Raw genomic sequence first — 144,179 nt, forward strand, 5'->3', positions numbered from 1 at the left:
TTGAATAGGAGGAGGGTTGGAGATCTATATATAGAGAGATAGAGAGACAGAGATATATAGAGATAGAGAGATATAGAGATACATATAGATATATATATATAGAGAGAGAGACAAGAGATAGATGAAGAAAGAGAGACAGAGAGAGACAGAGAGAGAGACAGAGAGAGATGGAGAGAGACAGAGAGAATGGAAAGATGAAAAGAGGGATAGAGAGATGGAGTGATGAAAAGGGGGGAGATAGAGATGGAGAGATAGAGAAAGATGGAGAGAGGAGAGATAGGTAGATAGATAGATAGATAGATAGATAGATAGATAGATAGATAGATAGATAGATAGATAGATAGATAGATAGATAGATAGATAGATAGATAGATAGATAGATAGATAGATAGAGGGGGGGGGGGGGGGTCCATTAACCCTTTAGCACCTTAAATGTCGCAGCAGCTTTGGATAGAAGGATGTAGGACTGAGGGAAAGATGGAAGAACAGATGAATACATGGATAGAGTGAAGAAAGGAGAGGAGAGAGAGAGTGTGCATGTGTGTGTGTGTATGTGTATGTGTGTCTGTATGCGTATGTGTATGTATGTGTGTTAATATTCAGTCCTCAACACTGACACATGAAAACAGAGGTCAACTGGTCGAACAACAAACTTCTGTCCTGAATGTATTTCAGTCTAAATGAGTCTAGGGTTAAAGGTTAAAGGTCACCGTTGGTAGACATCACTATCTATTGAACTGAACTAGTGAACACGTTTCCCCGCCTGGAAATATCACCTGAATGACGCACAAAGTCACATGAACAATGAGTTGTGAGGTCATGACCTCTGACCTTCTGTCACTATTGGCTGCTTCAGTCACAAGCAGAACCAACAGCGGACAGAATGGTAGAATGCAGTAGAAAACATGAACATGAACGTGTTAGTGGCCTACAGCCTTTACAGCATCACAGGAGGAGAAAGAAGATTTACAGAATTCACTGTGTTGGAATTTCCAGGTTTGGACCACATGAACGGGGCAGTAGTTTGACCTTTAATGGTTGGGGTCAGGGGTCAGGGCCTCAGGGCTCGACAGGCCTGGCAGCAGGCCTTCCTGTAGTACCAGTGAGAGCAGAGACGCACTTTGAGGACCAGAGAGCAGTTGACCGTCGGCTTGTCCTGGCAGGAGTCTTCTACTGCTGCTGTAGATTCATTAGATTAGATCAGATTACATTAGATTACATTATATTCGATTAGATCAGATTACAATAGATTACATTACATTAGATTACATTACATTAGATCAGATCAGAATACATTATATTAGATTACATTCGATTAAATCATATTAGATTACATTACATTAGATTAGATCAGATCAAATAGTATTACATTAGATCAGATTGCATTATATTATATTAGATCAGATTATTATTATTTTCTTTTATCTACCTTTTCTCCCCATTTTCTATTTTTCTCCCATCCCAATTTCGTATTGTCCAATTCTACCCTCCCCTGTCTCGAACGTTGTTAGACCATGCCTCCCACTGGTCGGCTGCAATGTGGACGAAGCCTTGCATCACGTGTCCCCTCCGGTACACGAGGAGGCAGCCGTCGCATCTTTTCACCTGTACAGCGCGATCTCTCAGCGGCGAGGAGTAACGCGTGGGAGGCTCACGCTGCCCCCGTTGCTTCCTGATTCTGCTGTACAGGCGCACCAACCGACCTGTAGGAGTCACTGTCCACAACGTCCGATCCCCACCCACCGGCTTTCCCACCCCCTAATACTGCCAATTGTATTAGTATGAACGACCAGCCAAGCCGGAAGCAACGCAGAGAGCTGGGCTCGAACCCAGCATCTCCCGCATTAGTGGTGAGCGCCTTGCCCACTGCGCCACTTAGCCGCCCTAATATTACATTAGATTTAAATGTATTGTCATCATGCAGCACAAGTACAGTTTATAAATTTGTCATCTAACTAGAGTGCACATGTAACAGTAAAGTGCAATAGTGATATACAATGTACAGGTGATTACCGTAAACAGGATATAACTAGGGTGACCAGATGTCACGCATTGTGCGTCATTGCACAGCAAAACTGTATTTTTTCACGCGTCACGCAAATTGAGACCATGTCCCTCTTATTGGTTGTCATCTGCGCAAACGTCCCCCCCCAGCCAATGTGAAGAGGTGGCCACTGGCCGGGTGGGCTCTCTGTCTGTTTATTGACATAGTAGCACCGCACGCGCGTTTCTCCGCGATAGCAAAAAGCTGAGTGACAGTGACACTGACAGCTCGTGCGACCCGCCATTAAGAAGAAGAAGACACTGACAGCTAGAACACACTCGTACTTAAAAAAATGCAGGACACACCAAACAAAAAGAGGAGGTGTAGTTACCGTAGCGAATGGAAAACAGAATACCCATGGGCAGGGCTGTACGCTAAGCTTTTTCACTAGGGGCACACTTGCCCCTAAATGAGAAATTTAGGGGCAAAGAATATTTTTTAGGGGCAAATTTTTAAATAACTATTTTACCATTATAGTAGGGCTGGGCGATATGGCCTCTAAATGATATCGCGATATTTTGACATTTCCTCTAAAGCACTTAAAAATGCTTGATTTAACCCTTTGATGCATACAGTCACGCCAATATGATGATTATAATAAGTCCCTGCAACATATGTTTGCATTATTAAACCATGAAGATGCTTTAAAAAATAATTTAATGAAAATGTACTAAGAGTAGTCTACTGACACTAATAAAAAAAATTATTTACATCTAAGACAATTTATATAAAAACTCTTGGGTGCCTTTTACACAGTACTGTGTTTTCTATCCACTTTAGCCAAACACACACATATATATATATATATATATATATATATATATATATATATATATATATATATATATATATATATATATATATATATATATATATATATATATACACACACACTACTGTGAGAAAATAATAATCACACAGACTTAATGATTTTAGAATATTTCAGATAATGAAATTAAATGTTTATATCATCAACTATCCAGTTAGTATTTATACTGTGTGTAACATTTGGCTACTTTAAATCATTGAATGTAGAGAGAGAGCGAGAGAGAGAGAGAGAGAGAGAGAGAGAGAGAGAGAGAGAGAGAGAGGGGGGGGGGCGAGAACGAACAAGAGAGCCAGCCCCCCCCTTCGGGTTTTGTTCTAGGTTCGCGTTTTGATCGTCTAAGCTGCCGTAGGTGATGACGTCACACTCGAATGTAAACAGGAAGAGATGGAGATGGAGACACACAGAGATCGAAATTGAATGATATACAGAAATGAATAACCAATAAATATGAAGTTATGTTTAAACTTCTGTTGTCAAGCGTTGTCAATATAACCCACCCCCTTTCCTCACGAATGGAACTAGTCTTGTGGAGTCCGCTTTGACCGTTTTCCAGGGTTAGCAGAGATCGCTAGTTAGCTTAGCATAATCCTAATGGATACCTTGGTTAGAAGCTACCGTTAGCTCATTGCTCGTGTCAATTAAATTGCATGTTATTAAAGGTCCGCGCTGGTCTGTCTAATGAAATTATAACCGCAACATTATATTGCACTGTACAGCCCTGGTTGTAGGCTAATGTTTTACTACAATTTGTATGGATTAATTTAGGAGTGAAATGCGAATGAAGGGTTGAAATCACCACTCGCAAGCTTGCCCCCAGATATTATTTTAAACTCGCACGGACCAAATTAGGGGGCAATTTGCGATCATATCATCGCACTGTACAGCCCTGCCCATGGGTGAGAAATGTCGAGGGGGATGCAGAGAGGGTTTATTGTGAACTTTGCAATAGTTCGTTCTCTATTGGGCACGGGGGGATTTGATATAAAACGACATAGACAAGCTGAGTCCCACAAGAAACAGGTTACACAAAAAGAGACGTCAAAATCCATGTTCGCATTTCTCCGACCAAAAGACCTTGGACAAGAGTAGGTAAGGGATATGTACAGATATAGATATAGTATCTACAGATATGTAAAACTGATTATGTACAGGACAGATATATAGTATATACTGTAAGAATAAATATAAATATATATATTACATACTAGGCGTGGGGGGGAAATCGATACGTAGTAGTATCGCGATACTTTGCGTGGCGATACTGTATCGATACAGGGACGCCAAGTATCGATATTTAATTATTCATAAAAATAAAAAATAAAACACCTATACTACTACCTACAATAATCCTGTACTATATAATAATCCTGTAATAATTTAGTAGTATATAATAATCCAGCACTATATAATAATCCAGCACTATATAATAATCCTGTAATAATTCAGTAGTATATAATAATCCAGCACTATATAATAATCCAGCACTATATAATAATCCTGTAATAATTCAGTAGTATATAATAATCCAGCACTATATAATAATCCAGCACTATATAATAATCCTGTAATAATTCAGTAGTATATAATAATCCTTTACTATATAATAATCCTGTAATAATTCAGTAGTATATAATAATCCAGCACTATATAATAATCCTGTAATAATTCAGTAGTATATAATAATCCAGCACTATATAATAATCATGTACTATATAATAATCCTGTAATAATTCAGTAGTATATAATAATCCAGCACTATATAATAATCCTGTAATAATCCAGCACTATATAATAATCCTGTAATAATTCAGTAGTATATAATAATCCAGCACTATATAATAATCCTGTAATAATCCAGTAGTATATAATAATCCAGCACTATATAATAATCCTGTAATAATCCAGCACTATATAATAATCCTGTAATAATCCAGCACTATATAATAATCCAGCACTATATAATAATCCAGCACTATATAATAATCCAGTAATAGTCCAGCACTATATAATAATCCAGTACTATATAATAATCCAGTACTATATAATAATCCAGCACTATATAATAATCCAGTACTATATAATAATCCAGCACTATATAATAATCCAGCACTATATAAGAATCCAGTACCAGGAGTCTCGGTGGGACAGCTCTGGACCTCACAGCTCCGTCGGGCTTCTGGTTTGAGGGCGGAGTCACAGCTGTGTCCCCTGGTAACAAGCTCCTCCCCCTGGTAACACTTCACCTCCCGCACCTGAACTCCACTTCCACATGTCTTACTGCACTGAGAGGAGGAGAGGAGGAGGGAGGAGAGGAGGAGAGAGGAGAGGAGGAGAGGAGGGAGGAGAGGAGGAGGGAGGAGAGAGGAGATTAGAGGAGAGAAGGAGAGGAGGGGAGGAGAGAGGAAGGAAGGAGAGGAGGGAGGAGAGGAGAGGAGGGAGGAGAGGAGGAGAGATGAGAGGAGGGAGGAGAGAAGGAGGAGAGAGGAGAGGAGGGGAGGAGAGAGATTAGAGGAGAGAAGGAGAGGAGGAGAGGAGATAGGAGAGAAGGAGCGAAAAGAAGAGGAGAGGAGAGAAGGGGAGAGGAGGATAGAAGATAAGAGAGGAGAGAAAGAGAGGAGAGGAGAGAAGGAGAGAGGATATTGTTTTATCACCCAACAAACCTAGAGTCAGACAGACAGATATATATCTAGATATATAGATAGATAGAGACAGACACAGACAGAGACAGCCAGACATATAGACATATAGACAGACAGACAGACATATAGACAGACAGACAGACAGACATATAGACAGACAGACAGACAGACATATAGACAGACAGACATATAGACAGACATATAGACAGACAGACACAGACAGAGACAGACAGACATATAGACAGACATATAGACAGACAGACAGAGACAGACAGACATATAGACAGACAGACACAGACAGAGACAGACAGACAGACATATAGACAGACATATAGACAGACAGACACAGACAGAGACAGACAGACATATAGACAGACATATAGACAGACAGAGACAGGCAGACAGACAGACAGACATATAGACGGACAGACAGACAGACAGACAGACAGACAGACATATAGACAGACAGAGACAGACAGACAGACAGACAGACATATAGACGGACAGACAGACAGACAGACAGACAGACAGACAGACAGACAGACAGACAGACAGACAGACAGACAGACAGACAGACAGACAGACAGACAGACAGACAGACAGACAGACAGACAGACAGACAGACAGACAGACAGACAGACAGACAGACAGACAGACAGACAGACAGACAGACAGACAGACAGACAGACAGACAGACAGACAGACAGACAGACAGACAGACAGACAGACAGACAGACAGACAGACAGACAGACAGACAGACAGACAGACAGACAGACAGACAGACAGACAGACAGACAGACAGACAGACAGACAGACAGACAGACAGACAGACAGACAGACAGACAGACAGACAGACAGACAGACAGACAGACAGACAGATAGATAGATAGATAGATAGATAGATAGATAGATAGATAGATAGATAGATAGATAGATAGATAGATAGATAGATAGATAGATAGATAGATAGATAGATAGATAGATAGATAGATAGATAGATAGATAGATAGATAGATAGATAGATAGATAGATAGATAGATAGATAGATAGATAGATAGATAGATAGATAGATAGATAGATACCTGGGACCAGGCAGTGGAGAACCATTTGGAACAGGGCCTCTGGAAGCAGTCGGAGCTCGTCTCTGGTTGGTCGGCGTGGTCACAGCTGCTGTCAGGGAACTCTTTAAACACGCCCCCTTCCAGCCCCACGCACACCACCTGCCGCTGCCGCATGCCACGCCCACACGTAGCATTACACTGAGACACACACACACACACACACACATGCACACACACACTGAGAGATGGCGCTGACAGAGATGGTCGCAGTCTTTCGAACTCCCACTCAACCTATATTTCTTGTTCTTTTTTACTTATTGTTACCATTCTTGTATTCATTGCTGTTTCTTAATTGTGGACTGTTGAGTCTGAGCTCGAAACACAAGAATGTCATTACCTGCAATGCCCCTGTATTGTTGTGTATTTGACAATAAAGAACTTGAACTTGAACGCACACGAAGAGAGGTGATCAGGAGCATTATTGTCATTCTGTTCCTACATCAGTCATGTTAAAGGGCCAGTTCACCCAAAATAAAAACAAACTAACTTATTTTTCTCTTGCCCAGAATGTTATCTATTTTGTCCAGATAGTTTCAGTGTGATTTGTCTAGTTTTGGAGATATCAGCTGCAGAGATAGCAGTAGTATCTTTATTCAGTCATCACACACAATACAATATACACAATCATTCCAGACAGTCTTTGTTTTGTCAGTGACTGAATAGGTACAGGCTGAAGCCTGATGCTTATATATGTCTGTCCTATATTATTATCAGAGTAAGCCTCCAAAACAAAAACAATTATTCACATTTGTAACCAGGGTACAAAATAGTTACACGCCCAGCGCCACTGGCTTGTAGATTTATTCTTTGGCGATTAGAATTTAAGGTCTGCCCGCCACCTGGCGGCTAACAAAATACACTGCATCTACCGCTTCTCCTCCAATCCACTCCCTCCAGGCCGCTCACAGTGGTTTAACACTGATGTAATATACTACATGTAGTACAATGCCAAAGCAACAGATGGCGATGTACAAACATGAAGGCCATTTTCAACCAATGAGAAGGGTGAACCTGTGATATCCTGTTCAGGCTTTGTCACTCACATTGTGTTAGAAAAAGTTTTGACGCCATTGTTGTTGTCGTTAGCTTACATGCTAACGTTAATGGCAGCGACCATAGCATTGTGGCTAGGCTAGCTATCATCGCTTAATAGAGCTAGTGAATGGATAAACAACGTTATTTAACATTGCAGAATGGGTACAATTACAATGCGGCTCAATACAAACAATTGTTAAGGGGCCCAGGGGGTGTAGACTGTTGTAGTTTGAGCTAATTTACACCATGCTCCAAAAAATAAATTAAAAATCTGCCAAGCGATGTGCCACGGGGAGCGCTCGATTCAAGGTGAGCGGTGAGCGAGCGGAGAGCGACTTGGGGGCGGGGTCAACATGAGCGATTAGCGGAGCAATTCGTTTCCTTATATCGCTTCCTCAGGGTTCCAACTTGTGTTGACAAAATGCGCTCTCTCTCTAGACTAGAAAGGTGCACTCAGTAGAGCACAGATGTCCGCCAGGGCGGCAGTCACACATAATAATAATAATAATAATAATAATAATAATAATAATAATAATAATAATAATAATAATAATAATAATAATAATAATAATAATAATAATAATAATAATAATAATAATAATAATAGATTGGATTTGTAATGCACTTTTTGTGCCCGACCCCACTTCTATGTTTCAATAAATTATTTGCATTTAAAACTATTAACGCTGACTCATTCCTTCAGTCCACTCAAAATTATGCTAATATTCCTTATGTTGTTTATGATATTAATTGAAAATAGCATATGAGAGTATTATATGTAATAATAACACATGGCGATATACTATATATTGGCTAGTAAAAAATCTGCCTGGCTGGTACTTTTAAAAATCTACCAGCCAAAATGGCTGGTAAGTCAAAAAGTTAAGTTTGTTCCCTGTTTGTAACCCTCAGAAATAGCTATACAACATACATATTTTCTTTTTTTTAACCAGAAGTGAATGACTCAGCATTGTTCCACAAGTTAACCCCAACAATAGAAATACATCTCCTTTTAATCCGTTTCTTAGCTTTTTGAACAGTAAACGTACAAACATCTTTTACATTTTACATTTAGCTGAAAGATACATTTTATCCAAAGCTACTTACAATAGCTGTACAACAAGTCAGCAGGAAGGGTACAACTCTGGCAGTTAAGGATCAGTAACATTGTTCGTCAAACAGTGTTGGACTTGAGTGCTACAGTCTTGAGTGCATAGTAGTAAAGACATACAATATTAGCACAGTAGGTAGTAATAATAGGCAAAGCAGATTACGTAGTAGCAGAGTAAAAAACAGTACACATTGTTTCTTAATTTCAGATATTGATTGAAGAAGTGTGTTTTTAGTCAACAGGTTTCATCTGTCTTGACTGTGGTGGGATGTTCCTGCTTCTCTTTGATGACCCCTGACCCCAGATAACCCCTGACCCCAGATGTCCCCAGGAGCTCGGATAGGAGTCTGAGCTCATATTTTTCTACCAAATTAAGCAATATCGCTGTTACTGAACATCAGCTCAGTAGAACAGCACAACCTCAAGTGTCATGTTGCTTTTTGATCCACTTTTTCTCCCATTTTCTATATTTTTCTCCCATCCCAATTTCGTATCATCCAATTCAACCCTCCCCTGTCACGGACGCTGTTTCTTGCCTCCCACAAGCCGGCTGCAATGTGGACTAAGTCATACATAGCACAAGTCCCCTCCGGTACTTGAGGTAACAGCAGTCGCATCTTTTCACCTGCGCAGCTCGATCTCTCAGTGGCGAGGAGTAACGCGTGGGAGGCTCACGCTGCCCCTGACACTTCCTGATTCTACTGCGCAGGCGCACCAACCGACCTGTAGGAGTCGCTGTCCACAACGCCCGATCCCCACCCATCAGTTTCCCACCCCATAATACGGCCAATGTGTATTAGTACGGAAGACCAGCTAAACTGAAAGCAAATGTGGAGCGCTGGGCTCGAACTGACGAGCCCAGCGTCTCCAGCATTTCGTGGCGAGCGCCTTGCCCACTACACCACGTAGCCGCCCAAGTGTCATGTAGCTTTTATACAACAGTTCTACACGTGACATTTAAGATAAGATGAGATAAGATTATATAAGATAAGATATTCATTTATTGATCCCAGAAATTCAGGCATCATAGCAGCATGAGGGGTGGGGGTACAGGTATGGGCAGGGTATAGTAGAAAGACATAAATATAGGCAAAGAAATTTGTGTATGTGTATGTGTGTATGTAGGTGTGTATGTGTGTGTGTGTGTGTGTGTGTGGGTGTGTGTGTATGTGTGTGTATCCCTACCTAAACATTTAAACATTTTAAATCTAACCCTAACTAACCGTACTGTCATGCACTTGTCCTAATAAACTAACCTACACTGTAGCACTCAACACTTTGATGAACATTGTTGCTCAGCTGATAGAGTTGTGCCCTTCCTGATGGCTTGTCGTACAGAACTTGTAAGTCGATTTGGATAAAAGCGTCAGCTAAATGACTAAATGTAAATGTAAATGTACCTGTTGCCACTCTTGCTCCACCCAGTGGGCGGGGCAGTCTCTGTCTCCACAGGGGTAGATGGCCAGCGGCCTCAGTGATTGGTCGCACTGCTCCTCTGACATCACAATCCCACCTGCCGACCGACACAACAGAGCACGCACCATCCTGCCCTCACCACACACACCTGAACACTACACAGACACAGACACGCAAGACACACACACACAAACACATACACATACATAGACACACACACACACACACACATGTATACATACAGGAGAGAGACAGATACGGAAATATAAAATCAAGTAAATAAACTAAAGTGTGTTTGTGTGTATGTGTGTGTGTGTATGTTTGTGTATGTGTGTGTGTGTATGTTTGTGTATGTGTGTGTGTGTTTGTGTATGTGTTTGTGTGTGTGTGTGTGTGTGTGCGCGTGCGTGTGTGTGTGTGTGTGTGTGCGTGTGTGTGTGAGAGTGTGTTTGTGTTTATGTTCAAGTTTCTTTATTAGTTGACATGCAAAAATACATGTGCGTGTGTGTGTGTGTGTGTGTGTGTGTGTGTGTGTGTGTGTGTGTGTGTGTGTGTGTGTGTGTGTGTGTGTGTGTGTGTGTGTGTGTGTGTGTGTGTGTGTGTGTGCGTGCGTGACTCACAGGACCCCAGTCAGAAACAGTCCATCTCCTGTCACAGGGCGGGCCTTCACACTCCTGGCTGTCTATTGGTCGAGACGACTCGTTGCATAATCTGGTCTCCATGGAGCAGCGAACCTCCCTTGTCCTGACGCCTCGAGACCCACACCTAGCTGAGCACTACACGCACGCACGCACGAACACACACACACACACACACACACACACACACACACACTTGAATACTTTATTTGGTTCCACAAATTATATTACATAAACAGGGAATCACATGTATCGGGGCCAAGCAGCACTGAACACTTAAGGTACATATAGCACCTCCTTCTCCACATGGCTAAGCTGCCAATAATAGCTAATAATATTATTATACCGCTCATGGTGCGTTAATATACATGGCCAAAACTTCCGAATATGAGATATGAGTATACTATATCTACACTTGTACCCAAAGCTGGTTATCACATCGAGCAATGGTTGGTATTTTATATACTTGTCCTGGAAAGCCTGGTCCATGTACAGGTCAAAGGCACAACCTACTTCTAAGATTAGCACCTCCTTGTGGCTGGTGTCAACAAAAACAACATCAGGTGTATTTGGGATGTTAGCAAAGACACCATTGGTAAAACCAAACCATTCTGGTAGCACACTAGTATGCTTGTACATTGCTGCACTAGATGGTAAGATGTTTTGTACCGCATCAGACACAATGTCCACAATACGATCATGACGAGCTATGTACAGGTGTTTGTATGCATTACATCCATTTGTTATGTGTGCAATGGATTCTAGGTGTTGTTGTGAATCCTGATGGTTTAAACAGAATGGACTGTGAATGTGAGGATACCAGGTGGACAGATTGTACTTAGTAGGTAATACCTGCAGTCTTGCTTTGATGGTGAATCTCAAAACATCCTCAAGTTTGTGGAGTGAGGTCTTACATGCAGATCTGTAGACTATGTCACCATAATCAAGCATGGGGAGTATTGTCATTTGATCCAGAGTGAGTTTAGCAGAGGAAGTGAAGGTGGAGCACATTCTGTACAAGAAGCCGAGTTTGGATTTGACCTTCGACTGTAATCTGGTGAGAGAGAGACAGAGTGCTGTCTAGCCAGATCCCCAAGTATTTATACTCAGTGACCTGGTCCAGAACAGCGCCCTCAAAGGTGGTGATGTCGCAGCCAGTGGGGGTTGCAGCAGAGCCCCTCCTCCCAAACCACATGACCTTGGTCTTGCTGGTGTTAAGCAGGAGGTTGAGGGAGGAAAAGGCCTGCTGGACCTTACGGAAGCTATCCTGGAGTGAGGTGAGTACTAAATCTGGGGAGGGACCGACGGAATAGAGAATGGTGTCATCAGCGTAAAGGTGAATAGAGAGTTTATAACCGAGTATGCAATATCATTTATATAAATGGAGAAGGGCTAGGATCGATCCAGTATGGATACAGTATGTAGCATGGATACAGTATGTATCATGGATATAGTATGGATACAGTATACCCTGAAGACTCTGGCAGGAGCACTCATTCAAGGGTACTACGACTATGCTTGCACCTCATGGTACCAAAGCACCTCAAAGGCACTAAAAACCAAATTACAAACATCTCAAAACAAACTAGTCAGACTACTGCTTGACCTGACTCCTAGAACCCACCTCACCCCTGCCCACTTTGACAACCTAGGATGGCTTAGAGTAGACGACAGAGTACAGCAACTTGCAATGGGCCTGGTCTACAAGATACACTACACGACCAAGGTACCCATGTACATGTCAAAATACTTCCCAAAGGTCAGTGAATACCACGATCACAACACCAGAGGGAGCTCCACAAATCATGTTAAACCCAGATTCGGCTCAAACAAGGGACTAAACACGTTTCGCAATTATGCCACATCAATGTGGAACGCCCTACCCAAAGCTGTAAAGGAATGTGAATCACTACCCACTTTCAAAAACACTCTCAAAGAACACCTACGAGAGACTGCAATTCGAAACTGGCCCCTACAAATGTCATAACCCAGTTGTACAGTAAATGACCAAGTATGGCTTTGTCAGTATTCCAATTTATAGTGTAGTGTCCCCCACCCACCCCCTACCCAACCGCCCCCCCCCCCCCCCCCCCCCCACCTCCAATGTACAGCCCCCCCCCACCCAACCCCACCTACCCAACCTCCTCCAATGTACAGTTTCTATGTCAAATGTATATACACTCTTTTTCTGGACACTTTTTGTATCACACACAGTACTGTATCTGCAAATCTGGTATGTCATAAATGTATGAATGAATGAATGACCTTTATTTATATAGCACCCTTCACAGCACGAATGCACAGGGTGCTTTACACTACAGCTTAATATAAAAACACAATAAAAACAAAATCAGAAATAAATGACAACAACAACAACAAACAGCAGTTAAAAACAGTGAAACCAGAATAAAAGAATTTGGATAAAATCATGAGTCACTAATTAAAACAAAACTATAGAACAGTGAGGACAAGAAAAAGTGCCTATGCATGACCAAAAGCCTGTCTGAATAAATGTGTTTTTAATTGTTTTTTAAAAGAGTTCTCAGAGGGGCAATTCGCAGGTCCAGGGGGAGAGCGTTTCAGAGCCTTGGTGCTGTCACCTGGAAGGCTCGATCACCCCTTGTTTTAAGCCTGGACCTGGGGACCACCAGGAGGTGCTGATCGGCAGATCTGAGTGAGCGGGTGTTGGTGTAGGGATGGATGAGTTCAGTGATGTAGATGGGGGCCTGACCGTGAAGTGCTCTGAAAGTGAAAGTGAGGACTTTGAAGTGAATTCTATAGTGTACCGGGCGGGAGCCAGTGCAGGGATACCAGAATGGGAGTGATGTGGCATGATTTTTTTGACCTTGTGAGTAGCCTGGCTGCAGCATTTTGGACCATTTGTAGTTTATCTGTGGATGATTTGGTGAGACAGGTGAAAAGTGAGTTGCAGTAGTCAAGCCTAGAGGAAATAAAAGCATGCACGGACAGTTCTAGTTCAGAGTGAGATATGATGGTGCGTAGTTTTGCAATGTTTCTGAGGTGAAAGAAGCAGGTGCGTGTGAGTGTTTTGACATGTTTGTCTAGGTTCATGGCCTGGTCGAAGACAACACCCAGGTTTCTCAGGTGGGGACGTATGTTGTCTTTAAGGGACCCCAAGTGAGTGGCCACTCTAGCTGCAGTCTTTTCAGCTGCTACGATCAGCACCTCAGTTTTTTTTGCATTTAACTGGAGGAAGTTACTCCCCATCCAGCTCTCAATGCCGAGCAGGCACTCCTGGAGAAGGCTGAGTTTCTCCAAGTTGTCGGGTTTAAAAGAGCAGAGTAGTTGTATGTCGTCTGTGTAGCAGTGGTATTTAATGCCGGTGAATTTATTGATGAGGAGGCCTAGGGGAAGCATGTAGATGGCAAAAAGGAGTGGTCCTAGCACCGATCCCTGTGGTACCCCACATGAGAGGGGGGTGGGGTCAGATTTAAAAGGACCCACAGCCACCGAGAACGTTCTCTCCTTTAGATAAGAGGCAAACCAGTTTAGAGCGCTCCCAGAGATGCCCACCCACTCCCTGAGCCTGTCCAAAAGTATAGATGTAGCAGTACTGTCTATCTGTATGTCGTGTGTCATATATGTTTTGATGAATTGAAAATGGGGGACCCTGATATAAACAAGACGAAAGTCTTTCTCTGGTCTGCATCCCCTTAACAATTGTATGTATTGAGCTGTACTGTACTGTACCCATTCTGCAATCTGTTAATAAACTTTTCAATCAATCAATCAATCAATCAATCAATCAGTATGTAGCATGGATACAGTATATAGCATGGATACAGTATGTAGCATGGATAAAGTATGTAGCATGGATACAGTATGTAGCATGGATACAGTATGTAGCATGGATTTCACATCACAAGATCAATGACTCCTCCTCACCTCTGACCAATCGGAATTCTCCCACTGCGGTCCACAACTCTGTCCGAGGCAGACCTTCCTATTGGCTGGTTTGTGCAGGTCATGTGCCAGGCAGAGCGAATCGTAGACTGAGGAGTCCAGGCCAGGAGACAGCATCTTCCAGCAGCGTACGGTTCTGTACTGAAAGCCCTCCCCGCAGGTTCTGGAGCACTCACTCCATCCACTGGTCTCCCACCTGGGGGGTTGCAGCTGAGGCTTAGTATCAGTAGAGATTTCATTATCAATCAATCAGGGTGTCTGCAGGTTTCAACACGTTCAAGACTTTTCAAAACCTTTTTAATACCACTGAGAGCAAAGTTTAATACCAATTTCACAGGATACTAGCAAAAAAACGAATAGAAACACTGAACTGGCGGCTGCACTTGCACGCCAATTTAAATTATTACGTGTAAGTTCTCAGTAGCCCCGCAAAAAACGACTTGAATACAAAAACATTTCATATATTTAATAATATTTAATCTCCCGACAGTCGGGCTCCCCCCCAAAAGTGTAATAGCTGTGCAAATGAAATGGAATACTTTTTAATACCTTTTAAAGCCTTAAATTGAGAATTATGAATTTAAGACTTTTTTAAGACTTTTTAACACCCTGCAGATTAACACCCTGTATTCAGTACCGATGATAATCTATAGGTGCTGTTACCTGGGGGGACAGTCTTTTCCGGAGCAGAACTCGTGCGTCGGCTCTGGTTTAGTCACAGAGTCACAGTAGCTGTCATCTACCTCTGTGCCATCGTAACGTATACACATCGCATAGCTAGCACTGATACCTGTAACACACATCGCATAGCTAGCACTGATACCTGTAACACACATCGCATAGCTAGCACTGATACCTGTAACACACATCGCATAGCTAGCACTGATACCTGTAACACAACACATAGCACTGATACCTGTAACACACAACACATAGCACTGATACCTGTAACACAACACATAGCACTGATACCTGTAACACACAACACATAGCACTGATACCTGTAACACACAACACATAGCACTGATACCTGTAACACACAACACATAGCACTGATACCTGTAACACACAACACATAGCACTGATACCTGTAACACACAACACATAGCACTGATACCTGTAACACACAACACATAGCTAGCACTGATACCTGTAACACACATCACATAGCTAGCACTGATACCTGTAACACACATCACATAGCACTGATACCTGTAACACACAACACATAGCACTGATACCTGTAACACACAACACATAGCACTGATACCTGTAACACACAACACATAGCACTGATACCTGTAACACACAACACATAGCTAGCACTGATACCTGTAACACACAACACATAGCACTGATACATGTAACACACAACACATAGCACTGATACCTGTAACACACAACACATAGCACTGATACCTGTAACACACATCACATAGCACTGATACCTGTAACACACAACACATAGCACTGATACCTGTAACACACAACACATAGCACTGATACCTGTAACACACAACACATAGCACTGATACCTGTAACACACAACACATAGCTAGCACTGATACCTGTAACACATCACATAGCACTGATACCTGTAACACACATCACATAGCTAGCATTGATACCTGTAACACACAACACATAGCACTGATACCTGTAACACACAACACATAGCTAGCACTGATACCTGTAACACACAACACATAGCTAGCACTGATACCTGTAACACACAACACATAGCACTGATACCTGTAACACAACACATAGCACTGATACCTGTAACACACAACACATAGCACTGATACCTGTAACACACATCACATAGCTAGCACTGATACCTGTAACACACAACACATAGCTAGCACTGATACCTGTAACACACATCACATAGCACTGATACCTGTAACACACAACTAGGCCTGCCACGATAACACATTTTGCTGGGCGATTAATTGCCCCCGAAAATATCGCGATAAGCGATATTATTGCGACCGGTTAGAGAATTTTTTTGAGAAATGTATTTCCCAAAACTTTTATTTTGAAGCCCACCGCTCCGTCTTTTCCGGTGTTTAAGACTTTTATTTTGAAGCCCACCGACCGGACCGGAAGTATTGTTGTGATTATCCTAGCCGACAACTTGTCTCGTCCGGTTCTGTGTTTTTTAGTTTTAACGTTAGCTACTAACGTTAGATGCAGCTACTACATGCAATCAACGATGAGGAGGAAGCGTCAAAGCAGTATATAATAGAATAGCTGTGGTGCGTAGGCACTGCAGCACGACTCGAAAACGACCTGTTATAATAAATTAATTCATGTTTAACTTGTCCCCGTCTCCAGTCCTTTGACTAGCCCCACCCGTTCATTGTAAACAATGATGCATGTAATTGTATTAACGTTATTCTGTGTTATTCTAACGTTACACTACAAATAACGCTACTTGGTTAAAAGGAGCAACACTATTGAGAAATGTAGTTAAGCTATATGTGGCGTTGCTATAGGCGAGCTCCCGTGCTGTGCTCTGTAGTAAGGCCAGCGGCCCGCCTCCCAACACGGACAGTGACTGACAAGGGGCACTGGTTCCGCCTCATTAAAACAAACGCGCAAATAGCAATTAATCGCGCCCGTCAAAATCATTGCATTAATTTTAATTATCGCGGCAATTAATCGATTTATTGCTTATCGCGGCAGGCCTACACACAACACATAGCACTGATACCTGTAACACACAACACATAGCACTGATACCTGTAACACACACACATACATACACAAAACAATAGACCACTTGCAAAGTATATATGTATGTGTGTGTTGTGCACGTGTGGTTACCAGTAGTGCATGTGGAGCTGCAGGGGGCGTAGGCAGACACCTTCCATCTGTACATGTCAGCTAGACTGATGTCAGCATCCAGACCCACATCAAAATCATTACTGCAGAGAGAGAGAGAGAGAGAGAGAGAGAGAGAGAGAGAGAGAGAGAGAGAGAGAGAGAGAGAGAGAGAGAGAGAGAGAGGGGGGGGGAGATAGAGGGGGGTGCCATGCCATAAATCAGACAGCCCATTATTCTGGCAGCTCAATAGTCTGACATATTTCCCATTGGACCGAAAGCCCATTGGTCCGACAGTCTGTTATCCCCAAAATCATTGAATAAGTAATGATTATAGTTAAAAGGGACATATTATATATCTTTTAAAGGAGAAATTATGTATCTTTTAAAGAGAACATTGTGTATCTTTTAAAGTGCATTTATTATATTTAAAGATGACATTATGTATATTTTAAAGTGTATTTATTATATATATATTTAAAGATGCCATTATGTATATTTTAAAGTGTATTTATTATATATATTTAAAGATGACATTATGTATCTTTTAAAGTGTATTTATTATATATATTTAAAGATGACATTATGTATATTTTAAAGTGTATTTATTATATATGTTTAAAGATGACATTATGTATATTTTAAAGGGGACATATTATTTATCTTGTCCACAATTGTATACGACTTCCTTGAATCTGGGACATGTTTGTTACGTTTTTTGCTAAGAAACTAGTCTAAATGTAATTGTAATTATTTATCAAAGAAACTATTCTAAATGTAATTTAGATGATGTATTAAAGAAACTAGTCTAAACCCAATTGTAATAATTTATTAAAGAAAATAGTCTAAACTTAATTGTAATTATTTATTAAAGAAACGAGTCTAAATCGAATTGTAATTATTTATTAAAGAAACTAGTCTAAATCGAATTGTAATTCTTTATTTTCCAGCCCCTCTTTCTTCTCTTGTATTGATCAGTGTTTTTAGTGGGTGTAGCAGCTGCCTGGTTATGCATCACCCAGGAGTACAACACACACAGACTGGGCAGGACGACAGGAGAGTACAACACACACAGACAGACTGGGCAGGACGACAGGAGAGTACAACAACACACACAGACTGGCAGGACGACAGGAGAGTACAACACACACAGACTGGGCAGGACGACAGGAGAGTACAACACACACAGACTGGGCAGGACGACAGGAGAGTACAACACACACAGACTGGGCAGGACGACAGGAGAGTACAACACACACAGACTGGCAAGACGACAGGAGAGTACAACACACACAGACTGGGCAGGACGACAGGAGAGTACAACACACACAGACTGGCAGGACGACAGGAGAGTACAACACACACAGACTGGGCAGGACGACAGGAGAGTACAACACACACAGACTGGGCAGGACGACAGGAGAGTACAACACACTAGGGCTGACCTTCGATTTTTTTTTTTGGAATTCAAAGCTTCGGGGCCGAGATTCGATTTTAATTCGAAGCTTTGAAATAAGATTTAAAAAAAATTAAATTATAAAAAAATAAATATATTATTTTAAAAATAATTTATGTTGTGGGACTTGTACAGCACTTTGTTCAACTTTGTCAGTGCTGTAAAGTTTAAACCTTTTTAAATCTTAGACAAACGAAACACTTTTCTTCCATGAAATATTGTAAGCCGTCATTTGAGGCTTTATAAAAGCAGCACAATGAACACAAATCTGTCAGTGCCGAGTCCGACCTCATCTTAAATAAAAAAAACAGCATTGCTTGTTGTAATTAACAAAGAGAGGCAGAGTTGATTTTGCAAAAAAATAATAATAATAATAATAATAATTCATATATATTTTTTTAACATAATCGAATTTTATTTTCATATTCGAATCCCATGCCCATCGAACGAAGCTTCGAAGTATTTAAGACAGCCCTACAACACACACAGACTGGCATGGCGACAGGAGAGTACAACACACACAGACTGGCAGGATTACAGGTAGCAGATTTCCTGCTCCACAAACCACAGCTCATTGATTAATCAAAGCTAATTAATTGCTTGACATCTGTCTGTCTGTCTGTCTGTCTGTCTGTCTGTCTGTCTGTCTGTCTGTCTGTCTCTCTCACTCTAACTATCTGTCTGTCTGTCTCTCTATCTCTCTGTCTCACCCCCCTCTCTCTGTCTCTCTCCTCTCTCTCTTTCTCTCCCCCTCTCTCTTCTCTCTCTCTCTCTCTTTCCCCTCTCTCTCAGTCCCCCCCTCTCTCTCTCACCTCTCAGTGCTGACAGCCTGAACTGCAGACACATGTTGAAGCTGGAACAGATCATCTGGGTGTGTGAGAGTGTGTGTTTCTGAGTGTCTGTTTGTGTCTGTGAGTGTTAGGGAGTGTGTGTGGTTGTGTGGTGGGCTGTAGCGGGCACTGTTGTCCTGGAGACCTGAAGATGTCACTGTCACACTGCCTGGGAAGACAGATAATAATAATAACAACAACAACAACAACAACAACAACAACAACAACAACAACAACAACAACAACAACAACAACAACAATAATTAACACTTTGATCGCCATGGTTAAATTCATAATTTACCATCCCTAGCCAGCTCTATTTGTCTATGGAGAAGTTCCCCTTCTTTGCAGGGCTATAACTTTTTAAATTCTATTGCTAAATCGACATTATTATGGCCCATTCAATGTCCTATATCCATTGTTCAGGGTGTAGCAACGTTATACTTTTTCATTCACATATTCATACTCAAATATGGTCTAAAGTATAAGTATGTTTTTATCGTTTTCTGCAGCTTTCTCCAGAACTTGATTTATAGCCCCAAATGCATTATATTGATGATCAAATACAGTTTGGTAGCGATCGGTGCCAGATAAAAAATTTCAACTGGAGGTACTTCTAGAAGTTACTACGTATCATCTGATGTTGACCGGATGGGCGGGGGGTCGTTTATAATTCCGTGGGCAACGTTATATCATTCACCTAGTGTGAGTCATATGATCATCAGAGCAGTTTATATGGAACACGTTAGAAAATAACGCTGGATCTGTAGGCGGCTACGTGGCGTAGTGGGCAAGGCGCTCGCCACGGAATCTGGAGACGCTGGGCTTGCCTGTTCGAGCCCAGCGCTCCACATTTGCTTTCAGTTTAGCTGGTCGTCCGTACTAATACACATTGGCCGTATTAGGGGGTGGGAAACTGATGGGTGGGGATCGGGCGTTGTGGACAGCGACTCCTACAGGTCGGTTGGTGCGCCTGCGCAGTAGAATCAGGAAGTGTCGGGGGCAGCGTGAGCCTCCCACGCGTTACTCCTCGCCACTGAGAGATCGAGCTGCGCAGGTGAAAAGATGCGACTGCTGTTACCTCAAGTACCGGAGGGGACTTGTGCTATGTATGACTTAGTCCACATTGCAGCCGGCTTGTGGGAGGCAAGAAACAGCGTTCGTGACAGGGGAGGGTTGAATTGGATGATACGAAATTGGGATGGGAGAAAATATAGAAAATGGGAGAAAAAGTGGATAAAAAAAAATAAAAAATAACGCTGGATCTTACCGTATCTTCCTCGCGCCGTTGGACGATCAGCTTGGAGTAGACAGTTTTCGATTATGGGATGTTGATCTAGATGAACCATTTCCAGGTTGTATAATACTATATACGTCCAAATAACGTTGTTTATTGAGTTAGGGCGAGCGATTGATTATCCAGTGTGTCGAGATGGAGTCCGGCTAACGATCGCGAGTGCCCGGACGAAATATGGATGAGCACTTCCTGTTTGGCGCGTCACTTCCTGTTGGCCGATCTGCCGATCGGCCACCAGATGGCGCTCTTGAACCGTTAGAGAGTTGAGTGGAGATCAGCAGTATATCTCAGGTCCCCGGAGGAAAAATATGATTTCGATCACAGATTTTTGAAATATTGATATCAAAGACGTGTTACGGCGTCTTCGGCAGAATGAGCATGGCGGGCAATGACGAGTTACGGCGTTTCCGGCGATTAAAGTGTTAATACATTATTTATTTTATTGAAAATGTAATGTTTTCCGTTTATTTTAATGATTATTTACTTTTTTAGTTTTGTTTCTTGCTCACTGTTACATTTTCGATATAAAATTAAGTCAATTCCATTCGACATTGCTGACGTTTGTCATAGATCAGGGCCCTGTTCCTCGTACCTGGCTAACTGAGTTAGCCGGATCATTTTCAGCATAGCTTGACTTAAGCCAGACCTTTCCGTTCGACGACGTCGGATTTTCTAAATCGCTATGGCAACATATCAAAAAGTTTGAACCTGGTCGAGGGCAGGGTTTAGTTCAGTTAGCTCGATAACCTGCATGGCCACACCCTCGCAAAGAAATGCAGCTCCCTTCCTGAAATAATTCTCACAGTCTAGATCCCATTATACCATTCTGAATTATGTTTTTGTGCTTCGTTTTTCTAGAGGGGGCTTTGTCGCGATACACACTGCATGTGGTTATTTTAATAACGGCGCATTGCAAATGTGAATCCCGCAGGGATATTTTTAATGAATGAAACCTATCAGTGTTTGGCTCTGATTAGTTTCATATTCTCGGCTGTGGATGTATTTGCTTAACGGAGCGTCCGGATTGTGTTTCATTCAAGCATAAATTGACTTTTGAAATTGTCTTTATGCGTGTACTGTGGATTATGAATTATGAAGAATCTGAATCTGTGGATTGTTTAATTGTATCACTGTCACTCACACAATATTGTAACTGGGATTAAAATGTCTGATGAGATGCGCTGTTTGACGGATTTGAGAAATTGAATGAGCCGTTGACATTAATGAATTTGAGAAAATGCATCTATCTGTTCAAGCACTGTTAGTGTTATCTGATGATGAACATGAGGTGTCACTGGTATAAACCAAAGGTTAATCAATTAAATGCATGTATGGATGATGTCCGAAACAGATTCAAACCTGATTAATAGTGAAACGGTATAGCCTCCCGGCTCCAAGCCTCTCTGACACCGTTATTTCGGGTCGCGCCTTGAACATTTTGGGAACCATGTATTTATATATAAAGTACATGATACCTAAGCTGAGTGCATACAGTACAGATATCCTCATAAGTATCTATTAATTCGTATCAATTAGATACTCTTTGGGCTTGTTTGTATCTACTTATTCTGAAAGAGTTGAACTAATTATTTTCGCTAGCAATAGATCTCATTCGATTATTCATTCCATTAAGCCTACTGCCAGCAGGCACATTTAAAGAAATATAATCTGATTGATTGGGGTAATGAGGGACTTAAAATTTGCCTATAGATTATGCATTTAACTTGTCGGTGAGGCTATTGAGCCGTACTGTATTGTACCCATTCTGCAATCTGTTAATAACGTTTTAAATCAATCAATCAATCAATGCCGTTAGAAAATCAGGATTTCTGCGATTGACACCTGCTGTCTTTTCAACTGAGGCGGCCGCGCGCAATTATCCTGAGGATCAAGTCTGGTTCGAATTAACGAGACTGAATCAGCGTTCGAGGAACAGGGAAAGCCCGGATTCAAACATCGGGTTAATTGAATCTGGATAATGGGACTTTTGATCGACTTAGTTGAACCAGGTACGAGGAATAGGGCCCAGGTTCATGGAGTTTTTTGGACCAAAAAGAACAATCCCAAATTTATTGTAATTTAGCTAGAGAAAGTTCTGGGATGGGACTAACAATGGAAAGATATTATGCTTGTGAATGATTTGATCTAGTGGGAACATGTATATTAAAAACCGAATGGGACCTAAACTTGATCCTTGGGGAACTCCACATGAGATGACAATGAGGCATTCCTAATGACCACAGCTTCAACTACCAACACTACTAACTTCATGGAGATCTACTGAACTGAGTCATCTTGAACAGTTATATTTAAAAACGATCAAATCCTTCCTACCATGGGTCTCCAGGACTAGTCTGTTGTCCAGCCCCAGTGACTGGTTGAGCTGCACATCAGAGCAGTGGGATGAGCCTGACACACAGGGGGCATGGCCTGGAGCAGAACCAGAAAGTGACAGGAGGAGGTCCAGGAAGTGGTCATGGCGGTTGAAGGGGCGGGGCTTGGCAGGGTGAGTGTTGTTAGGATTGGACAGCTCACTTTCAATCAAATTGGAATCACTCCCTGATGGTAAAGGAATAATTTGTCAGAAACATCTTCAAGTACATTTTCAAAAGAAAACAAACATACATTATGACTCAGATTGAACTCACGGTAGCCAGCTGGTGCTGGACCCTGTTCCTCTACATTGTTATGGATGATGACATCACTGGTGACATCACTTGGCCTGTAGACCAACATGGCAGCCAGCGGTGGAGGGTGGGGCGTCTGCAGCTCCCAGACTAACCCCGCCCCCTCTCCCTGCAACTGGACTTCTGATTGGTCAACATGCCCCAGTTGGACATTCGATTGGTGGATAGAACCTCTGCTGTGGTTGGCCGGGCTCCCATGATCCTCTCTGGCGTACACCTCATTGTGAGTGTGGTTAACGAGGGGGGAGGGGATGCTGATGTCATCAGGGTTGTGAGGAACGGTGTACTCATAGGTGATGTGAGGGAGCTTTCCATTCAGGTTGCAATACTACACAAACACACACACACACATATATATACAAACACATTTATACAAACACATAAACATATATACATATACACATTAGGGGTGTAACTGTACACAGAAGCCACGGTTCGGTACGCACCTCGTTATTGGGGTCATGGTTCGGTACGAGTTGGGTACAACAGAAAAAAAATATTTATAATAATTATTATTAATGTAATTTTTTTGTATTATTATTATTTTTATTTTTTTATTATTATTTTTTAAACAAACAAATAAACAAACATGACAACATAAAATTAGATATACAGTTAAATCACCATTTTTAAATAAATGTCTTATACAAGATATACACCTAATACCTGCTATCTAATACCCTACACACATATGCTCTCGCTCGCTCCCCCCCCCCGGGCCCCCCCTTGGATAATCCATCCATTATCATTCTCTCCTAACCAGGCACTACAATTATATGCTAGCTTTTATTCTCTCCACCACTTCTGACCACATTGTAATTTTGGATTCACTGAGACCCAAAATTCTTGCTGTGGATATTTCTAGATAAAACACATCGAGATATGTAAGAATCCAGACCTTCCGGCACATTTTTTCCGGTTGAAACCATCGTGATGCTATGCTTTTTAGCCGCTGTGATACCAGATAAAACCAATCTCTTTAGCTGTATAGGTACTGCACACTCAAAAACATCATTCAACAGTAATACAGAGGGGTGTACAGGTATATTCAGAGTTAAGAGACTTGATAATTGCTGGGTCACTTCTTTCCAGAATATCTTAACTGGTGGGCAGTCCCAGTACATGTGCATAAATGTATCCTCGTCCCCATTTGTACATAAGGAGCATTTGGAGTCTTGTTTAAGACCCATTCTGTTCAGTCTTATAGGAGTCAAGTATGTCCTATGAATATAGTTAAGATTGATTTGTTGATGGTCCGGGTTCCGTGATGCAAGTCGAACATTTGCCCAGGCTTCTTGACAATTAAAATCTTTTTCCAGGTCTGGTATATCCCTCCTCCAGACAGAGTCTAGGTGGAGGATTTCATACGAGGATGTTAGTAATTGATGATAAAAATCTGATACAAAACCTCTAGATGTCTCTCTTTCATAGAAGAATTTGTGGTATCTGTGGTGTACAATTGGTATCCTTAATGGAACACTGTGAGCCTTCAAACATAACAATAACTGTGCGTAAAAATAATGTGTGGAACCGGTGAGATTACATTTTTTGTGTATTTCCTCATAACTACAAAAACCCTGTTTGTTGAAAACATCTCCTAATGTGTGTATGCCCTGCTTTTCCCATCTAGGGAATCTTATAGGTCGTTTTCCAATCAGGAGTGCATTGTTATTGAATAAGGGAGTATGATTATGCCATTTATGTGGGTTAGAATATTTTTTTGTGTTTCACGCCATATCCGGATCGCATGAGTAATAATGGGGCCAAATTTCCGTTCGCATTGCTTAATTGATAATTTGGTGTATACTATGTCCTGCAGTCTATGTGGTGCTACTATATTTTCTTCTAAATTTCTCCAGGATACTGATGCTTGGGGATCAAACCATGTTGTCAGTGGTCTTAAAGTGTACGCCTTAAAATAGTGGATAGGCTTTGTTTCTCTGTGCGGTGGATCTTTTTATACGTGGTGTTTTGTTATTCCAAATAAATTTGTATGCGGAGGAGTGTAATATTTTCCAGTAACCATCTGGAGGGGGTAACGGTAGCATTGAGCTGAAGAAGTTGATTCTAGGTAGGACCACCTGTCAAAGTTGTATTTGATTTTATTTTGGATTTGTATGTAATTGTGCTTCACCGTTTGGCTTATGGTAGGGAATACTTCAACTCCCAAACATCTAAAGTGTTTAACCATCGGTATCTCTTCTGGGAGGGTTATATTTTTTTTTGCAGGGGTGTTAAGTGGAAGGAAAGCCGACTTCGGCCAATTTATCTTAAATCCCGATAAATCGCCAAAGTCCTCAATCAACTTGAGAAGATGAGGCATTGCGGTGTTGGGGTTTTGCATGAACAGTATTACGTCGTCCGCATATAAACTAATTTTATGTTGTGTGCCCTTGATTACGATTGGTTCTATGGATTGGGATTGTCTTATATATTGTGCTAAAGGCTCTAATGATAAATCGAATAGTCCGGGACTAAGAGGGCAACCCTGTCTAGAAGAGCGTGATACCGGAAAGATTTCGGAGGTGATTATACCTGTTGTAATCATGGCAGATGGATCTTTGTATAATACTTTAATCATATCAATGAATCCTTTTCCTAACCCCATCCTTTCTAATACTGCCCATAGATATGACCATTCCAACCTGTCAAAAGCTTTCATTGCATCCAGGGACAGCATTGCCTTAGGTGTGGTGTCGTCCTTGTTGGCATCTAGTACGTGTAGTAATCGGCTTATGTTATCAGTGATCAAGCGGCCTCTTATGAAGCCAGTTTGATCCTGATTAACTAAAGACGTCATATGCTTTTGAAGTCTGATGGCTAATACCTTAGAGTACAGTTTGATATCGGTTCCGAGGAGGCTTAAGGGTCTATAACTACCGCACTCAGTGGGGTCTTTGTCTTTTTTAAGGAGGACTGTTATGAGTGCAATATTGTCGTTCTTATGGAAGTTCCCCTCCTTGACTGAGTATATATCGGATATGGCCTTCCTGAGTTCCTCTAGTGTGATCGGTGTTTCTAACTGTTTAGCGTCATCCTCTGAAAGTTTAGGGAGGTTAATTTGATTAAGATATGTGTCCATTTTGTTTTGATCAAAGGTCGTTTCTGATTTATACAAGTTGGAGTAGAACTCTTTGAATGTCGCGTTTATTTTTTTAGGGTCTGTAACAAGTCCTTGTTGTGCTTTAATGGTAGTTATATCTGCAAATTTTGCGTTAACTCTTAATCGCATAGCTCAGGGGTGGCCAACCAGTCAGAGACTAAGAGCCACAAAAAAATGACTGTGGTACCACAAAGAGCCACACCATATACCAGCGTTTCTCAACCTTTTTTTTCAGTCACGGCACCCTTCATGTGTTTATAGGTCTCACCCTCTGGCCTCTGAAGTTGCTAATGTCTTTTTTATTTGGGCCTCACAGGGTTAAAAGTACCCTGTGAGACCCACGGTTGCAAAATTACAAAATCACTTTTAGCCATTTAAAAAAATTATGTTTATTTAAAAAATGTTAAAGGGGAACTATTTTACTATTTCTTTCACTATTTGGGCACTTTTACACAATTCCTGTGAGTCTATGGAACACCTAGGTTTTTTTTCAAAAAAAATGCATTGTTTTGTATTTCTAATCAAGTACTAAAAACCGCATTTTTCTACCTCAAGATCTTAAGCCGTTTTGAGGCTGGGCTCCAACCACTGTGTGGCCTGGTGCCAACTGCCACATCAACTGCCACATTATTATGCAGCTGAGAAATCTCTGACATCACAGATATGCACATTTTCAGATGACTCAGTTCAGTGAGGGTGAATATTGTGAGAGGAGAATTGGAAGAATTCGCCAATATGAGAATTAGAGACATATATCCTATTAATATAAGTCCACATAGCTAAGAAACAATGGTAAACACTGAAAAAAGCCATTTATAAGATAGTTCCCCTTTAAGCACATGTATAGTCAATTGGTCCTGTTGTTCAGCCTCACAATGCTATTTGATAGTAAATGTGTTTATATGTCCCACCCTCTGGCCTCTGAAGTTGCTAATTTCTTTTTAATTTGGGCCTCACAGGGTTAACCTCTTAAGCCCGAGATATACAGTAAAGGTGTATATTTTCAGCATTATGTTTGTTTACCAATTATTTTAACTGTTATTAGTGAAATATAAGATTATAGAAATCTCAGGGCATTGAGTCGGAAACCGGCGCATATTGACAGGAGGAAGTGGCACAGCCAAAAGTGAGTGTAGTCTTTTGAAGGAAGAGACTCAGGGCTTTCAAATTTCGAAAAACTACCCTACCCAGCTCACACCAGCCCCTGTCAATCATCTGACTTCTGGATTTACTTTTTAATTTCTCTTATTTTTTGGGATTATCTCCCACAAACCTGAACGTTATTGCCATAAAACAGAACGCTTTAGTTAGTTTCTCTACCTTTCTGTGAACGTCTTGCAAAAAACGGTGTTGCAATATGATGAAAAATGGTGGAGAAATTTACATTATAAAAAAGATGGCAGAATTCAGTACTGTATCTACAAAACCTTCTGTTTAATCATCTTCCCTTTATTCATTTGCTTAGATTTTTCAGGTCTGGTCAATTTTAGCATGGTGTTATTTACAGTCAAAGATAATTATTTTTTTTAAATAGAATTGATATTCTCCTTTGGTTCATTACAATTTACTCAAGCCTAGTAACAGACACACTATTTCTGACACTGATCCATATATGTCCCTAGATTCAGATACCAAGAACATGCAAATGGACCATTTAAAAAAAAATTGTAAATGTTTATTCTACGTCCTTATGGAATGAGTGACATAAAAAAAAAAAAATTAAAAAAATTAAAAATTAAAAAAGTAAAAAATAAAATTAAAAAAAATATTTTTTTTAAATTTGTTTAAATTTTTTTTTTGGATGGAAGAGCCGCACATTGACGGGCAAAGAGCCGCATGCGGCTCGCGAGCCGCGGGTTGGCCACCCCTGGCATAGCTAATAGGTGACTTGGTTTAGAACCTTGAGAGTACTGCTGTTGTCTTGTGCTACGTATTTGTATTTCAGATTGTTGTTTATATATGGCGTTAATCTCTTTTTTTAGTACATTAACTTGAGTTTCCAGTCGAACCGAGTCGTTGTATTGTAAAGAAGTAAATAACGTAGAGTAAAGCGTTTCCAGTTCAGCCAGTTTTGAGCATAGATTCTTGCGTATTTTGGAGGAAAAGCTATCGGTGAAATCCTTGATCATTCCCTTTATCGACATCCATAACATTCTGGGGTCCTGCACCGAATTCGCATTCTCCAGTAGGAATACTGAAAGAGCTTCTTTGAATTGTGTAATGAATTCCTTGTTATTAAGCAGCATCGAGTTAAATCACCATCTTGGGGCTCGGGATGATAGTATACCAAATGATCCTTTTAGGAGTAAATAACAGTGATCTGACAATGCATTGGGTATCATTTCCACATCATAGTTATCAAATAGTCTCGGGGATGCAAAAACATAATCTATTCTGGATAATGTGTTATGTCTCGCAGATCGACAAGAGTACTTCCGGGTCGTGGGGTTGAGTGATCGCCATAGGTCATTTACACCTGTATTCTTCGACCAATCCTTTAATGCATTAGATGAATTTTTTTGTTCGTTGGAAAAGGAGAGATAAGATTTATCCATCCCTGGATCCCAAATGGCATTAAAATCTGCACCAATTATAAATGAGTATTCGGGAAGGTCTAACATTGTTCTGGTAAGTGTAGTGAAGAAATTAGCTTCGTACAAATTTGGGGCGTATACCGCTACCAACGCTATTTTCCTGTTCTTGTGTACAATCTTAGCTATAGTTATCCGACCATCTGCATCAGACCATACTCCCTTCAATTCAATATTCAACTTCCATTTAACGACTATGGCAACTCCACGAGTTCTCGTTCCAAAGGAAGAGTGACTAATGTTATGGTATGTGTTGTCCGCTAACGTAGCTATGTCTTTCCCTAAAATGTGCGTTTCGCTTAGCAGAGCCACGTCAACCTGTTCGTTTTTCATCAGTGTGAGTACGCTTTTGCGTTTGTGTTGATTATTTATTCCCCCAGTATTCCAGATCATTATATTCAAACTAGCCATAATCTATGCATGTTGTTGTGTAGTTGTTGGTAATGCTTCTGGATTGCGAATCTACAATAGATATACATCCAACTATTGAGGTCCCGTTGAGAGCCGAGCTTAAAAACATACATATATACAAATAATAATCCCCTAATTCCCCCTCCCTCCGAGAGTCGTACAGAACTGTGTTCCATAGACACATCCTACGCGTATGACTCCCTCCCTTAATTTAAGCCACCGGGTTGCCCAACATTTAAATTTTTTAAATTTATATATTATATTTATGATAATTATTATAATTATTATTATTATTAAATAGAATAATTTTCTATAGGCTTGCCGTGGTAATTAGTGATACTGGTGTCATTCTGTGTTCAGGCATCCACTTGCTTACTGCCCCTTTAAACTTATCCTTGCTAAGTTTCAGTTTCACTTCCAGAGAGAATTTTAGTTCACGACCAGACTGAATACTAGAGAACAGATGACATATTACAACAATGGCAGAGGATTATTTGGATTCAAACACAGTGGAGCTCAGATGATCTGTCCAGAAAAGTATGTTTCTTCTTTTTATTTGATTGTGCCTGTGAGTCCGGCGGGGGAGAATGTTGATGTGTTTGTTGGTGCGTGTGTGTGTGTCGGCGACGCGTGTGTGTTTCTTTCCATTGGTATCATTTGGTTAACGTTATTGGGCGCACAAGAAAACGAAAGAAAACTGTAATGACCCTGCAGCTGTTCCAATGTAAATGTGCCTTTCTCTTCCTTGCACTTTCGCCGCTCTGAAGTCTGAGCTCGGTGTGCCCGGCCACCTGAATTCTTTCCCCAATACATTTCCAGTTCCGCGTTCGCCTTCTGCGCTCTGATTGGCCCACTGACGTTTCTGGTCGCGCCAATCGTGTGACGGCAAGTTCTTTCACCGGTTAAGCTTAGGCACTCTTTCGAAGTTGGTTACGGTTAGAGTTTGTCTTCGAGCAGGGCGATTGAACACCAGCCCTGATTCCAAACGCTAACCTTAACCAACTTCGAAAGAGTCGCCTAAGCCAGGGCTGTACAGTGCGAGATATATATCGCACGTGCTACAGCAACATCGGTCTGTGCGATGAATGGATTTACTTCAGTAGCACTGGTGCGATAGGCTTTCGGTTCATATCGATACTCTTATTTTGAAAATCCTGTAGCGGGTCTCATTTCCGCCTAAGCGCAGCTCCAGCTATAATAACTATGGCTCCGGCAGCTAGCAACGCTCAGTTCATATCGATACTCTTATTTTGAAAATCCTGTGTGTCGTGACTCATATCTGCTCTACAGCACACAGCAGTACTCGTCTCAGTAGTAGCAGTAGCGTCTGGAACACGCACATTGCAACATAGCAAGGCTAGTGTGCCTATTTCACAACCCAAAACAAATCCCTGCTGTTTTATTCCGCAACGGGTCAAATGCATATAACATGCTTTGCAATCCTCGCCATTCCTTTATGACCACTAGGGCTGCAACTAATGACTAATTTGGTAGTCGACTAATCTGCCGATTATTTTTTCGATTAGTCGACTAATCGAAAACCAATGTAAACAAAAACAAAAAAAAAAAGGATGTTATTTTTTTTTTAAATTACCTATCTTTGTGAAAGTGGCTTCTCAGCTCTGGTCCAGCTGAAGACAGAGCAGAGGAACAGATTGGACATTGAGCATGACCTCAGAGTTGCTTGTCTACCATCACCCCAGACTTTGAGACTCTTGTCAGGACCAAACAACAACATCATAACATGATGATCCCATAGCAAATTAAAATAATGACTCATGAAACATTTGAATTTGGATCTTTAAGCCATTTTAAATGAAAATGTATTTGAAGAACAATACAGCAATCACTCATGACAAGATAAATAAATTAAATAATACAAATAAAGTGGAAGTGTACTTTAAATAACTTTTGTTTGCTGTGTGTGAGAGGAGTCTGTGTGTGTGTGTGTATGTGTGTGTGTCTTACTCTGATCGCTGTGAGTGAGAGGAGTGTGTGTACTGTGTAATTTGTGTGTGTGTCTTAAGGCGCTCCCATAGTCCAGCAGACTGTACACAGAGCAGACTCCGCGGATGTCCGCGCGGCTCTTTGAGCTTTCATAGTCGAGCAGATCTCAGCGGACGTCCGCGGTCTATTTCCTACATTTCTCGCACCAGTTTTACTACATTTCCCACAATTCTGTCTGTTCTACTGTACTGGCAGATCAGAGTGAACATTATCAGCGGGAGAGAGAGAGAGGGAGAGGGAGGGAGAGAGAGAGAGAGAGACAGAGAGAGAGAGAGAGAGAGAGAGAGAGCGCGCTTCACGGGCTCATCTCTCTCCTCGCGCCACCAATCGCTCGCGCGGCGTCACATTAAATGCAGTTCGATGTCAACCAAAACGCTGAGCAGCGTTTTGTGTGACACCAAGTCAGCGGCGCGGATGTCCGCGCCTCAGAAAATAGGAGCGTCGCACCTGTGGGTCTGCTGTCCGCTGAGATCAAAGCTCAAGAGTTCGCGCGGACGTCCGCGCGGACATCCGCGGAGTCTGCTCTGTGTACAGTCTGCTGGACTATGGGAGCGCCTTTACTCTGATCGCTGTGTGAGTGAGAGGTGTGTACTGTGTAATTTGTGTATGTGTGTGTGTCTTACTCTGATCGCTGTGTGTGAGTGAGAGGAGTGTGAATGTGTGTGTGTCTTACTCTGATCGCTGTGTGTGAGAGAGAGGAGTGTGAATGTGTGTGTGTCTTACTCTGATCGCTGTGTGTGAGTGAGAGGAGTGTGTATGTGTGTGTGTCTTACTCTGATCGCTGTGTGTGAGTGAGAGGAGTGTGTATGTGTGTGTCTTACTCTGATCGCTGTGTGTGAGTGAGAGGAGTGCGTGTGTAATGTATTGTGTGTCTAGTCTGATCATCATCTCCTGCAGGGGAACAATGTTTTCAATGTCCAAAATTTGCTATGGGATCATCATGTTATGATGTTGTCTGGAACCCTGAGAAGCCACTCTCACAAAGATAGGTAGTGCAAAAAAAAAAAAAAAAATTAAATAATTTTTCTTTCTTTTTTTCTTTCTTTTTTATGACTAATCGACGCAACAATTTCTCGTCAACGATTTTTTATAATCGACGTCGTCGATTATGTCGACTAATCGTTGCAGCCCTAATGACCACATCGTGGTCAAGACCGGAATTAACGTTACGTTAGCATAAGCTAACAACAAGCTAAAACCCTGTTCAGAGCGATAGAGAACAGCAGAACTGGGAACTGGGAACTGGGAAGGGGGGGGGGCATTCTCCATTCTGTGCGTGTGCGCGTTTGAAAAGATATGAAGTCAGACGAGTATATTATATTGATAGTAAATGTACTGAGGGTGGACAGATAATGTTGATATTTAAACATAAAAAATACAATACATAATAAATGTATGCATGATCATCATGCAACATAAAACAATTGCAGGAACGGTTTGGGAGAGGAAGGGGTTTTAGGTTGCCTGTTCCAAAAAAAATTACTTAAAGTTTAAAGCTCAATATATCAAAACGTGGCACTTTATAGTGAACAGGAGGTCTATTTGTATTAAAAACAATAAATCGTTTTTCATTTAAATGTCTGGAAGAGCTAACATTTTTTTTTCCAAATTATATTTGTTACCTTTTGAGTTGATCTAAATGTTACTGATTGTGTTAAATGGGCTTATGATATCATCTCATATCGATTGCAGGCACCTGCATTGTATCGTATCGTGGCAGATATCGGCAAATATCGTATCATTGTCCAAATAATCGATATCGTATCGTGATGAAACTGGTGATTCCCACCCCTAGTAGAGTCCATACACCAAACACCAAATCCCATAATTCCTTACACGTAACGTGTCTGGCTGTGTGACGTCAACTTGTCAGCATGAAAATGACAGCCAAACATGGCACTGCAACTAAATAACACAAATACAATAGGCACATTTGTGACTGTTACAAATATAACATGTTTTTTATACTTGTGCTACAAGATATTGGCCTGTGCTACAAAACTATCAACCTCTGTAGCACCAGTGCTATGTGCAAAAAAAGTTAACGTACAGCCCTGCCTAAGCTTAACCAGTGATAAACTAGGCGTTAGGTAGTTTGCAGGCTGTTAGACAGGGAAATGGGCAAAGACACAGCTCGTCACGCGATTGGGCGCACATGTCACATGACCAGAAACGTCAGTGGCCAATCAGATCGCACCAGAAACGTCCGTGGCCAATCAGATCGCAGAACGCGCATGCAGAACTGGAAATGTATTGGGGAAAGAATAGACGCTGCCCAGCCACGAGCGCTGTTCTCGCACGGAACCTCGCGAGTGCCTGCATGTGGGTGTGTTTGCGCTGTGGGGCGTATTCGTCGCATGGGTGTGCGTACCGCACCGTGACGGCCGTACCGTAAATTCGCGGGACGAATACACATACCGTTACACCCCTAATACACATATACACACACACATACACACACAAGTCTTTGTTTGACCAAATTCAAATGACTATTAGTTACTATTCGTGTGGTAAAACACAATGGGAGCCCCCCCTTCTGGACAAGTAGAACTGATGTTATACATGATCAAATATATTTTTTTATTACATGGCGTTTTAACATTCGCCAAAATGCTTGATTGTGATTGGTCAATAGCGCTCCGTTGCCCCTAGCAGCGGTCAATTATTTCTCGATAATTCACTGCTGCTATGGGCAACGCCCAATAATGGCCGCTGTTAGGGGAAAGATAGCCTCGCAGCCGGACTCTCGCAGCGTTATACCATGCACAGCCTGCGGAGCGAGGCAGGTCTCGACAGTACACCATGCATTTGATCTCGTCTTGTCGATGGTGTAAAATTAATTATATTGTTGGTTAGCGAGATTCAAACCTAAATAAACTCAGCTTTACCATATGCACAGCTGCACTGCATCAGGTGTAATCAAGCCCATTGTGATATTTCCTCCAACGCCAGAGGAGCAACAGAACAACCGCGTCTGCATTTGAGCTCGTCTTGTCGATGGTGTAAAATGAATTACGTATATTGTTAGTAAGTTTGCCCTGTAATAAGCGGGATAATGTATAGCTATACTCGGTCATTGTCGCAAAATAATTGACCTTCACTGCGCCTCAGTGTTCCAGAACGCAGTGTCGGTCAATTATTTTACGACAATGACCTCGTAGCTAGCTATACATTATCCCTTACATATTGATATTTATTGATATTTTACAAAAACGAAAAACAAGTACATGCATGTGTGTGTGTGTTACCATAACATTAAGTCCCTCCAGGGTTGGTCCTTGTGCGATGATATATTCCAGCCCGTCTGAGAACAGGTTGCCAGGTCGACGGTATTTAAACACTGTCCCCGCCACGTGGAAGTTGCGAGGGTTGTCAATCACTGCATTGCCGTTGAAGAAGAAATGACCTGCCTCATCTGATAGGGCTAGACACAGGAAGTTACAGTTAAGGGGGAGGGGCTAAAAACAATTCACCTTTTGTCTGAATCTTCTGACACTCTGGACGTAGCCTGGATGCTGCGTTTAGAACTTGAGGTAAAGAAGGGTATAGGGTCTAACCCAGGATGATTAGTTCATACTTTGTAGTTCTTAGCCTTATACCAGCCTTATCAGTTCTTACCAGTATGGCAGTCTACCAAAATGCTCTTTATTCTTACCCAGTATGTTTTCAGTCTAACAGAAGGTTATTAGTTCTTACCCAGTATGTTTTCAGTCTAATAGAAGGTTATTAGTTCTTACCCAGTATGTTATATAGCGTATTGGTTCATGCTCCGCTCACTTATGGAAGCTCCCTTTCATCATCTAATTTTGAAAACTTTCAGCAACCATGCACCCATATCTGTCCGGCCACGCCCACATCCGCCCGCGTATATAAGCGAGAGGCATGGCCGTACTCCTCTCCTTCCCTTATTTCCACACCCGGAAGTACCGTGATGTGCACCTACTTCAGCTGTTGGAATTAGTTAGTTTAGTTAGTTAATAATTTGTGTTGGCTTTTTTGTTTTTCCTCCCTCGTAATTTTACGGAAAAGTAAAGGAAAATGTCGTCACCACCGGAGAGTCTGGACGATTACCGTTCGGACCTCCACCGCCGTTTCACAGTCGTGACCTCCTCTGTGTGTAGTGGGGCTTTCCTGGCTCCACGTTTGTGGCAGACAGGTGAGCCTCAGCGGCGCCCGGAGGGGAGTGCGAGTCGCCAGGTAGCCGTCGAGCTCCCATCTGAGGTAAGGTGGCCGAGTTCAGGCTCCAGTCCCCCCGCCGGTCCGACGGTCTCTTTGATGGGTGGTGACTTGCGGCGTAAACTCTCCGCCTCCGCTCGCTCACGTCATTTGGCGGCGAGCGGCGGGGGTGGACGGTCTAGCGGCTGTGTGAATTATACAGGGCCTGAGGCATTCGGTGACGGCCCTGCAGGACAGCCGGCTCCGAGCGAGGATTCCCTCGTCACTTATCCGTTGCGTCCGATGGAAACTGAAGATTACATGGAGGGGGGTGAGGGAATTCTTGTTCGACGCCCCGGCGGAGGCAGAGCACTCTCCCCTTCGGGCAGAGGGTGCTTTGTTTTCCTGGGGAGCCCCGTACTCCGAGTCTGGGTTCTCACCACCTCCGAGACGGGATGCCCTACTGTCATCCGCACTGGACGCTGGCTCCTGCCTACCAAGTGAGTTGAGCCTCCCAAATGCGAGGGATGCGAGTGAGGCGGAGGAAAGTACGCAAGGGGAGTTGCATGCTTTGTTCCCCGAGCTTATGGCGGCAGCGGCCAGCGCAAACGGGGTGCCGCTGCCGACACCACTGCCGACACCTGTTCCCGACGATATGGTGGGCCATCTCTGGCAACGCCGTCCTGTGAGGGAGGCGAGCGTTGTCTGCCCATTCTTCCCATCGATGGTGCCCTACGTATCTCGGGGACAGGTGATCCCCTGCATCGTTGGCCTCTCCCGCACCTACGTGCCTTTCACGCGGGTGGAGGGGCTGGTCCAGGGGTTGAAGGAAGGGGTGCCACGGCTTGACAGCCCGATGGCATCCATCCTTTCCCCCAAGATGGTGTGGGAGCCACAAAAAAACCACTTCCTAAGAGGAAGTCGGCTAGGCAGTTGGCTTTCTGGACTGACCAGGCCTACATCGCCTTGACCCAGAGCCTAGCTGCGACGTCCAACATCGTGCAGCTAGCGTGCTTCATGTTGGGGCTAATGGCAGGCAGGGAGGACCTGGACGACCACCAACGGTATCTCCATGCCCAGGCGACGGGAGCCATCCTCCATCTCACGCAGCTACAGGCAATAGCTGCGGGGAAACAGCGCGCCCTGGCCACCCTGATCCATGCTGGAGATGGCATCAGCCTGCAGGGACATGGAGGAGCAGCGGTCTGTCCTCCAGCACCATTTTCCCCGGTCCGAAACCACCACGGCCAGCCGCGGGATATGGCTGAGGCGCCGAAGGACTCCAGCCGTCGCCACTGCTTGCCCCGCCAAAAAGAGGCCTCGCCACCGGGGAGGAGAGTCCGGCACCGCCGCTGCTGCCAGTCATCCTGCACCCGGGGGGACAGGTAAGGACCTACGTGGCCAAACTGCTCCCCAGAACCGTCCCTCCGAGCCAGCTGCCCGAGGAGGCAAGCGTCACCCCACGCGAGCCGGGCAATGACTTGCCGCTAACATTAACATTTCCCCTCCTGATTATATCCCTTACAAAATTGACTTGGCCAGGAGGTTGTGGTTCGAAATCAAACGCTCCTCTCTTGCTGAGAGCAGGGCCTGTCAGTCTCCCTGACGTGTGTCCTCACTCGTCACGGGGGGGGGGGGGATTCCCCGTTTCCACACCAAATTAGGGTAGTGGGACTAGGGGTTTCCCCGGCCATTGAAGACGTCACAGGCTTCGCATTTTTTCTTATTGGCCGAGAGATGTATCCGTGAGTTACAGGTCCTGTGCTGCAGGCCGCTGACATTATACATGGGACGTGACGCGTATCAGGGCTTTTGTCCTTCTGCTCTGCTTTCTTTTAACGGTTGTGTATATTGGGCTGTTGTGCCCATTCTTATTCTCCACTCCCTTTTAACCCTTTTCGATTGTGTCACTCACGTTGAGGTCTCTCTGGGGTAAGGCCGACGTCTTCCCCTCTCACATAAAGAGTGGAATTGACACGGTTTATTCCCAGGCTCGTTATGTAGAAACCCATGTCTGTGCTTTCGGGACCAGCTCCCTGCTGGTCGTCCCAGACAGCGGGGAGAGACGTTGTGGGGCTTTTTCTTGTTAGAAACTCGCCGTCACCGTTCTCGGGTTTTTCACGAGCCTACACGCTGTTCGTAAATCAGCGTTTGGTCTTGCGAGACTGGTATCAGCACTGGCCCAGGGTGTTTTTTAATGGTTGAATCCACCTTCGGGACCGGCGCACCCTGGTTGTCCAACAACATAAAAACTGCGTTTTTTATGCTGTCGGCCGGGAAGGAGTTTTTTTTTTTTTTTTTTTAACTTACATTTTTATTGAGACAAACAACACAACATATACAATAACTTCAACAACACACTTTGAGCGCCACGCCTGGTTTTCCATTTTACCGCTTGAATGCCACCATCGGCGCCAATGTTAACGTTAATATCGCCTAATCTATGTTTTAAATTATGGCTATGTGTCTAATCTGCCCATCGCATTATCAAAGACTATTTTCCAGTCAGTGCTGTGAAGGCAGATTGTTTTTTTATCGCGTCGTTTCCATTTCAGAGCAGTTAGAAAAGCCCCCGTTTTGATATAAAAAACAGCTCATTCTGGAGCATTCTATGAAAATCGTCTTTTAGTGGAATATTCCACAACGTTGATATTCGTCTGCCTTTTTATGAATCGTTTTCAAATAAACGCTAGATGATCAATATTATACGTGCACGCAAGCACATTACGGCCGCGCACTGATAATCGCTCCGTTGATTTCCTCACAGACTTTTACAGTGAAACCGAAAGAAGACATTTCACAAAACAGCTTATAACTTCATCAAACTTACTCTGATTATCCTACCACTGATAACATAGAGTCCTTACCTGACATCAGATGGTATCCAACTGGTATATTCCAATTCCTGATCACCATTCGAAAAAATCGATAAGTGTATGGATCCAACGCGAGACTGTAGATCTCCATGATCCGCGGGGATCTGAGGCTCCAGAATGAACTGTGGTAACCCCGGCTGGATCAGTGAACTGGAAAATGTGGAGTACCGGATTTTTTTCCCCATTCATTTTCATTGAGTCCATTCCAAAATCACTTATGTCATCTGGGAGACGACAGGGGGCGCTTTTTTCCACAGTGATCACCGGCGCAGCTCGGCTATACTCGGGTAGGCTCGGGTGATGCAATAATTTTTCAGATCACAAAAAAAAAAGAAAAAAAAAATATCAGAGAAATCTCGTGAGTATCCTAATATTCTGATCATTGCCTCCCCTATCTCCTCCCAATACCCCTTCAGCTTCTGACATCCCCAGGGAAGGAGGTTTTCATCTCTACCGAGCGCCAGCGCACTATAGGTTAGACTCGAGGACTCGCGTGCATCTCTGGGGGAAAATGGCGGGGTAGATCAAACATTGGCGGGGGGGGGTTCACGCCCGTTAGGTGGGCCACCGGGAGCTGTGCGTTCGCGTGCCGACCATCTTGGTGGCGCCCCTTGTGATGTTTTTTGATCAGATACGTTTGATCGCAGATACGTTCTGGTTGCCCCGAAGGGTCCTGAGCTTTTCCGGGGGGAAAATGCCGGGGCGGGCAGAACGTCACAGGGGTTGATGTCATGAATGTTATGTGTCATATGAATGCCACTATGATTTGTAAACTCCATTCTTTTCACCCCTCCCTCCCTGCTCGACCGGGGGATGGGAGGGGGCTGTCGAGGGGCTGCTCGTTATCAGTCAGCTCCTCTATGCATCTCTGTGTAGTTCCGGTCCTCCAGGCCCAGGTCGGGCTTTGCCCTCGTTACCTGTTGGCCTGGGTTAACCCTTTTTTTGAGCCTGTAACACCTTGAACTGCATTGTATAGCCTGTGTATACACGCAGTTGTGTTTTAGGGTTTTTTAATGGGTTAGGGGAGCAACCTTTTCTGTTTGGATGGTTGTCTCGCCGGTGTGCCGGTAGCGGAGTCAACTCTCTGGTAGAGCCCGGGTTTAACCCCGGCTCCCCGAGAGTATGCCCCCGCATGTTATGACCTCTGCCAATTGTGTAAAACTCTTTCTCTGTAACCCCGACCCCGCGGGATTAATAAATTGGCAGGGTCAGGGTTTGTGGAGAAGTCAGTTCACTGGCGGAGTCGGTTGACCCCGGCTCCGCTGGGTTCGTGGCCCCACGAGATTGTGACATTGTGCGCGGCATACCGAACACCCTTCCCACCGGCGTTTTTTATGCTGTCGGCCGGAAAGGAGGTTTTTATCTCTACCGAGCGCCAGCGCACTATAGGTTAGACTCGAGGACTCGCGTGCATCTCCGGGGGAAAATGGCGGGGTAGATCAAACATTGGCGGGGGGGTTTCGCGCCCGTTAGGTGGGCCACCGGGAGCTGTGCGTTCGCGTGCCAACCATCTTGGTGGCGCCCCTTGTGATGTTTTTTGATCGACATGTGTACCTTGCAGTCAGCCCCTTTAGGCGTGCCTGTGTAGTTCGCAGTCCTCCTGGTGCAGGTCGAGTTCTGCTCTTGTTACCTGTCGGCCTGGATTATGGGATCGACCTCCTTGGAATGTTGTCTCCCCGGTGCGCCAGCTGACTCCGCGTGATTGTGGCGGGGAGCCTCCTCGAGAGCCTCCTCCTCCGGGGGTTTTCGGAACCTCTTCCTCGGGGGGTCTTCGCGGCGTGCCAGGCGGAGAAGGGCCTTCGCCTGTAAGTTGTAGGCCCTGTCCGATACGCTGGCGATGTGGAGGGTGGTGTCACCAGTAAATGCCTGGAGAGGTCTCGATGAAGCGGCCTCGTTGACCTCGCCAGGCCCCTTTTCTGGGGGTCCTGGCCCCCGGACTCGGCAGTGAGTCCGCCTTGTGTGGCCTGGGGCTGGGACCTCCTCCGCGCCCCGCTGCTACGGCTTCGCCCGCGGAGTCTGTGTTTTTGAATCCCGACCCCTCGGAATGCCTCGCGGGTAGCGTCGGGGTCTGGGAGCTGTGACGCAGGCTTTTTGTTTGCACGTACGTTCCCTGGTGGCATGCGGGGCGCGGGACCGGGTAGTCGCAGGCCCTTCTGTCCCACGGTCTGCTCACCCTGTGCGTTTGTTGGGTGCTTTTCCCTCTTCGCACAGTCGGTGTCCTGTCCCCCTCCCGCCCCTCACTAGGGGGGGTGGGAGGGCCAGGACCCTCCCCGGTATTCTGATGGTTGTAGGGGACCTCAGCGGGTATATTTGTCAAGCTCTTAGAGCTTTGCTCCACTCTTTTATTCCATAAGTGAGCGGAGCATGAACCAATACGCTATATAACGAAGGTTATCCTATAACCCTAGTTATATGAGTATTGGTGAGTGCTCCACTCTTCACTCACTGAGGACCCCTATTGGCTTCCGTTTTTTGCGTTGAAAGACTGGGGAAGTAGAGGAGTACGGCCATGCCTCTCGCTTATATACGCGGGCGGATGTGGGCGTGGCCGGACAGATATGGGTGCATGGTTGCTGAAAGATTTCAAAATTAGATATGATGAAAGGGAGCTTCCATAAGTGAGCGGAGCACTCACCAATACTCATATAACTAGGGTTATAGGATAACCTTCGTTTTCAGTCTAACAGAGGGTTATTAGTTCTTACCCAGTATGTTCTCAGTCTAACAGAAGGTTATTAGTTAGCTCTATCTTCAATCTTTCAAAATGTTCAGTTGCTATCGCTATCAGCTCTATCTTTAATCTTTCAAAATGTTCAGTTGCTATTGCATGCACTCATCTGTGTTTCACTACACACTTGAGTGCATGCTTACCAACTGTTAGTCTGCAACACTACTATCACCGACATCTAAGAAGGGAGATCTCCCCTTGAATGGCCCTTCTAAGGTTTCTCTCCTCCACACTACCTGTGGAGCATTTTTCCCTATTGTTAGGTTTTAGTGAGTTTTTCCTTACCTTCGCGTGGGGTATGTCTGTGAGTGCTTGCATTCTTTCATTTATTTGCATTTATTTTAAATTTGTTGGACCTTATGGTGTTCTTGTTCTGTTCTTGACTTATTGTTATGTTTTCTTCTTGACTTGTTTAAAGAAGACATGTACGGCCCATGGGGACATTAACGTGTGTTGTCGGGCCTTATAAATAAATTTGATTTGATTTGATTTAGTTCTTACCCAGTATGTTTTCAGTCTAACAGAAGGTTATTAGTTCTTACCCAGTATGTTTTCAGTCTAACAGAAGGTTCTATATCGTATTAGCTGCCGCTCAGCGTCAACTGCACATCTCACTCCAGTGACGTGCACTGAATAAAAACTTCACAATGTACCTTTACATACCAACATCCGTCTGGCCACACCCCCATCTGCTACCTACATAAGCAGGGGTGGGGCCACACACTCATCTCCTTCTCAAATTTCACCCCAAGAGAGTGCCTGTATACCAATCACTTGACGTGGGAAAAGAAAGTATTAGCTGAAGAAAGGAAAACAGAAGAACAAGGAGATACGTTGACGTTATTTTTATTTTCTCTCTCACTATTTTCGAGAAAATACGGCGATAATGTCTTCGTCACTGGGGTGTCTGGAAGATGATGATCATTCTGACCTCCACCGGCTTTTTCGTATTATGGGCTCGCGTCGCTAATATACTCCCCACCTGCAGTCCTCCTTGCTGCGGCTGGATAGGTATTGAACCTCCGGTTATACAGCTGGGCTGTAGGAGGCACCGGCTGTTGTGAGAAACTGGTTGCTTCCGGGCTGGGTGAGTAATGTTTTGCTTGCGAGCGCCAGTTGTCTGCTAATGCTATGGGGGTTGGCTGACTATTTTACGAAGGCCGGCCCCAGATTGGGGTCCTCTGCTCGGCCTCTTAGCCGACGGACGGAGGGTCCTGGTCTGACGCCCATGATGGTCAAACTAGTGGGCCGCGACCGAGATCTGGTTTGAACCCGGGTTTGAACCCTGGTTTGAATGTTACTGTGAGTATAACAAGCCTTAAACACTCTGACTACGACGTCATCTTTGACAGAGGATGTTAGTCGACCCTACACCGGGTGCATGCCAGCGAGGATTTCGTCAACATGGAGAACGGCGGCTGGGTGGCGCAGCGGACATTACCCTTGTCACCAACGCAGGAGACGCCGAGTTCGACGTCGGTTGTCCCGTTAACCAGTGTTGCAGTCCTCTCGGCCTGCGCTCAGGGTGAAGGTAGAAGTCCTGCGGACTTTAACACTTCTTCTTTCCTTCCCTTCTAAATGTTTTGTAATAACGATGTTTTCCAAAACGTGTGTTGCTGCAATACATTGAGGATACGATGCGTGTTGTGTGTGAATTGTCTTGTCACTGGTATAGCTTCTCTCTACATAGAAAATCGGCGTTGTTTTTTACATGTGTAAAAATGAACTGGTTAGTTGTGATGAGAACATGTGTGTTCATGTAACGTTTGTAACGTGGGTGAACTCACAACTAAGTGGGTTAATTAACCTGTGAAGCTATGCTTAGTGACATGTGATTGAGGAATAAATCCTTTTCTCAGCCTGTGATGACAATGAACAGCGTGTTCACATATTAACAGGGGTACCTGTTCAACCTGGTCGTATCAAGGGTAAGGTAGGAGGGGTGACCCCCCAGGTTTTTCCCTGGGGCTTCCCCCCCTCCTCTCAGACATGTTTGTTTACAATATATTGTGTCACTGTGTTTGTGGGGATATGATGTAACCCTCAGCTTAAGCTGCTGGGGTTGTGCTTCTGCTTGAGAAACGATTTTTTTCCCTAGGGAAAAGGTTGTTTGGTCACTATCATGTGTGCTTAGCAAGGCCTGTGGCCAATACGTAATCGAGGACTTATGTCTCTCTCGTTATGAAAAACGGCGTTCCTCTGTAGTAAGAGTGTACTTTGCCATTTTTTGTTGTGATGAAGGGTTGTGTGTGTCGTTGAGATCTACAACTGGGTTAGGTTTTGGCCCACAGAAGCACATGTGTAAGTCTGGTACCGGGGCTCTTAAAGGGGCCCTCTCTGTTCTGTGTTTTTTCCTTAGTAAAAATCAGATAGCAGGTTAGCACATGAGCTATGTGAAGCTGTTAAATGCTTCATGTAGCATGCTATGACTGGTGTCATGGCTCTACTTTGTCATTACATCGTATCAGGGGTGAGGGGTCGTAAAGGGGTGAACTGGTAAACCTTTCCTCCCCTTTTCTGATTGGTCAGGGGTTAAAACCCCCTGTCCTTCAGGGTTCCTGTCACGTTGCTGTTCGGCACGTTACAGGGTAGGGGCGTGTGCACCGCGGAAATTCCCCAGCCATAGAGTACGTCACTGAGCGTGTTTCTATTGGTAAGACTTCCGTGAGTTGTTCAGGTTCCATGTTATGGATCTGTTTCAGGGTGTTTTCAGAGCCTCCTCCTCACGAAGCTCCTCCTCAGGGAGAAGAGCCTTCTGTGAGTTCGGACCCTCCCTCCCAGTGAGGGAGCCTCCTCCTCAGATTGTCAAGGTGAGTAGAACTTCAAAAAGGAGTTCTGCTCTATTGTATGTGTATTTGATTCAATTCGATTATTGAGTGTGTATTGGTTCAGAGCCTCCTCCTCGGAGAGTCCTAACCCAAGTGTTACATAGCTCAATGTTGCAATATTTCTTTTCAATCTATACAGCTCGCGTGGGAAGTCTCTCTGGGGGTTCCCCGTCCTCTCCTTTTTGGAGTAGGTGGACGGGGTATTGTTTAGGGTTTCCCTGACTCCTCGCCTTACAGGTCTGTTGAGTCATGGGTTTCCCCCCGTCATAGGGGTATGTCGCTCACCGTCCCCTCTTATGAAGTGTGGTTGACGGGGTGGTGTTTCCCTCAGCCGCGTCGCATGGGACCCATGTCCGTATTCTTTTTTCTGAAAAATGTTTTAATTAAAAAAGCGGCTTCTTGTCGTTCCCCAGGCGGCTTGGAGGAACGGTATCTGGTGTCTTGTTAGACTATCCATTGATGTGTTTTGGGTCTCGACGTGTACATAGTGCTGGCTCTGGGTGTTTCTGATAGGAATCACGCATGAGGCTTGTGCGCCTTGGTTGCTCGTTATTAAAACGGCGTTTTTATAGGGCAACTGGGATGGAGTTTGTCTCTTCCGAGCGCCAGTTTACTAAGTTTGTCTCGACGAATTCTCGTTCATATCTGGGGGATGTTAACGGAATAGATCAAAGCATAGGTAGAGGGGTCTCACGCCCTTGGGGTGGGCCACTGAGCGCGGTACGAATGGGACCGTCTGGGTGGCGCCCTCTATAATGTTTTAGATCGACACGCGTACCTACCCCCCCTCCTGGAGTTGGGGATGTCGGCGTGATTAGGGCACAGGACTGGTTCTGGTCACGCTGGTCCAGGTCAGTTAACCCGTTGTCCGCCGGGGACGCAGATCTGCTGTTCTGGTACCCTGAGGGACTTATGCTTTTTTCAGGGGGAAAAAATGCCGGGTCGGCCCGGGTGTCACAGGGTTTGATATTATGGAGATGTTCGTTCTCCATTCTTTTCGCCCCTCTCTTCTCCCGCTTACGCATGGCTGAGAGGGGGCTGTTGAGGTGGTTTTTATAGTACTCCTCTGGCATCCCTGTGTACGTCCCGGTCCGCCGGGCCCGGTCCGAAGTCATTTTCGTCGACCCGTAGGCCTGGGATAACCCCTTTTTGAAAACTGAAACACTTGTACTGCGGTATAGCCAGTGTATACCCGCAGGTGTGTTTTGGAGTTTTTTCCTGAGGGGTTATAGGAACAACCACCGCATGTTGAACCAAGAGGGTGGTTGATTCCCTGGTGTGTTGGAGCGGAGTCAACTCCCGCCGGGGTGCTGTTTTCAGTTGACCCCTTTGGCGCCTGTCTCGTCCGCAGTGCTCCAGGCTCGGGTCAAGTGCCTGCTGCCTGGATTGAGGGATCGGCCTCTTCTGGAGGTCGTCTCCCCGGTGCGCTGCCTGCTCCCGCTGTAGTGTAGCCTCTTGAGTGCTTCGAGTTACAGCCATGCTGACTGCCTGAGTATGCCAGGGTCAGTGTGCCAGGCGGCGTGCTAGAAGGGCCTGCTCTTGGATGGGCCCTGTCCGAATACGCTGGCGATGTGGGGGGCGGTGTCACTAGTGACCGCCTGGTGAGGTCTTGATGCTGTGACGTCATTGGCCTCTCCGGGCCCCCTTTTTCCGGGGGGATCCAGTCCCTTCTGGGTCTGGGTCTTCCTTCGCGCTCCGCTGCTACGGCCTTGCCACGGGGTTGAGTTGCTCTTGACCCCGTAATTTTGGGGGCGGTAACGAGGTTTGTTCCTTCCGTTCGTTCCCTTGTGGCATGCGGGTTGTGCGTGTGCGTAGTCGTGGGGTCAAGCCACGGTCTGCTCACCCTGTGCGTTGAGTTGCTCGAGTTCCTCTTCGCACGGTCGGATCCGTCTCCCTCCCGTCCTCCAATAGGGAGGGGTCGGGGGGCTCGGTCCTCCCCGGTTCTGATGGTTGTGGGGGGCCTCAGTGGGGTACATTTGTCGAGCTTCAGCTCCCGCTCAGCTCCCGTTGTGCAGTTGACGCTGAGCGGCAGCTAATACGATATAGAACGATAGGTTATGAATATAACCGTAGTTCTATGAGTATTAGTGACGCTCAGCGTCTAGATGCCACTGCGGCCCTTGGTCTTACCTTGTGGTGAAATGATTGAGAAGGAGATGAGTATGTGGCCCCACCCCTGCTTATGTAGGTAGCAGATGGGGGTGTGGCCAGATGGATGTTGGTATGTAAAAGTACCTTGTGAAGTTTTTATTCAGTGCACGTCACTGGAGTGAGATGTGCAGTTGACGCTGAGCGTCACTAATACTCATAGAACTACGGTTATATTCATAACCTATCGTTATTAGTTCTTACCCAGTATGTTTTCAGTCTAACAGAAGGTTATTTATTAGTTCTTACCTAGTATGTTTTCAGTCTAACAGAAGGTTATTAGTTCTTACCCAGTATGTTTTCAGTCTAACAGAAGGTTATTAGTTCTTACCCAGTATGTTTTCAGTCTAACATAAGGTTATTAGTTCTTACCCAGTATGTTTTCAGTCTAACAGAAGGTTATTAGTTCTTACCCAGTATGTTTTCAGTCTAACAGAAGGTTATTAGTTCTTACCCAGTATGTTTTCAGTCTAACATAAGGTTATTAGTTCTTACCCAGTATGTTTTCAGTCTAACAGAAGGTTATTAGTTCTTACCCAGTATGTTTTCAGTCTAACAGAAGGTTTATTAGTTCTTACCCAGTATGTTTTCAGTCCTGCGTCTCTCTATAATCTGAATGTCTGTGGCTCCAGCTGGGATGTTGGTGATCAGTACATAGCCTAGAGATAGAATGACAAACACAATTTAAATACACACACACACACACACACACACACACACACACACACACACACACACACACACACACACACACACACACACACACACACACACACACACACACACACACACACACACACACACACACACACACACACACACACACACACACACACACACACACACACACACACACACACACACACACACACACACACACACACACACACACACACACACACACACACACTTAAAAAGCCTTAAACACACTGGGATGTTAGTGGTATGTGTGTGTCTGTGTGTGTATATGCGTGTGTGTGTGTATATATGTGTGTGTTACCTAACTGTGTGTTTCCTGTCCTGTAGGATCCAGAGACACGGTGACAGGAAGTCCCATCCCCTGCACACACACCACAAATGTCAATCATCGTATTGCTGTACAACTCTCCATCGCATCCGACAGGCTGAAGAGGAGAGAGGTGGAGAGAGGAGAGGAGGAGGGAGGTGGAGAGAGGAGAGGGGGAGATGAGAGGAGGATAGGAGAAGAGGAGAAGAGGAGAGAGGTGGAGAGAGGAGAGGAGGAGAGAAGTGGAGAGAGGAAATGAGGAGAGGAGGAGAGAGGAGAGGAGAGGAGGAGAAAATAGATATCATATTGTTGTGAAGGATCAGATTAAACCGAATATATATATTTATTTATGGATATATATTGAATAGTATTTGTATATCGTTTGATATCCCTTGTATATTCCTTGTACATATACACGGAATATCCCTTTAGTCTACTATAGCCCATAATAGTTCATTCTCTTATTGGACAAGGACCTGGCGCCAGGAGACAAGCCCCTTGGAGCCAAGTTCAATGGTACCGACGAGACATGTCTCTACTAGCCCCGGCTCTGCGCAGGAATACGGCTACCGAAAAGAGAGTGGCACTATTTGTTCACCGTGCATATAAATATGGCGCAAGTAAATGTAGAAGACCCTTAGTCCTTTACCCTTCTACCCAACTAAGTAACAGAACGTGAAGCCTCACCCCACGATACCGCGTGCGGTGTAGTATGGCCTGTTTGGCCTTAGAATAGCATTGAGACCTCGTGCGAATTAATAGCTGAATTGTCAGAGTTTGGCACCGTATTTCTATTAAGTAATAATAGTCTATTATGTATGGTGCATCGTGCGGTTAGAGTTCTAAAGTGAGCAGCATCCCCGTCGCTTCCTCGTGTTATCTAGAGTCTTAGCCAGGTTGGGCAGACCACACGTGGTGCTTTCATCCGAGGAGTTCTAGGCGAGGACCGAGTGGACCTGTACATTGGATTACCTACCCGACGACTGCTGAGCCCTATGCGGCATGGAATATGTATTTGCTTTGGTACTTTGATTGTGGAGCGGATAATCGCCAACACCGGTGAGTGTTGGATTTACCCCGAAAGGAGTCAAGGTGAGACGGCGCTCAGACCAGACTGAGGTCGCCTCGCTTCTTCTTCATTGTGGACCTACAGCTACAGCTACAGCTACAGCCTACAAGAGAGCCAAGGTGTATTCATCTGTGGATCAAGATTCTACTGCACTGTCTTCTGTACTTGAAGTCTCCCTAGACATCGTTGACCAGACGGGATACTGCCGACGGCTCTCCTACCCCCCCTACCGGCTTACAACCGGGAGGACCCCTACAGTATATCCAGCTATAATCATTAAGTGTGCCATCGTTATAATTCCCTAAGAGCCAGGTTGTATACTTGCTTCCTGCGTAACCAGAGATTGGACATTCAGTGTTGATTTGCCTACGAGTACTCATTTGCCTTACAAGTGCATTCAAATCATAAATGTAATAGTAACTATTATATGTACCTTTTGCTATATATTAAATATTTGATTATTACCTTTGTGTGGACCCGATTTCATTGTGGGAAAGTGTTCATCATATTTAGATATCGTGTACTGTATGGCCAGTAGTTAAAGTACATAAAGCGGTAGTGGTTTAATGATACCATACTTATCAATACAGTCAGGGAATTGTACCCCTCAGTTACACATATCATATATCAATGTCAGATTAGTTGTGATACCTTGGTATAATTACTGTAATCAAATGAGCCTTGATGACAGTTGGTGGCCTAATATTCATGATAAGACCATGTTTCCCATAAACCCCTTTGCTTGTTTGCTGCAAAGGAGATTTAGCCTTTTGTTAAACCGCAACTCTCCACCGCAACTCTCCACATGGGATATCTTTTGATGAGGAGAGGGTGAACAGCCCCTTGTTAATCATGAACCTGGAGGTGTTTTAGTTGAGGAGTTGGAAAGGCTTCCTTCAGGGCTGTACGCTAAGCTTTTTCACTAGGGGCACACTTGCCCCTAAATGAGAAATTTAGGGGCAAAGAATATTTTTTAGGGGCAAATTTTTAAATAACTATTTTACCATTATAGTAGGGCTGGGCGATATGGCCTCTAAATGATATCGCGATATTTTGACATTTCCTCTAAAGCACTTAAAAATGCTTGATTTAACCCTTTGATGCATACAGTCACGCCAATATGATGATTATAATAAGTCCCTGCAACATATGTTTGCATTATTAAACCATGAAGATGCTTTAAAAAATAATTTAATGAAAATGTACTAAGAGTAGTCTACTGACACACTAATAAAAAAAATTATTTACATCTAAGACAATTTATATAAAAACTCTTGGGTGCCTTTTACACAGTACTGTGTTTTCTATCCACTTTAGCCAAACACACACACATATACCGTATATATATATATATACACACACACTACTGTGAGAAAATAATAATCACACAGACTTAATGATTTTAGAATATTTCAGATAATGAAATTAAATGTTTATATCATCAACTATCCAGTTAGTATTTATACTGTGTGTAACATTTGGCTACTTTAAATCATTGAATGTAGAGAGAGAGCGAGAGAGAGAGAGAGAGAGAGAGAGAGAGAGAGAGAGAGAGAGAGAGAGAGAGAGAGAGAGAGAGAGAGAGAGAGAGAGAGAGGGGGGGGGCGAGAACGAACAAGAGAGCCAGCCCCCCCCTTCGGGTTTTGTTCTAGGTTCGCGTTTTGATCGTCTAAGCTGCCGTAGGTGATGACGTCACACTCGAATGTAAACAGGAAGAGATGGAGATGGAGACACACGGAGATCGAAATTGAATGATATACAGAAATGAATAACCAATAAATATGAAGTTATGTTTAAACTTCTGTTGTCAAGCGTTGTCAATATAACCCACCCCCTTTCCTCACGAATGGAACTAGTCTTGTGGAGTCCGCTTTGACCGTTTTCCAGGGTTAGCAGAGATCGCTAGTTAGCTTAGCATAATCCTAATGGATACCTTGGTTAGAAGCTACCGTTAGCTCATTGCTCGTGTCAATTAAATTGCATGTTATTAAAGGTCCGTGCTGGTCTGTCTAATGAAATTACAACCGCAACATTATATTGCACTGTACAGCCCTGGTTGTAGGCTAATGTTTTACTACAATTTGTATGGATTAATTTAGGAGTGAAATGCGAATGAAGGGTTGAAATCACCACTCGCAAGCTTGCCCCCAGATATTATTTTAAACTTGCACGGACCAAATTAGGGGGCAATTTGCGATCATATCATCGCACTGTACAGCCCTGTCCTTATCAATAAGGATTAAATACTATATCAATACAAAATCAATACTATATAAATACAATATCAAGAGACTGCTGGGTGGCGCAGCAGACATTGCGCTTGTCAAAAACGCAAGCGACACCGGGTTCAACTCCGGCTGTCGCCGGTGCCTCCGGCTTGGGCCAGTCGTCATACTATCTCAATTGGCAGAGGTAGCGGGTGGAAGTCGATGGGTGGTAATCTGGACGTTGTGGACAGCGACTCCTACAGGTCGGTTGGGGACGCCTGCACAGCAGAGACAGGAAATGGCGGGGGTAGTGTGAGCCTCCCACACATTACACCTCGCCAATGAGAGTCCTCGCTGGCAGGTGAAAAGATGTGACAGGCTGCCTCCTCGTGTACCGGAGGGGACACGTGATGAAAGGCTTCTATCCTCCCTACAACCGGCCAGTGGGGGGCATATGCGAGCAACGTTCAAGACAGGGGAGGGAAGAATTGGCACATTGGAATTGGGATGGGAGAAAAATAGAAAAAGAGGAGAAAAAGTGGATCAAAAGAAAATACAATATCAATACAATATCAGTACTATATAAATACAATATCAATAATATATCAATAAAATATCAATACAAAATCAACACAAAATGGAGGCTACCAACAGACTCGTATCAGTCTCATCATGTTTATGTGGTAATCCTGCCAAGGTATGAACATTGAATTTACAATGATGTATTGATATTGACGTCTTTCTAGCAGTGCTAGGAGTACTGTAACTACTAGTGGTAGTTAACTAGTAGTTGTAGCATAAGTAGAAGTGGTAGTTAATTAGTAGTTGTAAGCACAAGTAGTTAAATAGTTCTTGTAATATAAGTAGTAGTATTAGTAGGTAGTTACCTAGTCATGATAGTTAACTAACCTGGCATCGTCCCTCTACACAGACACTCTGATACTATACTATCTGTCACAGGAGCAAACTTATGGAACTCTCTGCCTACTGGCTTAAAACTGGAGTCCAATGTGAACGTCTTCAACAGAGGACTCAAAGTACGGTTGAAATCAAAGCAGCAGTGGTCACATGTGTAGACGTGGACTGGTTTTTGTTGTTTTGATCATGGACTCTTGTTCTATTTGTTCTGATTTGTGATTTTAATTCTGTATTATACTGTTCATTTTATTCTATATTTTAGAAAAGCCTCAATGCACTGGTGTTGAAAACTAGCACTCGTGCTATAAACACGCAAAACAACACATCTGGTCTGTCCACTGTGACTGGTCCAATGTAGCTGTGGTGTCCATTTTAAATAAACGTTTTCATTCATTCATACCTAACCTGGCATCGTCCCTCTATACAGACACCCTGGTACTATAACTAACCTGGCATCGTCTATCTATACAGACACTCTGATACTAACCTGACATCGCCCCTCTATACAGACACCCTGGTACTAACCTGGCATCGCCCCTCTATACAGACGCCCTGGTACTAACCTGGCATCGCCCCTCTATACAGACACCCTGGTACTATAACTAACCTGGCATCGTCTATCTATACAGACACTCTGATACTATAACTAACCTGGCATCGTCCCTCTACACAGACACCCTGGTACTAACCTGGCATCGCCCCTCTATACAGACACCCTGGTACTAACCTGGCATCGCCCCTCTATACAGACACCCTGGTACTAACCTGGCATCGCCCCTCTATACAGACACCCTGGTACTAACCTGGCATCGCCCCTCTATACAGACGCCCTGGTACTAACCTGGCATCGCCCCTCTATACAGACACCCTGGTACTAACCTGGCATCGCCCCTCTATACAGACACCCTGGTACTAACCTGGCATCGCCCCTCTATACAGACACCCTGGTACTAACCTGGCATCGCCCCTCTATACAGACACCCTGGTACTAACCTGGCATCGCCCCTCTATACAGACGCCCTGGTACTAACCTGGCATCGCCCCTCTATACAGACACCCTGGTACTAACCTGGCATCGCCCCTCTATACAGACGCCCTGGTACTAACCTGGCATCGCCCCTCTATACAGACACCCTGGTACTAACCTGGCATCGCCCCTCTATACAGACGCCCTGGTACTAACCTGGCATCGCCCCTCTATACAGACGCCCTGGTACTTGGAGTCGCGGCAGAAGGTTCCGTCGTGGGCGGGGACTAGCAATTGGCGTTCCCCATTCACCGTCGTACACTGCAGGTCACATGGTTTGTTGGAGATGCTGATGTAATCATCTGACCAGGAAGTGATGTACACAGGATATCAGAGGAGGTGATGTACACAGGATGTCAGAGGAAGTGATGTACACAGGATATCAGAGGAAGTGATGTACACAGGATATCAGAGGAAGTGATGTACACAGGATATCAGAGGAAGTGATGTACACAGATATCAGAGGAAGTGATGTACACAGGATGTCAGAGGAAGTGATGTACACAGGATGTCAGAGGAAGTGATGTACACAGGATGTCAGAGGACGTGATGTACACAGGATATCAGAGGAAGTGATGTACACAGGATATCAGAGGACGTGATGTACACAGGATGTCAGAGGACGTGATGTACACAGGATGTCAGAGGACGTGATGTACACAGGATGTCAGAGGACGTGATGTACACAGGATGTCAGAGTTTGAGACAATCAGATGTTTCAGAAGATACTCTACTGGCTGCAGCTCAAAACACTCCACAGTCGTTGAGACACTTTTTATCCAAAGCGCTTTACAATTTGTTCCTCACATTTTACCCATTCACCCACACCGATGGCGGAGGCAACCATGCAAGGTGCTAACCTGCTCACCAGGAGCAATTAGGGGTTACGTGTCTTGCTTCAACACGCTAGTATAGCTTGAGATCGTATAATATAGCATTGTATAGCAGTGTACATAAAGACCCAATGCCTCATCCGTAGCCAACGGTGTACTGCACTGCCACAGGACCTAGCATGTCCTACCATGCTCTGTAAATAGCTCATGTACAGATACCGATATGCCTAGTACTTTGTTTACTTGTTTATTGCACTATGTCGCTCTATTGGTTGGACTCTTATTATTATTACTTGTACTATTGCACATCGTTGCGGGCGAGACCCCCCGCATTTCACTGTATGCTGTGACAAATAAAACTCTTGTATCTTGTATCTCGTATCTGCCCGGAGGAGCGGGAATCGAACCGGGAACCTCCGGATTACCAGACGACTACTCTACCTCCCGAGCCACTGTCACCCCCTAAACCTTTCAGCAGGTTTTGGTTAGTCAGTGTTCACGTGGTCAGGTGACCCCCTCAGTCACCGACCAACCAACCTAGACCTTCTGCACAACCATGGATGAGACAGACAGAGAGAGGAAGAGACAGACCCAGAGTGAGAGAGACAGCCAGAGAGAGAGGGCAGAGGAAGATAGAGAGATCTTACCAGGGTAAAGTGGGATCCATTGGTAATGACAAAGATAGAGATAAAGAAATACATCTTACAAGGGTACAGTAAGAGAGGGAGAGATAGAGACATAAATGAAAAGAGAGAGATCTTACCAGGGTAAATATATATAGATGGATATTACCAGGGTAAATATACATGTATATAGAGTGATCTTATCAGGTAAAGTGGGATAGAGATCTTACCAGGGTAAATATACATGTTTAAAGTGATCTTATCAGGGTAATATATATAGATAGATCTTACCAGGGTAAATATACATGAGTATATAGAGTAATCTTACCAGGGTAAAGTGGGACAGAGAGATCTTACCAGGGTAAAGTGGGACAGAGATATCTTACCAGGGTAAAAGTGGGACAGAGATATCTACCAGGGTAAAGTGGGATCCATTGGTAATGTCTGCGTCCAAAGGCCTTGGAGTTGAACTGGGAGCACTGGAGCTGTTTAAAACTCAAATTGGGACTGGGACAGGGCTACACACACACACACAAAACATTTCAGTTTTATTGACAGGGTGGTTAGGGTTAGGGTTAAGGTTAGGGAGTAGGGGTTATGGTTAGGGATTAGGGGTTAGTGAGTAGGGGTTATGGTTAGGGAGTAGGGGGTTATGGTTAGGGAGTAGGTGTTGGGGTTATGGAGTAGGGGTTAGGGAGTAGGGGTTATGGAGTAGGGAATAGGTGTTAGGGGTTAGGGAGTATGTTTATGTTTATTAGGATCCCCATTAGTCATCATCAACGTGTTGACTATTCTTCCTGGGGTCCTCACAGATATACACATAGAAATATGAAACATTCAGTGTAAATCAGTCATATATCACATACATAATCAATAGAAAATAAAACAAACGGTCATAGGGTGAATCCATTTCACCATACCTTTAAAAAAAACACAAAGTAAACAGAAGAAGTTTGGATAACATGGCTGCAGCTACACTCATGCATGACATATATTGATTTCCTTCCGGATTATGGCTCCTTAAGTTCTTTTTGAAACTGTCCTTGTTTTCCATCCGTCCGTATGATATGTAATGGGATCCTATTCCAATATGTTATGGCTCTATACATTGCAGTTTTCTTTAGAACATTGGTTCTAGGCAGAGGGTAGGGTAAAGCGACTACTTGAAGCATGTCTGGTATTATGGTCATGTCTATCATTAGTGGATAAAAGCATAGAATACAATTGAGTGGGTTTACCTAAGGTACAAATGTTCTTTAAAAACCAAATCAAACTGCAAACTGGGTTAGGAGTAGGGTTAATGTTAGGGAGTAGGTGTTGGGGTTATGGAGTAGGAGTTAGGGAGTAGGGGGCTACCTGGTCAGGACACAACTGGTAGTGTTTAGGAGAACCAATACAGTAGGAACTGTTGGTGTTCTGAGTGGTGGAGAGCCTGTTCACACACACACACACACACACACACACACACACACACACACACACACACACACACACACACACACACACACACACACACACACACACACACACACACACACACACACACACACACAGATACACAAACAAGCACACACACACATATACAGATACACAAACAAGCAGACACACAGAGAAAGGGTTAGCACAGCTATACACGTCTACATACAGCACTGTGCTACACGTCTCTCTCATTAGAGAACATAATAAAGATAGAACAGAACAGACTAGAACAGATGAGATAGAACAGAAAAGACTAGAACAAAATAATATAGAACAGAACATACTAGAACAGATGTATTGGGCTCGAGACTAACGATGTCCCGTCGTCCCGGGGACGATCAAATATTGATTTGGGACGAATAGAAATCTTTTTTGGGACGCAAACGGGACGGAGAGGATTTAATTTTTTTCACAGGAAATGTCAATTAGCCGACTGTCAGTGCGCGCATATATATATATATGAATTATTCTACGTTAATAAAACATACCTGGTGATCAACTACAGTTTGCTGTAAACATTATGATATGTGTGTAGTGTAGTGTTCTGATAACGACGGCTGCAGCGGGAGCTGGCTCATGCTGGATTTGCGAATAGCATGCAGCTGCAGAGCCGCAGAGCCAGGGGCGCTTTCAGGTCCGGTCACAGGCCCGCTCAACAGCGCCCCCCACCCAACGGCTGAATTCCCAATGGCTGAATTGGAGTATTGCACAGTGCCGTTGGGTGGGGGGCGCTGTTGAGCGGGCCTGTGACCGGACCTGAAAGCGCCCCTGGCTCTGCGGCTCTGCAGTTGCATACTATTGAGTTTCGTTGGGAGCAGCACGGAGTCTCGACTCGGGACTTATTTTATTTTATTTTATTTTAGCAGCAGTTATCAATATCGACCAGGAGGACAGCGCGATCTAAGGGACATGTTTCATTACTAGTCAAGTGTCATTACTTTAGTTATCAAAGGTGGAATCTCTGGACGCAATGACATTATATAGTTTAAAGCTAAACTACGTTTTTCTTTCTTGTTAGAAGAGGAATAACTTATTCAGTTAGATTTTATTTGATCTTTATTTATCTCTAACATTTTCAACCATAAACACACACATTTGTAATAACAAAAAAAACTAAAACGAAATAAAATACAAATACATTTAAATATATTTTCCTATGGAAGGAATAATCAACATGGCTCCAATTGGTTGACTATAACAGCACCGTGACCAAATATCCCTATACTAGCACCTTGTTAAACACTTTTTTTTTTATTTTTAATCATAATTATTCTTGTGAAATCTTTCCACCTGGGAGCCTTTTGACTAAATCAATTTATTCTCCCCTTCTCTGAATGGTGTTTCTTATGGCAATAACAACTATAGACGACAAAACCAAAGTAAAGAAACGACATTTGATTTTTGGGACGGTTACATTCACTTTGGGACGGTTAAAATTGTATTTCGGGACGGTTCTGGGACGGTGGTGAAAAAAGTTAGTCTGGAGCCCTTTGTACCCCCTACCTGACTGATCTTCTTCTTCCCTACCGCCCCACCCATTCCCTCCGGTCCTCCTCCACTGCCTCCCTCACTGTTCCGTCATCCAAACTTAAAAACCTTGGTGATCGGGCCTTCTCACGCACTGCACCCCGACTCTGGAACTCCCTCCCTCAGTCCATCAGAGACTCCCCCACACTCTCCACCTTCAAATCCTGCCTGTTCTCCCTAGCCTTCAACCTCCCCCACCCATAACCCCCCCCCCCCTTCCAACCTGTTTGATGTTTGTTACTGTGGCTCTATGTTCTGTGTATCTCATGCTGCTTTCCCCTGTTTCCCCCGTGGTCTTATGTTCCTTTTTTTGTTTCTTTGTTTTACTTTGTTGCTCTGCCTATTCAAGTCAAGAGTTTTCAAGAGTTTTATTTGTCAAGGCATACAAGTATACAATGAAATGCGGGTGGTCTTGCCCGCAACGATGTGCAATACAGTAGTACAACATATAATAGAATCCAATAAAACAACATTGTGCAATAAACAGGTAACATAGTGGGGCATATCGGTATTTGTACATAAGTTATTTACAGAGCATGGAGGACATGCTAGGTCCTTTGGTAGTGCAATACACTGTTACTGTTGCTATACTATTTTTAAAGTGACCTTTCCTTTGTGGCCATAAGTGTGGGCGTGTGCAGCATGAGTGTGTGCTTGCTCATGTTAAAGTGGCTGCTAGTGTGCGAGCGTGTACAGCGTGCGTGTCGTGTGTGTGCTCATGTGTGCTTGTGTGTGGAGAGTTCAGTGTTCTATGGCACTCAGTGTTCAGTGTTCAAGGCTCTGATGGCCTGGGGGAAGAAGCTGAGCCGAAGCCTCTCTGTCCTAGTAGCTGGCGTTCGCAGGCGTCTGCCTGACCTCAGCAGCTGGAACAGGCTGTTGTTGGGGTGGTGAGGGTCTTTCATTATTCTGCAGGCTCTGGATTTGCACCTCTTGTTGTATAGAACCTGCAGGGGAGGTAGTGCAATACCCGTGGTACGCTCGGCTGAGCGCACCACTCTCTGTAGGGCCTTCTTGTCCTGTGCCGTGCTGTTTCCATACCAGGCAGTGATGTTTCCAGTCAAGATGCTCTCTACAGCTCCGGAGTAGAAGGACTGGAGTATCTGAACTTCCTTAACTGTCTCAGGTGGTAGAGGCGCTGCTTCGCCTTTTTTACGACTGTGTCTATGTGTGTTGACCATGTCAGATCCTCTGAGATGTGGACCCCCAGGTACTTAAAGCTGCTCACCCTGTCCACGGTAGCCCCGTTTATCCTCAGTGGTGTGTGTGTCTCCTGCTGTCCTCTCCTATAATCCACGATCAGCTCCTTGGTTTTACCAATGTTCAGGAGCAGGCTGTTGTCCTGGCACCAGCGTTCCAGTACCTTAACCTCCTCCCGGTAGGCCTTCTCGTCGTTGTCCGAGATCAGCCCCACCACCACCGTGTCGTCTGCAAACTTCACTATGGAGTTGGAGCTGAACTTGGCCACACAATCGTGTGTGTAGAGTGAGTACAGCAGGGGGCTCAGAACACAGCTCTGGGGGAACCCGATGCTCAGGGTGATGGTGTTGGAGGTCTGACCCCCCACCCTGACCGCCTGGGGTCTTTCACTCAGAAAGTCCAGTACCCAGGCACTCAGAGCGGAGCTCAGACGCAGCTCGATCAGCTTGTCCACCAGTCTGGTGGGGACTATGGTGTTGAACGCTGAGCTGTAGTCAATGAACAACAGTCTCACATAGCCCCCCTTCTGGCGGTCAAGGTGAGAGAGGGTGCTGTGCAGTACCTGGGAGACCACGTCGTCAGTGGACCTGTTTGTCCTGTATGCAAATTGCATAGGGTCCATATCACTGGGGAGGGAGGCACAAATGTGATCCTTGACCAGCCTCTCGAAACATTTCATGATCACAGAGGTGAGTGCCACCGGTCTGTAGTCATCGAGACATGTTGGGGAGGGTTTCTTCGGTTGTCAGCGACTATTGTCAGCGACTTCGGGTTCTTGAGAAGCGCTATATAATAAATGAATTATTATTATTATTAGATGAGATAGAACAGAACAGACTAGAACAGAATAAGATAGAACAGAACAGACTAGAATAGAACAGACTAGAACAGAACAGAACAAACTAGAAGAGACTAGACTAGAATAGAACAGACTACATGAGAATAAAGATAGAACAGAACAGATGAGATAGAACAGAACAGACTAGAACCAAACAGACCTCTGTATGAGGAGGCAGAACAGACCTCTGTATGAGGAGGCAGAACAGACCTCTGTGTGAGGAGGCAGAACAGACCTCTGTGTGAGGAGGCAGAACAGACCTCTGTATGAGGAGGCAGAACAGACCTCTTTGTGAGGAGGAGGCAGAACAGACCTCTGTATGAGGAGGCAGAACAGACCTCTGTGTGAGGAGGCAGAACAGACCTCTGTGTGAGGAGGATGCAGAACAGACCTCTGTGTGAGGAGGCAGAACAGACCTCTGTATGAGGAGGCAGAACAGACCTCTTTGTGAGGAGGAGGCAGAACAGACCTCTGTATGAGGAGGCAGAACAGACCTCTGTGTGAGGAGGCAGAACAGACCTCTGTGTGAGGAGGCAGAACAGACCTCTGTGTGAGGAGGAGGCAGAACAGACCTCTGTATGAGGAGGCAGAACAGACCTCTGTGTGAGGAGGCAGAACAGACCTCTGTATGAGGAGGCAGAACAGACCTCTGTATGAGGAGGCAGAACATACCTCTGTGTGAGGAGGCAGAACAGACCTCTGTGTGAGGAGGCAGAACAGACCTCTGTGTGAGGAGGCAGAACAGACCTCTGTATGAGGAGGCAGAACAGACCTCTGTGTGAGGAGGCAGAACATACCTCTGTGTGAGGAGGCAGAACAGACCTCTGTGTGAGGAGGCAGAACAGACCTCTGTGTGAGGAGGCAGAACAGACCTCTGTGTGAGGAGGCAGAACAGACCTCTGTGTGAGGAGGCAGAACAGACCTCTGTGTGAGGAGGCAGAACAGACCTCTGTATGAGGCAGTGTCTCTCCTGGCTCCTGACTCCTCCTCCACAGCTCCTCGAGCAGGAGGACCAGGAAGACCACTCTCCCCACCACCGCATCTCCTCCTGTTATATAACCATATGATGTAATATAATATAACATAATATAGTATAATATAATATAACATCATATACAATATATAGTACAATATAATAGAATATCATATCATATAATATAACATAATAGAATAGAATATACTATAACTATAATATAATATAACACATAATAGAATAGAAACGAATATAACATCATATAATAGAATATCATAGAATAGAATATAACATAGAATAGAATATAACATAATAGAATAATATTATATATTATAACATCATATCATATCATATAAATACAATACATGTATTGTAGCATAGAATAGAATACAATAGAATATAACTTTATTGTCACATCAACACAGTACAGGTGAGTGAAAGTCTTTGTGTCTAATTCCTTAACCTCACAGCAGCGATGACAATACAACAAAACAAACAGGAACAGCAGCACAGAGAGCAGCCTAAAAACAACAATAAATAACATTTAACATGTGTGTGTGTGTGTGTGTGTGTGTGTGTGTGTGTGGGGCTCGCAACTCACTTGTTGTTCCAAGGTGTTTTAATTGACAAAAAGGCAGTAGATGCGACGTTTCGACCGACCCTTCCGGGCTTCTTCAAGCATCTTTATTCATCTACTGTCTTTTTGTCAATTAAAACACCTTGGAACAACAACTGAGTTGCGAGCCCCGCTTTGTCTTATGTATTACTGTTTTTACAGTGTGGCTCAGCACCAACAAACGGAGGATGTGCGTTATTTATTTTTTCTGAATGTGTGTGTGTTTTACCTGTGTGTGTGTATCGGTTTGTCCTCCAGGTGTCTGAAGGCTCCGTGGCTCTGCTCCCCCCTCGCTGCTGTCCTGACACACGCACACGCGCACAGCCGCACACACACACACACACACACACACACACACACACACACACACACACACACACACACACACGCACCACACAATTCTGTTGTGTTACTGTAATAATAGAATACAGATCAATACAGACAAGCATCCTTGTCCTCTGCCTCATCTATCACTGCTGCCCAGGGCCTGCTGTAGTAAGTAGACCCAGGTGCAATAATCCACTCTCAACGTATTCATTAGGCTAGCTGGGCTAACCCAGAGGCACACACTGTCACAGCAGTCATTGCCAGGTGACAGACAGGAAGGACTGTCGGAACCAATTACCCCAGCTAACAAAGTCATGTCGTGGTGATGTTCCATATTATCGTGAGTGTCTGTACGGTACGCGTCAACTCCTAAAGTCATGTCGTGATGATGTTCCATATTATGGTGCGTGTTGTTACATTGCATCAACTCGTAAATACCAGTGGTCAACTAAACTAACCAAGTTGTAAATACCAGTGGTCAACTAACCAAGTGGTAAATACCAGTGGTAAACTAACCAAGTGGTAAATACCAGTGGTAAACTAACCAAGTGGTAATGGTAAATACCAGTGGTAAACTAACCAAGTGATAATTACCAGTGGAAAACTACCAAGTGGTAATTACCAGTGGAAAACTACCAAGTGGTAAATACCAGTGGTAAACTAACCTACCAAGTGGTAATTACCAGAGGTAAACTAACCAAGTGGTAAATACCAGTGGAAAACTAACCAAGTGGTAAATACCAGTGGTAAAGTGGTAAAAAAAACACTGGACCAATCAGATGCAAGGCAGCAGATTCAGCAGATTATTCAACATTTCTTTCTTCGTGCAGGTGTAGGAACCGGGAGTTTAGGATTTTTTTATTTTAAGAGTTGCATATCCTCATTTGAATATCTTCTAGGATAGAATCCACCATTTTAGCTGCACATTATTATGTGTGGAGCTGCCATCAGCTGAGGGACAGCCAGTGGACAGGAGAGACAATATGAGACATTTAATACTGAGTGACTTTTCTTTCACTTTGATTATTATTATTTGTTTGTTTGTTGACATTCACAGATTTTGTGATTTTTGTCTTTTGTTTGTGACTAAATGTTTTCATTACTATGATGTTATGTGTGCTTTGGCAATGTAAGACGCACCTACTGTGCTTTGATCTCGCGGCACAGAAAGGGGGGACAGCATGAAGGGGTAGAGGAAGAGGAGGGGGAATAGGAGCAGATCGAGCAGAGAGTCAGGAGCTGAGCAGCACAGAGCAGGCTACACTGTGGAGCCTCCTGGAACACCAGCTGGTTGCTAATGTTGGGTTAGAAACTCGCCTGATCTGTGAACAATGACAAACCTCCAAAAACAACTCCACAACTTCTGCCGTGGTGCCCAGGCCGACTGGTGCCGCCGGGATGTGTGTGTTGACGTGGTAAAGTCTTATATCGTGCTGTTATTCCCCCTCAGATCTACTAGTTAAACAACGGAGTGCGTTTGATAAGTTGTCCTACACCCCCCCCCCCCCCCCCCCATCACACCGCCGGAGCTCAGAGCGAGCAGCCAGGCAGCAGACACACCGAACACAACACACTGCCGTCTCAAAACCCCGAGCTGGGCTCGTTGTTGGTATTTACCCTGTGAACGGTGCCGGTGGTCGGTCCCGGTAGGGTCAGGAGCAGGATTAGCAGGGAGGAGAGGAGAGCGGAGCCGGTGGAGCCTCCGGTACGGAACATGATTCATTCAGAGCAACGAGACCTCCCCCTCGACCCCTCCTCCTCCACCCTCCACTAACCCAACCCCCCGATCTACACTCTCTCTCTCTCTCTCTCTCTCTCTCTCTCTCTCTCTCTCTCTCTCTCTCTCTCTCTCTCTCTCTCTCTCTCTCTCTCTCTCTCTCTCTCTCTCTCTCTCTCTCTCTCTCTCTCTCTCTCTCTCTCTCTCTCTCTCTCTCTCTCTCTCTCTCACACACACACACACACACACACACACAGATCTATCTATGCATGTATCTATCTATCTATCTATCTATCTATCTATCTATCCATTTCGTCTGCTGTAATTGATTAATTATAGGTCGTAAGGGTTGGAACCCAAATTTGTGGCAAAACAAAAATCATAATTTTTGTCATTCATTTATGTGTCGATGCAGCAGCATCATGGAATCGCTTTAACTTTACCTACAATTTAGATCTCTTGTCTCTCTTGGACTTTTAGATTTTTGATCAATGGCTGTCCACTGATTCTGTTACTATTGCACAATGCTGCTACTACTGTATTTTTTATCTTTTTTTGTAATACTGTATACTGTAATACTGTTTATAAGCATTAAAAAATTAAAAATAAAGATGTGTTTGGATTTGAGTGTCTCCCTCAATTGACTCCCGAGATTAAAAGTACAGATAAAATTATTATAACCTACATTGTTCTGAAGAATGAATATAATATAAAAGATACTGCTGACAAAGACATAACAGACCAAACCAACAAGCCTCTGGCGACAGCAGGACAAGCCTCTATTAGAAAACAATCTATCGTATAGTATCTTGCTCATTACTTTTGGGGTGCCCAGAGAAATCAAATCAAATCAAATGTATTTGTAAGGCCCGACGACACACGTTAATGTCGCCATGGGCCGGACACGTCTTCTTTAAACAAGTCAAGAAGAAACATCACAATGAATCAAGAACAAAACAAAAACACCATTAGATTAAATTAGATTCTTTAATGACCACCCAGCCAGGCTGGTGGAATTTGTTTTCAGTGCAATTACAGCATTGTTCCAACATAGAACATATAACATCACTTACAATACATATACAGTCCAAAACATAAAGTCCAAAAAATGTAAAATAAATGAATGCAACACTTCCAGACATACCCCACATGGAGGTAAGGAAAAACTCACTAAAACCTAGCAATAGGAAAAAAAATGCACCACAGGCAATGTGGAGGAGAGAAACCTTAAAGGGCCGTTCAAGGGGGGATCTCCCTTCTTAGATGCCGGCGATAGTGTTGCAATAAAACAGGCGAAACAGTTGGTATAGGCATGCACTCATGTGTGTAGTGAAACACAGATAAGTGCATGCGATACCAACTGAACATTTTGAAAGATTAAAGATAGAGCTGATAGCGATAGCAACTGAACATTTTGAAAGATTAAGATTAAAAATAGAGCTGATAGCGATAGCAACTGAGCATTTTTTAAAGAATATGAGCCGGGGGGCAGGAGAAACCACTCAGAATTGGTCAGGGCAGAGCAGACCTGTAAGGTTCAGCGCTGCAGGCCAGACACGAGGCGGCGTGAAGCTGTTCCATGGGACCGGTTGAGACAGAGACAGAGGTTAAAAAGGTTCTCCCATGTCTGCAGAAAAGCAGACATGGGAGCAAATAGACATCCTAACTAAACTAGACAGATTAATCTAAGGGTCAGTCCCCGACCAGGTGAGATCAGGATAGGTTGAAGGAGAGAGAGAAAAGATGGGTCTTAAGCAAGGATTTAAAAGCTTTGACAGAGCAGGCGCCCCTGACGACGGAACGTAATTTGTTCCACAGGTAGGGAGCGTGGTAGACAAAGGCTCTGTGGCCGTTGGATTTCTTTTTAACCCTAGGAATCGATAGAAGCCCCGCATTTTGTGAGCGCAGAGGACGAGCGGGCGAGTATCGTGAGATGAGATCGGATAGATAAAGCGGTGCAAGCCCATTTTAAAAAATGTAGGTTAGGAGTAGCACTTTAAAGTCAGATCTGGCTTGAATAGGAAGCCACAAAACTGGTGTGATGTGATCAAAATTTCTAGTTTTAGTTAGTATCCGTGGAGCCACATTTTGCACGAGTTGCACATTTTTTATGCTTGAATTAGGTAGGCCTGAAAAAGGGGTTGAAACTCCTGGCCCAGGAGCAAAGCAACAGTAGAACCCTCAACCTCTGGGCATCCCAGTGGACAACATGGAAACTGCAACTACTCAACTCACAGCAGCAGAATATGAACAAATATAAAAAATAAATACTTTTTTCCCCCACTTTACTTTTAAGATGCTCATATACACACTAGAGAGTCCAGCTCCACCCCTTACTGTAGACTTCTGTATATTTTACTGTATATTTTACAATATTCAATATTACACTTACAGTAGACTTCTGTATATTTTACTGTATATTTTATATTAGAATGTATAACAGGAATTGTATATACCGGAGCTGGGTATTTTTATTCTTTGGCTTATTTTATTCTTCATTCGTGACTTGTTTTGTCTCCCTAAATGTTTACTGTTTACTGTGAGCGATTTGTAGTGCTAAATTTCCCTCCGGATGAATAAAGTATTTCTATTATATTCGATTCTATTCTATTCTATATACCGCAGACCTTAGCTACAGCATAACTCTTATTTTATTTATGTATATATTTTTATATACATCTTTAGTATACAGAATTCAATACAAAAACATTCAAGTGACACTAATCGATCACTAGTAGTATAATATAAACAAAAAAACTAAATGCCAGTGATGTTGATTAACGTTAGAGACGGTTTTTTGGCCTAGTGCCTACATTTCCCAGATTCCCCTGCGAGAAGAACCGTCCGCCATATTGCCTTGTCCAGGACGCGCTGCTGGCTGAACGGTCTGACAAACACAACAGAAACATGTAAGTTACTGTAAAACACAGGGTTTTAACGTGATATGTGTAACCAGAACCCGTCTCTCTCATTCTCCCTCTATCCCGGTCTCTCTGTCTCTCTGTCTCTCTGTCTCTGTCTCTCTCTCTCTCTCCCTCCCCCTCTCTGTGTTGTTTTTCTCTGCAACAACAAACACCAGGCGGGATTGAGACTCGTGGTAAATTGTCCTGTTATTCTAGCAAGACATGCCAGACAGACATACTGTGTCTACTGTCTCGGAGACACGTCTCTTGTCTTCTGGGGTTATAAACGCCACCCGGTTTCTATCGACACAAAGAGAAGCTATCCTGCTAATTATTAGCCAGTTAGCATTAGCCTGAGCCTTGCCATGCAGAATGGGCTCGGGCTATTTACTGGGATTCACCCACGTCTCTCAGTGGAACGGGTTTAGACCAGGACAGATGTGTTGGGACAGTCCAGAGTATGTCCTCAGAGACTGTCCTACGAGAGCCCTCGTGTTGTAATACTAACCCTCTTCTAGAGACTGTAAAACATCAGCCAGTCTGCATGGTTTAATAATATGCTCAGATAATACATTTAATTAAGTACATTACCAGTCTACATGGTTTAAGATGTCAATTAGAAATGTTACTACCTACAGTACCAGTACATGGATTAAAAACCCTCCTAAACCTAGTTAGGCTAGACTAATAGTCGGTGTGTCTGTTAGTTACACTAGACTCTTCAGTGTCTGTTAGACTAGACATGCAGTGTCTGTTAAGACTCTAGTCAGTGTCTGTTGGACTAGAAGACTCTAGTCAGTGTCTGTTGGACTAGACTAGTCAGTGTCTGTTGGACCAGACTCTAGTCAGTGTCTGTTGGACTAGACTCTAGTCAGTGTCTGTTAGACCAGACTCTAGTCAGTGTCTGTTAGACTAGACTCTAGTCAGTGTCTGTTAGACCAGACTCTAGTCAGTGTCTGTTGGACTAGACTAGTCGGTGTCTGTTGGACTAGACTAGTCAGTGTCTGTTGGACTAGACTAGTCAGTGTCTGTTGGACTAGACTCTAGTCAGTGTCTGTTGGACTAGACTCTAGTCAGTGTCTGTTGGACTAGACTCTAGTCAGTGTCTGTTAGACCAGAGTCTACTCTAGTCAGTGTCTGTTAGACCAGACTCTAGTAGTCAGTGTCTGTTAGACCAGACTCTAGTCAGTGTCTGTTAGACCAGACTCTAGTCAGTGTCTGTTAAGGACCAGACTCTAGTCAGTGTCTGTTGGACTAGACTATTCAGTGTGTCTGTTAGACTAGACTAGTCGGTGTGTCTGTTAGACTAGACCAAACTTTTTTATACCACAACCCCATTTTATTTAGGATTGTTTTTGGTGACCCCACGCATAATTTCAACGTTGAAATAAGGAATATCAAAATAAAAGCACAAGTTGTTGAACTTGATCATCCATATTTGAGACATGAAAGAGTTGTGGTCACTCTGGTAACTTTGCTCTGGAGGTTAATCTCTCTGTGTAGACCTAGTAGTGTAGACCTAGTAATGTAGTCCTAGTAGTGTAGCCTATAGTATAGACCTAGTAGTGTAGTAGACTATAATGTAGACCTAGTAGTGTATACCTAGTAGTGTAGCCTATAGTGTAGACCTAGTAGTGTAGACTTAGGGCCTTTTCTCACTCACCCTATTCGTTTCTATTTCGTTCCGTTCTGCCCGTTCCGAGATCTGATGCGAACTCCCCCCCCCCCTCTCCCCCCTCTAGTTTGTGTACACACTTCAGTCTGGGTGCGCTCTGGGTTTTGTTTACGGTTTGCGTTTTGAGCTTGTAAGCTTGCCGTAGTCGATGATGTCACGCTCGAAATGTAAACACAGGAAGTGTTAACACGGAGACTGGAGAATGGATGTTGATATAAAGAAACAAATAACTAATAAATATGAAGTTATATTTGAACCTCTGTTGTCAAGCCTTGTCAATATAACCCACCCCCCTTTTCTCACGAATGGAACTCTGTTGTAGAGTCCGCTTTTGATCGTTTTGCAGGGTTAACAATAACGCTAAGCTAACGGCTACCGCTAGTTAGCTTTATAACCTTTTACTAGTAACATTGCTCGCATCGATTATATTGAATGTCATTGATCTACTGGTCGACCGAAAATGTAAACGGGAATGTCTTAACACGACTGCGGACTCTGGATGTTAATATAAAATGAACAAATTGCCAATAAATATGAAGTTATATTTGAACCTCTGTTGTCAAGCCTTGTCAATATAACCCACCCCATTTGATCACGAATGGATGGTGTTGTAGTCGAGTCCGCTTTTGAGCGTTTTGAGCGATCTACTGGTCGACCACGGCCGACTGGTTGGGCACCACTGGTCTAATAGAAATAAATGCATTCGAACAATGTATAGACATAGCAATGGCAAACAAAATTTATGACGTTATGTCAGCACCAGGCGCCACGCCCGTGAAAAGGTACAAGCTCGCAAAGCCACACCCCCCGTTCTCCCGGGGCCGACCCCGAGACCACCTCTGCCAGCTGATCCCGTTCAGCGGGGGGTGAAACGATTCAGCGCCGTTTCGCACCCCAAAAGGGGTGAGTGAGAACACTCCCCCCTGTGCTCCGGGACGGTGATTCGATACAAAAGGCTGAGTGTGAAAGCCCCCTTAGTAGTGTAGACCTAGTAATGTAGCCTAAGTGGACCTGTTGGATCATTTTGACAATTCTGCTTTGTGTCTGTTCACGTTTGGAAATGACCTTGCTGCTGAAGTGACGATGAAAGGAAATATTTACTTCGTGGCTCGATGTTGTGACTGAAATGACAAAAAATGACCCACTACTGCATCGGGCTGCATAGTTCACTTTTGCTATAAATAACAACATTAAGGCTTTGATTATGATTTTCCCCTGTCAATATCTAAATGCAGAGGTTGTTTCGTGTAACGCTACATACTTTGGGGAGCTTTTGCCTTCCTGTATCTGTAACGGACCGCTAACCAGGTTTAATGTTAAATGTATCGATGCTCTCATACGCCTTGCAGTGGGTAATTATCATGTCGCTGTTTAATCACCTCTATTATAGATAAAACTAAATATGTAATGCACCCAGCAGATTTATACGATGCTGGAGAATATCATGTGATATAGCTCATCACCACCTCACCGCGACAAACTAAAAGGTCCTGCTCGGTTTTGGATTTAAATGCAGCAGACATTAATTACTAATGTTAATTGAACTTAGTATTATTCTTATTATTGTATGACAGAAGTAATTGAAATTTGAAAATGGTCAAATGCCAGTTACAAAAGCACTCCATTACACACCTCAGGAGTGATGTATTAGACTACAGCGAACTTAGCGAAGGGTTCCACACAGTACCAAAGTAAACCCAGGAGTGATGTATTGGACTACAGCAAAGGGTTCCACACAGTACCTAACTAAACCCAGGAGTGATGTATTGGACTACAGCAAAGGGTTCTACAGTACCAAAGTAAACCCAGGAGTGATGTATTAGACTACAGCAAAGGGTTCTACAGTACCAAAGTAAACCCAGGAGTGATGTATTAGACTACAGCAAAGGGTTCTACAGTACCAAAGTAAACCCAGGAGTGATGTATTAGACTACAGCAAAGGGTTCTACACTACAGTACCAACGTAAACCCAGGAGTGATGTATTAGACTACAGCAAAGGGTTCTACAGTACCAAAGTAAACCCAGGAGTGATGTATTAGACTACAGCAAAGGGTTCTACACTACAGTACCAACGTAAACCCAGGAGTGATGTATTAGGCCTAAAAAAAATAATTGTTTGGTTCCGGTTGCCGACCGACCCTGCCGATTTAGGTGCGACCCAATTTATTTATTATTGCGATACATCACACAAGAACATAATAAATGTGCGTATACAATACATCACATGTAAACACAAAGCAGAATAGTCTACATGATAGTAAAAGTGTATAATACAGGGTAATACAGTAATTTTGCAGTTGGGACCCGACTACAGAAAGCAGCAACATTCTTCTTGTAATTTTTTTTTAAATACGTTATAATCGCATCGCAAATCGCAATCGCAATCGCAATATCTGTCAGAATAATCGCAATTAGATTATTTCCCAAAATCGTGCAGCCCTAATCCATAGTCGCCGTGGGAAAAAATAAAATAAAAAATAAAATAAATTCCCTACCTACCCATGGCCTTAACTGACAACCAACAGGAACCAAACAATATTTTCTTTTATGCCTTAGGGGGCTTTCACACTAGCCATTCGGGTTCGAATCGGAGCGCGATCGCACCAAAAAAGGGTGTGATCGTCCCTGATGAGAACGCGTCCCCAGGGACGCTGATTCGCTCCAAACCTGGACCGCTGGAATAGGTGGTCTCGGGTGCAAACCAGCGTCCCCGACGACGGAGCGGGGGGGCGTGGTGTACAAGCTCGTACCAAAACACGGAAGAGGCTTGCTGTATCAACTTGCTGACACACACAACGTCATTACTGTAATGCTTTCATGCTTGCTTGAATTTTGGGCAGATAAAAACATATAGCAACAACTGGACAATACCAACAAAAACGATATTTATGGGCAATTTGGCGAGTTCAGACCTCAACCAAACAAACATGTTGAGCCTCACGGCTCAGTGGATGAAAACATGAAGCCACGTTACAAGCCCAAGACTTCCCTGGCTCGCATTAGGCCTGGCAATTTTTGTTGCCATTGCTATACATTAATTTCTTTTTCGAATGCATTTATTTCTATAGACCAGTGACATGCAATATAATTGACGCAAGCAATGGGCTAACGCTAACGTTAGCTGCTAAGTTATCCCATAAATAGGCTAAGCTAACTAGCGTTAGCCGCTAACCCTGGAAACGCTCAAAGTGGACTCCACGATAGGGATGGGTACCTTTCACATTTGAACCGGTACCGGTACCTGTGAATCGATACCGGTACCCAACGGTACCTTTTTTCGGTACTTTAGTCTCAAGAAATTTAATTTACCTACCTCAGTCGTAAAAAAAAAATCCAAACTTCAAATAACTACAATTTCGACAGTTTTCGGCTTGTCATTGCTCCGACTGCTTTGTTGTTGAATCAAGTCAAATCTTAGGTAAGCATATATTGTGCGTGTGAACGTTGACATGAAAAAAAAATTATATATACAAAAAAAAAAGTAAAAAAAAAATTTAATAAAAGAATTTTTTTTTTATTTAAAAAAAAAAAAAAAATCGGTTTCTCACTTGATTTGATACTCGGTAGTACCGACGTGTTTCGGTTTGGTACCTCAAAAGTACCGAATTCGGTACCCATCCCTACTCCACGACACAAGTTCTATTCGTGAGAAAAAGGGGGTGGGTTATATTGACGACGCTTGACAACAGAGGCTCAAAGATAACTTCATATTTATTGGTTATTCGTTTCTTTATATCGGGCATCCAGTTTCCATCACCGAGTGTTCAACTGCTCGTGTTGACGTTCGAGAGTGACATCATCGCCTACACGCAGCTTACACGCTCAAAACGCAAACCGTAAACAAAAACCGGAGCGAACCAGACTGCAGTGTGTACACAAACCAGAGGGGGAGAGGGAGGGGGGGAGTTCGCACTGGAGTTCGCACTCAGGACGGAGCGGAGCACCCATTCCTAATGAGAAGGCCCCCTTAGACTACAGCAAAGGGTTCAGTACCAAAGTAAACTGAACCATGCTGTTTGAAGCTAATGGTTCAGAATGGATTATTCACATAAACAGCACCATCCCTATTATCTAGACTCGGATATAGACTCGGATATAGACATCAACTATGATCATATTCGGATACTCAATAAAGATAAGAAAAATGTGATTGAAATTGAGAAAAAGCTGATTTAAAGACCAACGCATTAGGCAACAAATTAGACCTAATAAAGAAGAGAGTATAGCTGATGCTTTCTAAAGTAGAGATGTTGAAAACATGTAAATAGTTTGGGCCAGTCCTATGTTAGTTAGAGACATTGAACACATGTAAATAGTTTGGGCCAGTCCTATGTCAGTTAGACTGCTATTGTGCTTGTTGATCACATTTCCAACTTACCAAGTTTGTTGACAGACTCCATTAACGAGCGAAATAATTGGAGTCATCAAATAAAACAACAATAATAGCATTGCTTGTTTTGCGCAAGGCCCTCATCACTGGACACGCTCTCCTTCTCTGTTGCATGTCTCTCTCCTTCCATTTCTCTCCTTCCCTTTGTCCCCCTTCTCTTATCATCAAAACACAAATGTGTGTGTGTATGTGTGTGCTCCTGTGCACTGCATGCACTGATGAGCTCGGTAGGCTTGCAGGACCTTGTTAGGCTTGTAGGAGCTCGGTAGGCTTGCAGGTGCTCCGTAGGCTTGCAGGACCTTGTTAGGCTTGTAGGAGCTCAGTAGGAGCCCAGTAGGCTTGCAGGAGCTCGGTAGGAGTGCAGGAGCTCAGTAGGCTTGCAGGAGCTCAGTAGGCGCTCAGTAGGCTTGCAGGAGCTCGGTAGGCTTGCGGGAGCTCGGTAGGCTTGCGGGAGCTCAGTAGGCTTGCGGGAGCTCAATAGGCTTGCAGGAGCTCAGTAGGCTTGCAGGAGCTCAGTAGGCTTGCGGGAGCTCGGCAGGCTTGTAGGAGCTCGGTAGGCTTGCAGGAGCTCGGTAGGCTTGCGGGAACTCAGTAGGCTTGCGGGAGCTCAGTAGGCTTGCGGGAGCTCAGTAGGCTTGCAGGAGTTCAGTAACCTTGCAGTAGTTCAGTAGGCTTGCGGGAGCTCGGCAGGCTTGTAGGAGTTCGGTAGGCTTGCAGGAGATCGGTAGGCTTGCGGGAGCTCAGTAGGCTTGCAGTAGTTCAGTAGGCTTGCAGGAGTTCAGTAAGCTTGCAGTAGTTCAGTAGGCTTGCAGTAGTTCAGTAGGCTTGCAGGAGCTCGGTTTAACAGGAAACGCTAAAATGTTTTGACATATTGTAGGTGGGGGGGGGATGTCCCGATCAGAGCCGATGACGGCATGTTTTAATTGATCGGTATCAGTGATATTAAGACTGATGAAATTTCTATCAGTTTTTTATTAAACAATAAATGACAACTATTAACCCATTCAGTGCCAATCACGAGTATAGTCAGGTTTTAATCGTTATTTCTTTTATTAGCGATATCCATTCATTTTTCATCCATCCAGCCTGACGTTATCATTGGGAATGGGTCTGAGCTTGCAAAGGGCAAATACCGCCGCCTATCGTCTCCCGGATGGTATTGCACATCATTGGATTGGATTGGCTGGGACTGTGCATCAAAAAAATAAGTCCGGTCCAGGTTTTACTTCTCGGGCATGCAGCTGGATACTATTGCATTGACTGGGGGGACTGGGAGCATCGTGGATTATGTGTTTTGGACTATAACGTTGGATCAATGGACTCGATCGGTATTTGGAAATGGTGATCAGGAATTGGATTAATCTTTTTGCATGAGATCAGATGTGAGGTAAGGCCTTTATGTTACGAATCTTGGGTAATCAGATGTTCCTTTCTCCGCCATCGGAGCGTGTGTGTGTGTGAAGTTCGCGCCGACCAAAGTACGGAGAAGCGATTTTTCAGACCCTGCTTCTCTTCGTGCATGAGGACACGTATACTATCGATAATCTAGCGTTTATTTGAAAACGATTCATAAATCAGCCGAAAAATTACAACGTGTTTTGTGTATTCCACTAAAGGGCTATTATCGTGTCTTTCTCTGGAATTACTAGAAATCTCAAACTATACTCGTATTCAAAACTGTATAAAACGGAAATGTACAGATGAAAAAACGATCCGTTTCTTACATGTTGACTGCAAGCAAGTCATTGATAAGCAACAGGTGTATTAGACCCATAGCCATAATTTAAGATATAGTTTAAGCGTTCGCAAATATCCCCGGCGTCCTCCCATTGATTAAAGCGGTGGCAATCTAGACCTAATTTCCCGGAAGGGGCGTGTCACTCATTGTGTTAAGGGAAAGCTGTGCTGCAGGCTATTCTTCTTGATGCTGAGTGACATTCAATTACAAGAAGCCGTTTTACAAAAAAAATGTATCCACTTTTCCTCCCCATTTTCTATTTTTCTCCCATCCCAATTTCGTATTTCCAATTCTTCCCTCCCCTGTCTTGAACGTTGCTAGACTATGCCTCCCACTGGTCGGCTGTAGTGCGGATAGAAGCCTTGCATCACGTGTCTCCTCCGGTACACGAGGAGGCAGTCTGTCGCATCTTTTCACAGCAGCAGCTCAAACTCGGTGGCGAGGAGTAACGGGTGGGAGGCTCACGCTGCCCCCGATACTTCCTGTCACCCAACCGACCTGTAGGAGTCCCTGTCCAGTGTCCACAACAACCAATCCCCACCCACCGGCTTTCCCACCCTTTAACACTGCCAATTGTGTTAGTATGACGGCCGGCCAAGCCGGTAGCAACGCAGAGAGCTGGGCTCGATACCAGCATCTCCTGTGTTAGTGGCGAGCGCCTTGCCCACTGCACCACTCAGCCGCCCCGTTTCACCGAAAATATATCACCGAAACAGAAACCACCAGCTGTAACCTAACGCGTGTTGTTGTGATGATGTCATCAAAACGCGGATTCAGTCATTACATGCGCAAACGTGAGCTCTTCAGTCCTGCGTTCTGCAGCCTGTGTGATAACTCCTCTTGGGACTCGGGAGGCGCGCTGTAAACTCTGCGCGCAACGAGTCCAATAAATGCGTCTTTAACATGCTTTATAGTTTATATCCTTATTTACTATGCCCGTCGCGGTTATCTAATATGCATATTATTCAGAGCGAGAGGGATTGTGTTTCTCACATTGACGCTGTCGCGCGTCTACTGTGCCAAAGTCAAGAGAGCGCATTCATCTGGTGACTAGAAAGGTGCGCTCAGTAGAGCACAGATCTCTCTCTCTCTCTCTCTCTCTCTCTCTCTCTCTCTCAGGGTTTCCGTTAGAAAAAATTGTTGCCGGCCTCAGTGTCCGGTAGATTTCAATCTACCGGTCAAATGAGAGAAATTCCGGTCAGAGTTTATTGAGCTTAAAAACAATTGATATGCAAAAGAATGACAACAAAACAAAAGAATGACATCATCAAGGCATGTAGATTTATAATATTTTTACTTAAAACTAGGCTACTTTTGCGTATAAAGTCATTATATTCCAAATAAAATAAGTCCCGTGACTCCTACTACTGCTAATGTGGGCAGTCGCCCGACATTAATAAACAGTCTGTTATAATCACATTTTTATGAGCTAACGAATTCCGTTATATTGGACATTTGTATTAATTATATCAAGCGAAGAACTGAGAAATTTGGCAGAGAGAGACGGCAACATTATCGTGGGTTTGCTTATTTGCGAGAGTATGTCGATGCAGAGCAGCAGATTCAGCTGTTATTGGCTCTTTTCTGGGGACCGCACAGCAGCGCCCCCCACCCAACATTGAATTGAAAATGGCTGAATTGGAGTACTGCTGGAGTACTGCATTGTGCTGCTGCTGCTCCGGCTCTGCAGCTTCACAAAAGTTTGCACACCCAGCACTAAGCTCTCGCTGACAACGTCGTTGTCATTATTAGAAGCAACGATGAAACAAATGTAATGATTGTTTCGTTCATCGCATAGGCTATTTAATTTTAGCCTATTTTAATACAATTCAAATAATCAAATTGTGCTTAGACTCAGGGAATTATTTTCACCGGACATTAAGACCGGAGAGATTAAATATGTCGGACTTCAACAGATTTTGCCGGTCAAATACCGGTAATTAGCGGCTAACGGAAACGCCTCTCTCTCTCTCTCTCTCTCTCTCTCTCTCTCTCTCTCTCTCTCTCTCTCTGTCTCTGTCTCTGTCTCTGTCTGTCTGTCTGTCTGTTACAAAAAGACCCATAATAGTGATTATTTAAGTAGTTTTGCCATAATCATATTTTTCCATAATCAGGTAGCTGAACAACATTGGTAAAAAAAAATTCTATTCTATGAATCATTTTCGGCATTCGGTTTTCGGCCAACTGTTTCCTATTTTCGGTATCGGTTTCGGCCAAGAATTTCCCATTCGGTGCATCCCTACTTGAAGTAGTGATGCACGATATATCGGCCGATATGGCCGTTTTTTTACACCGGTATCGGTCCGATATCAAGAGTATAGTATATGGGCCGATATATATATATTTTTTAATCTTATTATTATTTTTTTTAAACATGTTTTGGCCTTAAATAGTTTCAAAATATCAGTCATTTCTGAAAATAAGTTACAAAAGTAAAAAAAATAGCTGGAAAATAGCTCTTTATTTGATTATCATAAAAAAGTGTTTTCTATACAGAGATATCGAGTCGACACATCGGTAAATACCGGTATCGGCCAGAACAGCAATATTAATATCGGTTATCGGTATCGGCCACAATTTTCACATCGGTGCATCACTAACTTGAAGTGTTCTGCAGCTGTATTATCTAGGAAGATACAAATATCAAGTCAAGTCTTTATTAAGGTACTCTGTATCGGCCAGATACTCAATTTTAATATTAAATAACTGGGATCATTCAGGAATACAAGCAATCCATAGTAGGCTTGGGCGGTATGACGGTATTACGGTATACCAGGGTATTTAGAAATCCCGACAGTATTGAAAATCAATACCGTCAAAATCACAGATGCGCTTCAGTTTCTATTACAGTGAAACAGAGTTTTGAGTGTAGTGCACTGTGCACACACGCGCCAGCAGAGGGCGAGACCAGTCCTCACTAGTGGAACGAGTGGATCATAGATATATATAGAACCTATGGAGTGGATCACAACGGTGTTCACGTTTTACGGTAATGTTGTGACAGTGCTGTGAAAATACCGTAAAGCGTTGTGGTAACGAGAGTTGGTGTGTGTTGTTGTGCACTGGTGGAGCAAGCAAATAATCTGTCTCTTATTATATGTGAACTAAAGAGTACAAGGTTTACACAACAGCCCCCACCCGCTTTTTTATTGTATTTGTACCTGTACTATCCGCTGTCAGCTGTTTATCTCTCTCTGTGAGCTTGATTAACTAGCGTTAGCTCACGTTAGCTAGCGTTAGCTCCGCGGCTAATCTTAGATTACCCTGAACTAAATCAATGACTAGGTTATAAAGCATTCGAGTAGTTTTCACTGCACATAGAAGTAGCCAAACAGCGGGAGCATTTCGGGAGCATATGACCAAAACCCAGGCAATTTCGAGCCCTTAAGGAATCAAATAGTCTGCCATGGCTAGGCTACATGCTAACGCTAACGTTATTGTTTTGAAATGCGCAACGGTCGGGAAAACCTGGCAGCGATAAGTAGGGATGGGTACCGAATTCGGTACTTTTGAGGTACCGAACCGAAACACGTCGGTACTACCGAGTATCGAATCAAGTGAGAAACTGAATTTTTTTTTTTTTTTTTTTTTTTTTTACTTTTTTCTTTTCATGTCAACGTTCACACGCACAATATATGCTTACCTAGGATTTGACTTGATTCAACAACAAAACAGTCGGAGCAATGGCAAGCCGAAAACTGTCAAAATTGTAGTTATTTGAAGTTTGGATTTTCTTTTTTTTTACGACTGAGGTAGGTAAATTAAATTTCTTGAGACTAAAGTACAGAAAAAAGGTACCGTTGGGTACCGGTATCGATTCACAGGTACCGGTACCGGTTCAAATGTGAAAGGTACCCATCCCTAGCGATAAGGGAATCGAAAGTCACGGGAGGCACGCGTTTCCAGGCATCGGACAATTAGGATGGTTTTCGATTCCCATCCCTAACTACGGTGCTGCATGCTAACTGGCTACCATTCTGAGAGCTAACGATAGTAGCACTAGATGCTGCGGGCTTCTGGCTACCATTCTGAGAGCTAACGATAGTAGCACCGTGATTTGTTTACTTGGTAACACGGGTTGCCACCCCCCCCCCCCCCCCCGCTGATGAAAATGAAAGTCATACCGTCATATTCCGTATACCGGGGTATTATGTCAGCAAGGTATGACGGTGTGAAAAAAATTATACCGCCCAAGCCTAATCCATAGATCTCAGAAATCCTTTGAGATTTGCAACCAACTCTTCTTATTTAGCCCCAACCAAACCATTATTTAAACAACTGCAACTACTCACAATGTAGGGAATATGCACCGATCCAACTTTTTCAGTCCCGATACCGATACCTGGGCTTTGGGTATCGGCCGATACCCATTGTTCAATTAATAAACTGTATGCTTCACTGTGTGGAAGAGACTGGGATCATTCTTTTGTGCAAGGCAACATCAGGCTTGACTTAAAACATTACTTTCCGAACTTAGTGAAACAAAATGTAACAAATTAACACATAAATGTACTGAATTGTTATTTATTATTTTATTTATTATTATATTATTCAAAAAAAGATGATACCCGATCCAGCTATTGTAGTCATATCGGGGCCGATATCCAATATCGGATCTGTGCATCCCTATTTACAAGTACCAGACAGGGGTTCTTCTTCTTATGTATAAAGTAATTGGTCTTCCTTCATCTTTACCTATTTTCTTTCAAAGTTATTTTGAGTTTAATTCTCATTCATTATCATGCACATCTCACAAGAAGAAATAATGACTTACACATTTCTTTCTGTAGCCAAATTCTCATTTGTCTATCAAGGTGCAGCAGGGTTAGAAATGAAAAAAAAAAATTCAAGGGCTTTTTTTGCCCCCCTTAATAGATTTTCGGGGGCTTTTTTTTGTATTTCGGGGGCACAGAATTTTTATGATGAAAATTAACATAAAGATTATAAAACATTGTTGACACTTTTTTTTACAGTCTTCGTCCCTATGTTTGATAACGTAATGTTAATGTCTCCATATATAGGGCTCTACGCTAACCTTTTTCCCAAGGAGCACATGTGCTCCTAAATAAAATGTTAATAAGTAAAATCTAAATACAAATTTAGGAGCACACAAAGAAATTTAGGAGCACAGTGAAAATTGTTCAAGTAACACACACACACACACACACACAATGTGTGACATGGCTTGGTTTCATGTTTTGAGGGTCTTCAATTATCTGTAAATAATACATACATACTGTATCTAAATAGATTAAATATTATTGTCCCTGAGGGCAAGTTGTGTTGTTGTCTTGATATATATACAAATAGCAGACGAATAGCCGGTTGCCTCTGGATCAATGAATGTCTAATATTGAATAATATTATTAGCTATTTTTCCCTAATTCCAACAGTCAAGAGTAGGGGTGCACCGATATATCGGTCGGGTATCGGTATCGGCCGATAAGTGCCTTGTTGACTGCTATCGGCCTATCGGCCGATAAGCTCAAATGTGCCGATAGCAGTCGCCGATAAATACCCATCAATTTGTGTAGCGTCAAAAGGCAAAAAAAAAAAAGTTCACTCGCGACCTACCTGCACAACGCCTGCCGTCCCCCACACACACACACAATCTACTGCATCAAAGTAACTACTTATGATTAACAAGGCATTCGTTTTGTGGCATTAGCGTTATATAGTTAGTGTTACACGGACAATAACATCAGCATATTATTATTACCCATAGCAGCAAGGCATTACTCCGAGTCCGTTCATTAGCTCGGTTCCATTCCGTTGCTCATTCCGTACCCAACTACACATTCTGCAATCTGTTAATAAAGTTTTCAACCAGACAAATGTATAGAAAGGCTTTGTTTTATTATAACATTTGTTGCAGTAAAATCATTATGTCTCATTTGGTCATGCGTGGAGCGCCGGTCGGCGGGCCGGGCAGCTAACGTAGCTACGTTATTAGTTATTAGATGCAAGACTAACGTTACTGGTGAAAATGTGATTTGCGTTGGAATACTCCTTTGTCAACTTGCTGTACTTTGCTTGCAGGTCTGCAGTCATTATTGCTGCATTAAGAATAGCCCCAACTTTAGCCAAGGTAACGTTATGGCTAAACCTTTAACAATAGTTAACGCTAGCTTTCGGTTAGCTGTTCAATGCTATTAATAACACAACTCCCCGTCAACACCCTCTCTCGGGAAGATGGCATTTAAGAAAGTATCTGCTGTTAAAATAAGTGTTACACGTTCAATAACAAGCATATTATTTACCCGAAGATAGCTGTAAACAAGGCATTACTCAGTTAGTCCGTTCATAGCTCGGTTCCATTCCGTTGCTCATTCCGTACCCAACTACACATTCTGCAATCTGTTAATAAAGTTTTCAACCAGACAAATGTATAGAAAGGCTTTGTTTTATTATAACATTTGTTGCAGTAAAATCATTATGTCTCATTTGGTCATGCGTGGAGCGCCGGTCGGCGGGCCGGGCAGCTAACGTAGCTACGTTAAGTGTGTTCTGCTCTCGCATTCGCAAACAGAACAATGGCGGCATGCCCGGAAGTAGAAAAATTTATAAACGCTTGCCCATTGCTGGTAAGGACAGCAGGAGGTGGGTGCTAGCGGTGTGGCGTAATTGGCCGAATCGACTGTCAATCAAAATGGTTCCATTGCATTGGTTGAAAGCTCTGGTTGAGAGAATAGTATCCCGCTGCAGGCCGCAAGAATGGTTCCATTGCATTGGTTGAAAGCTCTGGTTGAGAAAATAGTATCCCTCTGCAGGCCGCAAGACGATACTGGGAGAGAGATAGTGATACCATAAACATATTTCTTGATGTTTCCTTTTTTTAAGTAAGTAAAGAGGCCTACAAATACAAACATACACATACAAATATACAGTAGTTTCATTAAAAAATATATATATTTTTTACAAATACTTATATACAAATATACAAATATCGGTATCGGGCGATAGTGTTAGTTGAACAATCGGTATCGGTATCGGCGGCCAATTTTCATATCGGTGCATCCCTAGTCAAGAGGCTTGTTTCAAATTGATACATGAAAAACCCCACACACTCAACAACATCCACCTCAAACACAACAAAAGAACAGAGCATCTCAGACATGAATTTATGTTATGGACTGTCAGCTGAACTCGCACCAATGCATAGGGAAATAGTCAGACATCCTAGAATTATTTCATGACACAAAGTTTTGAATGGACGTTTGGATTAAAATTATCCCGAAGACAGCATTGGAACGTTTGTGAGTATAGGCTCTGGCCAGACTGAGTATCAAGGAAATACGTTGCACGCTCAGCGCTGTGGAATCGGGATTGGATTTGGATGTTATTCTTTGGAGTTGTGTTACAAATGGAACGGTCTTTCCCCGCAGAACACAAGTTACTTAACGTTACACAGGTTGCGCTATTTTTTTGCCCCAAGCCCCTGTTAATTTCTAACCCTGAGGTGCAGTGATGTGGAATGTAGGGATGGCAGCGATCCGATACACAGTATCGGTATCGGGCCGATACTGGTAAAATTTACAGGATCGGATATCGGAAAAACAGGAAGTATTTTCCGATCCGATACATACCGTAAAGCGTACCATCACGTGAACAGTAGTAGCGTGACAACAACGTTAACGTTAGCTAAATGTGAGCGCCGCGGTCATGTCAGCTGTGTGGAGTTATTTTAAGCTCAAAGAAGAAAAAGGCAAAACAGCCTGTGGTGTTATGTTAATGTATACACAGGGAACAAAATAACTGGGCGCCCATCGCCAAATGCGTGTAGATTTACCGTCTGGCGTCTAAAAATAATAGTCTGCCCGCCAGCTGGCGTGTAATTCATATCGATACTCTTATTTTGAAAATCCTGTGCGGGTCTCATTGCCGCACCAAGCGCAGCTTCAGTCATAATATCTGGGCTCCGGCAGCTAGCAACGTTCAGGTTAATATGATACTCTTATTTTGAAAACCCTCTAGCAACTCTGCGAGTCATATGATATCCGCCCAGTCCGTGTTGTTTCTTGAAAACAGAGCAGCGTTGTAAACAGAGCAGCGTTAACACAGCAGTTCGCCTACAGACGCGAAATAAGTCTGTGATGTTTTTTTTCTTCTCACAACGAGTCCAAATGCAGCTACATGCTTTGCACCGTCGCCATTCCTTTATGCCCACATCGCCCGAAATGAACGTTTATGTACCAATCACTACAACGTTAACGTCAGCTAACAAGCTAATCCTGATGATCAGACGAGGCAGAGCCACAGTAAACAGCACTGAGGAAAGGGAAATGGGGGGGGGGGGCACTCTCCCCTTCCCTGTGTGTGTGCGTGCGTTTGGAAAGACGACGGAGTCACTAGTCAGGACTCAGGACAGGAGTATATTATAGTAAACTGAGGATTACTGAGGATGGACAGATAATGTTGATATTCAAATATACAATTTTTTGAGAGGAGTGGAAGTTTGAAGACAGACTACAATATGATGCGGGGGTGGTGAGTTGAAACACAGTGTGTGTGTGTGTGTCCCGACCCCACTTCTATGTTTCAATAAATTATTTGCATTTAAAACTATTAACGCTGACTCATTCCTTCAGTCCACTCAAAATTATGCTAATATTCCTTATGTTGTTATGATATTAATTGAAAATATCATATGAGAGTATTATATGTAATAATAACACATGTCGATATACTAAAAAGCTATTTATAATTTTTGGCTAGTAAAAAATCTGCCCGGCTGGTACTTTTAAAAATCTACCAGCCAAATGGCTGGTAAGTCAAACAGTTAAGTTTGTTCCCTGTGTATGCAATGCATGCACACTAAATCCATTAATACGACACAGACAGGGCACGAAATTAGAGCCCGCCACCCGCCATTGGCGGGCAGATTTTAGGTTTGGCGAGTGAGACTGAGAGGTCTGTCCGCCATGTGGCGGGCAACCAAATAGTCATGTGAAAACCGATCGAAAAACATGATCCAATTCTTAGCGGAGTTCTCACTCGCTGACTTCTGAAGCACACAGACATGCAGCGCACTGCTCCTCCTGCCCCTCCCAAACCCGTGTAAACTAGTGATGTGACGATTCATCGATTTGCATCGGTGCGCCGGCATACACGTTCACGATGCAAGTGCACCGGTGGAATAAGTCCGCGTCGGCAAAATGTCAGGCTGAACTCGCGATGCATCTTGTTGTAGCGTCTTTGCATCGGTCAAAAACCGATGCATTGATATAATTTCCTCTCATCCACTTATCAGCAGTGCACTGTGACTGCACACACACACACACAGCAGATACTATTGCTTTGCTACTACATAAGGCGAGAGCCGCGTCACAGTTATCAACAAACAGTGGAAGTCGAGGAGACATGAATAGAATTGCTCAACATGCTAACGCTAGTAGCCTCTGGCTAATGCCAGTTAGCCGTTCAGCTAACGCTAAACTAGTGTCTAACTAAAGTGACTCTGCAACACAGTAACATTAGTGAGGAGGGGGGGGGGGGGGTATATTGAAGACGCTTGACAACAGGGGTTCAAAGATAACTTCACATTTATTGGTTATTCATTTCTTAATTATATCGCTTCATGCAATCCATCCAGGCTAGCCGGCTGCCTCCGTGTTGTTGACATAATGCTACGGTCGCATCCTAGTGACCTAGTCTAGTGTGTGACATCATCAACTGTCGACGGCCGCTCAGACGGGGAGGGGCTCTCTCTCTCTCTCTCTCTCTCTCTCTCTCTCTCTCTCTCTCTCTCAAACTGTCAAAAGACAGTTTATGCAAAAGTCTTCTTAGGCACCCAAGAGTTTTTAATTATATAAATTGTCTTACAGTAGATTATTTTATTTTTAATAATAATATAAGCTGCATAAGGAATACAACCAAATCCTCTGTCATACCATAAAATTTTATTATTTATTATTATTATTATTTTGCATCGTGTTGAATCGCATCGTATCGCCCCGAATCGCATTATGTTGAATCAAATCGTAGCGAATCGTATCGTATCTCAACAGGGGGTGAATCATATCGCATCGCATCGCCCGGTGCTTCAAATGTATCGTTAATGTATCGTATCGTTGGCACCGTATCGAGATGCACATCGCATCGGCCTCAGTGAGGAGATGCACATCCCTAGTGTAAACACAGAGACGATTGCCTCGGGCAGTCCTGCTGACTGCTCTAGTCTAGTGGGACCTCCGTGAGCTAACGTTAGTTACCGTTACAAAATGACCCAGTCAACTATTCACTTTTAGTTTAATACATGAGGCATTGTCTAACGTTATCTAGCCGGCTAGCTACTGATAGCTCCTGATATCAACAAATGCTCCAGCAATAGTCTAGTAGTGCATTATACCTCTGTTGGCTAGGTAGCTCACGTTAGCTCACTACGAAATGTCCCAGTAAACTAAATAGTTCACTGAGGCGTTGTCTTAACGTTATCTAGCCGGCTAGCAGTAGCTACAGATGGCTCCTGATATCAATGTCTTATAACATTGATTCGATGCATATTCGAGCCCCTGGCTTCCATCGCATGAGGGCATGCTGAATGTGATTTGACGAAAGCAGAGTATAGGGTCCAGCTGCAGCGCCGGAGAATCCTTGCTGGAGCTGGAGGCTACTCGAGTATACACACAGACAGTGGAGCGGTTTGCAGATAGTGAGCATTTTTACTTGTTGCGTGGTGGCGATGTCTCGCAGATAATACAACTACAAGTATGATTATATAATATATATATTTTTATAAAAAATTTAATAAAATAAAAATTTGGCTGGTAAGAAGGAAATATGCTTGGCGGGTAGATTTTTCCCATCTACCCGCCACTGGCCGGTGAGTCAAAAAGTTAATTTCGTGCCCTGGACACAGAGTACAGGCCACTGTACTGGGGTCACAGACAGGTATGCATGGCAGAGTAGACTTGGAGCAGATAATGGTGGAGCTACGGAGCTAACGGCTAACAATAAAGACACTCACAAATACAGAGGACTCACTTGTATACTTGTGGAATAACACGACACAGCCGAGTGTAATATCTGCAACGGAAGTATTTCTAGGGGAGGCAGCAACACTGGAAGTTTAATTAAACACTTGCAGATTCATCATGGAAACGGAGTATGCTGAGTTTATACGTGCAACAAATGCCAAGAGGAAATGTTTCGCCGCAACGAATGTATAAGCTGGAAACCATTCAGAAGTGCGAGAAACTTCCCGCAGACTGTAACAAAGCAAAGCTGATAACTCTAACAGAGAAAATAACCAAATTTATTGTGCAGGACGACCAGCCCCTTTCTGTTGTTGAAAATGTAGGTTTTCGACGCTTAACACATTCATGGCCATTTGGATCCGTCTAAAATCACTGTAGACGACCAGCATTTCTAAACAGACTTGCATAGTCCGTGGGGCTGTTTGTAGAGCTAAATCTATACTTTATAGTATTGCTATCTGTCCATTCTCATTGTCAATTGAGACCATAAACCGTCCCTTCAAAATGGCTTAAAGAATTTTTTTTTCATCAATACGTTCTCATTTTATAGCGTCTTGAATATAAGCGTTATAAGGGATTTCGGCTAGGATATTTCCTGGAACGTGAGATACAGGGCTAATAGCTACTAACGTTAAATCCAATGGCATTTCGGATATACAGAAGCTACAGTTAAAACTCAAACTGCATATGATCGGTATGATGGTCCACCATGAATGCATGAAAGGGGGGGGGGGACGGACGTCGTTTCTGATTATTGATTACCAATAACTGTGTTAGCCTCATTAGCCTCATTCGCTGATCGGGTGGATGGCTATCATAACAAGCCCTGATCAGCATGTAATTTACGTGAAAAATATCTTACCGTAGGCCGGTTGGATCCCCCAAAGCATTTCCCAGTTATCGATCGCCATCTGGTAGATATGTCCATTGGCTGATGATATATTCCTTTACTGCATAGTGAATTCGGCGTCGCAAAATGTATTCCAAGCTACTAAGTTGCACATCCAGAATCCAGCTAACTGGAAACTACATTGAAAGTAAAAAAAAAAAAAGTGCACCGTTCTGCCACAGGGCACACTGCATTATCGAGACAGCGCCCCTAAGAGGATGAATGAATGAATTTATTCACACACACGATACATTACATGTAAGTATCCTCATGTGATATAACAATGTCGCAATTGTGTACATGTGCCAGGTCTCCCAAGAAGCTATTTAAAGCTTTTGGAGGGAGCCTGAACACAGATATAAACAGAATATAAACAACAAAACAATAAACAAAAAACAAAACAAAACATACAACGTGGGTAGGTTTACACACCTACCTACTAACTGACATATAACAGAGATACATAATACAGACAATTGTATTCCTAAGTTATAATTTTAATTAGAGATATGATTTAAGCAGTTCCTCTTTCAGTGATTTTTTAAAGGTTTTAGTCATTTTCAAATTTTCGTCAAGCTTGTTCCAGATCTGTGGACCCCTGCATGCTATGCTTAGGCTAGCACAATTGAGCCTTCTCCTCTTGCCAAATATAAGATGCTTATTTCTTGTGTTGTGGATGTGCAGTGGTTGGCAGACTGGGACAAGCTCAGACAGTCTGTGATTCATGTTGTTGACAACTTGATACATAATTGATGCGTTTTGATGAATGTTAAATTCAGCGAGCCTCAGGAGACCAAAGCGATGGAACAGAGGCTTTGAGGGCGCTCTATACCCGGACCATGACAGCACTCGTAGTACCCTCTTTTGTAAGCTTTCTAGTTTCTTGAGATGGCTGGGGTATGTGTTGTTGGATCTGGCCGGTAATGCACTTTTCAGAATTCGAAGAGGAGGGTAGATCTGCAGTGTAGCTCGGTGACATTGAGTAGGTTATTACAATGGAATAAAAGCCAAAACAACCTTGCCACGGACATGTCCGTGGTTGGTCCTCAACCGTTGGATTCGAAACACGGATTTATCCGTGGTTGGCCCCGAAACGGTTAATCTCGCTTCATGTTGCCAAACCGGTATTTTATGTCCGACACGGCTATCCCAAATAAGTACAATGTTGTGTTTCTTTTTCAAATGTAGCCAAGAGTGAAGACCATAACCCTATCAAAACAGCAGTCAAAGTGTATATTTTCAGCACTACATTTGTTTACGAATGATTTTAAAATCTCTGCCCATTGCACCCGAAAATGGGGGCGAGGACAGGAAGCCGTCATGAAATCGCTATAGTCTTATTAACTTATTAACTAAAAGATTTGAACAAAATAAAAAGCAGCATCACTATTGCATAATTGAGTAATGTATGCTATGTATTTATTATTTTAGGGGAGTAGGATTTGTTTCACAGTTTTAGCATGATGTTTTATAGATGGCTAGGTTAAACACAGGTTTTAGTTTTTAAGAGGGGGGCGGGGTGTAGGACCGGTTTCGGTCAATACTCAAGGCTGTGATATCGGTATCGGACATGAAAAAGTGGTATCGTGCCAACCCTAGTGGAATGATATAACAAATCTAACAGAAACATGTTCCACTTTAAATACATTTAAAAGCAAGCTCAAAAAAGAACTACAGATCCTGTAGTCTTTAGTAACCTTGTGTATTTGTGAGTAGTCTTTAAAAAAAATTTAATTGTCAACATAATTGTATAATGTTGTATTGCATGATGTATCTGTGTGTATGAGAGAGGGATATGCGCGTGTGTTTGTTTGCACATAAGAGTGGTGTGGGGAGGGGGGGTGTTTCTTTGTAGTTATTCTATTATAGGTTTAAGAGGGGGGGGGTCGCTTATAAGCCCTTGGGCTTTATGACCTTTCCTGCACATTTGAACTGTTCTTCTTTTACTTCTTTTTATTCCATAATGTATGTTTTAAAGTGCAAATAACAAGACTCTACAGATGCTTTAATTGAAATAGGATTACATGGCTTCCCTGCACCTTTATTGTAAAGCGTAAATGATAGGGGTGGGACGATACATCGATCCAGATCGATACATCGATGTAATTATCAACAATCGAATCGGATCGATGCGATGTAATAAGATCGATTCATATCGATACTCTTATTTTGAAAATCCTGTGGCGAGTCTCATATCCGCCCAAGAACAACAGCAGTAGCTCCGTGTGTGTAGATGTTACAGCATAGCATTCTCCCTTTCTGTGTGTGTGTGTGTGCGCGCGTCTTTGGAAAGACCAGATGAGGTCAGAGGAGTTTGATGTTTAAATGTTATTTAAACATAAACAATATAATACATAATAAATGTAGGCCTATACATGATCATGCAACATCAACAAATTGTTGTAGGAACGGTTTGGGAGAGGGAGGTTGTGAGTTTTGAGTTCCAAAAAATGTAGCTTAAAGTTTAAAGCTCAATATATAAAAACGTGGCACTTTACAGTGAACAGGAGGTCTATTTGTATTAAAAACAATAGATTGATTTTCCTTTAAATGTCTGGAAGAGCTCAAAAATACAAATGTCAAATGATATTTTCATTACCTTTTTTTTGTTGATCTAAATGTTACTGATTGTGTTAAATGGGCATATGATATCATCTCATATCGATCGCAGGCACCTGAATCTAATCGTATCGTATTGTATCGTGAGAGACTTTGTGATATCGGCAAATATCGTATCGTTGTCCAAAGAATCGATATCGTATCGTATCATGATGAAACTGGTGATTCCCACCCCTAGTAAATGAGTGTGTGTGTGTGTGTGTGTGTGTGTACTGTATGTGAACTGCTGTACGACTGCCATTCTTGGTCAGGTCGATCTTGGAAAAGAGATTTGTATGTCAATGGGTCTAACCTGGTTAAACATGTTTTTTATTTAATTTTTTTTTTTTTTTTTAAGATGTTGGGAAAGGCCACATTTGGCCTGCAGGCCCTAATTCAGGTTAGAGAGGCTGACCTGGGACCTGTAGGTTGTTGGTTCGAGTTACTCAGAATCTGATTGGTTTGTGTTTCAGAGACGTCGTGATGACGCAGACGGTCCAGACCAATGGGGTCCAGCCTCTCAGTAAGACCTGGGAACTCAGTCTGTATGAGCTGCAGAGGACACCTCAGGTAACACACACACACACACACACACACACTAAGGCTGAGCCCGAACCCTGTTTTTAGGGTTCGAACGTTCGCCAGGTTTATCGAACGAACGTTCGAACGTTCGTTTTTTTAAATTTTTTAATAAATTTTTTTTTAATAAATTTTTTTCATTTTTTTTAATAATAATAATTTTTTTTTATTGTATTATTATAGATCCTACGGAGGGCGGCATTGCATAGTCTATTGGTGAAAAACATGTTGTTTACAGTGGTGGCTGTTCATGTAAACATGTAATTAAACAAAGCACTCAGAAGAAAATAAACAAGCTACTGAATCAAAGTATGATAAACAATAGCCCTTGCAGTCACGTAAGGCAGGGGTTCCCAAACTTTTCAGGCCGGGGCCCAGAAAATAAGGCGTCAGAGAGCCGCGGCCCAATGCACATCGTCTGGCTTTTTTTTTTTTTTTTTTTTTTTTTTTTTTTTTTTTGTGACCGATTTTTTAAGCCAAATATCACTTCAATCCTATTAAGTTAGTTCAAGTTAGTTATTCATTTATATGTGCTATTTATGAGAGGGCTAACTTGTTGCAAAATAATAATGATAATAATAATAATAATAGCCTCATTAAAATACTATTGTTGCTTCGGTTGTTTTCAGCGTTTTATGTGCATAATCTGTTATTTAGTTTGAAATGTTCGTTGAAATAAGTAGATTTTTCGTTTTTGTTTATTTATTAAGTTAATATAAAACCATATAGTCACATTTTAGAATACTATAGAATAGAATTTTAGAATACAACTAGAAACACTGTCCTGGCCTGCTTCTAAGTTCAGTGGCCTACCAAAAAAAAATTTAAATAAAAAAATAAAAATTTTTTTTTTTTTTTTTTTTTATTATAAATCATCTCGCGGCCCATCCGTGGCTGCTCGCGGCCCACCTTTGGGTCGCGACCCCGACTTTGGGAACCACTGACGTAAGGGGCTAGATAAACAAATGCATTCGTTTTGTGGCATTAGCGTTATATAGTTAGTGTTACAACTTACACGTAACAGGTATTCACTCTTGGTCGACGGGGAGGGGAGCCGGGAGGAGAGGCGCACGCCTCGGCTCAACAGACCCGTCTACCTCGGACGGGTCTGTCCACCGTGCGCCTGCTGTTGTTTCCAACGCAACCACCTCCCGCCATGAAGCTCGCGCGACCGTGGCCGAAAAAGGATGGTATTCATTAATGATCCTAATCTGCAGGTTCACCTACGGAAACCTTGTTACCGATTACTTCCTCGGCGGGGAGCTAACTACGGCTCCCCGGTAAGTCTGTTGAGGCTTGCCGATTGGTGGTAACAGCAGAGGCGGGTGCAAGCGGTGTGACGTAATTGGCAGAATCGCCTGTCAATCAAAATAGAGCTCTGGTTGAGAAATAGTATCCCGCTGCAGCCCGGCAGACCATACTGGTTGAGCCGAGCGCCTCGCATTCACATCACCTCAACCCCGTGCGCATCCTTTATTTTTTTTTCACCGAACGTTCGAACCTATTAATTAAAGTCCGAATGTCAGCGTAACGAACGAACGTTCGAACGTTCGGGCTCAGCCTTAACACACACACACACACACACACACACACACACACACACACACACACACACACACACTGTTCCGATATGATTGTTCTTCTCCCTGACATATCGGAAGAGCAGACCTAAGGACGCCAATCTTTCTTTAACCTACGTACCTACCCTTATGAATATTGTTTATTCTGATCAGACCTCCAAGCTGCCCTAAGTTGTCATATCGCTGGACGCAGAGAAAGATTTCAGCATTTGAGTAGAGTGACACTATTTATTTGCTACACTTAATACATTTGCCGACCGCCTTGTTGCTTGGATTCATCTTTTGTGTACTAACAGGGCACGAAATTAGAGCCCGCCACCCGCCATTGGCGGGCAGATTTTAGGTTTGGCGAGTGAGACTGAGAGGTCTGTCCGCCATGTGGCTGGCAACCAAATAGTCATGTGAAAACCGATCGAAAAACATGATCCAATTCTTAGCGGAGTTCTCACTCGCTGACTTCTGAAGCACACAGACATGCAGCGCACTGCTCCTCCTCCTCCTCCTGCCCCTCCCAAACCCGTGTAAACACAGAGACGATTGCCTCGGGCAGTCCTGCTGACTGCTCTAGTCTAGTGGGACCTCCGTGAGCTAACGTTAGTTACCGTTACAAAATGACCCAGTCAACTATTCACTTTTAGTTTAATACATGAGGCATTGTCTAACGTTATCTAGCCGGCTAGCTACTGATAGCTCCTGATATCAACAAATGCTCCAGCAATAGTCTAGTAGTGCATGATACCTCCGTTGGCTAGGTAGCTCACGTTAGCTCACTACGAAATGTCCCAGTAAACTAAATAGTTCACTGAGGCGTTGTCTTAACGTTATCTAGCCGGCTAGCAGTAGCTACAGATAGCTCCTGATATCAATGTCTTATAACATTGATTTGATGCATATTCGAGCCCCTGGCTTCCATCGCATGAGGGCATGCTGAATGTGATTTGACGAAAGCAGAGTATAGGGTCCAGCTGCAGCGCCGGAGAATCCTTGCTGGAGCTGGAGGCTACTTGAGTATACACACAGACAGTGGAGCGGTTTGCAGATAGCAAGCATTTTGACTTGTTGCGTGGTGGCGCTGTCTCGCAGATAATACAACTACAAGTATGATTATATAATATATATATTTTATAAAAAATAAAATAAAATAAAAATTTGTCTGGTAAGAAAGAAATATGCTTGGCGGGTAGATTTTTCCCATCTACCCGCCACTGGCCGGTGAGTCAAAAAGTTAATTTCGTGCCCTGTTTACTAACCCCCAGACTGTCTGTACTAATGATATGCAGTCCGACTATTTAGCTATTTCACGTGGTACTAGTATGTTTCTACTAGAATACATTGATAATGTATTCTTATTTTTTATTTTTTTTTATATTTTCTTTTGGCGTTTTATCGCTTTATTTCCACTGGGCAGTCCAGTAGGGAGAGACAGAGGAGGAATGGGAGACAGAGTGGGGGGAAGACATTCGGCAAATAACGACGGGTTCGGGAGTCGAACCCGGGTCGGCCGTGTCGCGGCTGAGCGCGCTATGTGGTTCGCCACTGGGGCGCCCATTGATAATGTATTCTACTAGAATACATGAAGAATGTTTCTACTAGAATACATTAATTATGTTTCTACTAGAATACATTAATGTCTTCTACTAGAATACATGAATAATGTCTTCTATTAGATGTGATGGTGAGCGTCTGCTGGTTTCTGAGTGTGTGTCCTCTGGCTGACAGGAAGCCATCACGGACGGCTTGGAGATCGCGGTGTCCCCCAGGTCCCTCCACAGTGAGCTGATGTGTCCCATCTGTCTCGACATGCTGAAGAACACCATGACGACCAAAGAATGTCTCCATCGCTTCTGTGCCGACTGCATCATCACCGCCCTCAGATCCGGGTAGGCCTGACTCTGTCCTGGAACCAGACTGACTCTGTCCTGCAACCAGCTCTGTCCTGAAATCAGCTCTGTCCTGCAACTATCTCTGTCCTGGAACCAGACTGGCTCTGTCCTGCAACCAGCTCTGTCCTGGAACAAGTATTAAATTAGACTACCTCTGTATGAAACCAGACCAGCTCTGTAGTAGAACCAGACTAGCTCTGTATGAAACCAGACTAGCTCTGTATGAAACCAACCAGACTACCTCTGTATGAAACCAGACTACCTCTGTATGAAACCAGACTACCTCTGTATGAAACCAGACTACCTCTGTATGAAACCAGACTACCTCTGTATGAAACCAGACCAGCTCTGTATGAAACCAGACCAGCTCTGTATGAAACCAGACCAGCTCCGTAGTAGAACTAGACTAGCTCTGTATGAAACCAGACTAGCTCTGTATGAAACCAGACCAGCTCTGTAGTAGAACTAGACTAGCTCTGTATGAAACCAGACTAGCTCTGTATGAAACCAGACTACCTCTGTATGAAACCAGACTAGCTCTGTATGAAACCAGACTAGCTCTGTATGAAACCAGACTACCTCTGTATGAAACCAGACTAGCTCTGTATGAAACCAGACTAGCTCTGTATGAAACCAGACTAGTTCTGTATGAAACTAGACTAGCTCTGTATGAAACCAGACTAGCTCTGTATGAAACCAGACTAGCTCTGTATGAAACCAGACTAGCTCTGTATGAAACCAGACTAGTTCTGTATGAAACCAGACTACCTCTGTATGAAACCAGACCAGCTCTGTATGAAACCAGACCAGCTCTGTATGAAACCAGACTAGCTCTGTATGAAACCAGACTACCTCTTTATGAAACCAGACTAGCTCTGTATGAAACCAGACCAGCTCTGTATGAAACCAGACTAGCTCTGTATGAAACCAGACTAGCTCTGTATGAAACCAGACTAGCTCTGTATGAAACCAGACCAGCTCTGTATGAAACCAGACTAGCTCTGTATGAAACCAGACTAGCTCTGTATGAAACCAGACTAGCTCTGTATGAAACCAGACTAGCTCTGTAGTAGAACTAGACTAATGGTTAGGTTTGTAGTTCTTCTTGTAGTTGTCTTTAGTTAAATCACTAGAATGTAATTCTAATTGCAATTGCTCATTGTAAATAATAATGTATTAATTGACGTCCGTATCTGCTGAAATTACACCTCTTTCTCTCTATCTCTCTCCTCTCAGTAATAAAGAGTGTCCTACGTGTCGCAAGAAGCTGGTTTCTAAACGGTCGCTGCGTCCAGATCCAAACTTTGATGCTCTCATCAGTAAGTTAATATGTTAAACATGTTGTTTGATTTTTGTACACAATTCTTGTGAGTCTATGGAACACATCTGTACGTTTTATTTCAATAAAATTCATTGTTTTGTATTTTTACTCAAGTACTTTGGTGCACCACCTTCTCCCCTTCCAAAGTACAAGCTGTTTTTGCCTGGGCTCCGCCCATACTCGCAATGTGCTTTGATCCCCACCTGCACTGGCACATACGCTAGGATGGAGGAACCTGTGAGTGAGTGAGTGAGTGAGTGAGTGAGTGAGTGAGTGAGTGAGTGTGAGAGAACACCCAAATGAGGCTCTGTGTTTGTGTGAGCTCTTACACCCAAATGAGGTTTATATTCCAGCATTGCTAGAAGGTCCCAACCAGATTTAAAACCCCATTCACACAACCATTTTATGGCCTCATATAGTCAGAGCTCCATCAGTCTGAGGCCCTAACTGTGTGTGTGTGTGTATCAGGTAAGATCTACCCCAGCAGAGATGAGTATGAGGCTCATCAGGAGAGAGTTTTGGCTCGAATCAGCAAACACAACAACCAGCAGGCGCTGAGCCACAGCATAGAGGAGGGTCTGAAGATACAGGCCATGACCAGGTATATATATACTAGTGGTGGGACTTGATTACATTACATTATCGTATTAATTCAACACTTTATAATTAATTAATTGCATTTTAATCGCATATCAGTATTTTATGCGAAAAGCTAAATTTTTCAATTCAAATGGATTTTGGTATACAAGTGAATCAATGAATATACATACGTTTAACACATTGACCGCCAGCAGCAGGGGGCGCTGATCCCCCTTCATCGCCAGGTCTTTATTCAATGGATATAGTTTTAGACTGCGACATTTGCGAGTGCTTAAAATTAGGGATGCTCGATGTTGGCTTTTTTACCTATACCGATATTGTCCAACTCTTAATTTCCGATACCGATATCAACCGATACCGATATATTCAGGGTTTCCCCCCCCAAAAAACTGAATAATTTCAGGTAATTAACATTACATGTCTCTTGTTGTGTGAATTAACACAACATTATGCATACTTTTGACAATAAATAAAATCAGAATTTGGGCGGCTACGTGGCGTAGTGGGCAAGGCGCTCGCCACAAAATCTGGAGACGCTGGGCTTGCCTGTTCGAGCCCAGCGCTCCACATTTGCTTTCAGTTTAGCTGGTCGTCCGTACTAATACACATTGGCCGTATTAGGGGGTGGGAAACTGATGGGTGGGGATCGGGCGTTGTTGACAGCGACTCCTACAGGTCGGTTGGTGCGCCTGCGCAGTAGAATCAGGAAGTGTCGGGGGCAGCGTGAGCCTCCCACGCGTTACTCCTCGCCACTGAGAGATCGAGCTGCGCAGGTGAAAAGATGCGACTGCTGTTACCTCAAGTACCGGAGGGGACTTGTGCTATGTATGACTTAGTCCACATTGCAGCCGGCTTGTGGGAGGCAAGAAACAGCGTTCGTGACAGGGGAGGGTTGAATTGGATGTTACGAAATTGGGATGGGAGAAAATATAGAAAATGGGAGAAAAAGTGGATTAAAAAAAAAAAAAAATCTGAATTTGTTCTTACTTGCTTGCCTGGGTAAATAAAGGTTATAGAAATGTAAAAAGAAAATTGAAAACCGATACCGATATTTTCCGATATCAAATTTTAATGCCGATATCGACCGATAATATCGGACATCCCTATCTACAACTGTCTGATGTCACCCAATGCACGCTGTGCAACGGTATAAACGGTATGCCTGGAACTAGTCCACTGAGAAACGTTCCGCGCTGTAAAAAGATTTCTGTAGTTAATTTACCGAAATTAACGCAATAAAATCCCAGCCCATATATATACATATATGTAGAGAGAGATAGGTCTGTTATTGTGCTAACATAGTGTAGATAGATATAGGTCTGGTACAGGGTTAGAAATTAATATTTTTTTCAAGGCCTTTTTTTGCCCCCCTTAATTGGTTTTCGGGGGCTTTTTTTTGTATTTCGGGGTCACTGAATTTTTATGATAAACGGTTATTAAACATCCTTACATCCAAATGTTTTAACAGTCTTCGTCCCGCGGACAAAAAGATCCACACAAGCTCCTCGAACACTAGCCGTGTTTGCAGCCGGAGTCTCACGACAAGCTTCGCAATAAATGATATGTTGACCGGTAGCATCCTCCTCAACCCCTACCCAGTCTAATCCCCACGACTCCATCGTACTCCGCTTTAAAAATATTTATTTGAGGACCTGGGCAGGGCTGTACGTAAACTTTTTTTGCACATAGCACTGGTGCTACAGAGGTTGATAGTTTTGTAGCACAGGCTATTAATACAAATAGACCTCTTCTCCTGTTCACTATAAAGTGCCACGTTTTGATATATTGAGCTTTAAACTTTAAGTACATTCTTTTTGGAACACGCAACCTAAAACCCCTTCCTCTCCCAAACCGTTCCTGCAATTGTTTTATGTTGCATGATGATCATGAATACATTTATTATGTATTGTATTTTTTATGTTTAAATATCAACATTATCTGTCCACCCTCAGTACATTTAGTATCAATATAATATACTCATCTGACTTCATCTGATCTTTTCAAACGCGCGCGCACACACACAGAAGGGAGAATCCCCCCCCTCCTTCCCAGTCCCCTCTGCTGTCTCTCTCTATCGCTCTGAACAGGGCTTTAGGCTTTTAGCTTGTTGTTAGCTTATGCTAACGTAATGTTAAATCCGGTCTTAAAAACGACGTGGTCATAAAGGAATGGCGAGGATTCCAAAGCATGTTATATGCATTTGACCCGTTGCGGAATAAAACAGCAGGGATTTGTTTTGGGTGGCGAAATAAGCACACTAGCCTTGCTATGTTGCAATGTCCGCGTTCCAGACGCTACTGCTGCTACTACTGCGAGACGAGTACTGTTGTGTGCTGTGGAGCGCATATGAACACACTACAAACTCATCCCAATAGTATGCAACTGCAGAGCCCCAGAGCCAGCGGCACTCTCGGGTCCGGTCTGGGGACCGCTCAGCAGCGCCACCCACCCAATGGCTGAATTGCCAATGGCTGAATTGGAGTATTGCACTGTTGTGCAGTAGTGCGGGCACAAGTGTGAGCTCTGCGGCTCTGCAGTTGCATGCTTCTCATCTCGCTAATCCAGCAGTGGCACCAAGCTCCCGCCCGCCATTCTCATCAGCAAACCACATAGTCGCGAGGGAATTATTTTCACAGGATAAAACGGTAATTACCGGATAAATATATATATATAATTAGTAAACTGTCTGGGGCATTTTGTGCCCCCCTTAACTGATTTTCGAGGGCATTTTGTCCATTTTCAAAGGCATTAATGCCCCAAGCCCCCGTTAATTTCGAACCCTGGTCTGGTATAGTGTTGAGAGAGGCCTGGCTATGACAGACTATCTTCTAACTACATTAACCATATCGTGTGTGTGTGTGTGTGTGTGTGTGTGTGTGTGTGTGTGTTAGACTTCAACGTGGGAAGAAACACACGGTTGAGAACGGCAGCGGAGCAGAAGACAACGGAGACTCCTCCCACTGTAGCAACGCCTCTGTCCATAGCAACCAGGTAGGCATGGCAACGCCTCTGTCCATAGCAACCAGGTAGGCATGGCAACCCCTCAGTCATTTGAAAATAATTACTTTGAAAACGCCAAATGACATTGACAAATTTCACCTGCAATGAAAAATTGTCAAACATAATTTCCATGAGGCTGTTCTCAGCTGACTTATCACAAGCTGCATTCAGCATTTCTATTCCTGCCAGCAGCCACCTCTGAGCCAATCTCTGTTTTATAATTATTCTGCTCCTTGTCACTTTAGATTAGATTAGATTCATAGATTCATTATCATACAGCACAAGTACAGTACAAAGAAAAGAGGTTTGGTATCCAACCAGAGTGCAAATGTAACAGTAAAGTGCAACAGTAATATACAATGTACAGGGCCCAGTAGTTCAAAACTTTTAATCCCTATCTGATTTGACCAGATTTGGATTTTGAGTAGTTCAGAACCAAAAAACAGGATTAGGGTCACTTTGATATCCGATCAGATTAGGAAATCAAATCCTAACTTTAATCTGGATCAAAACTCAAAACGGGTAGTTCAAACTGACAACATCAGTTTGATAAAAAAAAAATTGATTATCTTGATCCCACCAGAGGGGTGGATTTCCAGTGGATTACCAGAGCAAAATGTACTATACAATGTATTCAAAAATATGTTTCAATATAAATAAGATGGCAAAGTTTGTTAACTGAAATAATACAACATTTTTAGCCTTCATGGCAAATACTTTTTCTGGTCATGTTTGTGGTGGCCTATTTTTGTTTTCAATCAAATGTTGATGACAAATGTTTATGCTCATGAAAGTATCGCAACAAAGATTGTCAATTTAGATGATACGAAAATATATTCTGTCATCACCTTCAGAAAACTGAAACCTTACTTAGAATTCAGCTCCTCAAAGCACACCTGGATGATCCAGCTGCATTTTAATTAATGTTTTTTGTTGCTACCCTAGTGGGAGTATTTATTTTTATTACAATTCCATTATGATTTTATGTCCTTTATGAATTTAAAAATATAATTAGACATTATAGATGTCTCTGCAATGTGGTCTCTTGTCTTCCTTGTATTCATTTTCATATCCACTAGATGGAGATTGGTAGGATTAAAGCACTGATATTCAGGATCTAGTCATCTTGAAAAGTCTGAATCTGGACCAGGGTGATCCTGTCCTGAATTGCTTTGAAATACCGGGACTAGGGGTGCACCGATATATCGGTTGGGTATCGGTATCGGCCGATAAGTGCCTTGTTGACTGCCATCACTCATGTTTACGGATGGCAGTGGCCGATAATTATCCGTCAATTTGTGTCGCGTCAATCTGGTCCACACGTTCAAACTTAGAAAACAACACTAAAACCCTGCCTACTCCTCCGACGTTCTGCAAACTGTCACAAGCATTTTGGCACTCGCTGAATCTGAATTCGATTATTCGTTCTACTACTTACATGTAACGTTAAGCTACCGTGTTGTCCAGTCCACACGTTCAAACTTTGAAAACAACATTTCAGTAGCGTATCATGGGGTTTCAGTCAAGCGAACTGCACAACCCCGCCCCCCCCCCCCCCCCACACACACACACGCTACTGCATCAATGTTATGATTAACAAAAGCATTCGTTTTTGTGGCATTAACGTTACATATAGTTACACGTTCAATAACATCAGCATTAGGGGTGCACAATATAGATTTTTGGATATCGATACCGATAACTTTCTGCTCCTCAAGGTCGATACCGATAACCGATAATATATATATATTTATTGTATTATAATAATAAAAAAGATTATGTATATTCCTGTAGTTTTGACCTAACCAGATTTATCATGACATGAGCGTTACTACTATGAACAAAACAAAGCCAAGAGAACAGTTTTGACTCTTCAAATAAAGTGACTATATTTATTTTTCCAAATAAATATAATTTGAGTCAATCACAAAATTCACAATCCGTCAATGTCATTAACAATGTGTTTCCCTGAACAATGAGTGAACTAAAAACCAACAGGTATTGTGCTTTGTCAGCAGATAAAACATTTGACGCTATAGGAGAGGAGACTGTTGTGGTCTTGGTCCATGAAACAACTATTACTTGGCATTTATAGGACAGCACGCCTCAAAAAGAATTAAATAAACCAAACAAAGTTAACATCACAGGTCCATATGTCCGTGGTGAAAGTTACGTGCCGTGCATCGTTGTCTATCAGAGTATGTAGGAGTAAGGCGATCTCATCATACTTGGCTTGTAAACACTCCTAGTGACGGCGGCTTGGAATTATGAACCTGGGCTCTAAATGATGAAGTAGCCGACAGAATCCTTTGTCTTCGACGAGGGAAAAGGGCTGGTCGTCAAGTGCCATCATTCATTTCTGTGATCAAGTTAGAGATAGCTTGAGCCCTTCTCTGTCAAACTTCTATAATTTTGCAAACGCCTCGTCAATAGGTACAAGCTCCGCAGGTTCCTTTGCAGCTGGCTTTGGATTCACAGCAGCTTTAGCTCCTCGCGCGTCGTCGTCGGATTTTAATACACCATCGTAGCGGTGGTGATGTTGCAGGTGACTTATTATGTTGGATGTGTTATAGCTTGTTGCCCTTTCCCCTCCTCGTGGAACTTCTGCATTGCATTTGTTACAAATAGCAAGAAAACTGTTTTCCTCTGAAACTTTGAAAAAGTCCCACACTACTGACGCCATGTTTGTTTACAATCCGCGCTGCTTCTGAAAGTTACGTGACTACGTCACAGCCAGGCATGAGTAAGGGAGCGCTGGATTTGTGAAACTCCCTCTTCCTAAACCACACGCTATCAGTCGTACCACAGTACTGGCAAAACGGGAGGAGCCTAGAGTAAAAAGAAACGCCCCTCATCCCAATCCACCCACACCGCATTTTTTTAACCAAAAAATATATTATATATTATCGGAGCTATCAATAATCTTATTGGGTTTATCGGAATGATGTCATAATTGCTGATATCGGCCCGATAATTATCGTGCATCCATAATCAGCATATTTACCCTCCATAGCAAGCATTGGTCTTTTCATATCTCTCAGTTCCTTCCTTTGCTCAGAGAGCCCATGCTGTATTGTACCCATTCTGCAGTCTGTTGATAACGTTTTCAATCAGCTCATCCCGAAGTGCAGTAACATGCCTCGTTTGACCCTCCTCCTGTGGTATAATTCAATGATGCCGGCGCGGAGCTAACGTTGTTAGCGAGCTCTCTCGAGTAGCGTAATGGCGTCTTTCCAGAAGTAAAAAAAACAAATAAGCACTTGTCGTTTGGTGGTAAGAACAGCAGAGGTGGGTGCAAGCGGTGTGACGTAATTGGCAGAATCGACTGTCAATCAAAATTGTTCTGTTGCCGTCTACCAGAGTAGGATAAATCTGCAGTGCCGCAGCCTGGGGCCTGTACTGTGCGGCGGGGCCTGTACTGTGCGGTGTAGTAGTGCGCATGCGAGAAACAAAGTAACATATAATATAGGACACTAGAAACATAAAGTAACATACGGAAAATAGGAATCTGGAATCTGGAAAATAGGACTTAATGTCCAAAATAGCGAAATAGGTACTTACATTTTCACTGAAAGACATCTTTGGTTCTATAAAGTAATACTATATAGGTTAATTAAGTAATACTATATAGGTTAATTAAACCAGAGCTAGAAAGAGCTAGAAAAAAAAACTGACTTATACTCTCACCTGCCTCCAATGTAGTCCCCCACCCAACCACCTCCAATGTACAGTTTTCCCCACCTACCCAACCTCCAATGTACAGTTTCTTCCCCCTCAAATGATAGACAGTACTGTTACATCTAATAGTATTACTTAATTAACCTATATAGTATTACTTTAAGCATTCATTATTCTTCATTGAAAAAGAACCAAAGATGTCTTTCAGTGAAAATGTAAGTACCTATTTAGCTATTTTGGACATTAGGTCCTATTTTCCGTATGTTACTTTATGTTTCTAGTGTCCTACCGTAATTCCTCTAATAGTAACCCCGGCTTGTATTTGTTTCAACTGTAGCGGGTACCAGGCTTGTATTAGGAGGAGGCCTGTATAAGAGGGAGGCCTATATTTCAAACGGATCATAATGAATAAATCAACATTTTGTGTCAGTTTGAACCCAGTAAAATGTACTGGGTTCATTTATTGAAACCAAGTACTGTATGAAATAGTAAACAGTGCAATTACAGGTGGTCACTGGTCATTTCAACGTTTTCAAAGTGAAATCAAGTAACTAGCTCAGTATGCAGCTCAGTATATTAGTAACCCGGCTTGTATTAGGAGGCCGGCTTATAATTGCTTAGCTCAAGAGCGCACCCGGCCATTAATAGAGACCCGGCTTGTATTTGAGACCCGGTTACTATTAGAGGAATTACGGTATGTTATATGTAGGGCTGTCTGAAATACTTCGAAGCTTCGTTCGATGGCACAAGCTTCGAACATTAAAAAAAAAATCTATTTTCTTTTTTACTTCGATGTATGCGTGTGCGTGTGTGTGTGTGTGTGTGCGCGTGCATGGGGCCATTGGGTGGGGCCGGGGGACAAATACACTGGAGGAAAGTAACCCAGCTCAGCACTGCCCAAATTACCGTACTTTTCGGACTATAAGCCGCGGCTTTTTCCCCCATTTTTCGACCCTGCGGCTTATATAACGGTGCGGCTTATATGTGGACCAAACCCGAAAATATTGCTTTTTTTACTGCATTGAAATGTTATTTATCTGTTCCCTTATTTGCTAAACTTAATACAACTTGTAAATGAGTTAATTCTTGTTATTTGTCCGACAGTATTGTGACAATCCCCTCTGTGCACGAACCCTTACATATGGTAATTAAACATTAAAACACCTGCGGCTTATAGTCCAGTGCGGCTTATGTACACATCATTCAATTTAGCTGCTGCGGCTTATAGTCAGGTGCGGCTTATAGTGCGAAAAGTACAGTCGTACTTTTCGGACTATAAGCCGCGGCTTTTTCCCCCATTTTTCGACCCTGCGGCTTATATAACGGTGCGGCTTATATGTGGACAAAACCCGAAAATCGAAATATTGCTTTTTTTACTGCATTGAAATGTTATTTATCCTTATTTGCTAAACTTAATACAACTTGTAAATGAGTTAATTATTTCTGTGCATAGTTTAGTCTACACAGGCCATATTTCAAATAATCATTCATCTTAAACATTCTTGATTTGGGGGATTGGTAGTTCCCATGAAATCTGAAGTTGTTCAAACGACAACAGTGATCCACCTTGAATTAAATCACACAGCCGAGTGAAACCTTGTTGGCTGCGTCACAGTCACGAAAGGGGCTACTTAATTAATTAATCCAACCCACTTTATTTATAGAGCACATTTAAAAACAACAAAGTTTACGAAAGTGCTGTACAAGTCCCACAACATAAGATAATAAAAAAAAAATATATATTAAAAAAAAAAAAAAAAAAAAAAGAAAATCCGAAGCTTCGAATTAAAATCGAAACCTGGCCCCGAAGCTTCGATTGCCAAAAAAAGCTTCGAAGGTCATCCCTAGTTATATGTTACTTTGTTTCTCGCATGCGCAGTAGTGCACCGCACAGTACAGGCCCCGACGCACAGTACAGGCCCCAGGATGCGGCACTGCAGATTTACCCTATTAGTCTACCATGCATTGCTTTGGTTGAGAGAGATACAGTAGTGTCTCTTAAAACTCATAAACAAGTCTTGAGCAAGACAAGTTAGTCTGTTAGGTTATGAAAGCCAGTGAGTATTGTATGACTCAGACTTCAGCAATAATTATGACTCATGAGCATTATAAAATAAAACACACATGGCATGGTGGAATACCATAAACATATTTCTTGATGTTTCCTTTTTTTTTTTTAATAAGTAAAGAGGCCTATGTTCATATCGGTGAGCACAATTTGTAACGCAAAAAGAGAGACGTGTAGCCTATTTATTTATTTAATATTTTATTTATTCATTTTATTATTATTTTATTTGTTGCCGTGCCTAAAATAAGTCAAGCATAGGGCTAAAACATTTTCTTAAACAATAATATAATTTTATTGGTTTTGGTTTTATGGTTATAATAAAAGCTTTTCTATACATTTGTCTGATTGATTGATTGAAAACTTCATTAACATATTGCAGAATGGGTACAATACAGTACAGCTCAATACAACAACATTGCTAAGACTGGAGGATGAAGACCAGAAAAATACTTTCAGCTTTTTTACATAAGGGTCCTCTATTTTCAATTCATCAAAACATTTAGAGACATACAAATATACAGTAGTTTCATAAAAAAGAAATTGGATATATTTTTTTGCCACAAATATCGGTATCGGAACAATTGTATCGGTATCGGCCGCAAATTTTCATATCGGTGCATCCCTAACCGGGGAAGAATCTGGCTGAGTTGTCTGATCCTGGATCACAAAAAATGGGATTTCAAAATCTGATCTGATTGTTTTAACGCCACTCTTTTTTTTTGCGATTAATCGCGATTAACTATGGACAATCGCACGATTAAACAGATTCAATATTTTAACACATTCAGTGCCGGGCCTATATGACCAAATTAGGGCTCGCACGCCAGCGCTTTAATCAATGGGAGGACGGGGATATTTGCGAGTGCTTAAAATATATCTTAAATTATGGCTATGGGTCTAATACACCCGTCGCTTATCAATGACTTGCTTGCAGTCAACATGTACAAGACGGATTGTTTTTTCATCGGTACATTTCAGTTTTATACCGTTTCGAATACGAGTATAGTTTTGGAGATTTCTAGTAATTCCAGAGAAAGACGCGATAATAGCCCTTTAGTGGAATACACAAAACACGTTGTCATTTTTCGGCTGATTCATGAATCGTTTTCAAAAACGCTAGATTATCGATAGTATATGTGTCCTTATGCACGATACAAAAGCGGGCTGAAAAATCGCTTATCCGTGCCTTGCTCAGCGCCAACGGCACGCACGCACACACACACACGTTGTGATCGCTATGAAAAAAACATCTGATTAACCCAAGACTGGTAACATAGAGTCCTTACCTCACATCAGATGTTCTGCAAAAAGATTAATCCAATTCCTAATTGCCATTCCAAATATCGATCGTGTCCATTGATCCAACATTATAGTCCAAAACACATAATCCACGCTGCACCCAGTCCCCCCAGTCAACGTGGTACAACGATACTGCATGCCCGAGAAGCAAAACCCGGACCGGACTTTTTTTTTATTCACATCCCCAGCCAATCCAATTCAATGATGTGCAATACCATCCGGGAGACGATAGGTGGCGGTATTTGCCCTTTTGCGAGCTCAGACCCATTCCCAATGATAACATCAGGTTGGATGGATTAAAATTAATGTATATCGCTAATAAAAGAAACTAGACAATTCCGCGCGGGGGAAATTGTGAAAGTGTGGGTGACGCCTGTGCACCGCCGGCCAACGGGAGAGGGTCTCTCGCGAGTCTCTATGACAAACAAAAAAAACGTATTAAAATGACGACTCATCAATGAGACTTTTCCAAGTTTTTTAAAAAAATATTGACTTTTCAGAGTTTTTGAAAAAATTTGGACTTTTCCGAGTTTTTAAAATTTTCGCACTTTTCTGAGTTTCTGAAATTTTTCGGATTTTTTCATGTTTTTGAAATTTCACTTTTCCAGAGTTTTAGAAATTTTTTAGATTTTGCGAATTTTTAAAAAAAAATTATACTTTTCAGAGTTTTTGTAATTTTTTTTACTTTTCAGAGTTTTTGAAATTTTTCTGACTTTTCCGAGTTTTTGAAAATTTTAGAATTTTTTTGAGTTTTTGAATAGTCATCAGTTGAGATAGAAATGTCCAATTCCATTTATTTTTCTTTTGTGAGCCAACAGACAGCTGTGTCATCGTTTTGATGTGTTTTTTTTTTCTACGTCCAAAATTGAGATCACTCTCGCAATTTACCAAAGGTAGTGGAAAAAAAATTATTCCAGCTCCCGCACTCTAACTTGCAATGCATTTCCAATGGGACGGAAATGTTCCTGTTTAAAGTCGATTCGTAGCCAAACGGTGCGGTGAAACTTTCCGAGTTTGAATAGCGCTGTTGCCATAGACAAGCCGTTTTGATACCTTTCACGTGTATGGGGCGCAAACGCTCTGGCACGAGTAGTGTTTGCAAAATCGGTGGAATAAAGAAAGAAGAAATAATAAAAATAGTATAGATTACTATAGTGTGGGTGGCAACCTGGCTTCGCCAGGTCACCCACACTAATAACGATTAAAACCTGACTATACTCGTGATTGGCGCTCAAGTGTCGGCGAGTTAACCCGACTATACTCGGGTCGGCGCTGAATGTGTTAATAGATTGACAGCCTTAATAAAGACATTATGGTAGTAAGTCATACTGGCCAGCAGTGTAACTAGTAAGAGTAAGTAAGGGATATGTATATAGTATCTACAGATATGTAAAGATTATTATATATTTGTGTCTAAATGTATTTTACTGCCTTTTTAAACTAGCAACATATGTATATAAATATGTGTGTGTGGTCTTCAGGAGGCGGGCCCTAGCATTAAGAGAACAAAGACCAGTGATGACAGTGGCCTGGACATGGACAACGCTGCAGAGAACGGGGGCGGGGACTCTGTGATTGACGGCGGAGCCAGCGAGATAGAGCTGGTGTTCAGACCACACCCCACCCTGATGGAGAAGGACGACGCCCACAACAGGTGTTAAATCAGAGACTGAATGTATTTCAGACATGGTCATTTGTGAAATCAATATATATAATTTGTATTCTTTTTACAATTTTGTGGGTGTCGACCATGCCACAATAACAGCTGTTGGAAAGCTAAAGAAATTAACAACACTGGTCCTCATTCTCAAACGGACATACGTAAAAGTTACCAAAGAATTCCTTCGTACTTATTCTGCATTCTCGAACGGCTTCGTATTGTAAATTCGTTGTAGGATTTACGAACTCGAAAAGGCAGTCGTAAGTCGGACAGACCGACGTGCGCCCGTGTTTTCAACAGATTCGGATTCAGATTACTTTAATCGCCATTATGTTTACAAAACACATATAGACGTGATACGGCATATACAGTACAGTGCTAAACTTTTGAAAACCCGCTTTCTCTGGGACAAGTCATTGGTGATTGCCGATACTACAGACATCCGTGGAATTAAATAATTACAATGATAATAAATATGACAATATTTGTATCATACACATTGACTGCCAGCCATTGTACCCATCAAAGTACCCAGTCTGCCACCGTTGAAAGCCTATGGAGATGTTTACCTTCTTTGCAGGGCTATAACTTTTAAAATGTTATTGCTATATTGACATTACTATGGCCCATTCAACATCGATTATCTATCGTTCCGGATGTGGGAACGTTATATTTTTTCATTCATACATTGTTGTGTTAATACCGTCTTGAATATAAGTATGTTTATAAGCTTTTCTGCTGTAATTCCAAAAACGCTAGTTATAGGCCCAAACGCATATGATAGATTATCGCTTGCCGTTTCTTTCCTATACACGCTATATTAACACTTTGGCTGCCGGAGGTTAAATTCATGATATACCATCTGTTGCCAGCTCTATTTGTCTATGGATAAGTTCCCCTTCTTTGCAGGGCTATAACCTTTTAAATCCTATTGCTAGATTGCCATTATTAGGGCCCATTCAAAGTCCTATATGTATTGTTCATTGTGTAGCAACGTTAAACTTTTTCATTCACATATTCATAGTAAAATATGGTCTAATGTATAAGTATGTTTTCATCTCTTTCTGCAGCTTTCTCCAGAACGTGATCTATAGCCCCAAATGCATTATATTGATGATGAAATACAGTTTGATGGCAATCGGCGCGATATAAAAAATTTCAATTGGACGTACTTCTAGAAGTTTCTACGTATCATCTGATGTTGACCGGATGGGCGGGGGATCGTTTATAATTCCGTGGGCAGCGTTATATCATTCATCTAGTGTGGGTCATATGTTCATCAGAGCAGTTTATATCAAACACGTTCAAAAATAACGCTGAATCTTACCGTATCTTCCTCGCGCCGTTGGACGATCAGCGTGGTGTAGACCGTTTTCGATTATGGGATGTTTATCCAGATGAACCATTTTCAGGTTGTATAATGGTATATACGTCCAAATCATGTTGTTTATCGAGTTATTGGCAACGGATCGCTGTGTGTTGTGACGAGCTCGAGTCCCGGGACATGTACCGAGTGCCCGGAAGTGGTGTGGGTGAACAGCACATCGTCCAAGTGGCTTCCTGTTGGGCGATTGCGCCGATCGGCCACCAGATGGCGCTCTTGAACCGCTGGAGGGTTCGGTGGGGCTTTTTGATGGTTCTCAGGCCAGCGGATGGGAAATATGAATCCGATCACAGATTTTTGAAATATTGATATCAAAGACGAGTTACGGCGTCTTCGTCACCTTGAGCATGGCGGGGAAGGACGCCTAAAAACGTCTTCTGGCAGTTAAAGTGTTAAAAAATTTAAATGTATATGATCGGTATACATTATGCTTCATCATGCATGGAGGAAAGGGGGGGTGGGGGTCGTCTGTAATTCCTTTATAGTCAATAACGGCTTTATGTAGTATGGGTTGATATATTGACAGACTGTTTGCAAACAAAGAAACGCACAATCGGGCTGAAATTAACGTTACTGTCCTCTTACCGTTCGCCGATGAGACTGGAAGAAAAAGATCCCAATTATTTGACGCCGATCGCCTAGATCCATTTCCGGTTTGTATGGCGCAATAAACGCCGAAATCATATCGATTATTGCGTTATGGAAGCGATCCAAATGCACGTCAGTGTTTGTCTGTAGTCCCGTAGCAAGATATTACTGCCGGAGGGATTTCCTCGACGCACCGATCACAACTTCTGGTTTTGAGAGTGTAACTTGCCCGACCATCCACCAGGCGGCGGTATTGAGGCGTTGCAATCTCATTCAGGGTCCCGCTGCAGGTTGGCTGGATGAATTATGAATGCCATGGCGAAAAAATGAAATATTGATTTAAAAAACGCCGTACGACGTTGTTGGCGTTCAACGCATGGCGGGCAAACACGGCGTAAGCCGTTTTTGGCGACCAATGTGTTAACAATTGTGTTTTGCATTTCGCTGCTGTCGGGACAAAACCTCATAACTCCAAAAACCCAACTTTTCAGCAGATGAAAAAAACTAACACAGATTTGAGGGTGAATAGAGTTAGGAGGTTTAGACAGATGATCGGTTTAATGCTTTCCCATTGTTTAAACTTTGTAAAACCCACACACACATATGGAGGATGATCTACGGAGTTGATTTATATAAAAAAAAAAAATTTTTAAAATGTAGTTATGAGGTTTTGTCCCGACAGCAGCGATTTATAGTCCTGATTCAATGAGGCATCGTGAGCATTACACACACACTGCAAACGAAATAAATAAGAACTAAATCGATTGCCGTGGATATAGCTACTGTATAGTGGAATATACTGTATTAATATGCCATAAACTGTCTTCTTCTCTATGATATTATTTATTGTTGGTTTGATTCCTATTGCTAGAACTAAATAAATGCGTGGAGAAACCGTTTAGAGCGTTTAGGAATCCAGAGGAGGACTTTTGTAAATGTGTTAGTATGACATTACCAAGATATTTACAAAGGTACCGGTACTTACGAACATGTTCGAGAATGAGGACCATTTCAAAAATAAATTCCACTATGTTAGATTTAACATAGTAATGGACTCTGACAACACATTGTAACTAGGGATGTTTGATATTTTTTTTTTTTTTTACCGATATACCGATATTGTCCAACTCTTAATTTCCGATACCGATATCAACCGATACCGATATATGCAGGGTTTCCCCCCCTCAAAAAACGGAATAATTTCAGGTAATTAACATTACATATCTCTTGTTGTGGAATTAACACAAGATTATGCATACTTTTGACAATAAATAAAATAAGAATTTGTTCTTACTTGCCTGCCTGGGTAAATAAAGGTTAAATAAATGTAAAAAAAAGAAAATTGAAAACCGATACAGATCATTTCCAATATTACATTTGAATGCCAATATCGGCCGATAATATCGGACATCCCTAATTGTAACGTTAACTCACTTAAGTGTTGAGTGATGTGCTCTTGTCCGCTCTCGTACAGTAACGTTAACTAGCTAAGTGTTGAGTGATGTGCTGTTGTCCGCTCTCGTACAGTAACGTTAACTAGCTAAGTGTTGAGTCATGTGCTGTTGTCCGCTCTCGTACAGTAATGTTAACTAGCTAAGTGTTGAGTGATGTGCTCTTGTCTGCTCTCGTACAGTAATGTTAACTAGCTAAGTGTTGAGTGATGTGCTCTTGTCTGCTCTCGTACAGTAATGTTAACTAGCTAAGTGTTGAGTGATCTGCTCTCGTACAGTAACGTTAACTAGCTAATCATGTGTAGCTAGCTACCCTTCCTGCATAATGTTAGCTAACAGTCACACTATAAACAAATCACACTCACCAAAAATGTCCTAGAAAACCAGTGCATTGTCCAGGAATCAAAGCAGACATGGCAAAGGTGATATGAAATACATTTTAAAAGGAGACATATTAGGGGAAATGTCTGCAGGAGGATCCTGTTGATTCTGGTGACCCCATGACCATTCCTCTAGCGCCACCATCAAGCCAAACGTTACATTTTCTAATGAGTATCTCTTATTACCGTTAGTCATACAGTCATCAAGCTGATATCCAGAGATGTGTTGTGTACTCATGGACAACTAATGTCTCTGTATGTCTGTCTCTCTATTTCTGTCTCTCTCTCTGTCTGTCTCTGTGTCTCTCTCTCTTCTCTCTCTCTCTGCGTCTCTGTCTCCGTCTGCCCCCCCCCCCCCAGTGTGGAGTTTGTTCCTCGCTACATTAAGACATCAGGTAATGCTACAGTGGACCACCTGTCTAAGTACCTGGCTGTACGTCTGGCTCTGGAGGAGCTGAGGAGGAGCTCTGATGCAAACTCTGTCACCGTCGACTCTGCCTCCGAGAAACAATACACCATCTATATACCTACCGCTGGAAACCAGTTTACTGTGAGTACTATACTGTAGTATTATAATATACACCCAGAAACAATACACCCATCTATATACCTACCGCTGGAAACCAGTTCACTGTGAGTACTATATATACACACACACACACACGCACTAGTACTATATAATATACGGTATATACACCCAGAGACAATATCTATATACCTACACCTGGAAACCAGTCTGTGAGTACTATATATATACAGTATAATTATTACCTACTGCTGGAAACCAGTTTACTGTGAGTACTATATACTATACACTATATATATGTAAACTATTCTTTTTATTTTATAATTTAACAAAAGTTGATGCCCATCCCTAATATATACAGTATAGTAAGTTACTGTATAGCTATAATCTATATATTTATAATATAGCTATATGGTAATTTATAATAACAATCAACAAACCGCCTCGGCCAGTCCTTTATACCAGCAGCCATCAGGCTCCACAACAGTGGGCAGGGACTGCTGCCAGACATCCAACTACAACTACTAGGAACCTAGTAGCTGACTCCCACCTAAAAGGACAATATACTTACCTTATGCATACCGCACCTTATGTGAATACTGTATACTGCATCAGAGCATGTATTTAGCATCTAGCATTCTTAGATTATAGTTAGACTATTGGATTATCAGATTATATATTGCATATATTTAGCATTTAGCCTTTTAGATTATATATTAGATTATTAGATTATATATTGTGATTGTAACCATATTTATTGTAGGGCAAAATAACAGAGGGCATACATAACCTCATCTCGCACCTTGTTGCCCATATGCGCATGTCCAGAGTTAACTATATTGTTTACACTGCCTTTTATTCTATTTTTATTTGTACTTCTCCACTGTACTATAATTCTGTGACCTGTACCTCCCCTCCCCCATGCTGCTATGATGCCTGAATTTCCCCAAGGGGATCAATAAAGGAATATCTTATCTTATTTTATAATCGAGTGAGTTTCTCCAGACCTCTCTTGGTGTAGAGCCTGAGGTGTGGCCAGCAGTAGTAACCCCCGCCCCCCTATCCCCACTCAACTCCAACCCACACATCAGACCAAAGCAAAAGATGTAAACAAGGTGCGGTACTAAGCGGGGCTTTGCCTAGAGGTCGCACAGATTCTACCTTTTAAATAACTGGTATAGTTCTTAACCCTTTGATCGCCATGCTTAAATTCATAATTTACCATCCTCCGCCAGCCCTATTTAATATGGAGAAGTTCCCCTTTGCAGGGCTATAACTTTTTAAATTGTATTGCTAAATTGACATTACTATGGCCCATTCAACGTCCTATATCTATTGTTCAGGGTGTAGCAACGTTATACTTTTTCATTCACATATTCATACTAAAATACGGTCTAAAGTATAAGTATGTTTTTATCGTTTTCTGCAGCTTTCTCCAGAACGTGATTTATAGCCCCAAATGCATTATATTGATGATCAAATACAGTTTGATAGCAATCTGCGCGAGATAAAAAATGTCAAATGGACGTGCTTCTAGAAGTTACTACTTATGATCTGATGTTGACCGGATGGGGGGGGGGGGTCGTTTATAATTCCGTGGCCAACGTTATATGATTCATCTAGTGTGGGTGATATGATCATTAGAGCAGTTAGTATCGAACACGTTAGAAAATAACGTTGAATCTTACCGTAGCTTCCTCATAGCGTTGGGCGATGAGCGTGGAACAGAAATGTTCCTATTATGGGATGTAGAAATATGCGATCCATTTCCAGGTTGTATAATAGTATATACGTCCAAATCATGTTGTTTATTGAGTTATTTGCAACCGATCGATGTCCAGTGTATCAAGATGGAGTCCCACTAATGATAGCGAGTGCCCGGACGAAATATGGGCGAGCACCACTTCCGGCGCATCACTTCCTGTTTGGGCGATCCGCCGATCGGCCACCAGATGGCGCTCTTGAACCGTTGGAGAGTTGAGAGGGGATCAACAGGAGATCTCAGGTCTCCGGGGGAGAAATATGATTTCGATCACAGATTTTTGAAATATTGATATCAAAGACGTGGTACGGCGTCTTTGGCAGAATGAGCATGGCGGGGAAAGACGTCCTACGGCGTTTTTGGCGATTAAGGGTTAACGTACAGAGAATGGAAGATGTTTACTAACACAAGCAAAGCAACACCGCCACCCTGTGGATTCAGTTGCAACTGCAACAGTCGTGTGAGGGCTTCAGTTTGAACATACAATGTGCTCTCTTCAGTCTCGGACAAAAACGAAATAGATTTTCTTATTCCAAGTTGTATTTCACTGGTGGAGCGGCCTGTTACAGTTGGAGAACTGCACCCCCTGCTGGAGACTACTGGTATTGTACGTTCTTGTGTGAATTCACTGAGGCTGATGATAGCCCAGTTCAAACGGGAACTATGGGAGGCGGGTCTTGACCTTTGACCTCTGTGTGTGTGTTTCAGGTCCTGAATGGCTCCTTCTCTCTGGAGCTGGTCAGCGAGAAATACTGGAAGGTCAACAAACCCATGGAACTGTACTTCGCTCCTACTAAAGAGCACAAATAAACACATACACACACACCATATACACACACACCATATATATACACTAGGGGTGTAACCGTTAACGGTACGTGTATTCATCCCGCGAATTTACGGTACGGGCGTCACGGTGCGGTACGCGCAGCCATACGAAGAATATGTCTCATACCACTATAGGTGAAACTAGGGTTGCACATTTTACAAATCTATGCTCAATATCTTTACTTTATTTTACATTGGCTTACATTGATCTTTAACGTTGAATATTAAGCTTGTATTGCCAAATGTAGATGATGAATAAAACGTTGAAGCTTGTAAAGAAAGGCACGATTGATTATAAGCGGACAGAACAAATTAACAATGCACACTGACACTCTGCACTGGGCCGTTTCTCCCCTCCCCTCCCGTTTACTAGTCTAGTACAGCCTAGGTGTCCCTAAAACAAAACCATGAATGAATTATATGTTTATTGTGACACAGCAGGGTCATTACAATTGTAAAGTTTTCTTGTTCACCCAATAATGTTAACCAATGGAAAGACACACACGCAAACACACGCTTCTTTCTCCCGCAGACTTTCTCTCACAGGCACAGCTGATCGGAGGGAAAAAAAGAAGCACTACATACTTTTCTGGGCTGACCATCTGAGCTCCTCTCCAGTTGCTGCTACTGTGTTTAAATTCAAAATATTGATAAATCCTCTGCCATTGTTGTGTAACATGTCATCTGTTCTCTAGTCTTCTTCAGTCTCAGCTTCACCTGAAGTTAAATCCTCTCTACAAGTGAAACTGAGACTAAGTTGTTGCATAAGTTGTTAAGGGGGCAGTAGGCAATTAATTTACTCAGTGGATGCCTGAACACAGAATGACACCAGTATCACTGACTACCACAGCAAGCCTATAGAATATTAATCTATTTAATAATAATAATTATAATAATTATTATAAATATATAATAATAATTATAAATATTTTTTTCCTGTTGTACCGAACCGTGACCCCAATACCGAGGTACGTACCGAACCGTGGCTTCTGTGTACCATTACACCCCTAATATACACACACCATATATACACACACACACGCACACACCATATACGCGTGGTAGGAGGAGCCTGTTGGAAGAAGATGTGAAGGAGGAGGGTCTGAAATGGACTCATGTAAAAACAAAAAAATAAGAAAAAAAATGTTTTATATATTTTCTGTCTGTCTCTCTTTGTCTCTCTTTCTGTCTCTCTTTCTGTCTCTCTCTCTGTGTCTTTCTCTCTCTCTCTTTATCTCTGTCACTCTCCCCTCCTCTCTCTGTCTCTGTATAGTAGTAGGTAGCAGGGGGATCAGCAGCTCTAGTTGCCTCTGAGGATGTTGTGGTTCAGAGCCCTGACATTTGACCTGTAGTCTGTCCTTTTATAAAAATTTAAAAAATCACTTTTGTAACGGTCTGGGGGGGCAGGGGCAGAGATAGTCCATTAGTCTTCAGTGGCAGCCATGTTAGCTGTCTGTCTGTCTGTCTTTCTGTGGCGTTGTACGGTTAGACAGGCTGTACAACTGTATGATGGTTATTTTATGTTTAAGTGTCTGTGACAGACAGACAAAAAGACAGACTGACTGACAGACAGACAGACAGACCATGTTTGGCTCAATGTGTGAAAGCAGCTTGATTCATACAAAATAAAGCATTGATCCTAAATGCTGTGAGTGATCACATGTGTAGCGTGTTGACCAGTCATGGAGGAGACCCTTCAGCCCACAGTAAGAGTGATCACATGTGTAGCGTGTTGACCTGTCATGGAGGAGACCCTTCAGCCCACAGTAAGATTCCTCAGTAGGCATTAAGGAGGGTACAGTATAGTTGATTTTTACATTTGTGTATTTTATTTTGTATTATTATTATTATTAAAGAACCAGTACAATGATGTTAATTCATTCAGAAAAAGATTGTTTTGGAATGTTAATGTCAGGAGTTTCATTTTTCAGCTTCAGGTGTATCATTTGATTTGTTACAAGTGTCACACACTCGGAGCACAGCCAGCTCTGTGTTGAGAGGGCATGACCCTAGGCTGGTAAAGCTATGCCTCCTAAAGTGTTAATCGGAAATACAGGCTTTCCGGTTTCCGGGTACCCCCTGATCTGTTTATAGTCCCCAGGGAAACAAACAACAAGCAGACGCTCGTACGAGGGAGGCGATAACGAGGTTGTTTCTGGGGGGGAGTGCATTTCCACGAGCACCTGTCATGATTTCAGGGGCGGGACTTCCTACCCGATTCCCACTTTCGGCCGTAGTGCTTTACCTCTCGAGATAAAGCTGGGAACGAGGTTAGCATGACCATCTCTACTGACAACTGACAGACTGACTCATGGGCCAATCAAGGTAACCGGAGTAGATGATGTCATCTCCTCAGGGAAGCAGATTGGATCTGAAATTGTTTGATTCTGTTGGTTTCCAGGGGGACATTGATCAAAGGCTCTCACAACACGACTATGGAGGGCTCTGGCTTGCTTTTGGTGACATCGGTTACAGGAAGTAAATAAGAAGTTTGGTCATAAATCCCTCTACAGCTCTCTGGACTTGGTCATAGAGTCCCTTAAACATGGAAACTATCTCACCTGTCTGTCTGTCTGTCTGAATGGAAAGTGTAAACTGCATCATTGTGTTTGGACAATAAAGCTGAATGTGTTGAAGGTTTCCTGGTCTGTATGTCTTGTTCCATATCATCATCGAACCTTTATTTAACCAGAAAATAAAAACCGTCTCTTTTTCAAGGGTGATCTGGCCAAGAAGGCAACCACAAATTATGACAAAACATACTAAGACACAATACACACAGTATACCACCGATATTTTAAATGAAAAGTCAAATTCAGTTTAAAGAAATACAAGCACAAGTTCACCTTCACACATTGAAAGACATTGGGTCTCATTCCCCAATATTTTCCAAGGAGTTCTCTTGGAAGACTTATCTTGGAACCAACTGAGACAGAATCTACGACAAGTTCACTGAGTCCCCAATGCGTGGGGAACAGGGACATGCACAGGACTTTAGAGCAGCGGTTCTCAACAGGGGTGCCTCAGAGGGGTGCCTTGAGATAAAATAAAAAGATTTTAATTCTTTTTGGATTACAGAAAATTATCACTAAAGTGCTATCTGTTGCAGCTGCACTGTTTTCCATGAAAATACCATATTTGGATAAGTTTGACCATTTCTCAATATCTGAAAATCATTATTTAATAAAACAAAAGGATAAAAAAATACTTTACAGACAACATTGAGACAAAGCTTCCTGACGCATCTCCATCCAAACTCTTGGAAGAACTCATTGAAATCTCATCTGATAGCACCTGGAGAGCTCGTTTCAGAGTGTGGTGCTGAGTACCAAGTTTTGTACCATGATGCAGCAGTTAAGGTGTTGATACCATTCAGAACCACATATCTGTGTGAAGCTGGCTTTTCATCCATGACAGCTCTGAAAACAAAATATAGGGCCAAATTGAGGATGACATGCATGTTGCCTTGTCAAAGATCTCCCCACGTATTGACCGTATTATTAGCCAGCAGCAGCAGACCTCGCATTGAGCTAGAAATGTCCACTGAGTGAACAAGTGCTTATTTTCTGTATTTATTTATATTTTTTGAGAAATGGTAACTTGGTGATCCTTTTCTGTGAAATGGTCACACTTATCCAAATATGCTATTTTTATGGAGAACAGTGCAGCTGCAACAGATAGCACTTTGGTGATCCTTTTCTGTATTTAAAAAAAAATGCATGATTTTCAGTTTTTGAGAAATGGTCACACAGCTGCAACAGATAGCACTTTAGTGATAATTTTATTTAAAGAAATATGCTATTTGATTTACCACTACAAGCAGTGTAATGTCAACAGTACTAAGCCATTTAGACCTGAAACACCTGTTAATAATGCATTATATAGCCTGCATATACACACAAATGTGTTTCCCGGTTTCTTAAATAAACATTATTTTGAAAGCAAGCACCTTTGTCATCATTGTAGCAAAAAAGACAGGACCGGAAAAGTCTTTATCGTATGTAGGGATGCCCTGGAATATTTTATATTTTATAACACAGGGGTGCATTGGCAGCAGAAAGGTTGAGAACGCCTGCTTAGAGGGGCCGGTGCCCAAAGGCTGAAAAGGGCACTATACCTGTGTAATTTAGAACCGAGCGCGCATATCACGCAAGCCCGATTTTTGGGTGGGGGGGGGGGGGGGGCCTTTTTATGCTTTTTGGGGGGTTTTGGTGATCAAATATTGAATATTGAACTATAATATCAGTGCACTTATCCTTGAAAGACACTTTTATCACTGACTTAAAAGGCCCATACATCTCCATAAATGTTCAGGGGGGAGGGAATAAGTGCTTACCCTACAGACCCCAAGAAGTGCTGTATATTCTGTATTGTTTAATATAAATGCCCTTTTTATTCCAATCCCGATTTGTATTTGATATTCCCAAATCCCATCGGGCTTGACTTCTTTGTGTCGCTCAGTGAGTGTAATACCAGCATTCAACTGTATGCGCCACAGCGGTTTCTATCATCATCATCACCACCCACGCTATGCATAAAATATATAGGTCCGCAGAGAGGCACGCTGAGGAGGCCGTGCAAACTGCAATGGAATACGGGGCATCTCTCTCTCTTTACCTAATATTTTTATTCTATCCTGACATTTTTCAGTTGGAAGGGCAATCTATATGCGCAACGGTAAACAGTTTAAAAGGACACCTTTTTATGAGGCTCAAAATGGCAGGTGCTCAAGCACCCCTTGGGCTCTATGTGTGCACGTGCCTGGTGGGGAAGATGTCTTAATTTAAGTGGCTCAAACTATCACAGCCGAGACAGCTTCTGAAACATGAACGCGCGTTCCCTTCTAGGACATTTGCATACAAAACAACGCCTCCAGAGCTCCTTATAAGGCAACTAATGATGCAGCAGTGTGAAAATGGTGGCAGAAGCTAATTGCGACCGATCAAAATGAGATTAGATTAATGTATTGTCATCATATGTAGTACAGCTTGTGGTGCACCTGCCGCAGCGCGCACGCACACACATACCCATGTGGATAAGCCACGCCCCATGTCCCTGTGGATAAGTCACGCCCCCTATCCCTGCTGCTTGAATAGCATAAATCTGCAGAGCCGCACTGCCCAATGTCTGGGCAGGGCTTCGGGGCCTGTACTGTGCGTGGGTGGGGCGTCGGGGCTTGTACCGTGCGTTGCACTACTGCGGATGAGGGGGGGCTCTCTCGCTACGTGTTACTGGTGCGACATTTATGACATACACAACATACAGAATCCATATGTTGTGGATATTACGGATATACAGATATAAGAATCTAATCTACTCATCTAATCATGACATGATTGAAAATTGTATTAACAGATTGCAGAATGGGTACAGTACAGCTCAATACACAATTGTTAACACATTGGTCGCCAAAAATGGCTTACGACGTGTTTCCCCGCCATGCGTTGAACGGCAACAACGTCGTACGCCGTTTTTTAAATCAATATTTAATTTTTTCGCCATGGCATTCATAATTCATCCAGCCAACCTCCGGAGCTGCAGCGGGACCCTGAATGAGATTGCAACGTCTCAATAGCGCCGCCTGGTGGATGGTCGGGCGAGTTACACTCTCAAAACCGGAAGTTGTGATCGGTGCGTCGAGGAAATCCCTCTGGCAGTAATATGTTGCTACGGGACTACAGACAAACACTGGGGTGCATTTGGATCGCTTCCATAACGCAATAATCTATATGATTTCGGCGTTTATTGCGCCATACAAACCAGAAATGGATCTAGGAGATCGGCGTCAAATAATTATCTAATAATTATATCTCCTCTATCACACACAGATGACCAGATACACATTTCACACAGGTTCAAGTTGAAGAAGTAAGATTTTAATGTACTGAATAATACAGGTACTTAAATGAATGTTCAATTCATCAAGACATTTATAGACATACAAATATACAGTAGGCCTACTATGTAAGAAAAAAGCATCAAGTCATGTTTATCATTTTGGACAAAAATAGAGGAATGTTGCTCAAGGTTATAAAATGCAGTTGTGCGCACTATGAACCGGGATTTGATTGAATAAGCAACACATTTTACAATGACAATGTGTATTGCGGTGGACAATAACAGAGAATGTGAAGTTGAACACCTTGTGAGAATGGTTCATGTTTAACATAGCTTTAACATTAGTTCAACATTAATAAAGTAGTCAAAACGTGGGCCAAAATAATAGCAACTTCACATTCACATAGCGTTAGTTTTGATTTTATTTTATTGATGGATTAAAAACACACAACAAGGATCCAAAGGATAACATGAGAAAGAGTAAAACCCTTATTTCCGTCATGGTCCCAGGGCTGTTAGGCCACAACAAAAACACGACAATAACACAAAACACATACATTTAAAACATTAGAAAACTAACCTATAGCTAAAATTGTATACCCCACAATAACTAAAAACTGATTGTAAACCCATTCAAACTATTCCTCTATTCTGTCCATGAGCCACTTCCTGACGCTTCTCTTGAAGCTGTGGAGGCTCGAGCTCTGCTTGATGGGGATAGGCAGCTTGTTCCAATCCTAGGCTTCAAAGTGGCAGAGTACTAGGCTATTTGCTAGTAGCCTGAGGCTATCTCTGCCAAGGAGGTTGGCTTTCCTAGCTGTAGGTACCTGGTGCGGGCGTTGACTTTGCCCAGTACTTGGGAGGCCATAGCCTCCCCATCTAGGCTCCCGTCTATCATACAGCCTAGATACTTCGCTTTTTTTTGTGCTGTTTTAGGGTTATAGCTCCTAACTGGATGTTAAACTCCCGTGCTTTCCTGAGCTTGGAGCCCAATAGTACTGCCTCTTACCTAAGTCGGCATTCAATACCATAGTCCCCTCCATACTCATAGCCAAGCTCAGGGACCTGGGCTTGGGCTATGACCTCTGCCAGTGGGTCTTGGACTTCCTGACTGGCAGACCCCAGGTGGTGAGAGCAGGCAACTGCACCTCCTCATCCATCACCCTCAACATAGGGGCCCCCCAGGGCTGTGTTCTGAGTCCCCTCCTCTACTCCCTGTACACACACGACTGTGTGGCTCAGCGGAGTAGCAATACAATCGTCAAATTTGCTGACGACACAGTGGTGGTGGGCCTGATCTCTGCCAACGACGAGAGGGCCTACCTGGAAGAGGTCAAGGTCCTGGCGGGATGGTGCCAGGAAAACAGCCTCTCCCTGAACGTCAGCAAAACAAAGGAGATGATTGTGGACTTCAGGAGGTCGGGGGTCAAGGACTACAGCCCCCTCAGCATCGACGGGGCACCGGTTGAGAGAGTCAGCAGCTTTAAGTACCTCGGAGCCTACATATCCGAGGACTTGACATGGACCACACACATTAACAGTGTTGTGAAGAAGGCACGACAACGCCTCTACTTCCTCAGGCGCCTAAGGAAGTTCCAAGTCAGCCAGAAGATCCTTAAGAACTTCTACTCATGTACAATAGAGAGCATCTTGACCGGCAACATCACCTCCTGGTTTGGGAATAGCACTGCACAAGACCAAAGCAGACTACAAAGAGTGACACGTTCAGCCGAACGCACAATTGGAGGGGGGCTCCCCACCCTCCAGAACATTTACTACAAGCGTTGCAAGGGCAAGGCTAAGAGAATCATTAAAGACTCCAGTCACCCGAACAACTGCCTCTTTGAACTGCTGCGGTCAGGCAAGCGATACAGGAGTCTCAAGGCGAGCACAGAAAGACTCAGAAGAAGCTTCTATCCCCAGGCCATCAGGCTGCTAAACGAACAATGAATGAACACTACACAACAACAACCACCAAACGCACATAGCACACACATCCACACGCACACACTCACTTTAAACAAACACACTGTAGCACCCACTCCACACACTTATAGCACACACCCACTTTAAACAAACACACTGTAGCACCCACTCCCCACACTTTATATTTATGGATGAAGGATTGCACTACAACTCGTACACCTTACTGTAAATTGTACCTAAAATTGTACCTCATCCCATTTCTGCTTTGCACTAGATAGTACTGTACATTAGTACACTGCATAGTATTGTGTATTGTATATTATATGGTAACTCAGAACATTGTACATATGTCTATACCGAACACTGTGACCTCATTTTCTTCTTCTAAATTCATGCTATATTATGTTATTATGTTATTTGATACTATCTTGTCTAGCACAGTCTCTGGAGCGTAACAGTAAGAAACATTTTGTATGAAAGTATTCTGTACTTCTGTATGACAACTATTAAAGAACTTGAACTTTACAGGTAATATTAGCTAACGTGCGTTAGCTAGCTAACGTTAGGTTAATGCAGAACTAGCCGCGTGTATCCTTTCCACAACGGAATTCGGTTTCCGGGTTCCTCTGATTGGCCACGACCCCCACGTGACCCGCCCCCTTATCCACCGCTGGCTACAACAACACTCAGTGACTGCATGTAGTCAGAGCCAGAGCTCAGCGATCACTGTGTTGTTGTAGCCAGCGGGTAAATCGCGATTTTTTTATTTGTTTGTCATGACAAACCAATTACATAATCCAACATATGCGTAAAGGCACAACATATTCCAGTTAACGGTATATTTTTTTAATGATTTGTTACGGCGTAGTCGTTCTATATGAATTGAAAATGGGGGACCCTGATGTAAACAAGACAAACGTCTTTCTCTGGTCTGCATCCCCTTAACAATTGTGTGTATTGAGCCGTACTGTATTGTACCCATTCTGCAATCTGTTAAATAAAGTTTTCATTCATTCAGTCAATACTTCCATGCGTATAAATTGAGGAAGCGAGCGAGTCCGCGGCCGCTCGCTCTGCCGCGTGCGGCAGTGCCAGAGCGGTGGATAGGGGGGCGGGTCACGTGGGGGTCGCGGCCAATCAGAGGAACCCGGAAACCGAATTCCGTTGCGGAAAGGATACACGCGAACTAGCCCCCAGCTGCAATCCCGGAGCGTGCGTTAGCTAACGTTAGCTCACCACTAAAGCAAATTACAGATGGAAAATAGGCCCTAATGTCCAAAATAGCGAAGGTGCCCTAGCTATTAGCTAATAGCTAAGGTACTTACATTTTCACTGAAAGACATATTTGGTTATTTTTCAACGAAGAAGAATGAATGTTAAACCAGAGCTAGAAGTAGAAACTCATATTTCTCAATTCTGATTTATGGCTCAGATCTGATTTTTTTTGTTTGGCTGTTCACATATATATATATTTAAACATGGCCAATATCAGATTATTTATGCAAATATTTATGATGAATTGAAAATAGGGGATCCTGATGTAAACAAGGCGAAAGTCTTTCTTTGGTCTGCATCCCCTTAACAATTTTGTGTAGGCTATTGATTTGAGCCGTACTGTATTGTACCCATTCTGCAATCTGTTAATAAAGTTTTCAATCAATCAGATATCAGATTCCAGTGTGAACTGGAATAAAGGAATATCTTATCTATCTTAACTGGTCACGCTCCTGAACTGACCTGCATGCGCAAATGAACAATAAAGAAGATGGACGTCACGTACAAAAGATTTGTGACAAATGTCAGTCTAGACTAGAGTGACATAAAAGGTCGCATTGCAAAATATCAGACCTGTATCTGATTTAGGACCATATATGAAAGTGGCCCAGATCAGAATTGAAAAGATCAGATTCAATGTGATTTGTGCTGTTCACACTGTTGTGAAAGAAACAGACCTGAGTCACATATGAGCAAATAAATCAGATTTGTGCCGCTTTCAGTCTGCAGTGTGAACGTAGCCACAGAGAGGAGGTCGCGGTCAATAAGCTTGACTGGTCTGGTCGGAGCAGAGCCCGTGGTCGTGGGGAATGTGCGGAATGCTCATTCTCAGTTCAACGTTAGTTAAGAAACTCCTCGTTTAGGGGCTATTGATGTCTTGTGAACCGGGACAGTATTTGATGGCAGGCTTGATGGAAGCGTTGTCTCTACACAGAGAAACCGCTTCTTTCCCTTCTAGGAGGGAACGCTAACCGGATGTCAGGTACTGCGGTGCGGTCAAGTGAGCCGTATTTCACTTTTGCGTGGTCAAACCAGCCGCTCCTCTGCTCCTTCCTCGCAGTGTTGGCACTTGAAAGGTGCTTTGAATGACTGGCTGGTTCTTAGGGTTCCTCCAGTTTGCTCTGGACTAAGAAAAACTGCTCTTTCGTTTGATGCTAAAATCACCTGGAATGCCCTCCAACTGATTCCGAAGCTGAAGGTTCTTCCTTCTCTTGCTGCATTTAAAAGTATGATCTCTGACCACTGTGAGTCAATTCGACTAGTAACTGAGGTTATTTTGTATTGTTATTTTAACTTATTTATTGTGCCTATGTGTGAAATAGCTGGAAATAGCTTGGCTCGTCGTCACTGCAAACGAGGGTAACGTCAGTGTCTTACGAGTTGAAATAAAGGTTTGAAATTAAATGAAAATCGCGAAGAAATGTCTAAAGTAAGTAAATGTAATGTGACTGTTACAAAAAAAAAGGGAATCCTGCATTGGCCGGGAATCGAACCCGGGCCTCCCGCGTGGCAGGCGAGAATTCTACCACTGAACCACCAATGCTTAGATGTCCTACTGTACGGACATAGCAGACCGGAAGCGCCCGCGCGCGTCCCTTAACAACGATCCATTCCCTTAACAACCATCCACTCGCTGTTTACAAAACCATGTATTATTTTGGCCATAGTGGCGCTGTTGCGAGTTTGTGGATGCTGCGCTGCTGTATCCACATTTAGGAGAACAGAAGAAGAGATCCGTTTTGCAGAGCTGGAGAAAGTCGCGTTTTTTTTCAACCTGTTATGAATGAATGAAAACTTTATTAACAGATTGCAGAATGGGTACAGTACAGTACAGCTCAATACATACAATTGTTAAGGGGATGCAGACCAGAGAAAGACTTTCGTCTTGTTTACATCAGGGTCCCCCATTTTCAATTCATCGTAACATATATGACATACATGACATACAGATAGACAGTACTGCTACATCTATACATTTATGACATACCAGATTTGCAATTACAGTACTGTTTGTGATACAAAAAGAGTCCAGAAAGAAAAGAGTATATACATTAGGCGTAGAAACTGTACATTGGATTGGGTAGGTGGGGGTGGGGGGGGACTGTACATTGGAGGTGGTTGGGTGGGTGGGGGGGGGGGGGGGGGGGTTGGGTAGGAGTGGGTGGGGGACAATGAATGAATGAATGAAAACTTTATTTAACAGATTGCAGAATGGGTACAATACAGTACGGCTCAATACATACAATTGTTAAGGGGATGCAGACCTGAGAAAGACGTTTGTCTTGTTTCCATCAGGGTCCCCCATTTTCAATTCATATAGACATATATGACATACATGACATACAGATAGTCAGTACTGCTACATCTATACATTTATGACATACCAGATTTGCAAATACAGTACTGTTTGTGATACAGAAGGAGTCAAGAAAAGGGAGTATATACATTTGACGTAGAAACTGTACATTGGAGGTTGGGTGGGGGGGGTTGGGTACATTGGGATATTGACAACCATACTGGGTAATTTACATTGGAGGTGGTTGGGGGGGGGGGGGGGCGGGGGGCATACTGTATAAACAAGTAACACTGTACATTGAGGGGGGGGGGGGAGGAGACACTGTACAAACAAACACAATTGTACATTGAACTATTGACAAAACCATACTAGGTAAATGACTGTACATTGGAGGGGGTTGGAATGATTGGGTTAGGATATTTACAGGGGCCAGTGTTGAATTGCAGTCTCCCGTAGGTGTCCCTTGAGAGAGGTTTTGAAAGTGGGTAGTGATCCACATTCCTTTACAGCTTTGGGTAGGGCGTTCCACATTGATGTGGCATAATTGCGAAACGTGTTTAGTCCCTTATTTGAGCCGAATCTGGGTTTGACATGATTTGTGGAGCTCCCTCTGGTGTTGTGATCGTGGTATTCACTGACCTTTGGGAAGTATTTTGACATGTACATGGGTACCTTGGTCGTGTAGTGTATCTTGTAGACCAGGCCCATTGCAAGTTGTTGTACTCTGTCGTCTACTCTAAGCCATCCTAGGTTGTCGAAGTGGGCAGGGGTGAGGTGGGTTCTAGGAGTAAGGTCAAGCAGTAGTCTGACCAGTTTGTTTTGAGATGTTTGTAATTTTGTTTTTAGCGCCTTTGAGGTGCTTTGGTACCATGAGGTGCAAGCATAGTCGTAGTACCCCTGAATGAGTGCTCCTGCCAGAGTCTTCAGGGTGTTCTTGTTTACCAGAGAGGAGATCCGGTACAAGAATCGAGTTCGTTGGTTGACTTTTTTTATTACATTGGATGCCATTTTGTCACAGGAGAGATTAGCCTCTAGGATGGACCCCAGGTAGGTAATTTCATCTTTCCTTGTGACAATATTGTCACCCACTGTAACTGAGAAGCCGTCGGTCTTGCTGAGTTTGTTATTTGAACCGAAGAGAATGGACTCTGTTTTGCCCATGTGTAATGATAGTTTGTTATCAGCGAGCCATATGCAGATTCTGCCTAGTTCCGAGCTGAGGGTTTTTTCAACCTGTAACTTGTTCTTGTCAGAGACCAGCAGGGCTGAGTCGTCCGCAAACAGGAACAAGTTGCAGTCACAAGCTGACGACATGTCATTTGCATAAATTAGGAACAGTAGCGGTCCTAGTATGCTTCCTTGTGGAACACCACAGCTCACTGTGAGGGGGGGGGATAGGGTACCGTTTACCTCCACCATCTGTTCCCTCCCCTCAAGGTAGGATTGCATCCAGCTCACTGATAGACTATCAAAACCAATTGCTTTTAGCTTGTCAATCAGAATGGAGTGATTGACCGTGTCAAAGGCCTTTTGTAGGTCCAGCATGACCATGCCGCAGTATTTGCCTGCGTCCACCTCTTGTTTGATGTGGTCATTCAAATAGAGAAGGCATGTGTCAGTGGAGTGGGATGTTCTGAAGCCAGATTGGAATTCGTAGATTAGATTTTTTTCCGCTAGGTACTTTTCGACCTGTTCGTAGACTATTTTTTCCATGACTTTCGAGATGGAGGTGAGAATAGAAACAGGGCGGTAGTTGCCTGGGTCTAATTTGCTGCCCTTTTTGTGCAGAGGGGTCACCCTCGCAATTTTGAAGTCCTTGGGGACGTGTCCCTGTTTTATGGAGAGGTTTATTATGTGTGTGATGATTGGTGTGATGGCGGCTGCTGAGTCTCTGAGGAATTTGGAGGGGATGTTGTCATGGCCAGTGGCCTTGTTAGGTTGGAGGGCGCTCAGTTTATTGAGTACCTCATCTGTTGTTACCGTTTCCAGCTTGAAGTCGTCCTTGTGGACCCCTAGGTTTTTGTAGAAAGCTACTATGTGTTCTACCCCATAAAGCCCTGAGTGGGAGGGTAGTTTGTTTACCAGTGTTGTGGCTATGTTTGTGAAGAAAATGTTTAAGTAATTGGCTACATCCAGCTTGTCTGTGATGAGCGTGTTGTCAGTTTTTATGTTTATGTTTGAGAATCTGGTTTTAAGTTTTTTACTGCATCCTAGTTGATTATTGAGTAATTTCCAAAGTTCACGTGGTTTGTTTTTGTTTTCCTCAGTTTTGTCATTGATGAAATTCTTTTTTGCAGTTTTGATCATGGAGTTTACGTCGTTTCTTAGTCTGTTTCTTTCTAGTTTGAGTTCAGTCACGTGGGCTTGGAGTTCACTGCTCGTGCTTTTAGTAAGCTTTGACTGACTTTTACGAAACTCAGAGCATTTTTTGTCTCTGGTTTTCATAGCGGCCAGTATTTCGGAGTGCATCCACGGCTCAGCGCGATTTTTTACCCTGGTGGTTCTTAGGGGGGCCATGTCGTTTAGTATTGCTGAGAATTTGGTTTTGACACTGTACAACTGTACAAACAACACTGTACATTGGATTATTGACAAGACCATACTTGGTAATTTACTGTACATTGACAAGACGAAAGTCTTTCTCTGGTCTGCATCCCCTTAACAATTGTATGTATTGAGCTGTACTGCACTGTACCCATTCTGCAATCTGTTAATAAAGTTTTCATTCATTCATTCATTCATTCATTCATTGGAGGGGGTTGTGTTCGGACATTTACAGGGGCCAGTTTCGAGTTGCAGTCTCCCTTAGGTGTTTTTTGAGAGTGTTTTTGAAAGTGGGTAGTGATTCACATTCCTTTACAGCTTTGGGTAGGGCGTTCCACATTGATGTGGCATAATTGCGAAACGTGTTTAGTCCCTTGTTTGAGCCGAATCTGGGTTTAACATGATTTGTGGAGCTCCCTCTGGTGTTGTGATCGTGGTATTCACTGACCTTTGGGAAGTATTTTGTCATGTACATGGGTACCTTGGTCGTGTAGTGTATCTTGTAGACCAGGCCCATTGCAAGTTGCTGTACTCTGTCGTCTACTCTAAGCCATCCTAGGTTGTCAAAGTGGGTAGGGGTGAGGTGGGTTCTAGGAGTAAGGTCAAGCAGTAGTCTGACCAGTTTGTTTTGAGATGTTTGTAATTTTGTTTTTAGCGCCTTTGAGGTGCTTTGGTACCATGAGGTGCAAGCATAGTCGTAGTACCCTTGAATGAGTGCTCCTGCTAGAGTCTTCAGGGTGTTCTTGTTTACCAGTGAGGAGATCCGGTACAAGAATCGTGTTCGTTGGTTGACTTTTTTTTATTACATTGGATGCCATTTTGTCACAGGAAAGATTTGCCTCTAGGATGGAACCCAGGTAGGTAATATCTTCTTTCCTTGTGACAATATTGTCACCCACTGTAACTGAGAAGCCGTCGGTCTTGCTGAGTTTGTTATTTGAACCGAAGAGAATGGACTCTGTTTTGCCCATGTGTAATGATAGTTTGTTATCAGCGAGCCATATGCAGATTTTGCCTAGTTCTGAGCTGAGGGTTTTTTCAACCTGTAACTTGTTCTTGTCAGAGACCAGCAGGGCTGAGTCGTCCGCAAACAGGAACAAGTTGCAGTCACAAGCTGACGACATGTCATTTGCATAAATTAGGAACAGTAGCGGACCTAGTATGCTTCCTTGTGGAACACCACAGTTTACTGTGAGGGGGGGGGGATAGGGTACCGTTTACCTCCACCATCTGCTCTCTCCCCTCCAGGTAGGATTGCATCCAGCTCACTGATAGACTATCAAAACCAATTGCTTTTAGCTTGTCAATCAGAATGGTGTGATTGACAGTGTCGAAGGCCTTTTGTAGGTCCAGCATGACCTCCGATTAACGTTTGAAGGTGAGTTTAAACTACTAAATAAGATCCGATTCCTAAACACTGTCACAACAGCAGTCATATTGTATATTTTCAAAAATATGTTTGTTTACCAATAGGTTATTGGGTTTGTGTTGCCGCTGTTTAAAGAGACTCCAATTGAATTGATTTACCGAGTGACTGAGTTCGTTTTTTTTCAAATGTAAACTACAGTATAAGATCCCAACAATGTCACAACAGCAGTCATATTGTATATTTTCAACAATACGTTTGTTTACCAATAGGTTAAACTGTTTTTGGGTTTGTGTTGGCAGTTTCAACAGTTGGATGTACTCGGTGAAGCTGACTGAGTCGTGTTTTGTTTCTGCACAGCAGAGCTATCATATAATAACGATAATACATTGTGTGATTGATTGATTGAAAAGTTTATTAACAGATTGCAGAATGGGTACAGTACAGTACAGCTCAATACATACAATTGTTAAGGGGATGCAGACCAGAGAAAGACTTTCGTCTTGTTTACATCAGGGTCCCCCATTTTCAATTCATCATAACATATATGACATACATGACATACAGATAGACAGTACTGCTACATCTATACATTTATGACATATCAGATTTGCAAATACAGTACTGTTTGTGATACAAAAGTGTCCAGAAAAGGAGTGTATATACATTTGGCGTAGAAACTGTACATTGGAGGAGGTTGGATGGGTTGGGTGGGGGCTGTACATTGGAGGTGGGGGGGGGGGGGGGGGGGGGGGGGTCCTATCTATCTATCTCACTATCTATCTGCTATGCTTTTATTTTTTACTCAGTTTATTTGATCAGGGACAGTGCATATCAATCAACAGTTATACATTTATAAATGAATACAAATTAAAAACTGTAAATATGCCAACATTAGCAGGGTTGCTAGTTTTCAGTTGTAGTCCCTGGGCTAGATGTTTAAGCCAGCAACAAACAGAAAAATAGAAGGCCATTAAAGCTAATATAAAAACAATTTAAAACATATTCTGTACTCACTAGTCACTACTAGGCATTCATGCATCTATAAAAAAAAAACGGTGTACAGGGACAAATCAAAGCCCATACATGTACAGTATAAGCACTGTATATGCAGGCAGGCACACATATACATAATCAGGACAGTCAGGCTAGTGTACAGGGGTTGGGCAGCTGGACTGAGACGTGACTTGCTAATGGCCATGCTTAGAGTGTGTGTGAAGGACCTGAGTGTATTAGTACCGCGGATGTGTGATGGGATGGTGTTCCAGAACGCTGCAGCTTGTCTGTGTAATATAAAGATATGTCATATAGTGTTTTGCTTTGTACAGGAAATAATGAAGAAGTTCAACTTCTTCCCTGGAACGATGGATGTCTCTTTCAGGAAGGGTCCACCGGGCCATCTACAGCAGGACCCCTTCTGAGGAGGCAAGGAGGATCAATCCTCTTCCTGTTGCTGTAAAAGCTGTGCAGGTACTTTACTGAATATTTTATATTGTGTATTGTTTGGAGTCAGTTGTGTTGTGTCATGTCTGTATGTGTCTGTGCAGGGAGCGAAATTAACTTTTTGACTCACCGGCCAGTGGCTGGTAGATGAGAAAAATCTACCCGCCAAGCATATTTCTTACCAGCCACATTTAAAAAAAAATTTAAATAAAATATATATATTATATAATCATACTTGTAGTTGTATTATCTGCGAGACATCGCCACCACGCAACAAGTCAAAATGCTCGCTATCTGCAAACAGCTCCACTGTCTGTGTGTATACTCGAGTAGCCTCCAGCTCCAGCAAGGATTCTCCGGCGCTGCAGCTGGACCCTATACTGTAGCCTCCAGCTCTAGCAAGGATTCTCCGGCGCTGCAGCTGGACCCTACTGGAGCTAACGTGTACTAGGTAGCTACCTATCCAACGGAGGTATTATACACTACTAGACTTGCTGGAGCATTTGTTGATATCGGGAGCTATCAGTAGCTAGCCGGCTAGATAACGGACAATGCCTCAGTATTCAACTAAAAGTGAATAGTTGACTGGGTCATTTTGTAACGGTAGCTAACGTTAGAGCAGTCAGCAGACTGCCCGGCCCGACTCTAGCCTCTCTGTTTACATGGGGTTGGGAGGGGCTGGAGGAGGGAGGAGCAGCGCGTTGCATGTCTGTGTGCTTGAGACAGTGAGTGAGAACTCCGCTAAGAATTGGATCATGTTATTCGATCGGTTTTCACATGACTATTTCGTTGCCCGCCACATGGCAGACAGACCTCTCAGTCCCACCCGCCAAACGTAAAATCTGCCCGCAAATGGCGCTTGGCGGGCTTTAATTTCGCTCCCTGTGTCTGTGGCTGTAGTGGGTGTAAGCCCAAGACAAATTTCCCAGCTGATGGGACAATAAAGTGACTCTTGACATCACTTGTTGTCTATTTTTCACCAGTTTACTTTCTCTCAATAACAATTGATTTTTAAAATATTTTTATTTAATTTGTTTATGTTTGTGCAGGCAGTCAAACGGTCAGTGTCCCTGTCACCACTTTGCCGCCAGCCCTGCAGCCACACCAGGCTGCAGTGGAGAAGATTGTGAGGTATATATTTTTTCTCCCACCAACCCACCCCCTCCTAATGTACAGTCTCCTCACCGTCATATGTATATAATCCATGTTAGGATCTATGGGTAACAGTACTGTATATTTGCATATCGTATATGTCACAAATGTAACAGTACTATATACCTGTATGTCATAAATGTCATGATGTCATGTATGTTGTGTATGTCATAAATGTCACTATGAATTGAAAATGGGGGACCCTGATGTAAACAAGACAAACGTCTTTCTCTGGTCTGCATCCCCTTAACAATTGTGTGTATTGAGCCGTACTGTATTGTACCCATTCTATTCATGCATCTATAAAAACTGTGCTGTGCAGGTACTTTACTGAATATTTTATATTGTGTATTGTTTGGAGTCAGTTGTGTTGTGTCATGTCTGTATGTATGTGTCTGTGGCTGTAGTGGGTGTAAGCCCAAGACAAATTTCCCAGCTGATGGGACAATAAAGTGACTCTTGACATCACTTGTTGTCTATTTTTCACCAGTTTACTTTCTCTCAATAACAATTGATTTTTAAAATATTTTTATTTAATTTGTTTATGTTTGTGCAGGCAGTCAAACGGTCAGTGTCCCTGTCACCACTTTGCCGCCAGCCCTGGTGCCATTGGCTGAGGGCTGCCTCCAGGAGTCCCCTGTGTTCCAGGCTGCAGTGGAGAAGATCGTGAGGTATATATTTTTTCTCCCACCAACCCACCCCCTCCTAATGTCATATGTATATAATCCATGTTAGGATCTATGGGTAACAGTACTGTAACTGAGGGGTACAATTCCCTGACTGTATTGATAAGTATGGTATCATTAAACCACTACCGCTTTATGTACTTTAATTACTGGCCATACAGTACACGATATATGAATATGATGAACACTTCCCACAATGAAATCGGTTCCAGTCAAAGGTATTAATCAAGTATTTAATGGAGCAAAAGGTACATAGGATACTTTACATTATTCTTTGAATGCACTTGTAAGGCAAAGGAGTATGCGTAGGCAAATCAATAACGAATGTCCATTCTCTGGTTACGCAGGAGGTAATTATACAACCTGAATCTTAAGGAATTATATCTATGGTACACTAGTGATAGCGGGAGATACTGGAAAGGGTTCCCACTGGTTGTAAGCCAGCAAGGGGGGTAGAAGATCTGTCGGTAGTAGGACGTCTGGTCAACGATGACTAGGGAGACTTCAGGTACAGAAGCCGGTGCAGTAGTCTCTTGATCCACAGACGAATACAGCTTGGTTCTCTTGTAGACTGTAGCTCTACAGTGAAGAAAGCTAGGCGGCCTCAGGCTCTCTGAGCGCCGACTCGACTTGACTCCTCTCGGGGTAAATCCAACACGTGCAGGCGTCGGCGATTATCCGCTCCATAAATCATAGGACCAAAGCAAATATATAGGACCAAAGCAAATATATTCCAGCCGCAAAGGCTATGTAGTCGTCGGGTAGATTAATCCAGTGTACATGTCCACACGGTTCTCGCCTAGGTCTCCTCGGGTGAAGGCGCCATGCGGTCGGCCCAGCCTGGATAAGAACTCTAGCTAATACGAGAAAGCGTTGGAGATGCTGGTCACTATAGAATTCTAACCGCACGATACACTATACACAAATAGACTATTAAAGACTCAATAGAAATATGTCGCACTCGACGGTATAGTGCCAAACTCTGACAATTCAGTTATTAATTCGCACGCGGTCTCGATACTCTATTCTGAGGCCAAACAGGCCATACTTCACCGCACGTTGTATCGTGGGTGAGGCTTCAACTTATCGGTAACATGCTAAGTGCACGAAGGGTACGGAGGTAAGGGGCTAAGGGTCTTCTACATTCACCTGCGCCGTATTTATACGCACGGTGAACAAATAGTGCCACTCTCATTTCTGTCGCCGTATCCCTGGGCAGGGCCGGGGCAAGTACAGACATGTCGTGTCGGTGACTTTGAACTTGGCTCCGGGGGCCGGTCCCTGGCGCCGGTGGACCGCTGTCCAATAGGAGAATGAACTATTATGGGCTGGACTAAAGGGATATTCCGTGTATATGTACAAGGAATATACAAGGGATATCAAACGATATACAAATACTATTCAATATATATCAATAAATAAATATATATATATATTCGGTTTAATCTGATCCTTCGTAACAGCCGCCCCCTAATTAGTCCCACCTAATTAGCTAAGCAGAGACAGATTAACCGCACTGTCCTCTACTCAATGTCTGTTGTGAGGGTCAGTCAGTTCACAAAGTCATGGGGTCATGGTCGTCATCGATAGTATCGGGGAGCCTTGGCAGTTCTATTAGCCTCGCCACGGGTCGGGTGTAGGTCCGCCCTTGGACGAGCACTTCAGCTGCTCGGACCTTTCCGTCGGCACCGGTGATCACTTTGCTTACGCGGCCAGCCGGCCACATAGCTCGGGGTAGTGACTGATCGATAATCATGACGACTGTTCCTTCTGTCAAATTGTCTCTCTCTTTCACCCATTTCTGGCGGGTCTGTAGAGACGGTAGGTAGTGGAGTAGGAAGCTGTTCCAAAGCTTGTCAGCCAATACTTGACTGTACCTCCACATTCTTCGGCCGTTCGCTTCTTCAGGCCTGTACATTGTCTGGGGTAGCGCGGGGTCCAGCCACCCCATCAAGAGTGTGTTGGGGGTGACTGGGTCGACATCTGCTACATCACTTGAGACGTAACCGAGGGGCTTTGAGTTCAATACTCCCTCGATCTCCGTGAGGACTGTCATTAGGACTTCTTCCGCCACGGTCTGGGCCCCAAGCACGGCGTACAGGGCTGTCTTTATTGAACGTACTTCTCGTTCCCAAGTTCCACCGAAGTGAGGTGCGTTCGGGGGATTAAACTGGAAGTCAATCTGGGATGGAGCGAGGTGGGTCTTAAGTTCTGGGCCCATAGCTTGGAAGCTCTCTCTCAGCTCTCTTTCTCCGCCTTTGAAGTTTGTCCCGTGATCAGACAACAATATAGACGGTTTGCCTTTCCGCGATGTGAATCTTCGGAAGGCCATAAGGAATGAGTCTGTGCTCATGGTTGGAAGGAGTTCTATATGTATCGCTCGGGTGGTCATGCATTTGAATACAATACCCCACCGCTTCTCGGTTCCTCTTCCTTTCTTTATATACAGCGGGCCGAAACAGTCCATACCGGTGGAGTGAAAAGGCTTGTCGCCGAGTCGGAGGCGACAGGGAGGTAGGTCAGCCATCCGGGGTATACTGGGCTGCGCTCGCCACTTACGACAGTCTAGACAGGTTCGCTGGAAGCGCCGCACTGCTTCTCTCCCTTGCAGTATCCAATAACGACGTCTGATCTCCGCGAAGACTCTCTCTGCCCCTGCGTGGTGCACATCCTCGTCGTATTTCTTTATGATCAGCTCTGTGACCTTGTGTCGGCTGTTCAAGACTATCGGGTACTTGACGTCATCCGGTAAGTCTGGGGCTCTCCGCAGACGACCACCCACTCTGATGAGACTATGGGCGTCGCTCTCGGGTGCTAGGTGGAGCAGTCTGCTGTCTGATGGGACGGGCCTTGCTCCCTGTAGACAGTCTAGCTCATCGGGGAACGAGTTTCTCTGGGCTCGTTGTAGTAGAAGAAGTTCTGCTTCTTCGTAGTCAGCTGCTGAAATGTCAGTAGTGGGCTGAACCTCTGGGTGGTGCCACAGAAATGTCTTTAGCTGCGCACTCTCTAGGGTGAGGCAATCGTCTATGTCGGGGTCTGTGGAGACGAGTGTGTTCAATCCACAGAACACAGATTTCTTGTTTTCGGCCTCCTCTTTACTCGCCTCCCGTGGGGTGGGTGTAGGCCACTCTTCTTCCGGGAGCTTGAGAAACTCTGGTCCGTCACTGTATGGGTTGTGACGGGTGAGGTCATCCAGGGACATTCCCCGGGTGATGACGTCAGCTGGGTTGTGTTTTGTGTCCACATACCTCCAGCTTGCTACTTCTGTTAAATCTTGAATCTCTGTGACTCTGACCCCCACGAAGACCTTGTATCTGCACGAATCAGACCGGATCCATGTGAGTACTGTCGTGGAGTCTGACCACAAGATTGTTCTTTGCACCGGAATGGTGAGTTCACGTTGGATTAACGTGGCGAGGTGCGCTCCTGCTAGGGCTGCGCAGAGCTCTAGACGCGGGATAGATTGTTGCTTTCGTGGGGCTATTCTTGAGCGAGCCAGGATGAAAGCAGTATGTATTTCTCCTCCCTCCTCTCGGGCACGCAAGTAGGCCACCGAGCCGTAGGCTACTTCGGAGGCGTCGCTGAAGACGTGCAGGTCCATCTGGCACGTCTCCGGCCTCACTGTGGGTGGGAAGTAGCTGCGGCGTATGTTAACACCTGGGAGTGAGCTGAGTTCCGTCTCCCACTCTCTCCATGTGGATGCAAGGTGTTCGGGTATGGGGTCGTCCCAGCCCTGGTCCTTGTCCCATAACGCTCTTACAATCATCTTTGCCCTGGTGGTGTAAGGTAGAATACATCCCAACGGGGTCATATTGTCTGGCGAGTGTTCTGTATACACTCCGTCTGGTGGTCGGTAGTGCAGTCGACCTTCCCTGCTCCTTGGTCAGGGGTGTGTGTTTATAATGGAGCGAGTCTGTTTTGAAGCGCCAGACTAGTCCTAATGTCATTTCTTGGGCTTCTCCTGGGATGGTCGCCATCCAGGTCTCGCTGCTTGCTGCCTTGTCCTCTGGGGAGAGGCTGCGCAATACTTGCGGGTCGCTGCTGGCCCACTGCCTGAGATCAAAGCCGCCTTTGATCAGGGAGGCGCGGAGCTTGAGTAGAAGGGCCTCGGCTTCTTCTGGCGTCGAGACGCTTTGCAGACAGTTGTCCACGTAGAAACTATTTTCTACACTTTTTCGGACCTCTTCATCAGCTGCTGGGTCCTCTGCGACGTGTTTTTGCAGTGCAAACGTAGCACAGCATGGGCTGCATGTGGTTCCGAAAGGGAGGACTTCCCATTGATAGATGGCTGGTTGCTCATCCCCGATCCTCTCTCTCCATAGGAACCGCAGCAGGGGCTTGTCCTCTGGGTTGAGGCTGCGCAATACTGGGGGGTCGCTGCTGGCCCGCTGCCGGAGATCAAAGCCGTCTTTGATCAGGGAGGCGCGGAGCAGCGCATGACGTCGCCAGTCAATTTTCTTTATGTGTCCCGCTGTGATTCGCTTGTTAATCTCAGCGCGGTACACAGTCTCTTGAGCGGGGTCTCTGGCTAGGCGCCGCTCTGTGTTCAATAGATACCGCTCCGTCGCTTCTTTTGGGGCGTGGAAGGTGGGCATACCCTCTCGCCTCAAGAGTGGAGTTGCGTATCTCATCACTCCGTTGACTTTGACTCTCTTTGTCCCTTGCTCGAGGAGTGCTATGGCGTAAATGTCTTCCTTGGAACGAATGTCTTTCTTTTCGTTCTTAAAGGGCATTGTCTCTAGTGTCCATAGCCTCTCGACATGCTGTAGGAGGGTGGTGTCTTCTTCTGTCACTCTGGAGTGGAGGCAGTTAGTGGCTGCTGTTCGGTTAAGAGACTTAGCGAGGGGGCCTTGTAATGTCCATCCTAGGCGGGTCTCGACTGCTGCAGGACAGCCTCTGGGCCCTGTGTGGACCCGGTCTATCAGGACTATGAGGTCTGCATGGTCGGAGCCTATCAGCAGGGTCGGGGTGGCACCGTCTATGAGCGGGATAGGTAGTTGACGCAGGTGCACATATTTATCCATCAGCTTGGCGATGGGGTAGGTGTACTGCGACAGGCCTATTTCTTGGCTGGTGAAAGCATTAGTAATCCTATACCGTCTCTCTGGCTGCCCGCTTGCTGCGATAGTGAAGGAGACATTCTCGCCCTTTATCGTCTTTAGATCTCTTCTTATTGTCCGAATCGTCATCTGGTTTTCGCTCCCCCGCAGCCCCAGCTGGGCCGCAGCGGATGCGAGGAGAAGGGTCTTCTCTGACCCGTCGTCAAGGACGGCGTAAGTGTCCATGACCTTGTCTTGGTAACTCAGTGTTACGCGGACCACCTTTAAGAGCACTCGGGCGCCCCCGCTGCTGGCGGGGTCAATGTACATAACACTTGCCTTTGTGCTGCTTGAGGGTGCAGGCTTTCTTCTGTTACTGTCGTGTAGGACATCTAGGTGGGCTCCGTCACACCGACTACACCTCTTCTTTAAGCGGCACTCGGCTGCCATGTGACTGCGCGCACATCGGTAACAGCGTCGGTTGGACTTTATCCATTGACCCACTTCGTCGGCGGTCATCTTCTTAAACGTGTCACATTGTGACAACCAGTGTTCTTTCTCGCAGTACGGGCACACCATCTTCCACTTCTCTTTCATCGAGGGGGTACTGTGGTTCTTGCTGCTCGGTACTGGTTCTGATTGGTGCATGACAGTCACCAATCTTCGGCCATCGTTTGCTCTCCTAGGTCCCTCTCTGGAGCTTGGTGTGCTCCGCACGAACGTATCCAATCGCAGGCTGCTGACTTCTCTCGCCAGGAAGTCGGCTAGGTCTAGGAGGGATGGCTCGGGACTGTTAGGATCACGGTGGTCTCTTTGCCGCCTGAAGCGCTCTTGTCGGGCGGGCGGAAGCTTCTCTAAAATCCTCTCGACATTAGAGTTTGCGTATAGTTCGTGCATACCCTTTTCTCGTTGCGCCCCCAGCATCCCTACCAGGGATTGTACCTTGATAGACAGGTCGTCTAGTGAGCGATTGTCTGTTGCTGGGGGTAGGCGGTCAATATGCCTTATCTCTTGTATTACGTAGTCCCATATGCGTCCATATCTTTGGTCGAGTGCTGCTAGAGCCGCTGTGTATGGGGTAGTAGAGGTGGCATAGGCCAGCGCTATATTGTGCGCTCGGGGCACCTTGAGGTGCTTCAATAGGATAGCATACTTGTGGCGTTCATCAGCTACATCAGCCATCATTGTCTCTAAGCACATCCGTAGCTCCGTGTACTGTGCTCTGTTCTCATGGGTGAAGTCTGGAAACGTCGGTGTGCCAATGTATGATGCCGTAGATGGCTGGCACATCGGTGAGCGTTGGAAGAGAGGCCTCCTAGGCGAGTCTCCTCTTACGCCTCTCGGTGGGCTGGTACCGGCAGGGTACCATGGCCCGCGTATCCAGGTGCTATTCCTCGGGACTGGTCGTGCGTCAATCTCACCCGTGAATTGAGTCGGGGGTCTGTAGCGCAGAGCCGCGGGGGTAGAGCCTGGGCTGTACTGGACCTCCTGGTCCTGTGGAGTACTGTGCTGCTGTCGGGCTTGACTCTCCTCTCCCTCTTCTTCTTCCTCTGTCAGGTCCTCTAGATCCTGTAGTCGTCTATTTAGCCTCTCCGCGGTGTATACCGTTCCTTCCTTGTAGCTGGGTCTCACTGGGACCGGTCGGGGAAGGAGTTCGGAGGGGGGTATAGGCTCTCTCTGGTAGTCGGGCTCAGGGTCGCTTAATCGGTTAGGGGAGGGTGCCCTTGACCCGTGTCTTGACGAGGCCCTGGAACCCCGTGCGGAGGGAGGGGGTGTTGCCCTGGCGATCAGCTGCTCCATTATCTGCGCTTGTAATCGGTCGCGCTCGGCTTCGCGCTTGGTGAGAGCGATGTCGCGCTCTGCTTCTCTTTGGGCACCGGCAGCGGCGCGCTGGGCTTCGGCGGCGGCGCGCTCTGCTTCGGCGGCGGCGCGCTCTGCTTCGGCCCGGTCTCTTACCATATTCTCTTCCGTCTGAAGGCGTCTAATCTCTAGACGTATGCGATCTTCGTCGCTCCGTTGCTGCGCTTGAATGCGTTCTCTTTCCATGGAAGAATGTTCGCGCTCGCTAAGCATCTGTGCTTGGAGTTGTTCGCGCTCGCTAAGCGTCTGTGCTTGGAGTCGATCGCGCTCTGTAGAGGCTGCTAGGCTGGCGAGGAATGCCTGTGCCAGCATCTTGTCCGCCTCGCTGGGGGAAGACGCTGGTTGAGGTGATCCGCTCCTGGCAGTACTCGTTGGAGATGCGTTCTCCTGTGGGGAGTCCTGGAGCTCTATCTCCTGGGCGCTCTCCTCTTCTTGTACCGGGCAGAGTTCCATCTCTGGAGGGTTGTCTTTCTCCTGGAGCTCTCCGGGGACTACTTCTTCAGTCTTGGCGGGGGGTAAAGTCGTGTCAGTTCCCTCCTGGTCCCTACCGTGAGCTTGGTCAGTTACATTAGAACCCACTAGGGCCTCTATTGGCGGGGTAACCTGGGCGATAGGGTCGGACATAATTTTACTATCTACTTTTTCCGCGTTTACCGTCTGTAGAAGGCTAGGTAGTATACTGGCAACGTAATCCTCTAAGTACTGAGGTGTCTGCCGTCTACGCTGCGGGCGATCTACTTTAGGAGAACCGTTTTGTGGAGTGTTCATCATAGGCCATTTCAATATTAATACCACTATATTAATATTACACTAGTTATTATCCGGCTCGAAGGACCAATTGTAACTGAGGGGTACAATTCCCTGACTGTATTGATAAGTATGGTATCATTAAACCACTACCGCTTTATGTACTTTAATTACTGGCCATACAGTACACGATATATGAATATGATGAACACTTCCCACAATGAAATCGGTTCCAGTCAAAGGTATTAATCAAGTATTTAATGGAGCAAAAGGTACATAGGATACTTTACATTATTCTTTGAATGCACTTGTAAGGCAAAGGAGTATGCGTAGGCAAATCAATAACGAATGTCCATTCTCTGGTTACGCAGGAGGTAATTATACAACCTGAATCTTAAGGAATTATATCTATGGTACACTAGTGATAGCGGGAGATACTGGAAAGGGTTCCCACTGGTTGTAAGCCAGCAAGGGGGGTAGAAGATCTGTCGGTAGTAGGACGTCTGGTCAACGATGACTAGGGAGACTTCAGGTACAGAAGCCGGTGCAGTAGTCTCTTGATCCACAGACGAATACAGCTTGGTTCTCTTGTAGACTGTAGCTCTACAGTGAAGAAAGCTAGGCGGCCTCAGGCTCTCTGAGCGCCGACTCACCTTGACTCCTCTCGGGGTAAATCCAACACGTGCAGGCGTCGGCGATTATCCGCTCCATAAATCATAGGACCAAAGCAAATATATTCCAGCCGCAAAGGCTATGTAGTCGTCGGGTAGATTAATCCAGTGTACATGTCCACACGGTTCTCGCCTAGGTCTCCTCGGGTGAAGGCGCCATGCGGTCGGCCCAGCCTGGATAAGAACTCTAGCTAATACGAGAAAGCGTTGGAGATGCTGGTCACTATAGAATTCTAACCGCACGATACACTATACACAAATAGACTATTAAAGACTCAATAGAAATATGTTGCACTCGACGGTATAGTGCCAAACTCTGACAATTCAGTTATTAATTTGCACGCGGTCTCGATACTCTATTCTGAGGCCAAACAGGCCATACTTCACCGCACGTTGTATCGTGGGTGAGGCTTCAACTTATCGGTAACATGCTAAGTGCACGAAGGGTACGGAGGTAAGGGGCTAAGGGTCTTCTACATTCACCTGTGCCGTATTTATACGCGCGGTGAACAAATAGTGCCACTCTAATTTCTGTCGCCGTATCCCTGGGCAGGGCCGGGGCAAGTACAGACATGTCGTGTCGGTGACTTTGAACTTGGCTCCGGGGGCCGGTCCCTGGCGCCGGTGGACCGCTGTCCAATAGGAGAATGAACTATTATGGGCTGGACTAAAGGGATATTCCGTGTATATGTACAAGGAATATACAAGGGATATCAAACGATATACAAATACTATTCAATATATATCAATAAATAAATATATATATTCGGTTTAATCTGATCCTTCGTAACAAGTACTGTATATTTGCATATCGTATATGTCACAAATGTAACAGTACTATATACCTGTATGTCATGTATGTCCCTATGTCATAAATGTCATGATGTCATGTATGTTGTGTGTGTCATAAATGTCACTATGAATTGAAAATAGGGGACCCTGATGTAAACAAGACAAACGTCTTTCTCTGGTCTGCATCCTTTTAACAATTGTGTGTATTGAGCCGTACTGTATTGTACCCATTCTGCAATCTGTTAAATAAAGTTTTCATTCATTCATTCAGTGAGATGCTGGAGAAGCAGCAGCAGCAGCAACAACAACAGCGGCTCCCCAAGAGGACACACAACTGCCTCGCCTGTGGTCAGCCAAAGTCCCGGTTCCTCAGAGATGGCTCCACCATCCACTTTTTTTTTTATCAGACTGGAGCGGTGAGATACTGTACTTCTACTGCTCCACTAAGGTCTTCCAGACCTATGCAGCAGAAGGACTCACCAATCCCAGGATGCCATTCCAGGACTTTGTTGAGACAGAGTTTTTTCAGAGGGAGCTGGAGGCCTGGGCCCCGTTCCCCGTACCTGGATAACTGAGTTAGCCGGATAACTTTCGGTCAAGTCTGACTTAAGCCGGACCTTCCCATTCCCCGAAGCTGGATTGTCTAAATCACCATGACAACAGATCAAAAAGTTTGAGCCTGGTCGAGAGCAGGCTTAAGTTCAGTTAGCCGGATGAACCATGGCCACGCCCCCGCAAAGAAGTGACAGCTCGTTTCCTGAAATGATTCTCACAGTCTAGGATCTGCATTATACCATTCTGAATTACGTTTCTGTGCTTCGTTTTCCTAGAGGGGGCTTTTGAAATGTATAATAATAGAACTAAATGCTGATAATAAATCATATTGAGCCTATAGATTTACTTTGTCCTAAATAAAATAATGCACGTCATATACGGCGCTCGGAGTCGCGATACACGCTGCATGTGGTTATTTTAATAACGGCTCATTGCAAATGTGAATCCCGCGGGGATATTTTTAATGAATGAAACCTATCGGCCGTTTGGCTCTGATTAGTTTCATATATTAATCTCCGCTGTAGATTTGCTTAACGGAGCGCCGGATTGTGTTTCATTCAAGCATAAAATTGAAGTGTCTATGCGGGGATTGTGGTTTTTGTGTGATATTGTAACTGGGATTAAAATGTCTGATGAGATGCGCTGTTTGACGGATTTGAGAAATTGAATGAGCCGTTGACGTCACATTAATGCATTTGAGAATAAAGAGATAAAACTTCATTTTTTGGTAAGAAAAATATTCTAAACACGGGTCTCTCGTCCATTAATGCATAAACAATGAGTATATCACGTCTGGCACAGTGGCGCAGCGGCTAGTGCTGAATCCTGGCAACCGGGCGACCGGTGTTCGAAACCAATATAATTTTTTTGGAATATAATATTAATGATTATACGCAAAAGTAGCCTAGTTTTAGGTTAAAATATTATAAATCTACATGCATTGAGGATGTCATTCTTTATATAGCTCTCAACGTGCACCAAATTGAATTATTCCTACATTGCAAAAAGAAGGAAAAGACTAGGAGAAGTGGGATTCGAACCCGGGCCGCCTGTGTGAAAGTCAAAAGCAGAAACCATTACACCACAGTGTAGATAAGTAAAAGATCCACCATACATCAATCAATGGTAAGAGAGCCGTATCCTTATTCTGCATAACAGTTTAACTAATTATTTTCGCTAGCAAGATCTCATTTGATTATCCATTCCATAAACCTACTGCCAGCAGGCAAGTTTAAAGAAATATAATCTGATTGATTGGGGTAATGAGGGACTTAAAATTAGCCTATAGATAACGCATTTAACTTGTCGGCGAGGCGATTGAGCCATACTGCAACCTGTTAATAAAGTTTTAAATCAATTAATCAATCAATGCCGTTAGAAAATCAGGATCTCTGCTATCGATACGTGATGGCTTTTCAACTGAAGCGGCCGCGCGCACTTATCCTGGGTCTCAAGTCTGGTTTGAGTTAACGAGACTGAATCCACCTTCGAGGAACAGGAAAATCCCGGCTTCAAACATCGGGTTAACTGAATCTGGATAATGGGACTCTTGATCGACTTAGTTGAACCAGGTACGGGGAATAGGGCCCTGGAGGTATGTTTTTTTTTTATTTATTTTTTTTTTAAACTTTGGCCATTCCGCTGGCTCTTCTAGCGTTTATCGCTTTTTCTCTGGTCAAGTGTGACCGACAGAAACAGGTTGAATGGGGGTGTAGATGGGGGGAAGACACTCTGAGAAAGTTACGGCTTTGTCCGGGAATCGAACTTGCTACCCCAGATCCGTGACGAGCACGGTTGTCCCCGGCGCCGAAATAGCGCTCGAGGTACGCGGTGAGCTACTGGAGCTCCCCTGGAGGGATGTTTTATTCCCCATGTCTTTATTCTCCTTTATTTTATATATCAGAGGATTTTATAGTATGTCTGCACTTTATGTGCTCATTTCATCATTCATGTATTTTACATTCTACTAAAACTGAATCAAACCATAAACAAGGTGGCCCTAAAGGATGTTAGATCCTAATGTGAAAAACTGTGATTTTATATGTCTGCTCATTTGACTTATTTCTACTTTTATCTTTACGCCCCACTATCTGCTGGGTGCATACTATAACCTTATCATGTTTTGTAACAGATTACAGAAGCATATTGGAACGTGAGGTTCTGATATGAATTGATTAATATATCTGCATTATTTTATCCCACTTTATGCTTTGCTCTTGCTGCTTGTTTTACACTGATTTTATGTTTTATTTCTTACTGATGTAAAGCACTTTGAACTGCAATCCCCTGTATGAAAGGTGCTATACAAATAAAGTTATTATTATTATTATTATTATTATTATTACTGAGACACAGTTCTTTCAGATATAGTTTTTAAACCAGCTCAAAGCCGTTTTACCAAGACCTATATGCAGCCAAGCCTCTGCAGTAATGCGTGATCCACAGAGTCAAACGCTTTAGACAGATCAACAAACAATGCTGCACAGTGTTTTTTCTTGTCTAGTGCTTCAATTATGTCATTTGAAACTAGCATAGTCGCTGAAGTACTATGGATCTGAAGCCTGACTGAGACTTGTTAAGAATATTATGGGCAGCTAGAAACTCTTTCAGTTTGTTTACAAGAGATTCAAAGACTTTGGCCATTACAGACAATCTGGAAATAGGGCGATAATTATTTAGGTCAGAGGGGTCTCCGCCCTTTAACAAGGGGAGAACCATGGCCGACTTCCATGAGCTAGGTAATTCACCAGATATGATATGAACATTTCCTGATGACGCTGCCATTTTAGCTCTAATTAAGAATGACAGTGACCTAGCTGACTATTATTTGGAAATCCAGTGGTTTGTAAACTGGTGCGACAATAACTGTCTGGTTTTAAATGTTAAGAAGACTGAGGAGATGGTGTTTGACCCCAGAGGTGTTGGGGACCACAGGCCTGTGGTCATCCACACACAGTCCTGTGCATAAATTAAGAAACATGATTTAAGTTGACAAAAACCTCTGCCGCTACAATCTAATGATAATCTAAATATGTGCAACAAGGAGAGACAGGGACAGAATTAATGAATGAAAACTTTATTTAACAGATTGCAGAATGGGTACAATACAGTACGGCTCAATACACAAAATGTTTAAGGGGATGCAGAGCAGAGAAAGACATTTGTCTTGTT

At 43.5% G+C, this 144,179-nt stretch overlaps 2 protein-coding genes across 2 annotated transcripts; one reads left to right on the forward strand and one right to left on the reverse strand.

The window, feature by feature from the left end:
- Nucleotides 1-446: 446 nt before the first annotated feature.
- On the reverse strand, nt 447-63,072 carry LOC311238979 (ADAMTS-like protein 2). Its single transcript, XM_084327193.1, has 20 exons — nt 62,962-63,072; nt 61,247-61,318; nt 60,376-60,476; nt 55,744-55,819; nt 54,803-54,905; nt 53,088-53,233; nt 47,705-47,828; nt 47,283-47,363; nt 35,218-35,393; nt 23,819-24,185; nt 23,505-23,729; nt 19,856-20,042; nt 17,591-17,691; nt 15,422-15,548; nt 14,741-14,954; nt 10,817-10,972; nt 10,181-10,351; nt 6,596-6,772; nt 5,002-5,155; nt 447-1,179 (listed from the first exon to the last, which is right to left on the reverse strand). Exons 1-20 carry the CDS (start codon nt 63,058-63,060, stop codon nt 1,052-1,054), a joined length of 2,985 nt encoding a protein of 994 aa, XP_084183319.1. The 5' UTR covers nt 63,061-63,072; the 3' UTR covers nt 447-1,051.
- A 2,832-nt stretch (nt 63,073-65,904) lies between these two features.
- rnf2 (ring finger protein 2) lies at nt 65,905-115,452 on the forward strand. Its single transcript, XM_084326786.1, has 9 exons — nt 65,905-65,970; nt 88,705-88,801; nt 92,110-92,270; nt 93,510-93,592; nt 94,063-94,195; nt 97,086-97,185; nt 105,721-105,893; nt 110,063-110,252; nt 112,699-115,452. The coding sequence occupies exons 2-9, from the start codon at nt 88,715-88,717 to the stop codon at nt 112,798-112,800; spliced, it is 1,029 nt and encodes a 342-aa protein (XP_084182912.1). The 5' UTR covers nt 65,905-65,970; nt 88,705-88,714; the 3' UTR covers nt 112,801-115,452.
- Nucleotides 115,453-144,179: the final 28,727 nt, after the last annotated feature.

The sequence above is a fragment of the Notolepis coatsorum genome (genome assembly GCF_963971535.1).
Source record: "Notolepis coatsorum genome assembly, chromosome: 13".
Classification (NCBI taxonomy): domain Eukaryota; kingdom Metazoa; phylum Chordata; class Actinopteri; order Aulopiformes; family Paralepididae; genus Notolepis; species Notolepis coatsorum.

What these genes read in the sequence shown, in the direction of transcription:
- rnf2 (XM_084326786.1), top strand. Translation starts at nt 88,715, where the DNA reads ATGACGCAGACGGTCCAGACCAATGGGGTCCAGCCTCTCAGTAAGACC. An exon ending in AAACTTTGATGCTCTCATCA is followed by an intron (nt 93,593 to 94,062) that starts GTAAGTTAATAT and finishes TGTGTGTATCAG; the next exon opens with GTAAGATCTACCCCAGCAGA. An exon ending in CCTCTGTCCATAGCAACCAG is followed by an intron (nt 97,186 to 105,720) that starts GTAGGCATGGCA and finishes TGTGGTCTTCAG; the next exon opens with GAGGCGGGCCCTAGCATTAA.
- LOC311238979 (XM_084327193.1), bottom strand. Translation starts at nt 63,060, where the DNA reads ATGTTCCGTACCGGAGGCTCCACCGGCTCCGCTCTCCTCTCCTCCCTG. An exon ending in AGACACTGCCTCATACAGAG is followed by an intron (nt 55,820 to 60,375) that starts GTCTGTTCTGCC and finishes GTGTGTGAACAG; the next exon opens with GCTCTCCACCACTCAGAACA. An exon ending in ACCAGTTGTGTCCTGACCAG is followed by an intron (nt 54,906 to 55,743) that starts GTAGCCCCCTAC and finishes GTGTGTGTGTAG; the next exon opens with CCCTGTCCCAGTCCCAATTT.